General features: G+C 40.6%; 6 protein-coding genes across 7 annotated transcripts in view; 4 read left to right on the top strand and 2 right to left on the bottom strand.

Moving 5' to 3' along the window:
- Positions 1-5331: 5331 nt before the first annotated feature.
- On the bottom strand, positions 5332-13691 carry stc1 (stanniocalcin 1). Its single transcript, XM_037779134.1, has 4 exons — positions 13383-13691; positions 11577-11719; positions 11232-11443; positions 5332-10599 (listed from the first exon to the last, which is right to left on the bottom strand). The coding sequence occupies exons 1-4, from the start codon at positions 13561-13563 to the stop codon at positions 10299-10301; spliced, it is 837 nt and encodes a 278-aa protein (XP_037635062.1). The 5' UTR covers positions 13564-13691; the 3' UTR covers positions 5332-10298.
- A 38164-nt stretch (positions 13692-51855) lies between these two features.
- Positions 51856-55116, bottom strand: ido1 (indoleamine 2,3-dioxygenase 1). The gene is made up of 10 exons (XM_037778415.1): positions 54960-55116; positions 54432-54527; positions 54225-54344; positions 53554-53672; positions 53433-53447; positions 53247-53346; positions 52986-53103; positions 52853-52904; positions 52616-52764; positions 51856-52533 (listed from the first exon to the last, which is right to left on the bottom strand). The coding sequence occupies exons 1-10, from the start codon at positions 55050-55052 to the stop codon at positions 52127-52129; spliced, it is 1269 nt and encodes a 422-aa protein (XP_037634343.1). The 5' UTR covers positions 55053-55116; the 3' UTR covers positions 51856-52126.
- A 4235-nt stretch (positions 55117-59351) lies between these two features.
- On the top strand, positions 59352-70568 carry LOC119493258 (rho-related BTB domain-containing protein 2-like). 2 transcript variants are annotated; one of them, XM_037778413.1, is made up of 10 exons: positions 59352-59817; positions 61679-61880; positions 62094-62197; positions 62282-62467; positions 62548-63488; positions 63981-64099; positions 64733-64883; positions 64989-65077; positions 65970-66075; positions 66763-70568. In XM_037778413.1, exons 1-10 carry the CDS (start codon positions 59759-59761, stop codon positions 66966-66968), a joined length of 2163 nt encoding a protein of 720 aa, XP_037634341.1. In that variant the 5' UTR covers positions 59352-59758; the 3' UTR covers positions 66969-70568. The 2 variants fall into 2 exon arrangements, with proteins under 2 accessions (XP_037634341.1, XP_037634342.1); XM_037778414.1 differs by lacking the exon at positions 59352-59817 and adding an exon at positions 59865-60047.
- Positions 70569-70612: 44 nt separating this feature from the next.
- Positions 70613-123445, top strand: LOC119493261 (phosphatidylethanolamine-binding protein 4). The gene is made up of 7 exons (XM_037778416.1): positions 70613-70750; positions 72889-72992; positions 73272-73404; positions 93497-93595; positions 116489-116534; positions 117108-117224; positions 123241-123445. Exons 1-7 carry the CDS (start codon positions 70619-70621, stop codon positions 123330-123332), a joined length of 723 nt encoding a protein of 240 aa, XP_037634344.1. The 5' UTR covers positions 70613-70618; the 3' UTR covers positions 123333-123445.
- A 5618-nt stretch (positions 123446-129063) lies between these two features.
- On the top strand, positions 129064-137748 carry egr3 (early growth response 3). Its single transcript, XM_037778800.1, has 2 exons — positions 129064-129651; positions 132283-137748. Exons 1-2 carry the CDS (start codon positions 129498-129500, stop codon positions 133359-133361), a joined length of 1233 nt encoding a protein of 410 aa, XP_037634728.1. The 5' UTR covers positions 129064-129497; the 3' UTR covers positions 133362-137748.
- Positions 137749-139035: 1287 nt separating this feature from the next.
- Positions 139036-144179, top strand: part of bin3 (bridging integrator 3) — a 34764-nt gene continuing 29620 nt past the window's right edge. The window contains exon 1 of the mRNA XM_037778452.1: positions 139036-139173. Within this exon, the coding sequence (XP_037634380.1) occupies positions 139166-139173 (8 nt within the window). The 5' untranslated portion in view covers positions 139036-139165. The remainder of the gene's footprint in view (positions 139174-144179) is intronic.

The following is a 144179-nucleotide window of genomic DNA, read 5'->3' as shown; positions in this document are numbered from 1 at the left end:
ACCTGTATTCAGCCACTAGAGGTCTCTGCCACACTGCGTTAATTCCAAAGGCCACAAGAAAAGGAAGAATTTATCCACATGTGATTATATATAAGTGAGAGTATCAGTATCATTCATTTAGTAATTTATTCATCATTAAATTCACTCAATGTCTGTCTTTTCCTTGAGACTTGAACTGAACTCGAAATCTTTCCCTAGAAGATCCCACATGTGAGTTTGTCATCTATGGCCTGTCTTTTGTAGATGTGTTCTTCTAAATCTGAGCATTTCCTCCAAGTCTTACGGAAAGACTAAAATTATAAGGCACTAATAAAAGCCATAGATGATCTCAAAAACACAACAATATTGGTGAAAACGGCCTATCTTTACAAGTGTTCAGCATTCAGTTGGAGAGCTGTTAAAATAGCCAGGTGCTGCAAGAGAAAGCAACATATGAGAGTGTTCAAGAGCATTTCAACTGCACTAGTGGAGTGACTGAATATGATGCTCATTTGGTTCCATCAATTTGATTGGCTAAGGCAGACGTTAGGTGCACAAATATCATTGTGCTAATTGAAAAAAAAAAAATAGATGGTCACAAAATGCAATAGTGAACCTATTACTTTCTACGAATATATGAGTAAATGTTTAGTTTAATGTATTCAGCATATCTAGAACCGAAAACTGCATTGCATTTGATTCCAAGACAAATGGAGAGATGCCTTGGCAGAAATGGAAAATGCTCTGTTTCATCTCTTTCCCCTGCCACTCCAGCGCTTTCTTCAGTAAAATTTGATCTAATTTTCTTTCCCGTCCTTGGGTATTTCCCCACAGAAATGAAGGGATAGTGATTGCTGGGTAAGATTGGAGTGGATCTAATCTTCCATTGCTCTCAGTCATACTCCATTTCACTGCACATCTAATTTGTCACACTGCTGATGAATATGCCACAAGTTTCATGGGAAAGAGAAGGACATAATGAATATAAAACACACTGGGAGAGGGGAGAGGCAGATGCCGTACCGCACTAACCACAGTGCATTGTTCATTTGTCCCATTAAATTGCTGACACTATGCATGTACTATGGATACATTGTGGATACATTGCTTTATGTACTATGGATACATTGCTTTATGCACTATGGATAAATTGCTTTATGTACTATGGATACATTGCGTTATATACTGTAGATACATTGCATTATGGACTATGGATACATTGCTTTATGCACTATGGATACATTGCTTTATGTTCTATGGATACATTGCGTTATATACTGTAGATACATTGCATTATGGACTATGGATACATTGCTTTATGCACTATGGATACATTGCGTTATGCACTATGGATACATTGCTTTATGTTCTATGGATACATTGCTTTATGCACTATGGATACATTGCGTTATGCACTATGGATACATTGCGTTATGTACTATGGATACATTGCGTTATGTACTATGGATACATTGCGTTATGCACTATGGATACATTGCGTTATGCACTATGGATACATTGCGTTATGTACTATGGATACATTGCGTTATGCACTATGGATACATTGCGTTATGCACTATGGATACATTGCGTTATGTACTATGGATACATTGCGTTATGTACTATGGATACATTGCGTTATGTACTATGGATACATTGCTTTATGCACTATGGATACATTGCTTTTTTGCACTATGGGTACACTGCTTTACGTACTATGTATACATTGCTTTAACCACTATGGATACATTGCGTTATGTACTATGGATACATTGCTTTATGCACTATGGATACATTGCTTTTTTGCACTATGGGTACACTGCTTTACGTACTATGTATACATTGCTTTAACCACTATGGATACATTGTGTTATGTACTATGGATACATTGCTTTATGCACTATGTATACATTGCTTTTTGTGCTATGGATACACTGCTTTAACCACGATGGATACACTGCTCTATGCACTATGGATACATTGCTTTATGCACTATGGATACATTGCTTTATGTACTATGGATACATTGCTTTATGCACTATGGATACATTGCTTTATGTACTATGGATACATTGCTTTATGCACTATGGATACATTGCTTTATGTACTATGGATACATTGCTTTATGCACTATGGATACATTGCTTTATGCACTATGGATACATTGCTTTATGCACTATGGATACATTGCAAGAGGTTAAAACAATGACAAACAATGGTGGGTTTGTTGCTTTCCTGCAGCTTGTAGGCAGAGGCTCCATTGACTACAGGGTCACTGATTTGTCCAAGGTGAGCCTACATCACCCTTCAGATCTGTGCACCCCATGTGAAAATGCTTGTAAGAAACGCATGCATGCTCATATTTGAGCAACATTGTGAGCATTGCAGGCAGATGTATTTTACAGACATGCATATGCAGAAGGTTTTTATATACACCATTTTTGCGAAGCAGAAGGTACCATAACGTTGAATCTGATGGCTCAAATGGAGCACTGTTTCATTAAGCATTAACATCGAATTTAAAAAAAAAAAAAAAAACACAAGCAGATGGTATGAATTGCATCTGCATAATTATATTCTAATTTCGTCATTATTCATTATTACTCTGGTTGTGATCGTCAGGGCGGTGATACACTCGGCAGCAGTCCAAGCAACAGGCAAACAAAGTGAATAGATAGGGTCAGAAATCTGTTCAAATGTTTCCTGGCAACAAGATGTTTCTGTGTGTCGAAGGCAGCAATTCCATCCCAATTGCTTTTAAAAGTTGCACACTACAGAACTGCAGCTATGTAACCGAGAAAAAAGACTCAGTGAGAGACAGATGTTTAAACTGACTGTATGGAAAAATCAATTTGTTCTGTCCATCATGCTTGTGCTAAATTCATTGATGAGTTAGAGAGTGAATGTCTCTTTAAAGGAGGAGATGATAGAATCTGTGTGCAGAGCTGCTGCATCACCTACCTACCATGAGACTGGAGAGCGGCTGATGAGAAAGCCCTTCAGGACTCTTCTCTAAATAGGCATGAAATTATATCTCCCTCTGACTGAGATTAGCGTCCACGGAGCCTCCTGCCCCCTCTTTTCCTCAGGCTCTCCAACCAAACGGAGCGCTTTGCAGTTTCAGCTCGTTTGTGATCAAGTTTTAGAAAGTTCATTTTCATCAGGAGGTGTCTCTGTATGTCCTTCATCTTCCTTCGTGGGTCCTGCAGGATCCGTCACATGTACTGAAGATAAACCATAGCAATGTTGCGTGCATGTGTTTAATATCATTCACTGGAAAGAATTTGATTCACTGTACACATAATTGTACAGAACGTATTAATAATAGATTATCTTTGGTTGTTCTTTTTCCTACCAAAGGAAGCTAATACACAAAAAATCTTTAGGAAAATCTGAAGTATATATTTGAATCCACATGTGGCTCGTTCACTCTAAAGTGAAGTCACAGCCTGAAGAGGGCAACAAAGACGCCACTCTAATGTCACCAAAGTGGAAAATCATAAACCTTCAGAACAAAGGAAGTCCCTTTACTGTACAGTCTATTCTGTAACTCTAGAATATAGGGAAAATAGCAGAAGTGAGAGCTACGTGACTATGTGTAAACCCACAGAGAATTATCACTGCAGTTCCCTTCAGCTCTATGGAGCGTTATAGCTTCTTTCAGGTCATTATTTTGTTTGGCTCGCTTGCTCCACCCTCATAGCGCCGTTTTCAGACACGGCAGGCAGCTGTTTTCAGCTAAAAAGCCCTAAAACCCCACTGCACGCTACGTGGCAGGCACCAAACGGCAGACAGGCAAAGTTAGGAACTGTAGCTGGTGAACATAGTGGAAGATTCAGCAGCTAAAGAGACAGATATTTCAACCCAGGAGTTGGAGGAGACCAAAAACAGAGCTACGACACCCAAAAACACAATGGACCTTTCTCACAGCAGACATTTTGACGAAAGTGAAATTGATAACATAAACGATGTCTCTGTTCCATTAAGTGTCAGGACCTCCCCTAGGTGGAATGCAGCCATCATTAATGTTTCTGAATACACCTTCCTTGTGTGACATGTCAAAATGTCTGCCTTGAAAAAGGCACGTAGAACGTTTTCTAGCATGTAATGCAGCCTATATGGCACTGCATCGTATGTTCTCAATTTTAAGGCCACCCTAGAAGGCACTTCATCACATTTTCTCCTCTGGAAGGGCACCTAAGAGGTCACTTTATCATATTTTATCTACCATAGGAGCATCATCATGCGCTTTTTTTCCAAATGGTGGGCACCAAGGGGGATGGTCGCTCCCCACCCCTGTGGTTGCTAATATGCGCTGCGTGTGCTAATAAGTTTGCCATATCCATTTAAAAGATGATGATATATCAGTTTTGTACCCATCCGCTGGCCTGAAAATCAGTAATTGCAGGTTTCAAATGTCTGTCCTCTCCTAACTTTTTTTGCAGCCATACCGCTCAACTTAAAGCTATGCTGTCACTTGCTGCTACTGACGCCGCTGATATTGTTCATATAGAATTGTATAAGCCCATCCTCCACCCAGCATACACCTGTAGGCTCCCAGTCTACATTCTCCAAGGTGGAAGTTATTATTCTCACTCCTCAAATCCCCGTATGTACTAAGGTCGGTGTAGCTTTGTGGGGAGTGACGAGGTTAGAGCATCGACTCCAAATGTCATCGCTGTGATGTTCTACTTTTACATTATGATCCATTCCACATGTCTGGGCTGACTGACACTTAGTTGGCGCCTGATTACCTTGGATCCATAGTTAATGGTCAGGGTTGTAATTGTCTCGACTGAAGATTTGGGACACACTTAAAATAATTGAAACTTTCTTTCTTTTTCTTGATATTTATAACATGATGCAGCTCTTTTGGTGCAGTGTGTTTGGGATCATGGCAACCTCAGAACTGAGCCTGTTTCCATTTTTCATGTTGCTGAGGAAATTAGAAATGCTAATAGCCCTGGATATTATCATGGTGTCATTGGTGACACATTTACTGTAGATTTTGCACTCTGGTGGAAGGGTTAGTGATGAAGGGAATCAGCAATCCAGAAATTCCAGCTAAAGTGTTTATAGAAAACAAACTCCATGTCTTGGTCACACAACATTTGACACTTTCACAAAGAATTGGGAGGTTGCGGCAGTTTGGTACTTTCTGTCATTATGTGTTTTGTGTTTTTTGAGGAGACCCGTGAAGATCTTTCGCTGAACGATGTGAACCATAAATGCATCTTGAAGCTTATCTAACCACATGAATGTGGAGGCCTAAAGGACGATTAAAACTGGTAGACGTTGATGCAAATCTGCCAGTGGTGACGGATCCAAATGAGTGAAACAAGAGCAAAGGAACATAGTTCATACCATATGCCAGATATGATAAATATTTTATTTCTGATCAGCAAAAGACACACAATTGATGCATTTGTATCTTTCATGACTTTTCAGTACAGAGGAGAAACCCAAACATATACACAGTATGGGTATACAGTATATGTATATGGGTATATTTTAAAGTGCAAGTGATTCACAAGGGTCAATCATGCGTTACATAGCATCTGTATCAGGAACTTCAGTAACCTCCTTAAAATCCTCGGTAACTTTTTGAATCTGATAGTAAAATAACTGTCACTTATATATCTATATATATATATATATGAATACAAAATAAACTTTACTAGTCACTGAAGCTTTTTCGATTTAGTTTAAGCACAACATTTATCTATTTCAAGTCTTGAGAGGAAAGAGTACCATGAAGTGCCAGAAGTGAGGGAGTCTTTAGTCTCTAGTGTTGACAGGAGGAAACAGTTTTCACAAAAGTCACCATGGGTCAATTTAATAATGCTCCAGTACCACCTTAAGCACCCGAAACTTGTATTACAATCTAAAACAGAAAGCAACCGCAAGTCTCATATACTTTTCTCACTTTTGTTTTTCCTATAACAGCCTTCATGGGTCAGCTAACTCGGGCATGTCCTCGTCGAAACAGACATTCAGTATACAGGTACATTCTCTGAAATTACCATTACATTTGACTTGGTGAGGAAACAGTCAATTTGCCCGTGCCAAATATACTTGACACGGGGAATGTTCATAGAAAATAAATATGAAGACACGGATAGACAATCAAATGTAAATGTGGACTGATGCTGAGCTCGCTGCGTGTTGGCAGACCAGAGCGGCCACAGTAGAGGGGCATCTGGACACCATCACGCAGGGAAGTAACAGTTTAGCAGCAGCTGTTGGGTTTTGGATTTACCCATGGACAACAAAGATACAGACATATGTATCAATAGTACATGAAGAAGCCCTGACCCTTCAGGATGCGAAATATTCAAACCGATTTCCATTCACCGGGTAAATAAAACATGTCTCGATTGCACATGTGCTGAATGTTTCAATGCCCTTTATAGTGGTTAAGATGCAAAGTGCATATTTAACATAAAATAAGTAAGCTAGGATATACTACAGTGTGACTATAGCTCTTAACTTCCCAAGTGATTCCTTCAGAACTGCTGTCCTTTCGCACCAAATGACACAAAAAGAAATGCACATATTTACAGAACAAAAAAGAAACACCAGTTTACAAAAAAACACAGAAACAGAAAGCAATATAGAGGAGCGATGCCTTCACACTGTGAGTGCAGCGTGAGAGCATACACGCTGCTGCTTTATTCACACAGCGTCAGCTGGCACTGAATGAAATAAAGGTCAATTTCTGTGTTGCTGTGAATCTTTTGTATGTGAGATTATTGCATAGTTTGGAATTCTTAACGTAGCTATTAAATTGACACTGACATCTCTTTTTCTGGTCTGTGCTTCACTCTTATCAATCCAGGACAATATATAAATTCACCTTTTTATTCCTCAAACAGGGCTGGGTTCAATTCCTTTCACAAAGTCAAATCTATATTCTGTAATTTTTGTCATAAAAGTACTTTCAAGACGACTAATTTGCAAGATTTGAATTTGCAAGAAAGCGTTGTTTTCTGACTCAAACTGCTTAACAGCGAACTGAACCCAGCCCTGGTTCCAAGTTAATCTCTATATTACATTTTCAATGTGCACGAACATTTGCAATTTACCGTCAAACAGAAACTAACTTAAGCCATTAATTACCTCCATAATCTATCTACCAGGCCTATAACAAACACCAGCATAAAGTGACTGTGGCTCTGCACTAATCTGCTGATTCTGAATGATTGTCTCGATCTCTGAAGGCCATGAAACGTGCAGTCGCATCTGCAAAAATGTTCAGGCTTCATATGTTGTTTCAGGAAAGACAATTGCTTATTGGCTGAAGTCTACCGAGACATTTGTTACATTGAGGTACAGTTACAAGGTCCCTTAATATACACAAACTAACATGAGCTTCTTACCTCATACTAACTGAACTCAAACAATGTACCATCAACATGTTACACCAAGCATGTGTGAACTAAGTTAGTAACAGCAGCCTGTAAATATCTTTACACACATTGGGGACTTTCTCACTCTGACTGAATGCAGATAAATCCCAGTGCAGTCTTTGCAAAACATGCTTTAGCGAAAGTAATCCGAATGTACTGAACTTCTTATATAAACCTAATATACTGGGTTCTATAGACTTTAAAGGTGCAACGTGTGAGATCTGGCCTTTTTAGTTTAAAACAATCAAAAAGTAAACCAATATTATCAACAGAATGTGAAGAGGTTACAGTGTTGACATTATGTCAAAGACGTCTATGTTGTGTTGCAGAGATATCTACTGAAATGAGCCGGGAGAAACGGACCTTCAGTTAGCATCACAGCGGGCTGCGTCTAATGGTGCAGATACACCAAGCGTACACAGAGTGTAGAGCCCCCATTTAGTGACAAAGTCAAAGCCAACGGCACATGTGAAGATTATAACCATAAGAAGATAGCAGCGTTAATTTGACCAGCTCTCAGAGTTTCAGCAGTTTGGTTGAATTATGTGTATTCTTACCCTGCTGTTAGTTATTAGTTTTTAGAATAACAAATGACTTTGAATTTAGATTGGACCCAGTAGTAGTGATGAAATGCTGCCCCCTATTGGTTTGGCACATGTGGCCAGATGTTTCACATTGCACCTTTAAGTAAATATATGAATGTTCCCCTCATTTTTCTTTGTCATTATGTAACATAGAGATGTAGTGTTTGGTCTATGAGTGATGTGGTCCGACATGGACACACCAGAGTTTAAACAGTTTTGTTATTTCAAATGAGAGATTTCTATCTGTGCTGTTTGGTTTCACTGTTAATTAAATCTTCTCAAACCACACAGTCTTTATTAAGCTGATTATTTAAGTTTTGGGTGATAAAATAATAACTAAGGATAGTTTTTTATTGAATGCTAGCTTTGATTATTGTTTATTCAGCTATTAATATCAAAAGTTATGAAACAAATCTTCATTTGAAAGATTTGAAACCAAATTTTCAGGGGCTTTAAAAAAAAGACTTTGCGACCAAGGGCTAAAGCAGATACAGATACTACAGTATGTACTCCCATGATGCATGTCATCATTTCTCTTGCATCTTTCCTGTCTCTTTCTCTACTGTATAATATCAGAACTGGCACATTAAAAAAAATAAAAAATAAATAACAGGAAAGAAATGCGTAAGATGACGATACTCACTCGCTACCATTAGGATTTATCTATGTAGCCATCTTAAGGAAAACTGATTTCAGCCCATGTGAAGAGAAGCAAACTAGTGCAGAACAATCCAAAAACTTGATGCTGGTGTTTTTACTGTGATTATACCTGGTTGGACTTCAATAATGTGCACAACCCCCTCACCCACCCTCCCACCCCGGCACTGAACAAGCACATCTAGCAGCTGTAATGACGACCATCTTCTCAACCAGAACGTGTGTCAAAATGAAGCTATCGTTTTGTTGTGGTCCCTTGTAACACCCATAAAGTGGATCACCTGACTTGAATGACCAACCTTGTTCCCCTATGGCCAGCACAGAGTCATGACATGGGTCCCATTCAGTCACCAGTCAGCTCACTTTCTTTTTTTCTCTTTTTTTTTGGCATAGAGCTCATGTTCAAATAGGAGCCATGACTGAACTGCTTTTTTTTTTTTTTTTTTTAAATCTGTAAACTAATTAAAAACTACAATAATGCAATTAAATAATATAGTAGGAAAATAAATATCATTCCAACAAGGCTTTTTTTTTTTTTTTTAAATAGTCACTCTCACTCTCAATCTCGACACTGGAAGCCAGTGTGTATGTCACGTTATTCACCTCAGAGACGCATCAGTCCAAGAAGATGACTGCTCTCAGTCTCATCGGTGAACGTGCTAATCAGCTTACTGCACATACACTACCGCTTCAGTTAAGAATATGGATACAGATCCCTCTAAACGTGGTCCCACATATACCGAAGAGCTCAACAGTCATATGCATTACAAGTGTCTGGATACAAGATATGCAAAATGGGCTTTCTCTGATAGTTAGACTTGGCCACGACCTGGACAATCCTTATGTGCAGGGTGATGATTTGAAACACATGACCATGGCTACATCTGCCATAAAAAAAAAACTATTATAAGTGCTATTAGCTATACACTATTTTGGTATTTCATGAATAGCATTCAGGGCAGTTTGAAGTTTTTTTGGTCAGTTTAAGGTAACCTCTCAAAGGTTATCATGAAACCTCGACAGACCTCACTCCGTATGAGCGCTCTCTTTTAGAGGGCTACCTATGGCTGTCTTAGATAACTTGGTATACAGTACATTTAACTGTTATGTTAGTCAGAAAATAGATATGAAACTCATCTCATGCTCACAATTTGTCTGGTCTCATCGCTGAAATATTACATCTACCAATAATTCCTATCAATGAACTAATAATAATCCAACTACTGATTTCTATTCATGAACAGGCTTTATGAGATTTTTGTCTTTTAAAGTACGGACTTGTGCTCTAGAGACCGTGAACCACTATGGCTGTTCTTTTTTTTTTTTTTTTGCTTGGCATCAAAAGACTTCTTAAGGTTGTTGGAGGAGGTGAAGAGGAGTGAACAGGACCATGTCGCACAGATGCAACAGCCACATGTTCAACACTAACTGTGAGCGGACTCGATGGAAAGGGGGGTTCTCTCAAGCCTAAAGTGTAGGATATACAATATAACAACAACCAAACTCTGATATCAACTCTTATGGGCGTTCCCGACATTCCCTAGAGGTGCATGTTTCTGTAACTTCCAGTCTAGCGGAGGAATGGATTTCTATCACCCCTAGGGAATAGAGGAGTTTTCATGATGTTGTTTTTGAGGAGTGTGTGGAGTTTTCTGAATCGGAGTGGAAGTTACGAGCTGTCGCCGGCGGAGCGTTTTTTGCCAAAATGACTGGCAGAGTCTCTGTTTCGCAGATTAGGCTGGATCTTGTACATATGGGGACCCATGGACCAGCGCCAGCTCCCACGGCCCTCCACTCCAGTTGGGATGGCGGCAGCTGCAGCCACAGCAGTGGATGGGCAGGGCTTGTTCTGCAGCAGCTGAATAAGCATGGTCATCTCTGGGCCCAGCCGCGACACCATGCTGGTCCTAACGCGGTCCACCGTGTCCTCATCACAGTCCATCAGGCTCTGCAGCAGCTTACCGTAAAACCTAGGACAACAAAGCATCCCAGAATGTCTTTTTAAGAGCTCAAAGCCAATAAAAGGACAAAAATGCACAGTGTGGCAAAAATATATTCCTATTGTACCTGCTATCAGTTCAAATCTTTATAAGTATTTCTATGTATTTGCACACATGCTCTATAGTGTGACATCTCTAGTCACTCCACCCTCCTTAGCCCTTTTGTATCCACTCCCGAGCTGCAATCCTTCATGTATTACAGCAACAATAGGAACAAAAAACATGCAAACTCGATATTCCCGTTTCATTTTCTTTCATTGTATGAAAGAATGTATGAAGCAGATGCTAACCAAAACATGGAAAACCAATACCAATTTAGCCATCTTTTATGCTGCATAACTCAAATGTGGTATTTGCAACATGCCAGCCATGTATATTTATGATTTTTAAGCTGATTCAAACATATGTGTCATTCACTTATATCTAGCAGTTATGAAGCCTTGTTTTTAAATCGACTCTGTGGTCAAAGAGCCTGTTAAACATCATAAGCTTCAAACTCTGACATGCCACTTAACAAGCCCTGTACAATGTGTACTATACTGTCACCAGATCACATCCTTGACTTGTTTTTGAAGTATTTATAGAGCAGAGGAAGGGCTCACCTATTGGGGAAGTGACTTGGTAGCTGTGCCACTTCGCCAATAGCATCTGGATTCGATCGGGCCACAGTGCAGATATCCAGCTTACTGTAACACTCCTCTTGGACTTCGGATATCATTCTTTGGAAGGTGGAGCAGCGGCGGATGGTGGGGAATGCCTTCGAGGTGATGCCATTGGCAATGCACTTAAGGCTCTCCTTCACAAACGCTTTACCCTGTAAAAACACAGCAGTGCTTCACACATTCTTGCCCTGACAGTTACACCCATATAATCCTACATGTGCACGGTAGAAACATAGAGAGAATAGCATACTTGTATGCAGTCTTTAGTGAAATTAAAGTGTATACCTGAGTGTCAAATTTAGCAGCACTGTATAGGAAGGACTTGCAGATGTCATGCATGCCATCTGTGTCACAAGTCGAGTTTTCCAGGCAGGCGAAGGCTCCGCAGCCAACTTGGAGGGCACTGTTGAGACAGCGTGCCACATCTGCTGTGGGCACAGAGAATGAACCATCAGCAGGGTGGTGGAAGCCAACAGTGGCTTCACTGGGAATCACTGCACACACTCACTGAGCTCATTTACACAAGGGGTTGCCAGGGGTTTCAGCGAAAAAATGCGGCAAACAAAAGAGAATTTTCATACTTTGGTGATTCACAAAAGGCGTACAGTCACTCAGGGCAAATAGTGACTTGACTGGAGATTGGACACCTTACAACTCGGAGAGTCCCAGACACTATTTGGCACCGCTGCACTTTTTCTCTTGGCAGGGACCTATATTCCCCTGTTTGGTTCTTTTCAGCAGGGCTTGGATGAACAGCACCAGAAATACCAAAGAGTTTAGTGAAAATTGTTGGCATGCCTGTAGACACACACACACACACACACACACACACACACAAACATACACTTGTACCACTGGCACACACACATGCACGCTGCCACCAGACTCTGTGTTCAATTCTTTACACAAGCCGTGATTGTCAAGCTGAATTTGAGGACTCTTCCTCCAAAAGCACATGCCACAGTCCAGTTAAGATCCCATGAACATCTATACATAATGAAATACATGTTCAGAAAATGCTGCCATATTCATGTCAGGAGCGTCACATGACTGGAATAGTTATTAGGCTGATTAACCCACAAGTAACCCCATCTTTGTAACAGCTACCCTGCAACATCATTCAGTCCATTTTCCCAAAAACTGACCTCTGCCATAAGGAACACAGCTCTAAGTCCGTGCCACCGACTTGAAATCTTACACCAAGAATGAGCTATAAAACCTAATCTATAAATCAGTGTATCCAGATAGTTGTCTCTCCTTCTTCTCCATCCAAGAATCCACTGAGATGGCAAGCAGCCTGACTCAAATCCTTTTGTAATAACCATTAAGAAATGTCACTGCGGAGCCTAAGCCTACTTGGCAAGACTTGGAATCTGGGGCCCCCATGCTGACCTGCACAGTCAGATAAAGTCTGCCTGCCATCAGGGACCAGAGATTGCTCTCAAAAAAAAAAAAAAATACAGATAGTTGAGCTGCAAAACCTTATGATGATGAAGCAATTCCTGCAGAAAGGAATGAGCATCCCTTGCCTTTTTATCACATATCTTTGTGTAAAAAAGGAAAAGTCAACATTTTAATGCAGATTCATGCTTTGCAGTGTCATTTCTGGATGGTTATTACAGGGGGGGGATTATGACTCAGGCTTTTTCTTTTATTTGATGGATAAGAATGTGAACTAATAGGGTTGCATTTATGTGTCCAAGAGGCACAAACAGTGTAAAAAATATTTTTTTTTCTGATTTTGAAGGCTACATAGGAGGCTTTCTGTTTTACGCACTGAAAACCCCCCTCAAGTGCACTATAATGCTGAATAGTGGGGACCTATGCAGCAGCCAAAGCCATGAGAAAGAGACTATAGCAGCATGACACAGCCTGCACTCTCAGGTGTCAGCGCCAAGCTCAGTGCTCATCTGTTGCCGGCAGGACACCGGCAAAAACCAGCCTTCTCCATGAATTAGACAGAAAAGGCTGCATAGGCCAAAAAAAAATGAGAAAAAAACCTCCACATAGTAAGCAAGCAAAGGTAAGGCTGTGCATTGTGGAAAAAAAGCGACTCTGAGATATGCAGATTGGAAGCAGCGTGTTACTTACAAGGGCTATTGGCAGAAAAGCGTGTTCTCCTGGGCGAATAAGACTCGTTTTGATCCAGTTCATATGCAGATGCGTTCAGCACCATCAGGAGAAAAAGTCCGGTCCTCAAAGGCATCGTCCTCTTAACACAGATAAGACAACTAAATGTAAAGAGACGCCTCCTGCTCTGTGCGTAATTCATAAGAAAATGACGCTCCAAAAAAAAAAGCTTCTGCAGCGAACGGAAAACACAATCAATATTATTATATTATAGCTACAAGTATAAGCTGCACAGCAATGTCTTTTTTACACTGGACTCCTCACTATCCTTTTGACTTGCATGACAGATAGCACCGATGTCAAGTCTGCATGGGTTTATATGGGAGCGCTGAACATTACGAGTTCTGCGTTTGGACCAATCAGAGCGCAGCGTTCAACACCGTGGTCCTGCTCTCTCCACTACTAATTGATAAAATCATTCCACTGTAGATCCTGCAGCTCAACATGGACAATTTGGACATTATTTCTTATAATGAAACAAAATGTATGTATTTTTATTTTAATAGTTGCCCTAAAGAGGTTATAGAGGAGATCTTCTGTGTTGCCAGGCTGACATGAAACCATGCTTCCATTAATAATAGGCAAGGGACTGTAACTAAATTATTGGGGGGTGCATGGGATTTTATTTTTATTATTTATTTATTTTTATTTTTATTTTTTTTTATTCTTATTGTGTTTGTGAAAATAAGAAAACCAAATAAACATATTAGTGAAAAAAACAAAAAAAACACCAACAATTGTGGGATGGCATAAACTGATATTTGAGCTAATACCAATGGAATATCTAACATACAGATTTAAATGTAAAATGGGTGATTTCTTTAAGACTTGGACATCCTTTTTTAAATATGCTGGTGAAAAACTTACAAATATTGTACTAAAGGGTCTGTTAGATTGCAATTGCGAGATATTTATTTGCTGACTTATTTATTTTGTTTTGTTTTCTTATTTTTCTTAAAATGTTTTGTTGTTGCATCAGTGTCAATTGCGATCAACTGTAACGGACTAAGCGCCTCCTTATCCTTATACATATACATACATGGATGCTTTGATATTTTCAACTACATATGTGATTGTGTACAATCATCTCTTTGGGTATATTATGTGCTATGTATACTGTGTGTTGGGGATCTAAGTCTGGTGTTTAGTCCTTGTGGCCACTGTGTGTTGGTGTATTGTTGGTTTTGTCTGTGTTTTGTGTTTAAAAGCATAATAAAAAAAAGAGACTATATAGAGGAAATCTTCTGTGTTGCCAGGCTGACATGAAACCATGTTTCCATTAATAATAGGCAAGGGACTGCAACTAAATTATTGGGGGGTGCATGGGATTTTATTTTCTTCCTCATCTCAGATTTATATTTTATTTCTGCCCTATAAGATTTCTTGTCAAATTTATTGGAATAATAAATGCCATGTGTTCTTTCACATATTGAACTTTGCACATCTACATTTGCACATTTACTACCTCAATTATTTTTTATTAGAGAACAAAACATTGTAACTTCCATACTTTGCTAATGTATATAGTATGTTATTGCACACTTGTTAATGTTTATAGTGGGTTATTTTATGTTTATAATTTTTTATTTTTTATGCTCGTTGTAGTAGTCAGATATATTTATAGTGCATTCCAAATCTTTATATTTTGTATTCTATGGATATATTTCTTTAGTGTAGAGATGTACATTTATGATCCATCTATCCATCTATCCATCTATCCATCTATCTATCTATCCATCTATCTATCTATCTGGACCAATATGTCATTTGATGAAACATGAATGCATGTGGATTAATATATTCACTACAACCAGAACGTTATCTCTCCAAAGGAAGAGAGACTTCCTGCGGCATAACAGACTTAGTCCATTTCAATGTGTCATATAAAGTTAGTCTATAATGTAATTTATAATATAAAGTTCAGCATGAATCGTTGCTAACTTGTTTTACTAGTTTGGTGACATTTGGATTGCGGGTGCAGCTTCAGATCATGAATGCACACGTTTTCTTCAATCTTGACACACGCATCTTATCGTGTTCTTCACTTGGAGTTTCGTTCATACAATTTACTTTGGGTCTATAACTAAATGTCATAAAAGTGCTTTTTCTAGTGTGCACATTTGGCGTCTGTTGTGAAAATCATTATTCCATAAAGGATATAAATGTAATGCTTAAAGGAACAGTGTGTAACATTGCGGGGGGTCTATTGGCAGAAATGGAATATAATATGCATAACTATGTTTTCATTAGTGTGTAATCACCCGAAACTAAGAATCATTGTGTTTTCGTAAGCTTGGAATGAGCCCTTCAAATCTACATAGGGAGCAGATCTTCTTCACGGAGTCCGTCATGTTGCTCCACCATGTTCCTACAGTAGCCCAAAACGGACAAACCAAACACTGGCTCCAGCGAGGGCCCGAGTTCTCCGACGCACTTGTGAAACTGCGCTAACGTGAGCCGCAGAGCGCCAAACCGTGGTATCGCCAGCCGTCGTCTGACTTCCGTTGCTCCTAAAGTAGTGTTGTTATGGTAAGGATGACCTCTGAGCGAGGTGAACGGCGTTACCACGATTTTGTACTTGGCGGTTCACGTTACCACAGTCTTGGAAAGGAAGGATTGAGTGGAGGGGTACTCAGTTGGTTGCAATTTGCAACCCCACACCACTAGATGTTGCCAAATCCTTCCTTCTGCACCTTTCAAGTGGAGTACATCATTTAATATTTTTCTGACATTTTTGCCTCTTTAGTTATAAGTTATTTTGAGATATTGGTGGGAAGGTGGTGCATTTTCTTCTTGGTCGAGGGCAGGGTTTAAAGAAAATAATAATATCACCCTTCTCCCCACCCCAAATAATTTTTCTACAGTCCCTTGCATCACCAAATGCAAAGTCCATCTCTACACTAATAGACCAAAGTGTATCTGTATTTTAGTCAAATGTGGCGCGTATACTTTGCCAGACTTAAACACTTTTGTCCAAATACCAACCCACAATATTCAAATGACGCCTCTTTTTTATCACTCTGGCATTTTCCTGAACCATGCTTAATGATAACACCATTGTTGCTTTAACTTAACATGGAGATTAACTACCTGTGTTGTTGACACAACTGTGGGTATAATGATCGCGGTTGACCTAATTCTCCATTCTCCTCTTCCCAAAAACTGTGAAATGTTGGCTCGGAGTCTGCCAACTTGCAGCTGCACGTGCCGGCATACAGAGGATGATGTGTGGGACTCTAAGCTATCATTAATCACAGAGGCCTCACGCCTCTTCACCCAGTGCAACGCTCGACTGTTACAGACAGATTCAGACACACAGGAAGCTGAATTGTCCTGATGATAAGAATGTGGAGTAAAAGAAACTATCCGGTTACTCTGGATCAAGTGAGGAGACAAACTTCTCAAGGCCGCCAACCTGATCCAAGTCCTCTTGCCATTAGATATACAGTTCATTAAAGGTGCCAATCACTCCGTTAGTAAAAGATTTGAGGTATTCTCCTTGCATGTTATGTCAAATCACTTCTCTTGGTGTTTCACAGTGCAGAAAACGCCTCTTTGTGTGTGTGTTCTGGTTGTCTTTGTCAATCTCGGTGCTATAACCCTGATTTCTTCCAGAGAGTTGTCAGTTGGGCATCAAGCATTTGGCACTTTATCTCTGCTGGGGAATCCAAATATGGGCCCCTGCCAGCTGCACCAATACTCTTTGTAATGGAGAGATAATGTGAATGTAACTGCTTAATGAATGAGCTATTATCTACTGTCACAATCAATCACTATCAACACCCCAGTCCCCGAAGGGCATACGTTACACATTAGACGTATGAGCTGTCAATTCCTTACCTTTAGCGTCTCTTTCTGTTATAGTGAAGGAGTTTCAAGAGTGATGACTGGATCACCTCCCTGCAAATTAGGTGTGGAAAACAGTATGTCAAAGACTAGCCTGCTTGCTTATTGGTTATGTCAGCACTCCTAAAAAAAGAAAGCCCCAGAAGAAAACAACCATCTGAACAATGTAAGATTTGAGTCAGATGTTGAGCTGCTATTCATGCTTGCCATGAATATGTTGCTGCTCTTGCATTTATTGCTTCCCTATGCCTTTTTCGCTCGAGCTGGGTGGTGGTGGGGGGGTTCGGAGCGTCTCCGCTGAAACTGAAGACGTGAATTGAGAGTTTATTCATGAGTTTTGGGAGTCGGTCTCGTCCTTGTTAGCACATCACTGCAGACTCTTCCTCTTTTGGAGCGTAGCCATACCACAAACACATTTGAGAAGACCACTTCTGCGTCCTCTGGGGATGTGGGGGGGAAGGATAATGAATTCCTTTGTCAGGTAGAAGAAGGTGATTCACCTTGTTTTCAGAAATATAACAGACAACACTGGCATGGAGATAGAGGGCAGAGTTCACAGAAAGGACAAATCTGCTACAGAGAGTGAAAACAGTGAGGGCGGCCTGCTGCAGCGTGAGAGTTTTGCATTCATTTACATTGAGGTGGATGAACTGATCCTCTGATTAGAGATCACTTTGCATCCAAGTTGAATTTGCCCCTAAGCTTATTGCTGTTTGCCTGACAGCAACTTCCTCTATAATTATAAGATTATGAGATTGCTCATTATGAGCGAGAGGTTTGAAATGAATGTAATAAACGGGAGGTTGATCTTTTCATCAACCACAAACGAATTAATCACAAATATTGCTTGTGTCTGCACTGAAGCTCTTTAACGAGTTTATATAATGAGTTATATAAAAGCACTTAAGATGTCGCCTGAAGGACAGTGCTAGTCTACCTGCGTCCACAAGAGGGACTTTTGTCAGACTTGCATGAGCTATTACTGTAAAGCAACACCTTGAAACACTGGAGGGATGGAGGGGAAACATTATGATTTGTCATATTTGAGAAGTGGAAAGGATGCAAGACACCCTGTTGGATTATAATCACAGTCACCCACATGTAAAAGCAGTCAGCGGTGACGTGTTTGCACCTACATTCACAATTTTCTGCGTGTTTTGATGTGTGATGTTTGGTCAAGGGGATTATGCGTTTCGCTTTCTTCTTTCTTTGTGGTGTTCACATGAGAATAGCACTTAATTTTGGAGGAAATAGTTTGAACAGGAGGTTAGCTGTGAGCAGCAGTAATGACAGAAACACTCAGCAGTGCCGTCAGAAAACTGAGAGACCCCCAACGGTAAAAGAGAGACAACGTCACTTTTAAATCAAAAAAAAAAAAAAAAAAAATTTGGAATACATACACAGCCATCTATAAATCTCTCAGGAGGCCACTTACTGCTTTCATAAATCAAATTGTTCTGGCCGATGTTATAATAAACCACAGTCATAATCTGTATTGTTAGAGGAAAGTCTATCAACAATCAGAAGTGGAACTGAGATTTGGTTTCTGCGGGCACACTGAGCAGCTAAACCCATTTACTATTTATTGTAAGTGGTATTCACCACTCAAGAAAGGCTGGAATTAGCAGGCACCGCTCTCATTTAGTTGTGGCCTTGTGGAATTCACAATTCTTAGAAGTATTGATCTAATATATATATAAATATAACATTTATTTTATTTTATTTAAACTGACAAAATGCTCATTTTCACATCACCAGAATGGAAGGTGTAACGTTTCAGTATATTTTCCTAAGAGTGTTAAATTCATGCCTGCCTCAGTATAGTACATATCTGAATGGATGGTGTTTTTCCTCAAACAGATGTCTGCATGACTCGAACATAACGCGAAAACTCAGGGGATCTGCATTCCTGAACATGTATCCAACACGAGTAGCGTAGCAGGGATATACATCTGGAGTCTGGAATGAAAACACGCTGCAGCTCTGCTTTAGAAACATTAGAGGACCAAAACATTACATTAGGAAAAGTTAATTGCTACAAATGTTTTGCACGTTCTCCAGGCACCGTCTGCAAAGTCTGCAAAGGGAATGAAAATCAGGAACATGTAGAAGCATGTAATGACCATGTTTCAACAATATGGATGGAAGACTGTGGAGGAACACTTCTCTTTTTAAGATGTCTTTCTATATACTTTATATACAGTATCATTTTCTGTGGAAATGTAAACTACAGAGTCAAACAACCTTACACCTATTGCAAGGACAGCCTTGTCTTCTAGTCCAGAAAAGAAACTATAGATACTTGATAAGGTTGGTGTGAAAGCGCAGCCTCCTGTTTGTCAATATAAAACCTAATTTTTCAAGTCAAGAAAGTCTCAGTTTGTCGTAAGTTTGTCGTATTATCATTTAGTTTTGTGTGAAACCGCTCCGTGAACTACATCTCTCGTCTCACACAACATAGATCACCAACAGTAGCCAGCTAGCTAACTTAGCTATGACCACACACAGATGAGATGTATCTGCCCTAATGTGATTTATCCAGTGACTCCTGGTCTTTTTATCAGCCGGGAAGCGAAAGAACGAGCGAGACCCGTTGCCGTTGAGTACATCCCAGTACAAAACATTGGGGATGAGAGCTCACTTGGTGAATTTTTTTGAATGACATGTCAAAGATTTCTTGAATGATATACAGTATCCAGATGTTCTACACATGCTTCAGGGTAGGGAGTAGTATTTTGTCTCATCAGACTCCTGAATTGAAATTCTTTTACGAGAGTTCATCCATGGCACATTGTCAGTAAGATGTAGTGTTTCATAGTCAAACATCCGTGCTGCTGAAGTGTCCTTGAGCACAACACTAAATCTCAGCTCCATCTGTGTTGTTCTGTAGCTGGTCCTTCCCGTAAGACAACACAAATGACTAATTTCTCCTCAGGGAATTAAAAAGATGTTGCTCACCCAGATCGGGAGCCCGATGACATTTTAGAAGGACAAAAAAGTGCGGTTTTGATATTTTTGTGTGCTTCACTCCAGTTTTCTGTTGCAAGCGGCTAAAAATCCGATTGGAAACATGTTTAATGGGAATGCTTTTGAAGTAAAATGGTGGAAAGTATTGTCTACTTGCGTGAGCCTTGCTGTCGGAGATGCATTTGAAATGCATTCATTTATCAGAACCCACACTATTTCCCAAAGGGCAGAGCCTTTCACAGAGCTCTGTGAATCACGGCAGAGTTTCGCCGCTCCTAATCCTGCTGTGGCACTTTTGTATTCGCTGTTTGAAACACCTGTTTTTGTGAGTAACATCCTCTGGTGTGCAGGTGTGTTTGCAGTAACTGTTTCCAACAGTAGTTTCGATTGTTTACTTGGGTAACATCCAGCGTAGATAACCTTTAGACACCTTTAGACACTTCATCAGAACATCTGAGGAAACTCATAGTATCACAGTACGAGACAGAAGTGTCTGGAATGTGCACCTAGTGAAATATCAAAAGCACATTTTGAAAACTGCAACTTGTTCGTGATGATTTATTCTTTGTGTCAGACCCTTTAAATCCAATGTCATGGCTCCTCAATTGAAAACTGAATGCTTGTGGATCACTCCAATGTTTAAATGCCAAAATGCTGTGACTACGTCAGAAGAACACAAGTTCTAGTATAGCTTTGTCATGCATTTTTCCAACACTACGATAAGCCGATGGAATAAGTCAGTATTGCAATACCCCAATAAATGTCATCAAATTCATTTTTTTCCTCCAATGGATTTGAGATAATTAGTGTAATTCCTCTTTACATTCCACCGCCCGAGCAGACATGTGCATCTGTGCATTCACGCTTCAAACACACATCCCAGTGGCTGTGCCTCAGAAGGAGTGTGTCTGTATGCAGCATGCAGTAGTACCTAGGCTATGTTCCCTTCACCCAGCCATCTGGTTTCAGTTCAGACCCATCTGGATCTGTCTCCAGCCCAGGCATCTCAGGAATACGTTTTGGAGGGGTGCCCACATCCGTTCACACAGACAAGTGTTTTCAATTACTCAATTTTAAATGTCTCTAAAAACCCAAGTGATTGAGTTTTTTTTTTTTTTTTTTAAGGCAGCAGTGGTGGTAAACACTACTTTAAAAGAGCTGCTTCAAAAGGGAGACGGCTGACCAGCAGCACACAAGACACTGACCGAGTTGCATCTTGATGACTGGCAGGAGCATGTCACCGCTCAGCTATGCAAGCTGAAGCACAACCGGGATGATCACAACACATACTTGTTTGCTGATTTTCAGAGCTACCGCAAAATATCCTCTCAGCCAGCATAAAGCAACCAGAGAGCCGGGGAGTGATGATGAGAACCATGCGAAAGGGCTCATCTCCTATTGTAACTGACAGGATGATTCCAGAAAACTCCCACACCAAAAGGAACGCATTAGCTTTATGTGTAGTTGAGGTTTGTATCATTAAACTCAAAAGGTGTTTTAGGTTCATGGCAATTTATCAGTGGTACACAGGCCCTGTTTTCACATTGATTGATATTGATGTATTTCTGAAACATGTTACATCAGTTGCCAATTTCTGAAACACAATTTATGGCCATTGCTTATTCCAATCTGCTGCATTAATACAAATCAGAAAAAGGATAAAGGATGTTTTGGATTCTTCTTCTTCCACAATTCTACATTTAAAAAAAAAAAAATATTTGATAGACAATGTACAGAAAGAGGAAAAAGGGGCTATAGCAGATAAACTAACATGCAGCAAAACCAAAGGTTCGTTTTTATGCGTCATAGCCAGCTGCATTTTCTATCACTGACTGAACTTTCTCATTTCTGTGAGTGTGTGTGTGTCACATCCTCACACATGAATCCACCCTGATGATTTCTGCTGTGTCAGAGTGACGCTTGTACCTGAATCTATTTTAAATTGTGACCAACAGCACATTTTAATGACTTCTATGACTAAACCAGAGGAGATCTTCCTCAGGATGCCCATGGGCATGTACTCACACAGCTACAGTATTTCACATGGCTGTGTGTGATAAGGTCTATAGTGTGGCATTTATACATTGTTGCAGGCAGTGGCAGTTAATCCAAAGGAAATACTGCCCCCTTTTTTTCAATTTGCATGCTAATACCACTGCAGATTTAATCTGATATGAGCTGCACAGTGGTTCTAGCCCTCATATAAATTCCCCATCAGGCAGCCAGTCCCCGTCGTTCACATCCATCTTGTGTTAGTCCTGCAGCAGCTCTCAGCATCCTATTCTTTGTCAGATGTTAAGGCCTCCTTTCAGACCAACAATAACACTGCCTCAAAAATGCAGAGTAGTCCGAGGGAAGAAAAAAAAAGTTGATCCTGGCCCAACTTTTGCGAGCACAGTGCGATGTCATCCAGCAATGCACTTTGTTGGCCAATGAAGTACAAACAAGCGTCAGCTTGTTAAGCATTTACAAGGCTTGGATGCAACTCTCCTGGTTTGATTATCTATAGATATAATTAGCAACTGTTTTATAATAATGAATATGGTTCTTTTCAAAACAAGCTAGTGGCCCTGTGAGGCTCTGTAGGCACAGAGGTGCTATGAGCTGAATGATAACATCAGCAGGTATGCTCACCATGTTCTCCATCTTAACATGTTAGCTTCCATAATATTTGTTGATTAGCAAACACAAAGTACAGCATGAGGCTGATGGGAATTTGTTTTAATCTCTTATTTTCAACAAAAAGCCCTTCTAGGGACAGGTGTTGCAAGGTGTTATAGGTGTTATAGCATTGGCTATAAGCACTATGATACTCGCATCAGATAGTTGTTTTTAAGTTGTCTATGTACACTGCATCTGTCCCTATCAGATAAACCATGAAAAAAAAATGTCACAAGTTTTGCAGATATTTGGTCATAAATCAATATATTGCACAAATTACATTTTGACCTGGTGACGGTATCAATATTATTACAATTCATCATGAGTTATCAATATTATTACAACTCATCATGAGTTCATGAATGTCCATGCCAAATTGCATGGCAATCCATCCAACAGTTGTTGAGATGTTTCACTGAAAACCACAAATGTCAACCTGGTGGTGGCGCTGCAAAAGTCAGGGGATCACAAAGGGCATTAGGATCCATCATCTGGGGACCATGAATGTCAGTATCAAACTTCATAGCAATCCATTCAATAGCTGTTACGATTTTTCAAGATTTGTCTGGATGAAATCTGGACCGACTGTGGTAATTTAACAACACTTACTACTATTCTGAAACTAATTTCAGAATCCCCAAAGACTCTTCGAGCCTTCTCCCGTGTGCCAAGCCTGTAGGAGCCAACAGGAAAACATAAATGTCCCTCTCTAGAGTCAGTGTTTGCTTTGTCCGTTCTGGACTACTGTAGAAACATGGCGGCCGGCTCCATGAAGAGAGGACCCGCTCCGTACGTAGATAGACAGAAACACACGATATTTTTAGGTGATTATACACTAAAGAAAACACACTTATTAATATTATATTCAATTTCTGCAAATACATCCCCCTAAATGTGACACACTGTTCCATTAAATGACATACTTGCTCAATTTATAAAATATTTAAACATACATTATATCTGTATTGGTTTTACTTTCTGTTATTTTATATTATATACAAAATAATGTGTTCATATTTATATTGTGTTACAAAACATGTGACAATGTCATCTCCGACTTGTATAGACAATATAGTTAGAACTTGGGAAACAGGTTGAAAATCCTTTTTCATCATTCAGCAAGCAGAATATATTTTCATCCAGATGGTTAGAGGAGTATTTGAGCATTATGAAAATACATTCAGAGGTAGTAAGTGTTATTAAACGACCTTCTGGGTTTGTCATCGTTCTATTTTCAGAAAAAACGAATGTTTAGCTCTGTGCCTCGCATGTAATGAAAATACATGAGAAGGTCTGAGTGCAGCCTTATACTTTGAACCATCTAAATTATGGTTTGCCGTGTATTGAAAATGAAATATGAGCATTATTTGAATCTAAAATAAGCTACTAAATGAAGCTGTAGTGTTGCTCTATTGTAAGCTTCTTGTCCTATAATGGGTACGTCTCAATATGAACGTTTTCTGCTTATACATGGGTACCTCGGCTTACCGTCGGTCCTCTGTGGTTAAATTTCCATGAAAAATTTTATTGCAGGGAAGTTATAGAAATGCTTTGTGGAGTTCTTGCTTTCTACTATGTGCATGCATTGCTGAAAAAATAAATAAAATCCCCACATACACCAACAAGACATGAGTCTCACCATTACACTAATTCCCATGTTGTTAAATGTGTTTTATATACAGCTTTAATTCTAATGACCAGAACTTAACAGAGCTGGAAATCATGGAGGATCGTTGTGGTTTTGATTTATGGTGCTGGAGTGTTTCTCAATGGTCTTGCGGTAACCATCACATATGCGTAATCCCTAATCAGGGTTATGTACATAGCACTCCATCAAGAGCCCTTCAACATCGCTCAGAGAATGCTGACTTGGTAATTGAATTTGAGCGTAGCTTATGATGGGAACATAAGCCAGATGCCAGGATGTTTATGGCGTTGTTGCTTTGCGGGCAGCAGTGTACACAACCCCTGTCTCTCGCTGCAGCCAAATTTTCCATGGCAAGCGCATCCTTATGGTCAAAAACATCTCCAGTAATTTATAGTAATGAACTTGGTGTTAGCAGTGATATGCATCATGTACATTAATTACTGCGCGGTGTCAGATGCTGGCAAAGGAAACATGATTGATTATCGTTCTCGCTCAGATGTGTCTATTGTTATCTTTGACAGGCAAATTAAAGGAACCATCTGAATAAATGAATGCAGATGATTCTCTACGGGGCATGAGGGTCACTGACTAGTTTGATGAATATGAAAATGATAGGAATCATATGCCATGGCCTATAAAGTCACCAAGGGGCCTCAATCCAAATGAGCGCCGCTCTTCAGTGCACATTGCAGTGCGCTGCACTTAAAGTTTAAACTGGTTGAACTTTGGGTTGTTCAGCAAAAAGCCGTTGTTTCGCCGCACAAGCCACTGGAAATAATGGATTTCAAAGCGCAGTGGTGCCGTTGCCTCGTTGTGTGAAAGGCCCATTACTGAGCGATCTGATGTCATGCCAAAGCGTGTAATAGACCGGCCTGCACACCAGAGGATAGCGTGTCAGTGTCACGTTTTGCCTCGCAGAGGGGTAAATATTGCACTTGTGTATGAAGGTGCAGTAGGCTACCAGCAGGGGGCAACAAAACCACTCATTTAGGTTTAGGAAAAATGTCATGGTAAGCCTCAAAATAAGTACGTAAACTAAGTGCAATACATACAGAAACAAGGTAACATAAGTACGGAAAACACGCCGCAAACATCACTAAAAAACATGTCACAAACATAACTTACCAAAAAAGAAACACCGGCCTCCTGGTTGAAAGTCCTATGATTGTTGGACCCATCCACCTCCTCCTCCCGCCCACCATAATCGGTCTTTCTCACGTTTTATTCTTTGTCACTAGCTCTGGGCGTAGCATATTTATGCAGATGTATTAACATTGCAGACAGTACAGACTACATGACATGCCTAAAGCAAGAACGCTGTTCTTATTGCACGCTGTTCTCATGTCATTCACTCGCCTCTCCGTGCGACCGGGCTGTTCTGAGACACTTTGCGTCAATCTGGGAATTACGTACATATTGTCATGATTTACATCCATAATATGTTCAGTTTCCGTGCAGGAAGAAGTATGTCCTGTTATTTTGTTTTGTTTTATTGGCATTGGACTTTAATAAAAATGTTGTTATTGATCGTACTCCCGAGTTTTGTAGAATCTGGTCGTACGAAGCTGCACCTCATCAATACTATAACTACACGTCAGATGGGGATTCTGTCCCCCGAAATGCAACCAACGTAAATCAAACCGACATTACTACAGTAAAATCACAGACATTACATGTATTTAGACTGTAACAAGTGAGATGCTGATCAACGGAACAATACCTTTTAAAAATACTACAAGGCACAAATGAGCACAGAACACAAAGAACATGTAGCTCCACAACCAGCATCCTGCTCCCACTGTAGCCGACTCGGCAGCCACCTCTGCACACAGTTGTTTGTCATTAACTGTTGCTTTTATCAATTCTTTTTTCATTGCTCTGTTTATGTATCTGAGCTGCTTGACCTAGATGTGTGGGTTTCACTTTCCCAATGCTCAGTTAAGATTGATTACATAAGTTGTTTTGGATTATGCAAAGTGCTTAAGAGAGGAGAATTTGATATTAACAATGCTGGTAATTACAAAAGGGCAATTATCCACTCAATGGCAACATAAATTTATACACTGCTGCAGTGATCTAGGCCTGTGCAGCACAGCCATGACCTGCAAATCTGAGCTTGAAAAAGAGGCAAGAAGCGCCTTACCGAGCCATAGCCCGCTATAGTTTCATGGCAGACACCCTAACCACACAACCGCCGCAACGGATAATAGAGAAAGCAACGGGATTTGTAGTAAAAGCGCCGTGCATCCTCGCTGAAATACAGTCTCCGTGTCTTCCAGAGCCGGAGCAGCTTGGCCGATCGCTGTGAGTGAACGCAGATGGGAGAGATGCCCAGCAATGGAAAACGGGGAATAAACTAGCTTAATGAAAGCATCATGGCACAGTGAAAAGCCAGTCTAAGCCATCAGTGAGAATGCCCCGGGGGTAGGAAGATGGGCTGGTGTGCGTGCTGGGGGCTGGAAGCTTGCCTAGATCCAGGAGCTCTGTTGGCCCTCTGTGGGCTCATGGCAGTCCACTCCCTCACCGCATAGCCCCTCCTGGGAGCAGCCAGAAAGCTGATATGCCATGTTACAGGTTGGGCCCCGAGGTACCAAGTACCATATCAGGAAAATTAGATGCTTAGTTGAGAATGGCAGCGGCCCAAGCTTGTCTTTTACAGATTGAGTTGCATCTGCCTTCAATGTCCTTGACAGTGTCTGGAGGAGAAAAAACACCGGCGACTCAAATGTTTTAATTCTTTTTACAGAATTGACGCAGAACAGTTGTGTTTTTCTACAGTTGCACGACTGGTGTTCGCCATCAGCTGTTCAGTAACGAGTTTCAGCTAACTGATACAATATATTTCCCAGCTGTTCAAGGTTGCGTGCAATTGTCGCCTGATATTTATTTTCTTTTTATTTCTAAGCTAATGCTTCCAGGAATTTATTGTAATTCATGCTTGACCTGGATGTTGGATGCCTCACTTCAAATGTAGCTTCTGATTTGTGTAATTTGTGTGTTTTAAAGAAGAAATCTTTGTTTATTTATAATGGGTCAAATGGCTACATGTTTGGGATAGAGGTCGGTTATAGTGGTGAACCCATTGAGAATTATCACTGACTCTGCAGTTCCCCCTTAGCTGTTCAGCATCTCTCAGCTCTTAGTTCTGGTTTTATGAGCCGCAGCGTAACTGTTTTGGTTCAGCCTTTCATCAACATTGTTTTACTGTTTTCAGCGAAAAAGCTCTGATAAATCAACTGTACATTATCTGTTCACGAATAGCAGGTGAACATAGTGGAGCATTTAGCAGCGAAAATCAAGAGAGAGTTGGTGAGTGAGAGTGTTTTGTGATGACCATGGATGTATAAAGAGAACTGGATACAACGTTGGAGGCGGGGCCCCGTCCATTCCTATGAAAGTTGCTCAGTGATGCATGATGCCGAAATGGCTCAACCTCCGTCTGGAAAAGTGCCTGGATCTTCCAGCAATCTTCCGCATCCATTGGGCCCATGGAGCAGGCGCAGTAGCGTCCGCTCGGTCACATGGCTCTGTCACGGGGTCACAATGTCACGCTGTCGTCACAGCTTACTAACTCCGCCTCCCAGCCCTCGCTCCAGCCTCGGTCTGGGTCTCATTCACATGAACAGAGGAAGGAAAATAACTCTGGATTCAGCTATTAGTGCATTTTACAACTTTTAGGACCTCATGATTTAAATAAGGGATATTGAAGTGTTCATACTGGGAAGTTGATTCACCTAAAAAAAAAATATCCGCTGAGTTACAGACGTCTCTTTCCAAATATAAGTCTATGGGAAAAAGTATTTTTGGGCCCAATGGCATCACGTGACGGACACGGAAGTTGTAGTACGGCCATTTGGCCACTGCAAAAACTGGCATCAATGACCGGCGCTCATCCTGGGGGCTTGGTGACGACCCTCTCTGAGCCGGCCTCTCCCACCAGGTGCCTGGTGGGTGGAGTCGGGTCATCAGGGAGATTCAGCTCACCTGGTCTGGCTGCATGCAGCATGACTATATAAGCTGGTGGCAGTCAGCCAGTCTCTCTCTCTCCCCTGGCTTCCACCCTGTTTGGTTTTGTTACATTTGGTTTATCATTACACTCACTTCCCTTTTAGTTATGTAAAATTAACTTCTTTCAACTTACATCTCACGTGTAGTGTCCCCTCCTTTGTCCAGCCCTGAGCTGGGTAAATGTTTGTTTGGTCTCTCGTTCAACAGGCTACGGTACAGTCGTGTTCGTGTTTCTTAATTTGATAAGAAGGAGACTTTAGCGTGAACGCCAATGTAGGTTGTTGTTCAGATCTGTTGGCTCTTGTTTTGTGTAGCAGGCCGCTGTCTGGCTCAATGTGGCCGTCTGCTGTTATAGAACGCAACGTTACTGCTTTATGCAAGAAGTGATTTGCTGTGTCGAAATAAGGTCTCCATCTACCTAGACAGAACGCTATTCCATCGAACTGATGCAAAATTAAAGTAAACCCCCTTTTAGTTTTTTGTTTTTTTTAACAAAGGAGAGCACAGGACACGTGACAGAGCAGATATGTATGTTGTTACATGCAATTTAATTTAAGTTGGACTTTAAGGGTTATATAATTTTCATTCAAAGAGCTAGATAAAGATCCTATTCAGGGCAAAAGGGAGATTATCTAACATCTATTTCTCTCTATCAACAGCCTTTTAATTTAATGTACTTGGTATAAAGCTTTTTATTCTTTTCTCAACGACTTTCATTCCTGTGACTATAAATAAAATCTTGTCAATAGAAGCTATTTTCCCTCCCCACAGGGTTAGAGCAACCTTCATCATGAAGTTATCTTCTCCAAGGCTCTGGTGCACAATGACACCTATTCACTGCTTGCTGCTGTCTCACGTTGACGGATGTCTAGCTCCTCAACTTACCTCATCATCCATTTATATGCATATCTTGTATTTCTCTAGAAAGCACAAGGCTGTATTTTATTCTGAAATCTGTACCATAAAGTCTTTGTCTGAAGTGTTACCAGAAATGTAAGAACACACTCTTTAAATCTTAAATCCCCCCCATTCACACCACCAACACATTTATATAGAATTAATTTACTCAAGTTAGATTATGTTACTTCATATCAGTAGGCTCTCCAGCAGATATGGGTGACTTTGCGGTTCAGGGGAAGAACAGTTATGCATTGTCTCCGAGGCACAGAGCGAAAGCAGTGTTCAACAAAACATCTGTTGATTGTTAGAGTCATATGGGAAGAAGATATTAGGGAGATTATAAATGGATGAAGTTGAGGGACTAAATCCAAAAAGGACAACACTGTCGATCAGCGGCCACGTGTCCTGTCAAACAGTCTTTTAGAGCCAGACAGCGCCTTTTCACTCTTTGTAAATCCCTCTGTGTGAGCCAAGTCAGCTAAAAGCCATAATAGTTGCTGCCTGTGGACAGTATATGGGGGCGTTTTCCTCCGTCCATTCAGTGTCAACTCTACTGACAGAAAGGCCATTTACAACTTCCAAATATATCCTCTTGCAACAGCTGGCAAAGATGGTGAAGTTGCCATGTATTTTCCACTGATCCATCAAGAAGTGAATCAAACTGTGAGAGCCAGGGAAGTGCAAACAAGGCACGGCTGGGTCACGGCCTCTCTTCTTTGTCTCTGTCAGCAGGAGGGCGGATATTAACACACACAGAGGAGATAAGACAGAGGAATTAAAAGGTGACACAAAGAGAAAGGACACATTCAGGAAAGACATGCTGAGTTATTTTGTCTCTTATCACTCATCTCCACCAAAACAATTACACTTAAATGAGATTAATTATCTACTGCTGAAGGGGTGTCATATTTTCCAGCGTGTCAAAATAATGCATCTTCTCCATATGTTATTCATGCATGGTGATAAAAGTTGTATAAGCACATATTGCTGCTAAGTTTAGTGTCAGTTTAAAGTTGGACTTAAAGGAGCAGTTCACCCCCAAAACAGTATAAATTGTATCACCTCCCAAGGCTCTCAATAATCCCAGAAAAAGTGTTCTATCTTGTATGAACAAAGCATTTTCAGATTATCCTTTGTTTAGCAATACGGAAAAAGTTGAGTTTGGATTTCCATGAGCCCATGAATGGATACAAGACATGCTGCACCTGTATTTTTAGAAAGTTTTCCGGACCTTTTAGAACCTTTTGTTCAAACTTCACTGAAGTCTGTTTGCACTGATTGCATTTTGCACACTTCACACAGTTAAGTTGCTAACGCTAAAAAGCTGAAGGGGACTGCAGTGTAGGGTGATCATTTCTCTGTGGGTTCGTAAGCTTTTGTTTTTGCCAAACAATTTGAGTCAACCAATGAACTTACTTGATGCACAGGTCTGCACGACACGTTGTTGAGATTTGGGAGGTGACATTGGCACCTCTGTAACTTACGGTTATCCGTAATATCCAAGCCCCCAGGAAGAGCGCCTGTTGTTGATGCCAATTTTTATAGTGGCCAAACGGTGGTACTACATCTTCCATGTCCGTCACGTAATGCCATTGAGCCCAAAAAATACTTTTTCCCATAGACTTACATTGGGAAAGAGATGTCTGTAACTTACCGGATAATTTTTTTTGAGGTGAATCAAATTCCCAGTATGAACACTCAAATAGCCCTTATTTAAATCATTAGGTCCTAAAAGTTGGAAAATGCACTAATAGCCGAAATAACCAGAGTTATTTTCCTTCCTCCGTTCATGTGAATGAGCCCCAGACTGAGGGTGGAGCGAGGCGGAGTTAGCAAGCTGTGACGACAGCGTGACATTGTGACCCCGTGACCGAGCGGATGCTACTGCGCCTGCTCTATGGGCCCAGTGGATGCGGTACTTCTTCCAGTCGGAAGTGGAGCCGTTTTAGCTTCATGCGCCATTGAGCAACTTTCATAGAAATGAACGGGGCCCCGCCTCCAACGCTGTATCCAGTTCTCTTAATACATCCATGGTAATATCTCCCCGTACGTCTGCTGCCACGTTTACGTGTATCTATGAAGAAGCATAATTCCAGCATCAGCAGGTGTAACATTCACAACGTTCACCAACTTAGTTAAGAGTGTTAGCATTATAGCATCCTTACAGCTGCAGTATATTGATTAGTGCAGCTTTAACGTGTACAGTAAGAGCTGCTGTTTAGACACTATAACAACATGCAGGATCTTATGTTGAATGTAAGAGTGAGTTGGAGGGAAATAAAGCACATACAGTCATAATTAGTGAATGTTCATTGTTTAGAGATTTATCGTCTTTCAGTTAGACGTACCGTGTCAAGCGGACGTGCTTGACCAGGGAGTTAAAACCATGCGTCCAGTGGCTTTGGCGCACATTCACAACATCTTTCAGTGTTTTGAGACCAGTTTACTCCTTACTGTCCACAACCATTAGATTTAGAAGAAAGGGGACAAGAAAGTCTTGCTGAAGGTATTTTCTTGCGTGGCTGGTGTATATGTGTGAGTCAAAGGGAAAGTAAATGAGTGCTGTTTTTATGACTGTCTTTTCTGTAGCACTTTGGTCCCGTGGGTTTATATAACTTTGCAGCATAAACCACATCGAACACTCACAGTGAGTGGGATGAATAACGAAAACAAGAGGGGTCCTTGTAACCTTTCATGTGAGCATTCTTGGCAAATTCATGTTCACTTCCCTGAGACATTTTAACTTTCAGCTGCCCAGTTGGAGAGCTCTTGAAAGGGCTGGAGCTATGATGCATTAATTGGCTCACGTATTGCTCAGGAGCACGTGGATAGCGCCGACTTCAGTATACTTTAATAATCGTAAATTTGGTAGGTGTGTTTGAGCTGATAGGCAAGTGTGTCCTTTCTTTGCTCCTACATACCAAAAGTGTCCAGAAAGGGTTGATTGACGATCTCAACTCTGACCATCTGTATTCAAAATCCTCGGTTAATTATTAAGAGTTCAACAGACTCCACCAGTAATGTTCATGGTGTTCTCTCCTGGTATTTGTTAGTGAGTGTGTTTGCATTCTTGTCTGGGATGACAGATAAACCCGCTTTGCTTGCATGGAAGGCAGAATTGAAGAATGGCTTTGTGCACAGTGGGGAATGTGTAAACCACAGTGTCTGCAAATGTCCTCACTGGACCTCGGTGAGGTCTCTCGGGTCCCTGCAGTTTCAAGATGTAATGGTTTACATACGCAGCTGGCGGCACGGCGGGGCCATCATTCATAGTAAGATATGATTTGAAGCAAGTGGATTTTCCTCACGTTATTTATACATGGCTGTGTTTGGTCGGAGTCTTTGGTTTTTATGGCATAATGATAATAATCTTCTTACATGTAACACTTGTATTGAAGCTCACCATGTGGGACCCATGTGGCACAAATTCTGGTCAGGAGAACACATTCCCACATTATTCGTGTTGGTGAAAGATTTATTATCGTATAAGTGAGCGGATTTTTACAGCAATCGTGAATCTGATTCCTCATTTTCTGTAGGGTTAATACAGATTTCATTAAATACTTGAATTTCTAATAAAAGCTCAGATGGATTTGAAAGCAAATGATGTCACAGAATCTAAATAAGGGGAAAATACTGAATATTCATCCTTCTCCTTTGAAATACGGTATTGTATCGCAATGAAAAAGGACCTTGTAGAGGGTAATGTGAAAGTATTTAATTCAAATAGCATATAATAAGCTTTTGATTAGTAGCCCAGGCATATTAGTGGTGCAGTTGTTTCAGCTTGGCCTTCTCTTTAGCGGTTGCAACTCTGTTGAATCGACTTAGTAAAGCAAAAGATACTTTTGAACTTCAGTCTGTCAGCGCCACAAAACTGCTCTCTCCACTCTTTTCCTCCCGAGTGCACTGGCCGGGGAGGAGACATGACAATTCAAAGGAGGTTTAACTGAAAACTGCGCAATTTAGAGACAGCGGTTTTATGTGGAAAAGGAGAGGCGTGCACTTATAGTAACACATCCAACAACACTGGCGGTGACTATGTTGGGGGCAAATATTTTCCATTAAGAAATTCATGAGCTTGTAAACAGCTCAGGTCCTTTGGGAGCGTAGTTACATCTGGGACGATAACCAGCCTGTTTGCATAAAATACTACTTTTTTCATTGACTTACCCTTCTTCTGTTTTTCTGCACAAGAACAGCTCCCGGCTCACTCTACAATAACCCCGACGCTAATCCTGTAGGAAGCTCTGTAGAGGCTCCTGGCCCTTAATTCACCTCCGCTCCAACATTAGTTCAAACTTTTTAAGTGAGTGTTACTGTGTGTGTGTTCACGGCTACCTTTCTCTCCGTGCTTGGCACACACCTCTGCCTGTGTGTGAGCACGCAGGTGCACACAGAGCCGTGTGCTGGTGAAGATGAGTCAGTACACAGTCACTTAGCAGCTTTATAGAGGATGTTTGCAAACTTTAAAGGGGCCACCTGTGAACAGCCATAAAGCTGCCATTGTGCTAACCGCGTGTGTGAGTTCACATCATTTTGCCGCACTCGTTTCTCATGTCTTCTTCTTCTTCTTTGAGGTGACGCCGCTCACTGTGTGACTGATGCTAACATGGCGGTGAAAAATCCCCCTCATCTGTGGATGACGCCGTCTCGGCTTGCACGCAATAGATTTTAAATTTGAAACATAAAATAAGACCGTCAGAATTTTGATTCAGGTGGAGAATAATCACCAGGGTCAGTGCTAATTAAAAATACAACTAAAGAAGCAAAGGGGCAAACATAAAAAAAAGCACATTAAGAAAATAGTGGGCTATTAAGAGGTCTTTCCATGTCCTCATGCTTACAGTCTGTACTGAAAGTGATTACTCACAAATGCCATGTTGGTCCATTAGAATATAACACAAGGTCATGCTCTGGATGCACAACAAGTCTAATAAGTAACTGCTTATTCTAGTGGATATGTTTTTATGCTATATTTTTATACCTTTAATTGGGTGCAAAAGTCTGGCATTCATTTTCTGTTCCCCCCGTCGCCGTGTGTGGTGCCAGAGGTTTTCAAGTGAACCTTCCTGGAAGGTATTGGTTATTTTGCTAAATATATGAGGCCTGCTGTTACTCACTTTAGTGCGTCTTTATTTGCGTTCTGTGGAAAGTTTGATTTTTATGATCGAGAATAAAAATGCAAAAATCCATAGCAGAAGGAGCTAAAGTATAGGTGAGGAAATAAAAAGTCTTTCTTATGTAACATGTCAATTAAATGACAAAGTATTACATTGTTATGTGTGAGAGCATTACTGATAAATGTGTGCAAATACCGAGAATCTGTGAACGACTGCCTCTCAGCACTCACAATCATTAACACCAATTATTCACATCGTGAACGGGAAGCTGGGCAGCTTCCCGTTCACTTGACTTCATTTCCTCCTGTTGCTGTTACTGCGTTGTTTACCCTGTGTTTCTTCCTCTACGAGTCTATCCGTCATGAACACTTCAAACGCATTGCCCTTCAGTCTGCACTAAATAGTCTTTCCCTTTCACACTTAAGTTGGTTCCCATGTGTTTGGGAAAAGCAGTTCAATCCTCACTTGCTCATACTGGGACTCATCAGCATCCCAGAGATCCTCTCTCCAGTCCTCCCAGGATGCACAGCTGCTTTTCTGCGCTCCGCTTGCTGGAAAGTCTATTTTTGTGCAGATAATATTAGCCACATCCCCTGTTTACTCAATGCTGAAAACTGAACCATTGTATGTGGAGCAGTCAGGGTCTCTGGTGGCTCGGAGTCGCGGGCTACAGGCAGACAGTGTAAAAGGGAGTAGGATTCCCTCAAAGATGAAGGATAACACTGTCCTACTGCACAGGGACTTCATGGGTGTAGAGAGACTTTTACTGTACTGGCTGTTTTGTTGACTGAGCATGCGGTTGGTAAAAGTCAAAGGGATCCGTTGTATGACCTAATAATTCTTGCAAAATTAATCTCAGAATTGGTTTTATAATGACTAATGAGCATGAATTTAAAAACCTTGAAACTGCCAAGTCAAGCCAGTTATCAGATTGTTTCTGACCTGTTCCGTAACCACAGTATTTTTCACAGTTGTATGCATGCACGTGCTTAAAGGGCATTCTTCTTTATACTTTTATGTAAGTACTTGCGTTAGACATTTGTCATGTAAATTTCATCATCTGCCCATGTCCTCAAGGGTCCGTGCATGAACTGTTGGCATCTCAAGTCTACGTCTAAATCCTAAAAAAAGATGTAGTCCAAAAACAGCATATATTCACACATGTTGGCTACCTCCGGGTCTGAGAAGTGAAGCCAATTTGAAGTGCCTTAAGCTTGCATTCTTTTAATAACCAGCAGGGGGCAACTCCTCTGGCTGCAAAAAAAAGTCTGATTGTACAGAAGTCTATGAGAAAATGAACTTCTCACTTGATTTATTACCTCAGTAAACATTGTAAACATGAGTTTATGGTCTCAATCTCTAGTTTCAAGTCTTCTTCAATACAGCATGATGTTCATTTAGTAAATTATGGTCCCATTTAGAGTCAAATAGACCATAAAGCAGGTATGCTTTAGGGCGTGGCTACCTTGTGATTGACAGGTCGCTACCACGGCGTCGTCCGGTCTGGGAGATGTTCATGTTTTAGTCTTAGAACTTTAACCCTTTCACAGTGTGTTTTCCCTTCATGAAAGTTAATTCTAAACTTTTTTGGTTGCCTTAAAATGTCTTATTCAGCGTTCGGTTTTACTTAGCTCCATCCTCTGGTGTCGCTTCTGGTTGCAAATAACTCAGATGGTGACTGGCTAAATACCAAAATGCCGAAGGCCAAAATGCTGAAATCGAGGCTTCAAAACTGTCCACAAACTACGAGTGACTATGTCCACTTCTTATATACAGTCTATGGATGGCGCGTACAGTGTGTGCAGTGGTCACAAACAAAATTTAAGTCATCCGCACCCTCGGTGCCACCCTGATGCAGAAAGTAACTTAACGTAACTCATTTGGACTGTTAATGGTGTTTGCACCATGCTAACTTTATATTGATCAATAAGTTACATCCCCATCATACTCATGCTGAGATTCTAACAACTTCAAGAGGGGGATTTGTACGTGTTTTTAAAAGTTGTTGGGAGTGGTAATGTGATAAAATGAAGCCGTTAATTTGAGCATTCCCTACTTTACAATTGGCGCCTGATATAAAGAAAGTGTGGAAGTGATACGGTTTGGAGTTTACTTTATCTTTGTCAAACATTGCTTCCAAGAAAACCACAATGAGTTACTTGTAAAGTGGGAAATATCCTTCCCTGTTGCTGCTTTGTGACTCAACATGAATAAGGTGGAAGTGATGCGAGGCAACAGGGAACGGTGCTTTCCTCTGGGTTATGAGAGCAAAACGTTTGGTGTGTGTGTTCTTGTTGAGTCACAGATCCTCTTCCAAACCAAACTGGACCGAGGCCACGTTACAAATGAGATTCAAAGCCTCACTCTGGCCTCAGCTCTGTATCACCTCAACTCTGGATCAAAGCTTTCATTTTAAAGAATAAAGAATTCAAACCAGCAACCTTTTATTAACCTGTCTGACATTAACTGGATATTGCTGTTCTACCACCATCCGCAAGATCAACAACATCCTTTGTGATAAGCGGAGGAACTGACTGCTTTCCTTGGCATCATGTCATAGATATTTTTAGGCCGTCCTGTATGAATTAAGCAGTGTTCACTGCTCTCTCTGTGGGGCAGTTCAGATCTACCTGATTCTAAGGTTGCTAATAGCCCTTCTAATAAAGGCCAGATTGTGGGAAAACTGGTAGTTAATGTGACCCGGCTGTGGCTTGCTGACAGACGTTCCCACCAGCGATGTAGGACAGAGCCTGCTCCATTTTCCTATCCACAGGAAAAATGCTATCGGCTCCCTCGGTGCTGCAGACTCTTTACTTTGCATTATTTTCCCTTGAGAGATTTAATAGCCTTCTATCTTACTCTTGACATCAGCTGCGGGATTCAATGACTCCATTTTGAATATGAGTCCATTCACTGCTTCTGTGGCAGAATGGCAAGAGCAAACTCTTCAGACGTGGATACAAAAACCCAGTCATGTGAGACAAATGAGAACAGTGTTTTATCATGCAGATTATCTTCAAGGTCTCAGGTTTTTTAGGGACCTATACACTCTTGGTTAGTGTCGAAGTGGCAAGACCCTACAGGGATATCGATTTATGCTTTTAGTTAAATCTTTAAATGTATGAGGGTTGAGTATCGTTCATGGAAAAGTGACAAACATGGACCATCATATCATCCTCAAGATCTCAATCGTCACCCCGGACTTCCTTGCTTGTACATGTTGGCTCTTGTTTGAGCTCTATATACCTGGACTGGCTCCTCGGGGTCTGGGTTTTATCTCACACATGCATTGTCTGATGTTATCATAGCTCACATTAGGCAGAAAAATACTATCATGGAAATTATCCACAACATGAGAAGAACGTAGGGGATGTCCACTTTTTAGTGCTCAGTGGGATGCTTGGATTTCCTTTCTAACTGTTACTCAGCAGGTTTTTTGTCACCTATATTTCAATACTAGTAAAAAGCAGCTATTGTCATTTTTATTATTTCCGCCAGGAGATTATGTATTAGGTCGTATGTGTGTGTGCATTTTTGTGTCTTTCTGTCTGTCTGTCCACGGCTACTGGCATACTGCTGATCCTCTTGTGGGAGCAGTGATTCACACTTTGACACACTACCCTTAACCGGCCGGTATAGGGGACACAAGTTACCTGCTTCAGTTTGGACTCTTCTTTTGACTCTTGAATCAAACAGTACAGCAGTGTTTGTTTAAAACAGGGTTAGAGACTAACGGCACCCCGGGAACCATGGGTAATGTGTTCACCGTTTAGCAAATGACCAACTCAACCGAGCCCTGACTACAACGGAGCGTGTCTTCTTGTGTCGGCATTAGGACAGTTATAGCTTTTAGCTGATAGCAGCCGCTGGGCAGTATCGCCAATTGGTGTTTTGTCATTTTAATTTGTTATATAATGGTCTGCCTCTGAAGAATGAGAGCCGCTCAGACGCTACACAGCGGGTAGAAAAAAACCATGTAGAATCCACATATTTTCACATCGAACTCAATGAATTAGGGGGTTATTTTGACCAAACCAGAGTTGGTAATTGTTAGAATAGTGGAAAGACTAACCAAGACGGTTTCGGTGAGTTTTCTTTTGTTTGAATCAAGTGCACTGACCGGCGCTTAGAATGGAAGCGTGTCTTCTCGTGTCGGTAGGAGGAGGGTTAGTTGTTAGCAGCTGGTTCGGCAGCGGAGACCTGCATTGTGTTTGGCTAACAGAACTAACAGCTAATGAAACTAAACACACAGCAGGACAGACAGTTTCTGATGTAGAAGTTGGCAAAGAAAGCTGAGATTAATTACATAATAACTTTAAAATAACCAGTTGAAACTAGTCATTCCGGTAATATCCATCACTCTTGACAAATTTAATGCTGCTCTCTGCAGCGCCACATTCTACCTTAAACGTCAGATCCCTTCCACCTAAATCACATTACAAACCCTCTAATTGGCATCCAGCATGCCCCCTAAAACTTCAGACACAACAGGAACATGGTGAAACATGCCTGTCTCCGTGGTCCTCTGTTAATGGAACAAACTTGTCTGCATGAGACCGTTTAATTCAAGCCGCTGCGTGATAATTTCTTCTGGGTCTGCTTGGTGCCAGGCCAGCAGGTGAGGACTGCACATCCTGTCCCATTATCCAGAGAGGACCTTGACGCTGGTTCCCACAACATTGTTTTAATAATTTCTCAGAACTCTAAACACACAGGTATGGATTTCATTTGTTGTTGTGACGAAACTGCTACAGTTTCCAGACTTTTTTTTTTTTTTAATTCATAATGAAAACACGCAGCTATTAAGTCATTTTGAATCTTCCTGATTTTTAAGTGCTTTGTGGAAATTCTGAGGGTGGGTGTGGTGGCGTGGGGAGGGCCTTAAAGTGGCAGTAGGCAGTATATTTTTGGCATCATTGGGCAAAACTTCCATAATAACCTTTCAGCATATTGTAATTAAAGTCTTCAGAGAGATAACTAAACTTCTGCACCTCCTCATGGCTCTGTTTTCAGGCTTTAAAAAATCTAGCCCCATGACGGGAGACTTTTACCAATCGCAGGTCATTTCAGAGAGAGAGCATTTCTATTGGCTGAGCTCTGGTCATGTTACCAGAACTTGGCGTTCCTTCAATAGATTTCACAAACTTTCTCATTTTACAGCTAAATCGTGCACTACAAGATGATTCTGAAAACATTTGAGGCGAGAAATAGGCATTAACGTAACACAATATTGATTCATATTTGATCAGCGCGGCCTAATTTGACAGTTTGGTTGGAGTTCGCGAGTGATTGACAGCTCTCATAGACGGCAGCTGGACAGCTGACCTCAGATCAGCTCTGACTGGTTGTTTTCCTCCAGTATGTGAAATCTTGCAGATGCCGTTAGGAGCACCGGAGGACACCGGAGGACACAGAGGCACATGATTATTTTCAGGTTACCTGTTTCATGTACTACTGTCACAATATAGCAACCGTTTTATAAAAATGATGGCAAATAAATGTTTAATTTTTAAAATTTATCTTGTAAAATCCTTTTTTTAAAGATTCATTTTGCAGCATTTCTGCAGCAGATGTTCAAAGAGAAGAAAAAAAGATGTAACAAAGTCGTCAGCTGGAAACAAACTCACCACTCCACTAAGTACACTGAACAGTATGTGCTGAGCTGAGAGGGAGACAAAAAGTCACTGAACCCCATAAACATCACTCAGCAGCGTACTGCTACGGCGGAGCTGAGGCACAAGCATCCCTCGCAGCGGGACAATGTGCTGGAGGATAATCAGCTCAATAAAAGTACATCTGCCTTTCACAATGCTGTATGCTGGGACTGCACAGGGACACAATGTCCTGTTGTGTTTTTACGTCACCCCCTCTTGACAAACTTTCATGCTGGAGGATGAACATTAATCTATCCCTCTGTACATGAAGATTTTCTCCATTATTGCTGGGTTTATTGAAGGGTAAATGCCAAGTGAGTTTTGGAAGAGCAGCTCTGTCTTTTTTATTTTTTAAAGATTATTTCATTGATGAGCCTATAACTCTTGTGTAAACAGCGACGCTGTCCCAGCATCCGTTTTTAAGACAAGGCAAGGCAATTAAATTTATAAAGCACATTTCATTCCAAGGGAACTCATGTGTGTTGCATTAAATTGCGTAAATGTCCAGAATATAATACATATAATATGTATATTATATTATATAATACTAAAAATGCAATAATAACAAAAAAGAATGAATGCAAGGCTGATTTGAAGTTCCACTTACTGGAAATGTGCATGTGCTTTCAGCCACATCTTGTAGCTTTCATCAGCAGATGGAGACAGGGGTTACAGTCTTCCCCCAATATGTTACCTGAGATATCATACTTAGGTCAGGTGATAATGACCATCTCCATGACAACTGAGCAAACTTCACTCGTTGATAAACGCCACAAAATTAACCTGAATGCTCCGGAAATGTTATTGTTTGTCAAACTGCTATTTTATGAAGACACAAGTTTTCCAACAAAGATCTGATACAAGTGTAAAACGTTATGCTTACTTAAAGGTGCTAAATATGGGATTGGGAGCATTTCTATTGCCTCTCAATGGCTCTCAACATGGCGATTACGAGCCAGTGGCTCGCAGCCAACAGTGCTAACGGTGCTTAAAATGCAAACAACGGCAAAAGTGCTGACAGAGATAACAGCTCGCCATCAGTCGGGACAGCGTTATCAGATGTAACCGCCGTATGAGAGCAGTGTGGAGCGGCCAAGCCAAGTCCCTATGGACAGAGCTACTGCCACCCCCACAAAAGCACACAATGCTGGCCCGGCGATGTCAACAAAGCACAGAGAAGCTGTGATTACAACACACACAGAGGGAGAGCGACTTCATTCTCTGCTCAGGTAGACATTACTCCTCTATATCTTTACACAGCACATAGTTGTTTGCTGCTATATTAATGCCCTGAACATCGTATAAAGCATTTTTAAGTTTCATCAGGTGCTATTAGTGTGTATTTAGACTTATCAACATCAGTATGATATCCATTCTCGGTTTGATAGTTATTAGTTTTTCAATATTTACAAATGTGATTAGTACTCTCACAGGTTACATCATATGAATTTTTTTCCGTAATCTTGAATATTCGGATGTGTTGAACAGGTCACAGTGCCCTGCAGTGTTACCACAGTCTGCTAAGGGTCATAAACTTTTTATAGACCTCTCTCGCTTAGAGACTGGTGTTGAAAAGTGAAGATTCGGCCCCTGCTGTGGAGGATTTACTTCCTGTGTACAGTATGTGTGTGTGCGTGCTGTTGCTGCTTGCACTGCTGACTCCAATATACTGTATACCTCTCCGAATAAGAAAAGGAGAAAATGCCAAACACTGCAATTTGTCAACCTATTTTTTTTTTTTACAATCAAGCCTATTTAAAGTTATTGAATTAGCATTTGGCCAGACCCACTGTCTTGACACAGAAGAGAATCATTTTAGTGAATTATTTTTGGAGAAAGATTTAATTTAATGGAGAGCAATAACCAGCAGCGTGCGATGCTGCACACGATGTTAGAAAGACTGAAGATTGTGTGCGGAGACAGAATGAAACTCCTGGAAGTAACTCACATACAAATGAGTAAGAATGAATAAGCATAAAAATAAATGTAAACAAAGAAACCTGGAGGGAGAGCCCAAGACTGGTAAGGTGCCATTTGATGTCTGAAAAATTGTACAAAAGTACTGAAAAGACTGTGTTCCTGTCTGTCAGCTCTGCGTATAGTGATTAATATAAATATCTGAGCACAAAGGCCCTCTCAGGGTATTTAAAACAAGCTCAGTTATTTGATTATACAGCAGCCGACTAGATTATATAATTACACAACAGAAATAAGAGAACTTTTGGTTCTACTACTGTATATTTGCACTCCACAGTAGTAATCCAGATGACACCACATAAGAGGTTCACAGAGCTGGAACAATATTTTTTGGATTTCCTGATTTTTGCAATGAAAAATATTTTAGTTCTCAGATACTAATTTTATCCATGAAAATACTTAACAAGTAGCGTACATTTGGCAAGCGCCTATTTATATGTTTTGCATTAAGCCCACTGCGGAAGCTAACAATATTGGCTTTCCCCAATTTTGTAAATTACATGGCAGAAAGTACAACGTCTTAAATCTAAATTTAGTTGTTTCTGGCGTAGGTGAACATGTTTTGGCAGAACAAATTGTAATAGTTTGTTTTATGAATACAGCTTTTCAGGACATGATGCCTTGGGAACAGAGACGAGCAAAGTAGACGCACGCTGTGTGGGCAGCAAAAGGCCGACCTCAGGACTAGACGAAAGGTCTGAATGTGCTCTTACATGACCAGTCCAACCAGTGCACGAGGCTTTTCAGGCCGTAAACAGCTACATGGTGACCGGGGTGTCAATCAACCAATATTTCTGTTTAATCTGTTGTTACATATTGTCCTGAAACACAATTACACAATTCAATTATAAATATAGTGATGATAGTTTCCAAGGCAACCAAACCAGGCTATTGCTTTTTAGCCGTGGATGTCAGTTGGTCTTAAACTGAAATATCTCAATGGATTGTCATGAAATTTGGTGTTAACATTCATACCTCAATTTTTCCTCTAGTGCCATCATCAGATTATCATTTTAATTTGTTTAATACTTCTGCTTATGACCAAATCCCTGCAACACTAATGACATTCCCATCAGCTGTATTTTGTGTTTAGTGGTAATTAACCCTTCTTGCTGCCTGTAAAGTGATCATGCATAAATATGGTTTCCATCAATCATGAAATCTGGGCAAAGAAAGTAGAGTTTCTGGGATGCTAGAACAGTATTTGACCTTCTTAAATTGTTGTGGGCAGTATCAATGAAAATGAAAGAAGATGCCAAAGCTATTCACCCAGTGGGCTACCTCTGGGTCTGTGAAAGTGAAGCCAATGCAGAAGTGCCTTAAACTTGTATTCTTTCTAATAGCCAGCAGAGGGCGACTCCTCTGGTTGCAAAAAGAAGTCTGATTGTATAGAAGTCTATGAGAGAATGACCCTACTTCTCACTTGATTTATTACCTCAGTAAACATTGTAAACATGAGTTTATGGTCTCAATCACTAGTTTCAAGTCTTCTTCAATACAGCATGATGTTCATTTAGTAAATTATGGTCCCATTTAGAGTCAAATAGACCATAAAGCAGGGTATGCTTTACGGCGCCGCTACATTGTGATTGACAGGTCGCTACCATGGCGTTGTCCGGTCTGGGAGTTGTCTGTGTTTTTATTTTAGAACTTTAACCCTTTCAAAGTTTGTTTTCAGTTCATGAAAGTTAATTGTAACTTTTTGGTTGCCTGAAAATGTCTTATTCAGCATTTGGTTGTAGCTCCACCCTCTCGTGTCACTTCTGGTTGCAAAAAAACAAGATGGCGACGACCAAAATGCCAAACTCGCGGCTTCAAAACGGCTGTTTACAAACCAATATGTGACGTCACAGTGACTCCGTCCACTTACATACAGTCTATGTATTCCCCCTGAAAGCTATACAGGTAAGTGAATGTTGCAGACTGTTGTATACAGACAGTACCGTAACAAATGTATGATGCCTCTGTCTGATGTTTTGTTACTCTTTTGAACAAAGACTCAAACGTTCATCTTGAGTAATAGCACAGTAAGATCCAGTCCTCCACTTTTGACCAATTTGAAAATATTCTTTAGCTGACATAAACAGAACAAATCTGTTCATACTTCTTCGTGTCCTTGGTAGAACAGCACTGCCTCATGTCAGTGATCTCCCCAGGCCTGTAAGTTGCACCTGACCGTTCCTCCCATCTGCCTGACCCCGTCTGTCTCCAGCTTGTCCCCCGGTCGGAGCAGCCCACCCTCTGCCTGCGTCGGCTCTGCATGCGAACAAGTCCGGATCTCGCCTGGGAGGAAGTGGAATGTTTTTACTGGGAAGTTTGGGATTAGGATTTTCATTCCAGCTCTCGGTAGCTGCACTCCAAAGGAAGCCCCCTTTTTTTTTCTTACATAAGTAAGCCATCGCCAATGTGGATTAATGAGCTTTATCCCATGCAGAAAAAGCAAACTGGACTACGTGTCCAAAAATCGCAGTACATAGTGTCCACGACTGAACTGCAGCAAGGGTCTGGGAAGAAAGACCTCTTTCTGCTGCCCATTGATTAACTGCCATAAAACAATTTCGTTGTGAATTACAGCACTTTTCTTTTCACTGCTTGGAAGCCTTTATTAATCAGTGAAATCTGACCTGCCAGTGTTGGCTTGTCATTCAACCTATATGGCAAAGCTCGAGTCTTTGTTGATGTTGGCGTCTCTATACAGTATGTAGCATGGGATACACGTGAGTGCGACAGGGAGAAAGATGGACATTTCTTTTCCACGCCAATACATCCATGTTCCACGCAGGAGAACCCCGGGGGAACTTCCTGTATTTTTGTAACCCGGATGAGAAGCTGTTGATAACATGAGCGTGTGGGCGCCAGCAGGGAAGGTGACATTAGCGACAAGTCAGAGGAAGAGGAAGTCAATCAGCAGAGCGAGAAGAAGGAGGACAATAGCTATGTGGCATGAGAGGAAAGCCAAGTGGGGAAAGTGGGAGTAAACACGCACACACACAGACACACAAGGTATCTCTGTCTGTAGGTCAGAGGCAATGTGCGTCTTCACGTGCATGCATGTGTGCTCATTTGGGCATGGCGTGTGTCTACGCATTTAAGTGCATTTGCATGTGTGTGTGTGGGAGTGTGTGTGGGATCGCACAGTTGTCTGTTTCGCACCTGGCTGGGCCACTAGTGAGTCAGTCGTGGTGAGAGGTTGAGCTGTATTCCCCGTCACACAGCTCAAAGTTGTCTTAACCTTTAAGACAAAAGGCTGTGACGCGTGTGGGCTTCTGCTAATCCTGTGAGGAAAGCCATCTGAATGTCACGTATTCTTCTAGCTGCCATCGAAATCTGATTTAAAACGTGTGGTTGAGGTCTCTGGGGAAACCGTTCAGTAAGTCTAACTGAATTGTAAGGGCATTTTGGTCACTGCGACGCTTCCTGCTCTAATAACACTTAGGCTACAGTTCAATTACTGTAGAGGGACCCACAGCACACAGGAAATCATTTACTAGGAACGTGTTCTTCCAAAACGATCCTCTGCTGTTTGTCTTTCAGTAATTTAAGTCGACTGGAATTTGTGTTAATAAAAGTATTTATTATACAGCTGAAGATGTAAAAACAAACCTTGTAGGAACAAATTACTCTGAAATAATTATGAGTGAAAGTCATACTCATGTGTATTTTTATCATCTCTCCTCACTTGTTTTAGAAGGAACAGTGTGTAGCAGTTTGTGGGATCTACTGGCAGAAATGGAATATAATATTAAGTGTGTTTTCTTTAGTTTATAATCACCTGAAAATAAGAATTGTGTTTTCGTTACCTTCGAATGAGCTGTTTTGAATGAGCGTGTCCTCTTCACAGAGCTGGCCACCATGTTTCTACAGTAGCCCAGAACAGAGAAACTAAGAGAAACTAAGTTCTCCAACATGCTTGGCACACGGGAGAAGTTTCACTTGGTTGTAATCTACAACCTCACCGCTAGATACTGCCATATCATACACACTGCACCTTTAACTTCATTACTTTCCACAATTGTAGAGTGGCTTGAAAACAAATCTGGAGTTCTTCACTGACTTTGATAATGGGTTAATTCCTTTGATTCACTGTCTGGCCAGCAGCCACTACAAAGAAAGAAGACAGTGACAGCATGAAGCAGATCACTGGGGTTACAGTTTTGTAGTGGCCAAATGTCTTTGTTTAATTAACCTTGTCAGAGCGTATTTCATAGTATTTATGGAAGAGTAAGTTCACTTCTTTGAAAGAGGAGAGGAAATTTTTCGCTGAAACATGAGTGAAATGGGGACAGATCAATAAGCTGCTGGAGGTCACTATAGTACAAGTGTTTTGTAGGACAGTATTTCAACCCTGCATACGTTTTTGGACACAGAAAAATAATGCAGACAGCCGTCCTAAAGTGTTCAAGACAAGGAGAGGCATAAAATAACAAATGAATGTCATTCTCAGAAGTGAGAAAACTTTTATTTAGTCAATTAATTTGACACTTTCTATCCAAGCAGCATGGCTCTAGGGATGGCAACGTTGATCAGTCTGTTGGTTCACTTTGGTCCAAACTGAAATATCTCATAAACAATCAGATGTATTACCATGCAATTTTCTACGGAAATTCATAGTCCCCTGACGATGTATCCTTATGACTTGGGTGATCATCAGTGACTTTTCCTCAAACCCCACCATGTGATTCACATTTTAGTTTTAAGTGAAATGTCTTGAAAAATGTTGGAATTGGTTCAGATATTTATGACTCAGCATGAATTGCAATTCATTTTTCATCTAGCGCTATATCATCAGGTTCAATTTTCAATTTGTGCAATACTTTTTGACCAAATACCTGCAAAACTAATGACATTCACATCAGCCTCAGCCTTTGTGTTTAGAGCCAATTAGCAAATGCTAACATTAAGATGGTGAACATTTGAAAGGATTTGAAAAAGGAATTGAAAGACGGGGTAGATGAAAGATGAGTTTGATATCTCTTTTAACTGAATATGAATAGTGAATATGGTAAACATAAACATCAGCATGTTGGCATGCTCACAATGCAGGCTGTTCTCATACACCATTCGTAGATATACCTACGAAAAACAAATGCACTGTAAGACTGTAATTTGTATATATCCCACAAAATCAATAATCCATGCAATTGTGAAGTATGAAGTGACCAATGGGGCGTAGGGAGAAGGTCGGGGTGGATGAGTGGGTCAAAAAACACAGGACTGTCACCCAGGAGACTGTTGTTCATATCCTGTGAAACCAGAAGTCAATGTTGATTTATTTGTCCCATAAGTTCTGTACATACATCACTTCCAGAGTCAATTTAACCTAAACCACAATCTTTTCCTAAACCTAACTAAATAGTTTTATTTTGAAAAGAACAAGGAATAACTTTTCATAAGAAATGGAACCGTTGCATGAGGATACGTTGCACAGTGACAATGGATTTAGCTCAAAGTACCACTGTGCCTAAGTGCAGAGACACAACCGAGTCATCTGAACACTTGTAGACAATTTCCTACGTTTATCCAGCTAAACAAGGATGTAATGTGACCATCCGTCGGATGCGAAGCCGAGAGGATATGCAGTTCAAAGCAGGGTGATGCAGTATCTTGATCACAGGGGCCAAAAATGTCACAAGTTTTTCCCTGGAAGAATAAAGGCTGCAATGTGACGTGTGCTTTCCTGTCAAGTCAGTGACGTCATCTGGGCTGGACCGTCAACACTGGCAACAACAGTAATTCTACACCTGAAAAAGCAGCCTTTCAAGCTGTGAACATGACAGCTCCTTTTTTTTTTTCTTTTTTCATGTGGGCATGCCGTTTCAGTCGAGTCAGTGGGGAGGAAGTGATAAAGTTGCTGTAAGATGACTACATCAAAAGCCTTTAACCTGCCCTAACAGACCGCAAAAGTGAGGAACAAAGAGGAGCTGGGGTTAGAAAATAAGGAATTGAAAGACGGGGTAGGTGAGAGATGTGCTTGATGTCTCTTTTAACGGTGATAAGTAGGCAGAAAAGTGAAGTCTGGAAACCCGCAACACAGTGAATGTCGGTTACATTTGCGTGTGTTTAGAGAGGCTTCTATGGAAACCTTCCAAATGAAGGTACTACAAAGGAAAGATGATTCACCAGTCTGGAGGTGATCATTGTTAGGAACACTATAAGTAAAGAAACCTTTGCCCATGGGGTGAACTGTCACATATATCTTTAAATTCGTATAGACCACTAAATGGATGCCCTGTGGGAGGGGGAGTCAGGGTGATGACTATTTAGATCCACAAAATAAGAGAGTTCCACATGAGTATCTGGTCTCAATGAATCATATATAACAAGAACAAGTCAGAAATACTTTCAGACTAAACTTTAATTTTCCTCTATAGACAGATTTTGAATATTGGCTGTAAAAGAATGGTGATGACAGAATACATGGAGCTCAAATTTAACTGAGGGTGTGTCCAGACTGATCAGTAAGTGAGTTATGAAGACATATCTGACCCGTGTGGGTGTGTAGACATAGATGTTTGACAAAGATAGTAATGTCTAGATGAGTAGAAAGTGGTAAATTGCCCAGAGTCACCTATTGCACTGCACACACAGCCCCTAATTCCCAGCTACCGCCCATCATGTGCACGCCAAAGACAATCAATCCCTAGCTGCTGCCATCGTGGCTGCTCGCCTCCAGGGTGAGAAAAGGTCTTGGCTTTGCTTGGCTTGAGGTGAGCAGCAGCATCATAAATTCAATTCTGAAATAACAGAATCCAGGATATCCTGGTTAACCACCGAGGCCCAGATATCCGATTGTCTAACCAAAAGGAGAACCCACGCCTGTAACCCTGTCGACTCTGATAGATGGAATATGGATGTTTGAGGAGATTTCATGAAAACATGAGTGACTCCAGATGCCCTTTGCCGTGAGGAAAATCACTTATTAGCTCGCTGAGTTGATTCTTGATAGCATTTGCTTGGAAGGTTCGTACTCAAATACTACAGACCGTTCTCATTAGTGTATAATCACCTGAAACTAAGAATTGTTTTGTTTTCGTTAGCTTAGAATAAGCCCTTCATATCCACATAGGGAGCAGGTCCTCTTCACGGAGTCCGCCCATAGTCTGTATATAAGTGGACGTAGTCACCGTGACGTCACCCATTGGTTTGTGGACTGCCATTTTGAAGCCTCAAGTTTGTCATTTTGGTCTTCGCCATTTTGGTCTTTTGCAACCAGAAGTGACACAAGAGGGTGGAGCTAAGTACAACCGAACACTGAATAAGACATTTTTATGCGACCAAAAAGTTTATAATAAACTTCGATGAACTGAAAACACACTGTGAAAGGGTTAAAGTTGTAAGATGAAAACGACCTGTCAATCACAAGGTAGCTGCGCCCAAGGCCTATGGAAAGGAGGCTGGGTCTCGGGCGGACATGGGTCTTGGGGTATGGGTTATAACACATGTGCTGTGTCACTGAAGCGGCGGTCATGCATCGCAATTGGCTCAATTTCAGCGAGTGCAGGCAAGATTTCTATAGGCAATGGCGGCGCCCCAAAGCGTACCCTGCTTCATGGTCTATTTGACTCTAAATAGCACCATAATTTACTAAATTAACATCATGCTGTATTGAGGAAGACTTGACACCACTTGGAAAGTGAGGAGTTACCAGAGGGGTACTCAGTAGGTTACAATCTGCAACCACACCACTAGATGCCACCAAATCCTACACACTGTATCCTTAAAGGTGCTAAATATGAGATTGGGAGCGTTTCCATTGCCTCTGGACAGCTCTCAACATGGCAACTGCGAATGTGCTGACAAAGATAACAGGGTTACCTGAGGGTGGGTGCTACGTTTCTGCAACGGCGCCATCAGTCGGGACGGTGTTATCAGCTGTAACCGCCGAATGAGAGCATCAGGTAGACATTACTCCACAATATCTTTATATAGCAAATAGTTGTTTGCTGCTATATTAATGCTCTGGATATCGAATTTAGTACCTTTAAGCCAAAACATTGCGACTGTATCTAATGTTAAAAGCTGACACCTTACCCACTTTTATTTTGCAATATATCTCACAGCATTGTCAGTACAAAACAAGCAGGTCCGTGCATGCACACGTGTGTGTCATGTCCTAAACTGAAACCAGCCACTGTTGTGATGCGAGGTGTAACTTCAGCGGCTGTAAAGGCCCAGCCCCGACTACACAATGAAGACATCCTTAGAGATGGCATGTGTTTACCGGCGGGTTGTCAGGGAGTCCTCCTCAGTCAGGCAATAAGGAAGAGGATTATTTGCTTTGGCTGTGGAAGAAGGCTCTAATCAGATCTCTGTGACATGTGAAATCACTATTTGTCCTCTTAACCACCCAACTCTCTCCATCCCTTTCTGTTCACCTTTCACCTCCTCACCTTCCTACAGACAGTTTCTCAGGTTGTGAAACGTGTCTGAGCGAAGGGTTTGAGGTGAATGAGAGCATGAATGACGAACCAACCCAATGACTTCACTTTTTAACGCATTTGCTACACATCAATCAGAATGAAATGGCTTAAAACATGTCTTGATGCACTCTCAAAGAGATATATTTCTCACAATAAAATCGTGCCATGCTGCATATGTAATTGTTTTCTCTGCTAACCAGCGTGTGAAAAGAAAGAGGGCAAGATAAAGTAGATCGCTCAGGTTTGGGGGGAATTGTCACGTCTAATTGCCACATCGTCCGCCTTATCTGATCTTACAAGGCTGTTATTGTAATGAAACACCGGTGAAGACGAGCCAGGGAAGGTGAAGATTACACAGCGTGAGCCATTCATGGCACAATCCATCCCTTCATTGCTCTCTGGGTTTTCCACACTCACTCACGGTCCAGGAAGTATAGCGGGGCATGTGAGGGCTGGATGTGGGCTGGAGGAGGGCGGCAGGAGTGCTGAGGTAACCACTCTGATAAGTGATGCATCTCGGCGCTGCATTGTGCATTGTGCTTTGACATGACAACCCCTTTGTGAGGACGTGCTGCAGAGTAAAAATTCGCAACAAAGGCTGATTATTTTCTGAAAGGAAAAGGTCAGGTTCCAGCCTGTCGATACTTTAGTGTGTCAGGCTGGTGCAGATTCCACACCTCTTCAAATGACTGTTATTAATAATGAATACATTATTTCATCAGGTCCGTTTTGTTTGTGACGAGGCGAAATCAGTGGCGTGCATGCTTTAAAAAGCTAAAACAGTGGGCAATACCTGAGTGCACCAACGGTGGTGCACTCAGGTATTGCCCACTGTTTTAGCTTTTTAAAGGCAAACCCTGTGAAATCTTCTTTTGGTGTGAATTATAATGCTACCCTTTAGTGCCCTGCAATGGTTTCACTAGGTATTGCAGTATTTAGTTTTTTTTGACAGCCTCTCTCAATTATTGTTCTTACTTTTAAACCAGTACCAGTAACCTTAGTGGGGTCATTACACAGAAAAGGTAACCGCTGCCTCATTTTCAAAGCAACAGAAGACAAACCGCTTTTGTTATTTTCTAAACTGTGCTTGAACTGAATCTCAAAAAATCCCAAATAATAAGGGGGTTTAGCGATGACTTCAGCTGTCTAATGTCCAAATGTCCTCAAGATACGTGGGTCTGGAGCAGATGTCTGATGCATTTTTTTGCGTTCCAGTTCAGATTAAAGGAGGAATTAGTGGTTGAATTTAATGGAAAGTAACAGCAATGGCTTGAATTATGGTTTGGACATGAATGATGGGTATCACTCATGTATATTGAGCTGAGGTTTGTTTGCAGACACAACAAAGCTACATGTAAGACGAGCGACGGAGGCTTCTTACTCTCACTCTGCCACAAGGCATCCTTTTAATGGCATATAAAATAGTGTTACTGTAAGTAATCAGAGCTGATTTACAGTCTGTTTTATGTGATGCAGTCGGCACCCTGCTGTGTATCTCAGCTCACATTAGCTGTGGGCCTTTATTTCTTTGCTTGTCAGGCAGCAAGGCGTCTTTAGTTTGGTCCCTGACAGTCTTAAGGAAGGTCATGATGCCAGAGCCGCCCGTGCCCCTCTCTTCTAACGCTGCAGGCGCTCTGCTGATCACCTCCGCCTCCAACACCTGGCTCTGGTTTCGAAGTTGCCGGGCGCGGGCGGCGGGCACAGTGATGAAGCGGCTGACCACGTTGATGTGGTAGCTGCGCAAAGCAACCAGTGTAGTGACGCAGTGCTGATAGGCTTGGTTTAGCCGCTCGCTGGCCTGCTGCTGCTGCTTGACAAAACTCTTTAGGGAGGGCTGCAGCGAGATGTCCTGGATCAGCTGCTTGTGTGCAGGCAGCATGTAGTTCCTCATGCGGGTTAGAAAGGCACCTATAAGGGGAAGTTTCATCACAATGAGTCTTTCATAAACCACTCTGGCACTAATCAATCAACGGAAAAACAGCCGCCTTACCACTTTTTGCTTCATGTTTGACTCCCAGGAGTTCATCAAAGCAGTGCAGCAGGCAGCTCTGTGCTGCACTGCCACCTGAATACTCCACGGGCTCTGCCTGGACCCCTTCATAAACCAGCCCATTTGGCATACAGGGGTTGTCTTTCCACCTATACATGGACACAAACACACATTTCAAAAACATGTTTCACTTTACAAATGAATCAGTGAAATGAGAACAAAGAGAGATTTCTGTACCCAGACAAGTAGATCCTCATAATGCCATAGAAGACTGAAGGCTCCACGTACACTTAAGAGAAAATCACATTAATCAAAAAATACTTGTCGATAGGGGATCATTCATACTTTTAAGTTAAGTTAGAGTGATTACCTTGCATCAGTTTGAGTGCATCTATCATGTCTTGTATAGACTGGCTGATGTCCTCCAGGGCTCTGGCCACAGTCTCAGTGTCTCCACGCCTGACTCCATTGATCACAACGGGAATGTTCTGCAACACATTGTTGCTTTGTCTGAAATTTACTCAATTTCATTCTCGTTTGACTTTAATAGTTTTCAAACAACAACTCAAGCCCTGTTTTTTTCTCACAAGTACATTGTGTTACATTGACTTATTTTTGGTTATATATTCACCCTCAGTGCCGGGACTGCTGCCAGCTCCACCAGCAGAGTAACCAAAAAGAAACCTTTCACACTGTCTCCACCTGGGAGGCTGAACAGCAGCTCCAGGTTCCTGCAAAACAATAACCTTTGCATACATAATAATATCACGGTACATTATGTGTAGAGGAGCCGAATTAACAGTGAAAATGTACTTACTCCATGTCAAAAGGCCTGGCACAGGAGACATAAAGATGAACATGAAAGAGAGAGAAAGAGAGAGCAGATTTATACCTGACACTTGTTCAACTAAATGCAGAAGAAGATAACATGTCCGTACCCCTCTGGATCCTTCTTCCTCCAGTTAGCCAATACTGCATCTGAATGGGTGAGAATCGGGGGAAGTCCCAGGCGCTGTGATATCTCCCAGTACGGGACCGCCAGGTTATGTGGCAGCATCTTAGAGAAGAAGATTATTGAAGATGGTAGAGTGCAGAGCAACTGATAACAGGCAGGGAGATATAGGGAAGGGAAAAGTAGGGATGCACCGATACCAATACCAGATCAGATATCGGGCCGATACTGACTCAAATAGCTGGATCGGGTATCTGTGACAATGGGGCCGATCTATTCAATTCAATTCTATATTTATATGCAATATATATTATATACTGGAATTGTAATTCCTGATAATTTTGAAGATTTTTTAACAAGTTGCTGGTGTACGATTTATTATTTTCTATATATTTGATCTATATATTTATTTCTTACATTTTGTTTTACAAAGTTAAGAAAGCAATGTTTAAGTCAAGCCTGACGTTGCCTTACACATAAAAGAATGATCCCAGTCACCTCCACACATTGAGGCATGCATTTATTAACTAAACACTGGTATCAGATCAGTACTCGGTATCGGCCGATACCCAAAGCCCAGGTATTGCTATCGGTATCGGGACTGAAAAAATCAGATCAGTGCATCTCTAGGGAAAAGTCACAAAAAGAAAGAGATACCTCCACTGTGTCGTTCTCTCCCTCCTGCCAGGTGTAGCCCATGGTCATCATGCTGAGGGCCAGGTGGGCCAGCTGTAACTCCCGGTGCTTCTGCAGAAGGTGGCTGCTCAGCAGTGGCATCTGGACAGACGGGGTAGCAACACTAAATCATGGCTCCATAGTGAACAAAGTGAATTGACCTTTTCAGCATACTGTCCCCACTTATACCTTGTTAATGTGGAGGCGCAACTCGTGAGAGTGCACAAGCTCTGGGACTCGCAGGGCAATATCCATCCATGGCTGGTAGTAAGGTGGAAGCTCTTCCTTTGAAAGTCAAGTTGGAGCATCATAACAAAGTGTTGATCCCCATGACAAATGGAAATGAAACAGAGCAGTGCACAGCTGTGTGATGGCATTTTAATTTTTGGAATTGTAAAATTCCTACCTACATTTGCATATCATTGTTTTATGTTGCTACAGGGCCACAGTGACCCTTGGGCAAACACATGCTGCTGTAAGAATAACGTTAATTTAAACAAAGCAAACAGGAACAATGCCACATTTCAATTTCCCTCAGTCCAATCAATACCACCAGTCAAGAGTTCACAGTTTTATAACTGCTAAACTGTGAACAGATTAGTTACATTCAAGTTCCGTTAAATAATAAAGGTTCCCTGACATTCAGATATTACATTATGACTGCTTGTGTATAAGGTAAAAACTGTAAAAGAGAAGGAAACTAATCCATCCACCTACCAGAGGATCAGGGAGGACGAAGCCAAGCTCCTCGGAGACATGGTAGGAGTCCAGAGAGAAGGAAGGTTTGGAGTCTGGTTCAGCAGCAGCCATGGGAAAGGAACAGACACCCACTGTCAGTGACGATCGACTGGCTATCTGAACGGTTCAAGAGCCCCCGACCTGTCTGGACTCTGGCACAGAGTTCACTTTACAGCTGCTGTCAATAATGGTTGAACATGTAATCCTCACTTCTGCTATTGCACAATTCTAAGTTAAGTATGGCAAATCAGTACACTTCCACAAGCCTTTTTGTGCAGGACTCTGCTTTTACTTTGCTCATTAGTTCCATAGAGATGCTAAGTATGTGCCAAGTAAGACAAGACTATTATGTATAAGATAATCTTCATGTTTTGTGTAAAATACTGCAGGCAGTTATGAATGTGTAACAATGCTGCATTTACAAGAGAACTTAGTCAATGTTAAATTGATTTTGCAGTCGGCAAAAGCAGCCTGCCGCTCTGTATAAGCAATACAAACATGCAAACAATCTTATGTGGCTGAATGACCAAAACATAAAAAAAACTTGAATACTAAGAACGCGAGTAACAGGGAAATACCAAATGTTATGTTCTCCTCTCTGTCCACATACTGACAAATTCAGGGTTGCATTTATCTCTCATCTTTCATCATTATATATTATGCTTTACTTGTGAGTACTTGTGTTTCATATTTTGGTCCATATTCATGTTCCCCTCATACAAGCATCTTATATCTTCCACATATCATAGCTTTTTCTTCTTTTTTTTCTATTTACTGACTCCTTTAAAGTCAGTAGAAGACCCTCACTTACAACACAAATGCAACATGTTATTATATCATTATGTAATATGTGTCGCATTACAATGCATTATTTCAGTTTCCATTTATTCTTATTTTGAAGGAAATTGTTCCACCCTTTGCTCTGTTTTTATATCTGCTCATGTTGTGGCTCAGTGTTTAAGAGAGGATTGGAGGGAATTTAGACTGTCAGCCTCATCTGGTGGAGCAGACTGAACATTACAGCAAAACTGGCTTTACATATGGATAAAAATGAAGACATCAACATTCTTCAAACCTGTACATTTGTCTTTAAGGTGAGTTATAAGGATGCAGATTTACCTCATTGTTTTAAATATTGTTTGGTTAACAACTCTCAATTCCATAGTTACCGAACAGACAGGCTGATAATCTTCATCTTCCTTTGTATAAAACATCCCGTGGTCAGTTTTCTATCAAATTTCTTGGAGCTTTCTTATGGAATGAAAATGTCCATTTAATGGATTCCTCTGTTCCCCTGAGCAGAAATGATCTGCTGACAAAAATATTTGATTTGGGAAAAAATAATCACTCTTAGAAACTGTAAATATGGCAATTACCTCTGCTTCTTTGTATTTTTTTTGTTTTGTTTGAACTTTACTCCTACATTTTACACTGTATATTTTTATAATAATATTTAAATGTACTGGTGATTTTTTCATGATAGTATTTTTACCTAATGTATGTGCTTTGACTGTGTTTTTTTATATAAGCTATTATAAGTTTCTACCACACCCTCACATGTATGTTACATTCCTTTTGTGTGCATTGTATTTTATTGTCTTTTTATATGTGTGAAACAAATAAACATAAATCTGTAAAAGCATTTGAATGATTCTTCTGTGAATCTGCTTTAAAGTTGAAGCATTTCTTCCACTATAAATTCAGTTCAGCTTTGGCATTAATGTGTTTGCAAGTACAGTATAAAGGTCAACTGCAATTTGATCCTCTGGGTCCTGGGACAGAGTTAAGATGTGCAAACACTGGATTGCATTGTTAGACTGTGTAACGTGAATGACGTAGTTCAGAGCAACACAGAGTGACGGAGGTAAAAGATAAACCAACTCTTAAGAATTTGATTTTTTTGTGAATTTAAAGCCTTCTCTACACCAAATCAGCTGTGAAGACTGAAGAAATACTGAATCAAACTGGAAATAACCTCCCACCCTCTGTGCACCATGGCTGTCAGTACCTACGAGTGGTGAGTAGCCTTTTATTCATCACAGACCAACCATGGCAAGTCATTTCTCTGCTTTGCACCCTGAGGTTGAGTTATCACACCTTGCATTGCCCTAAAGTGCTAAGCAATAACTACACTGACTGCCAATAAGAGCCATTGCTACTTGTGTCAACACTGTTAAAGGCAAGAAATAAGCCGTTCTCCTAATCATTAACACTGTACTAATAACCATCTTGGCTAATGGCTAATGTGTGATAACCATGATAAATGTGAATGTACACCGAGTAGTAACCTGTTCAATAATTGTAATGTGGCCTTGACTCAGTTCTTTTCAGACATACTTTTTTTTTTTTTTAGCATTGAGAACAAGTTTATTATCACAAAAATTGTAATTCATAGTGATTGAATCAGTCTGAATTAACAAAATATAGAGGTATGACATTTCAGTAAAATGCAAGAAACAACATTTAAGGATCAAAAAGAACATGCAAGTCTCATGTAATATTTGAATATATAATAAAATTACTGCAGTAGATCAAATGCTGCATTAAAGCAATGATGATGTCATCATTACAAACTGAGGACATGGAGTCTGAAAGCATTGACCAGATAGGAAGGATCTAACAAAGAGGTGCTACTGGTTGCATCATGGGAAGTGTAGGACTGATTATTTCTGGAGCGTGACCTGTAGGAGTTAGAAGTCAACATATCTCGGCCTCTACTTCAATTTCTACCATTCCTTTTAAAAAGTACGATGTACCATTTGTTTAATTTGTCACAAGTCCCCCAGCTTTGTGAAAGTGCAGCACTAAACTGAGTAAAAGAGATAAAAAAAAGGGCATCAAACAGCTTTCCATTATCTATATGCACATTTATACATGCAAATTTCTGATTATGAATCAAGTTTTCTATTTCATTTCACATTTATTTAGTTTGCTCCAAGAGGAACTCATGCAGAGTCATAAATGCACATGTCTAAAAGAACCAAAGGAGTTAATTTAGTAGCTCACCCCATCATTTATATAAAGCTCAACAGCCACCATGACTCATGCATTTTTCTTTTTATAGCCCTCTTAAATTATACAATCACGAGTGGATCCAATCAAACAGTTTTATTAATGGTTTGCCAGCCATCTGACTCCTTTTTATTGGATTTGTGTTATGTATCTGTAACACAAACACTATGTTCATCACTAGCTGTCCCAACTGAAAATTTAGTAGACCCGTCCCTGGATATCACGTGTGCAGCACTGTGCACACATTGTTTTAAAGCTTCAGTAGGCAGAATGTTTTTGGCATCATTGGGCAAAAAAATCCATAATAACCTTTCAGCATATTGTAATTCAAGTGTTAAAACTAGACTTCTGCAGCTCCTCATGGCTCTGTTTTCAGGCTTTAAAAAAATCTAGCCCGTGACGGGAGACTTTGCCAATCACAGGTCATTTCAGAGAGAGAGCATTCCTATTGGCTGTCATTCAACAGAGGCAGCTGTTAATCACTCACAAACTCCAACCAAATGGTCAAACTAGGCAGCAGTGATCAAATATATGAATCAATATTCTGTTACTGTAATGCCTATTTTTCTTTTTTTCCTTTTTTTCGGTCTGGATCTCATTCACATGGACGGAGGAAGGAAAATAACTCTGGATTCAGCTGTTAGTGCATTTTACAACCTTTAGGACCTAATGATTTAAATAAGGGCTATTAGAGTATTTGTACCTGGAAGTTGATTCACCTAAAAAGAAATGATCCACTTAATTACAGACATCTCTTTCCCAATGTAAGTCTATGGAAAAAAGTATTTTTGGGCCCAATGGCATCACGTGACGGAAGTTGTAGTACTACCATTTGGCCACTATGGAAATTGGCATCAACGACCAGCACTTATCCTGGGGGCTTGGTCATAAACTTTTTCATTTTACAGCTAAACAGTACACTACAAGATGTTTCCGAAAACATTTGAGGTGAGAAATAGGCATTACAGTAACAGAATATTGATTCATATTTGATCAGTGCTGCCTAGTTCAGGAGTGATTGACAGCTGCTCAGAGATGGCAAGACTCCTGCTCGGCTCTGATTGGTTGTTTTCCTCCGGTCTGTGAAATCTTGCAGATGCCATTAGGAGCACTGGAGGACACAGAGGCACATGATTTTTTTTATCCGATTACCTGTCTCATGCACTACTGTCAGGATATAGTGCCCATTTTATAAAAATAACTTTTTTTTTAATAATATTTGCTCCATTTCTACCCACTGCAGCTTTAACCCAACCTGAATGCATGAGAGGTGTGTAATTATTAAAAATACTGTAAACTGTGCAAAGTAATTCAGATTCTTTTAAAGGGAACAAAACAAAAACATGTGCTGGACTTGACACCAGTCCATCCATCCAGGCTGCTTTATATAGGAGCTGTGGAATAGGGATTTGTGCGACTTTAAAGTGGATCAGTGTTTTGTAATGAATGGGTGTTTTTTTTGTTTTTTTTTTTCCTCCCTGCCTGCCTGCCTGCCTATTATTAGCTGCGGAGGCCTTCAGAGTAAAGTGGAGGTAGTTCCATGACGGTCAGAGCTGCTGCAGCTCTGCATCGCACCGACAGGCTCCAGATCAGCCTGCTGCGTATTTTTGGCAATGCGATCGGATTTATCGCGCTGATCCTTGGTGGAGGTGGTGGAGGGAGAGAGACGTGTTTTCCTTAAACATCTGCGGTCTCTTCTTTGGTTCAACCTCTCGCCTCGAAGATGAAGTTAAACACGAGCTGCCGTCAGGTGCAAGAGGCATCCGATGGAGCCATGCAGCTTTCCATCTCGTTCATCGATGCAGCAGCACTTCCTTATGTTGCGGTAGGTAATAATAATAATAATAACATGTGACATGTTTCCTGCGATGGATTCATCAAACTGGTTTGTTTCCTTATCGCATTTTTTTTTTTTTTTTTTTTCCTGTGTTGAGATGAGCCAGATAAACAGGCTCAAGAGTCAGTGACGGCGTGTTACATAAGGTGTAATGCAGCAGAGCCTCATGACTAGTGTCTCGGTGATGGTGGTGGTGCTGGGACTGTTCGGTCCTTCTGGTAGGATATTTGCACTATTTCATCATCTTTTGTTGTGGATGAGAAGTGAGGCTGCACGCTTATTTAATGCGGATTGACATAGGAGGATATAGTCTGTGTGGCTTATTTTAGCCTTATAATAAAAAAAGAAGGGATGAATTAATTCGGGGTTTGCGCAGTGTAGACTGTTACCGGAAAGGGCAAATGAATGAGCAATATTAGAGGCGGTGTATATCTCTATAATGACACACAGACAGGCCCTAAGGTCACTGTGTTTTATATATATATATATATACCTAAATGGAGGTGAGACCTGGCCTATGGGGATGCAGATTGTGCAGTCAATGAAAGGCTGATTTTATGAATGGCTGCAAACGTCAAATGACCATCAGAAAAAAAAAAGAAAAAAAAATCATAGTAACCCGTAATAGTAATCTCTAAGGCTTTGTATAGACATCAAAATGTGAAATTCTGCTATAATAAATACAGTTTTTCTGATTGTCATGCTAGAGAATCAGACATTTTAGTGTAGGTGAGCAAAAGTGATGCTTTTTTTTAGGGAGGTGGCCAGTTATTTCTTTAGGTGCTTGGGGGTCCAGGCTGGGACACCATGCAGGAGAGTCTGACCTCATTCATAAGTTAGTTAGCACTATGTGAGATAATCTAAATATGAACGCCTCTTCTGATGATCAAAGGTTGTCATTCCCAGTGCAGTGACTCTTTCAAGGTGGAAGATGCATGGGACAGATGGTGGTCTGGGTATTTGAGCTTGTAGAGAGATCTGGTCCATCATGTGACAAAGCTTGGACATTACAGTACACAGAGTTTGATGTCATGATGTGAGCAACAACAGTAGCATGATGATAGCCCACAACAGCAGTTATATTTGTCATGTTTATATGCTGCTGTTTTTTTAGAATAACATTAAAAAAAAACATAATGAATGTAATGGATGGAAGATTATCTGATATAGGCTGTGACACACAGAAACACAGAGGCTACAGTTCCCTTGGAAACCAGTCCGGATACCTAAATCATCAGCCACCATTTCCACGAGATAGAAATAGTCTATTTACCTATTCCCCTCCATTTCATTTAATGAAGGTGGATTTGTGGATGTCAGATCTTTGGTGCTTGTTATGAATTAGGAGGGCTGTGATGATTGAAGCTACAGTATAAGGTGGTTTGGATTGTAATATCGGGACTGTAAAGAGGGAAAAGCAGTCTATTTTAGGCTGGCAGAAATATCTGCATAGAATTGTATCCGCCTTTATTAACCCATAGTAGACAAACTAAACAGTTCTGAATGTGCTTTTTCCTTAAGATTTAATGTTGAAACGTTGCATAATATTATGCAGTACTGGGCGTGTTGCAAACTCCATGGATCGCCCCCACCCCTCTTTTTTTTTGTTAGCTTGTCCCTTTAAATTTTATTCCCATATCAGGAGCAAGGACAGGGAAGTTGTGAATGGGCACAGGGAAGTCACGAGACCATCCATTGATAGCTCTGCAGGCAGAACAGGCAGTGCAGATGAGGACTAGCCACAGTGTCTAATATCCGTATTGATCCATGTTCCTGTACTGTTCGGGGACAATAGTTTAGGATTTCAGGTGCTGACACAGCTTTCTGTGCTTCTTTTGTTTTGTGACAGGTCCCAGCTGACAGATTCTGATATGGACTATGAGAGGCCAAACGTTGAGACTATCAAGTGCGTGGTGGTGGGAGACAATGCGGTCGGAAAGACCCGCCTCATCTGCGCCCGTGCCTGCAATGCCACGCTGACTCAGTACCAGTTACTCGCTACGCATGTGCCCACCGTCTGGGCAATTGACCAGTACAGAGTATGCCAGGAGGTGAGTATATGCAAGCTCGTGACTTTTTTTAAGATTACCTGCATGTTTTATAAACGTGAAAAGATGTTTTTGAGGATTTAAATCTCTGGTCACTCAACTAAACTAAATTTATACACAAATAAAACACTAAATGTGTGTCATATGCACATTAAGCTGTGAGTATTCATTCACACTAGGAAATGAAATATCCCTGAATGTGTCATCTCTCATTAGGTGTTAGAGCGCTCCAGAGATGTGGTGGATGATGTCAGTGTGTCCCTTCGTCTCTGGGATACATTTGGAGACCATCACAAGGACCGGCGTTTTGCATACGGCAGGTGAGATGATGTGAAACTCAATGTTTAGTCTACCAGTTTTTGCTAGTGCTTCATGAGTTTAGTGAATTTGCGTCTTCCCTTCAGGTCCGATGTGGTGGTGCTGTGCTTTTCAATCGCCAACCCCAACTCTCTGTACCATGTGAAGACCATGTGGTACCCTGAGATCAAGCACTTCTGCCCCCGTGCTCCTGTCATCTTGGTGGGCTGCCAGCTGGACCTGCGCTATGCAGACCTGGAGGCAGTGAACAGGGCACGGAGGCCTTTAGCTAGGTAGTGGGACTTCTATTTGAATGACATTGTTTGAGATTCTAGTGCCAGAATTGCCTTTGATACATTTTCTTGTTTTTCAGACCCATTAAATCCAACGAGATTCTTCCTCCGGAGAGAGGCCGGGAGGTCGCCAAAGAGTTGGGAGTGCCATATTATGAAACCAGTGTTGTCGCTCAGTTTGGGGTGAAGGACGTCTTTGACAATGCTATCCGAGCTGCGCTCATCTCACGTCGACACCTGCAGTTTTGGAAATCTCACCTCAGAAATGTCCAGCGGCCTCTCCTTCAGGCGCCCTTCCTGCCGCCAAAACCGCCCCCACCTATAATCACTGTGCCTCCTCCCCCAACCACCACGGAGGAGCACCCAGTCGGTCTCCTGGAGGACCCGCACTGTGCCGACGTCATCCTAGTCCTGCAGGAGCGACAAAAAATCTTTGCACACAAGATATACTTGTCGACATCCTCCTCAAAGTTCTATGACCTCTTTATTATGGACACACATAACGAGGAGACTGAGAGGCCCTCTCGTGGTCCTCTCTCTGGCAGAGAGCTGCTGATGCGTGCTGCTAGCTTTGATGTTTGCGAAAGCAGCGACGATGGAGACAGGGCCAACCTGAGGGCCTGCACTAGTGATGGGACCTTGAAAGACTCTGAGGGGGCCCGACGAGGCAGATTGCTCTCTTCGTGGAGCCGAGCCTTCGTCAGCATCCAGGAGGAGCTGGTGGATGACCCTGTCACGTACAGCCCCAGGCCCATGACCGTAGTGCACATGGACCAGTCCATGCAGCTCGGCCCTTTCCGAGCAGTGCTTCGCTACCTGTACACGGGTCAGCTGGACGAGAACGAGAAAGAGCTAATGCACATTGCACACATCGCCGAGCTGCTGGAGGTCTTTGACCTGCGGATGATGGTGGCAAACATACTTAACAATGAAGCCTTCATGAACCAAGAAATCACCAAAGCCTTCCATGTACGGCGCACAAACAGAGTGAAAGAGTGCTTGGCCAAAGGCACCTTTTCTGGTGAGTGGAAATCATTAAAGGGGGCCTATTATGCTTTTGTGCCTTTTCCCTTTACTTTAGTGTGATATATCGTTTTCTATGTATGTGCAAATTACAAAGCCCAAAGTCCACGCCAAAGGGAGTTACTCTCCCCCACAGAAACACTGCTCCTGCATTGACTGAAACACCTTGATTGAAGTCCCGCGTTTTCTCCCGTAAAGTGTTGATGTCACCAAGTAACACATTTGCATAACGGCTAGTTTGGCACGCCCTCTGCCAAAGCTAGGCTAGAGCGGAGACCTAAGAGTTTGGCCAATCACAACAGTGTGCCAGCTGACCAAACAGAGCAAACAGGGCTTTTCGGGATTTTTTTTCGTTTGTTTTTTGTACATTAAAGCATGTAAACATGTTCTAGTAGAAACCCAAAATACAAGTATGTGCCTGAAAATAAGCATAATAGCTTAAAATAGAGTGGATGCATGGTGTTATTTGTGTCTCACCTCTGTATTACAGATGTAGTATTCAAGCTAGACGATGGGACGATCATGGCCCACAAGCCTTTACTCATCTCTAGTTGTGACTGGATGGCAGCTATGTTTGGCGGGCCTTTTGTGGAGAGCTGCACCAAAGAGGTGAGTCAGCCTACATCTGTGGTTTGTTTGGCTGTGAAATAAAACCAACAGAGCTCAAGTACAGACCAAAGTCAAACATTTATTCTGTGTTGCTCATAATTTCCAGTGGCATTCAAGGTAAGATCATTACATAAACTGACCCAAGTAGAGCATTAATGAACTGTGTGGTCTACGTGCACGGTATAATTTAATTAGAGGATTGCAGGTCTGTTGTAATACAATTACGCCGGCATACTGTAGTTCGATGAGTTTGTTTTTCTACCTTAACAGAAAATAATACTACTGAAAAATAACACAAATAAGAAGTATTTGTGCAGGTAGTTTGAGAATTAGATACTACCATTTCAAATGATCAGAAGTCATGTGGCTCTTCAAAGCTATTTTTAGATGTAGGCTACTGACCAATTATCAGCTTTCAGGTACTTTTCTTTTTTTGTGGCTGGCTGTTGTTGTTGTTGTTCCTGCAGCTAAAGCAGAACTGAAATCCCTATTTTGAAAACAACTACATTTTCTTTTTCATTGCATCATATAAATAGAAAAGTCGATTTCTTCTCGGTTGTCTATTAAATGCGAAACACAGCAAAATCCTTGGGCCTCTAAGTCCTGACTGTGTCACATGCTTCTGTTTCTAAGGTGCTGTTTCCAAACACAACTCGCAGCTGCATGAGGGCTGTGCTGGAATATCTCTATACGGGGCGGTTTTGTTCTCGGCCTGACCTGGATGCAATGGAGCTTATTGTTCTTGCCAACCGTCTTTGCCTCCCCCACCTGGTTGCACTTACAGGTACTACATTTGGTATAGTTGTTATTACTCTGTAAACCATAGGATTGTGTTGCACAAAGCAATTGTGGTGGTGCATACAGTGACTAGCTTTTATGTTTCTTTCAGAGCTCTACACAGTAACAGTATTTACAGAGGCAGCGATGATGGGGACTGACATTGATGGAGATGTGCTGGTGTACTTGGACATGGCCCAGGTAGCGTGACCTGTTGATCAGCAGTAAACAAGGGCGGCACTTAAAGCTCTTATGTAATGCTTTGGCAAATTGGAATCTTATTAATGAGGGCATTTCTCAGGGAGAGCTGCTCCGGAGGCTGAAATAATCTTTACTCCTCGAAGGTGGAGCCAAAGAAACTCTGTTTTTCAGAGTGCAAGTCAGCTATTTGGCATAATGAATGGCACCCGGATCTTTGGGGCAGTGGGCATTTAGGACTGCAGGAGTCAAGCTCAGCACTTTAGTTCATCTCATCATTCAGTTGTATTTTCACTGCAGCTCTAGCTCTTCAGTGTTATATGCAAGGCTGGATTACCAACCGGGCAAAGATGCTCGGGGGGCTACATGTTAATTTGATTAATTGCTACATTTCTTTGGTAATATGAACCACTAAAGCACAAAAATAAGATGAGTTTCCTGCATTTTTTTTTATCTAATCATGAGACCCTGTCTTATAGAGGAGCCATGTGTGTATTGTCTTTCTCAGATGCCATATTAATGCCAACGTGCTAAAATTAGCATGCTAATGTTAGTATGAAGGTTAAAGTATAAGTGAAGATCCTGAATACAGCTGATGAGTAACACCTTAAATGTATTCAATGCAGCTGACAAAGAACAGCTGAGACTGACAGTATTAATCACAGCAATGAATTACTGCAGCTGAAGCTCATGGATGTTGAGGAAACTCTCAAAAAAGGTACATAAAGGTAGAACCAAGTCTGCCCAAGCAGATGTAAACATGGCAATCTGAACCTTAGGTCACCTAAAGTGGCCACTCTTGTCAAGTGTAAATACAAGTTTATTTTTTTTGACCCTGGCTCTTTAGTCCTGCCTATTTAGGTTTAATGACAAATGCTGGTTTGTATGTTGACAGTTCCACGGAGCCCAGCAGCTCACTGGCTGGTGTCTTCACCACATCTGCACCAACTACAACAGTGTCTGCCGCAAGTTTCCCCGAGAGATGAAGGCCAAGTCTACAGGTAGCACACATGTGATCTGGTAGCACACTAGCAACCTTTTAATGCCCTCTCATTCATATTAAACACTAACCTGACATGCAGAAGGCCTATGGCAACATACTTGTGTGTCTTGTGTGGCCATTTAGAGCATGACAGCATGAAATAAAAGCAGGTTTAATAGGCTGGAAAGTTGGCCAATTTAAATTAAATCTGTAAAAGCAGATTAGGCTCAGTGGGCCCGTTCCACCTCAGTAAGAAGCAAAATAGCTATTTTCATAATATAATCAGGGACTGATAAAATTAACGGTTGCTGTCTACACTGTACTGGTTTGATCAATAATCCAAAAAGATGCTTGTATCATCTGGTTCTTAAAAAGAAAAAGAAAAAGTCACTGTGTAGCCAGTCTAGTGTTGCAAAATCAGTAGTTACAGTAGGCCTATACAATAGCTTCTTAAGTTCCTTTTTTCTTTATGAATGCTGTTATTTTTGCTGTTATGCATGATTGGACTTAAGGCTGTGTTTATAAATAAAAATATAGTTTTAACAATTTATACACTAAGATTTCCTCTGTGATGTACAGGAAATATCGCTTCGATCTGTTTCTATATGCTGCAATTCATTGCTCTGACCATGTTGAAATGCAAAAACAATGCAATTGAAAATGGACTGGCCTTTTTAAATCCCTAAAACGGTTTATTCTGATGCAGAGAACCAAGAATACTTTGAGAAACATCGCTGGCCGCCTGTGTGGTATCTGAAAGAGGATGACCACTACCAAAGAGCACGCAAAGAGCGCGACAAGGAGGACTACCTATACCAGAGACGGCAGTGTAAACGCAAGTGGCTCTTCTGGAACATCCCTTCCTCCCCGAACTCAAACTCTCCTTCTTCTGGCTCGTCCGCCGTCATCTGACCCAGTGGTACAGTGAGGGGCAGGTCCACTCTGTAGTAGTACATTAGTGTGGACGTGAGTTGTATAAGATACAATAGAAGAAAAGCACCGCTGGCGAGGTACGCCCCAGTTATTCAGGCACACAGTCTCTCTGTTTGCCTCTGCAGTCGGCCCTCCTCCAGGTCTGCACGGTCAGCTCAATCTGGCAGTTAAAGCAGTGAGTATTATTATTTAGATTTTGGTGAACTTGAGACTCAAACCTCAGTTATGTGAACATCACTGACAAATGGCACAGTGTAATTGGGGCAAATAACAACTCATATTGATTGTTGTATGTTCCACAACCTGAGTTTTAGGTTTTAAAAACAGGACTCTGCTGGCACAGAACTCAGAATTATCATCAATTAACCTGAACTGATAACCAAGTGCTGCTTATCAGCTGCAACAACCAGCAATCCAACACAGAACTTCTCAGTCTCAGAGATATAACACTTTGCCCTTAAGTGTTTGTACAATCTACCAAACTATGTGTACAGTATGATCTCGTCAACAGGATGTAACGGTAGTGTGGCCTGCCAGGAATCAATTACTGAAGTCATTCACTCTGACCATGCTGATTATGATCGTGTAAGCATAAAGGAAAATACTGGCACTCCTGTTTATTTGTGTACAGTCGTTCTATTTTTAATTGTTTGTGTGCGGCTTGCACAGCTAAAAGTCATCGTTAACGTATTGTGATCTTGTGATTTGTGGCCTCTTGTCACTAAAGGGCTTTAGTTTACATGAATGCATCCAGTGTCCTGAGACACAAGAGATCCCAAATCAAGGAAAATATCTGTATTTTCTGTAAAACTCCAGCAAAAACACTATTATTTTCCATATGTGTTGCTTGATGAGGCTTGTTAGCACACATATCCCTCAGTTTTACATTGAATGATTCCATCAGCTTGATCACTGTCATCCTGGAAAGCAACACGTGATGCATCTCAGAGCCAATAGCAGCATTTCCAGAGCTGAAGCGACCACACGTTCATCCCTCTGTGATGGCGTATTTGACGCATCTGTCATTTGGCCTTTAGAGATTTATCTTAGTCGATCAGAGGATGCCCCCTGACTGTCTGCAGTTGGCTGTGTGAGACTTGTACATGCAGGAGGCTTCCTCATGCCTACAAGCACTTTTTTGGACTCTTCTCCACAGAGACGCACACAAGAACCTCCACTCGCAGCGTGAACGGCACTAAAGAGAGTATGGTTTCATGACACCCTGCTGCAACATTTAAAGAAGAAAAAAAAGAACTGGGGAGGATACATGACCATGGTATTTAAAATGTTTAAAAAGAAAAAAAGGTTGTGAAGAGGTTTAGATAATTTTTCTTGATTTATTTTGCACACCTCACAGTATATGTTCAAGATTGTCATCTACTGTTGTACTTGATTGTAGAATGGACTGCGGTGTTACTTGTGTTTGGTGCTCAGTGAAGATGGGTAGTATTGTAAATTGTACAAAATATCAGACTGAACTGCAAGTAACTTGCATCACTCTAATGTGCTGTTATAACTTATTTTGTGCACTGCAGGCAGTGAACAGTATCGTACAGTATTACTGAGTAATACACTGAATACAGACTTGCATTTAGTTACTGTGCAGCTACAAACTGTTGTTGAAAATACTCATTGTGCCGACCTCCAGTTACATCTATTATACATTGTACTATACATACAAATTACAGGCAGTTCAAATTAATAGTAAAATAGGATTACAGTGCAAAGTAAAGTAGACACGTGTTTATATAAATGACATTATGGTACATCCATAAAACACGCCATTGTTATAAGAAAGTCTGATGGCAGCATATGTTAAAGAAAGGCTAGCTTTAGTCCTGCATATGATTGGTTAGACTTTTCCATGCAGTTTTTTGACTAGACAGATATTTAGAGCCCAACAAAGAGCTTCAAACGATTAAGTGGTATGAATCAATTCAGTGACAAAATCAATTTTCTTGCTTGCATTAACTCTTGACCTAATAATTACACAGTGCATGAACAGGGCTTGCCGAAATAGATGAAGTTTATTCATTGTTATTTAAAGTGTAAGATGTAGATATAGAGTAGTGGTGCTCTAAGCAGTCTAAACAGTAGTTAACTTTTGTCTATTGCTAAGTAAACATAAGATCTGTCATTTTGAATATCTTAATTGATCAAATCTTTTGGCACACATGGTCAGACATTAGTCTCTTTTAGAGCCAGCTTTCTCCTAATTCGGAATGCTTTAATTTATTAGACCATCCGTCTAGTAAATAATAATGTCCAGTTTTCACAGAAAAAACAGTTTGTTATGATAGTTTAACAGCAGGAGGGTCTATATTGTTATGATTTACCTTGGTGGTGTGATTGATAGATTTCATAGACATGCATTTCATTCCTCAGTGCATTTCTTCAACGAGTCTTCTGCTGATGTTTTGCATCAACAACACCTCATGCCTTAATGTACAGTGTAGTGTATGGTATCGAATGTAAAGTAGTGTTACTGTGGTTACTAGTTTGTTTGCTCTATGTTCAGTTACCATGGTGCTCTCTAGGTTGTGTGTGTATCCGTAAATGTACATAATTGGGATGTAAATCAATCGATGATGTGATCGATATCGATGAGTGTGATCGATATCGATGAGTGTGCTTTAGTTTGAACACTGCGGAGGGTTTATGCCCTTTTAAAGCCGTAAACACAAAACTAATTAAAGACTCTGACCATCAAGGCCACACTAGACTAACATAATCAATCAATCAATCAATCAATCAATCAATCAATTCGTGACATTAACCATGAAATGAATGCAGGGATTTTAAATCTGTTCCATTATTTTAAAGTCGCTTTATGCTAATGATCTCCAATTTTGGAGTCTGCATAATTACAAAATGCTGAGACAGGGTGGCCATTGAAAGTTAGATTGTAACTCAAACATGTAAATAAAACTTGTGTGATGACTTGCGATTCAAACTTGGCATAGCAATTGATACAAGCTATTGCATAGTTTAACATATGTAATGTTTTTATACTATGCATACTGAAATGTCTGACTTTGAAATTACAAACTTGCACTGCTTTGTAGCACCAGGTTCTAATCAAATTGCATTAGATGGTATAGCAAACATCATTATTAGATATGTAGACAACATCAGGTAAAAAAAAAATTAAAAAAAATTTGATTATAAATTACAAAGAAGTTGTCACTGGAGCCCGTTTCCATATGTTTGGGTGCTAATTTCACGCTGCAGAGAAGCACAAACCAAAGGGAGCTTTTTTAGCAGCACCAGGAATATATTATACTGTATATGCTGCACAATCACTACTGCATAGTTTAAGAGGCCTTGTTCAGAAATGGTTGAAAATTAAATTATTATTATTATTATTATTATTAAAAAAAAGAGAAGTAAATGTAAAGAAAAAAAACTTGAATGTTTTCTCAGTGTTCAAAAGCCTGGATGACGTTTTCTTTAGTCATCAGGCATTTTTGTTCTCAAGTTTTTATTGTTTAGGAGCTGTAAAAATCTCAAAAATTCTGTAGCATGTGTTCTTGAAAATGTGTAAATAATATTTACTAAATAAAAAAAAGGAGCAACGTGTGCAGTCGCGTCAGGTCTTTTTTTAAGAAAGTTAGTTATGTGTCATAGTTATGTGTCATATGAAACTTTATGCAGCCTCACGTGTCAGAGGGCTCGTGCACTGCGCAGAGGCAACAACTGCGCGTGAACCAGAAGAGAAACCTGCAGCAACAAACACAAGTGGACAACTTCTGACAGATATGGTAATAACAAATATCACTAATTAATGCAGCTATTGATATATGGTGATATTTATTTAATGTCTTCTCTCTTTTTTGTATTAACATTAATTGTAAACCGTTTGTGTCGACGTGTAAAGTGACACTGCATCAATACAAACAAGCTAAAACAAGTGCAAGCTCACTTCGAGCTATAGCTAATGTGACCATTGTGCTACGAAACTGAATTTTTCTTCTTTTCTTCTTCATATTAAGTCACTGCAATAACTATAAATAAGTTAGTTATCATGAAATAAATAGGTTAACTGAAAGTAGTGACACTAAAGTGAGGTGTGTGCCTATCTCTCTGTTGTGGCCCGGATGTAACTGTTGCCAAATGTTGCGATTAAGTTAAATATAGAAATGCATTAGCAGCAGTTCAGATAGTTGGAAGTAGGATTAAAGCGTGACAGACATGTACATATTGCAATATTAACAGTGACATTGACCAATTGTGTTGTTGAGTAAACTAGGATTCTACTCACCATGTGATGTGTCGCCCTAGTCTAACAGGTGTAGGCAGGGCTCAGGTGTTTAAATAAGCTCTGACAGGCCAAAACTGACTGCACAGCAGGGGAAATAAAGGTTCTATAATTCACATTTTTTGTAAGGTAAAATGCTAAATATGTTCTGGTTTCAATCTCTCAGATGTTAATTGGAGCAAATATGATTGCATTTTTTTTATAAAATGATCACTATATCCTGACAGTAGTGCAGGTAATCTGAAAAAATCATGTGCCTCTGTATCCTCTGGTGCTCCTAATGGCATCTGCAAGATTTCACAGAACGGAGGAAAACAACCAATCAGAGCCGAGCTATCTTTGGGGGTATAACACATGAGCAGTAAAATCTGGCCTGTTCTCGCCGAAATTGAGCCAATCGCAACCCTCGACCGCAGCTTCAGTTACACTGTGCATGTGTTATACCCCATACTCCAAGACCCATGTCCGCCCGTGACCCAGCCTCCTTTCTATAGGCCTTGGTCTCTGAGCAGCTGTCAATCACTAGCGAAAATGGTCAAACTAGGCAGCGCTGATCAAATATGAATCAATATTCTGTTACTGTAATGCCTATTTCTCGCCTCAAATGTTTTCAGAAATATCTTGTAGTGTACTGTTTAGCTGTAAAATGTGAAAGTTTGTGACCTGGCAACCATGTGGATATCTGCTGAGGAAATACCAAGCACCGCCCACCAGCCGGAGCAAACCTTCTCATTTTACAGCTAAACAGTACACTACAAGATGTTTCTGAAAACATTTGAGGCAAGGAAAAACAGAATATTAATCATATTTTGATCACGTTTGGTCGGAGTTTGCGAGTGATTGACAGCTGCCTCCGTTGATGAACAGCAAATAGGAACGCTCTCTCTCTCAAATGACCTGTGATTGGACAAAGTCTCCTCTCAGGAGCTACATTTTTTAAAGTCTGAAAACAGCCATGAGGAGGTGCAGAAGCCTAGTTTTCTCTCAGAACACTTGAATTACAATATGCTGAAAGGTTATTATGGATTTATTTACCCAATGATGCCAAAAACATTCTGCCTACTGCAGGTTTAAGCTACTCTGCTTTTCTTTGACCTAATATATCATTAGGCAACATCATTAGGTTTCGAATTGTTGTTCAGTCTAAACAACATTTTAAAGAAGGAATCTTTTGCTCACTATAGTCTGGCACTATGTTGACATTTAGTCAATTAATCAACAAAGTAATTCAGCAGATAGTACATAATGAAAATAATTGTTAGCTGCAGGCCTACATTAATGCAGTAAGTAAGAAGCACTCCAGTTAGAGTTCCATCACTGGCAAACACAATTTTGATTTACCGTTAATGAGCTATACTGTTTGACAGGTGAATGATATTTAACTTAAACTGCTACTGAACATGTCGCTCATTAGAAATGATAAGGTGAAATACTGTGACACTCTTCTCAAGCTGTCAGTGTGGACCACAGACTGACAGGCCTCCTTTGACCTCAACTGTCAGGACGTAATCAGCTCTGTTTCAGTCAGTCTGGCAGAAGAGCAATACTTGAATCTAACAGATTTAAACAAAAAACAAGCAAAACTCATTTGTCTGTTGAAAATAATTACTCCTTGACTAATTGAACGCTGCTGTCCTGCAGGCTGTGCCGGCACCGTTTCTGGTGTTATGTGCCTGTGTTTTGGGGTTTTACCATGTGGAAGCAACATCGGACACCCTGAGCTCTCTTGATTCTACTTTCTGTCGGTAAGTAGCCTATAATGCACCAGAGAGTGGTGATCATAAAGTGTAATTGCAATGATAGGTAAAGCATACATAAAATTACCACGGCAAAGACAGAAGGATCTGAACTGAAGCTTCATTTGCTCACTCAGTGTTGTACTTAAACACTTTTTTGCTCATGGCAGTATTGGAACCTTTTAAAATAAGTTGGCTCTCTTTATCTCAGGGTGAGAGCCTGTTCACTTTTCCCTCAATACAAAACTGTGTAGAATGAGTTTCATCTTTTATCTCTCTTCAATAAAGTGGTGGACTGGAGGTTATCTATCCACAACTGGACATTGACAAATGCCTCGTAATTCCAAAGGACCTGAAACTCAGAGAAAAGGTCAGCACCGTTTGGGAAGCACCACAGATTTACTTCTCTGGAGCACACAAGGTAAGAGAGCTACATACTGCAGATTTTAGTCAGTTTTTAATAGATAATCCTCGTCTTTTTGTGTCCGCTTATCATCCCCTTTTGTCTTATCAAACAAAATCACATTACTCACACAGCATTATGTTTTTTTGCGGGTTTCTCGGGACATTTTTGGCATTATGTTAAGTGTGAAATTTGTGTCTTTGTACAGTCCGTGTTATTTGGCAAACATGCACATACTTATTTTTAACACTAGAGTGCAGTAATAGATAAAACAAGTTGCATCTGTACCTCGACAGAACAGGTTTAAGTTATTGTCATAAGAAACAAAAACGTTCACAACATTTTGAAAAAGTATAAGCATGAAATACAATTTCAGTAATATTTTAGGTGTCAGACCGTTCTCCAGTTTTGAGCTTCTCTACCAACTTGTATCATTTGCATTACCTGTACTGATTACTGATAGACTGTAGTAATCTCTGTCACCACAGGGTGGTGCTAGCACACCATACTTGTAACCCTTCAATGAACAACTGAGACAAAAACCAAGGTAATGTCCTATCTACAATTTATACTATTCACAATGTCAGATAACGTAAATTGTAAAGTAAATAATACCGTCATTGACATTTTTAATTCAGTGACTGATTTTGACTGATAAATGCTGTAATCTCTGTTTCATACTAGTGAAACTACAGACAGTAAATCTCCATCCTTAGTTAGGTGTCATTACAGTTATTAAATTGAATTGCAGCAGACAGCAGCACACAAAAGCTGTATAAGCCTTAGAGGACCAGTGTATGAATCGGTATTCTTTAGTGGTAACTCCAAAAAAAAATACTTATTTATGTAAAAATTCAAGCATGACCCTAAAACTAAAATAAATTACTAATTGTAATTAATTTATCTAAAGGATTAGGCTGTAATTGAAAGTAATGCAGTGAAACTACAGTTTGAAGTTTGAGTGTTGTCTTACAATATTATATTTAGAATAGACATTCATACTATGATTGTGCTAAATATGATTTAATTGCAATGTCAGAATGATATTTGCTGATGATAAAACAAAAGGAAATGCTTTTGAGAAGACAATGACGTTAACAATACAGCCCCTAAATAACTTTTATACCACATAAACTGAAAAGAAAGACATGTTTGGAAAATCGACAGTACATGAGTAGGGCTTAAATGATATGTATGTTCCTCTAAAAATACTCTTCTTGTCATGCCAGGTATTAAATTATCCCAGAGATTCATTCAGACGTGCAGTATTCATTTATTTATATGTGTATTTTTCATGTTCTTTTATTGCTGAGCGACAAATTGAGAGAGAGATACAGTTCCCAATACACAGAACCCCCGCTGAAGTTGACAATGAAATTGCATCAAGCGCGCACCAAATCCTATATCTGTAAATTGAAAACTTAAATTGAAAGCCACCTCGATTTAGGAGGTAGTTTATGAATTCCACAGCTAAGCAGTCTAGCTTGAACATGATCTATTGCCCTTCTCTTGCCCAAACTCCATTTGATCTATGGTCGTATTATCTATAATGCTGTCTTACATGATTCTCTTTTATTGCCAGAATCAGTGTCAGACAGCAAAACAGATTACATGTTGGATTAAATCAATACAAACTTTATTTACTGGGCTTTGAAATGTAATTTCTCCTGACACTTAAGTAAGCACGCACTATTGAAGGATGATCAGATTGTTGCCGGTGGTTCTTCTGTGGTTGGTCTGCTTGGTCCACCACGCTTTCTGTCACCGTGCCACGCTGCCAGCGCTGCTGCTATTCTCTGCCACTCAGCCCTTGTACCCAGTAGCAAGAATACAGAATAGTGGCCGCTCAGTTTCAAATCCACCCACTGCAACACCCACTTCATTACTGGGACGGGATGCATGCCTGCTGAGTAATTGTAATGGAGCGCAACGGGCAGTAGTCCCATAAACCCGCCTCTAAGTAGGTGCTCATAACCAAAAACAAAAGCAAAGGGCCACAGAAACTGCAGATTTCTGTGTTCAAACTTCAGAGCAGCGATTCGACACTCAAACTTATGTGTTAGCAAAACCTGGCATGTGTGTTAGTGAAGCATTTTTAGAAATCCTAATTATACGCAGAAGCCTCAAAAACAAGTGGGACATGTATTGGCTTATGGGACTAAACTAACAACATGACTTTGTTACAGTTAGTCTCATAAATAAGGTTAGTGTTAAGTGGTAATAAGGATTGGAAATTAAACAGACCTGACCATATTATTTCATGGGAACATATTTAGAAATTATTGTCATATGTTGGCCATGTAAGTTTCGAAAGGCATGGACTTTCCTTCACTTAGTTTTATGAATAAAATAACCTCTGAACTCTATAAAGAACAACAGTAGAAAATTAAACTGTCATCTTCATTTCCTGTTGAAGGTTTCGAAATACTGTACCATGATTGTACAATAAAGACTAAGAAAGATTTTGCACTTAAGGATAAAACTAGTGTTTCAAGATTAATGCATAATATAAATCTGATTAGAATTTAGCTACACTAAATGTTAAACACCTTTAAATTCTCTGAAACACCAATTAAATGGGTTAAACCCAAGCAGAGCAACAAATGATCACCATTATTTGTTAAAAAGAGACATTTTCTTGACTGTAGTCCTAGTTGTAGTACCCAAAATTACATAGCACAGCGACCTCATGATTACTGTCGTGGAAATTAAGGTCAATTCTTGAGCTGAAAAACCTTGATTGTTGCTCCAGTGGACTCATCCTAATGCATTTTCTCAGTAGGAAATCTGTTAGTATCTGTTAACGTCAGTCTTTGAAGACACTTGTAAAGACGAGGAGCCAAAGCTGCAATTGGAACCAACTTCTTCTAGATTCACAAGATAAATATCTTCAGTTAGAAACCAACTGTTCAAATCACTCTCTTGTCTTGTTATAAATTGAGTCTCAGAGGTCAGGAAGTCAGCTCACTGTTGAATCATATAAACAAAAAAAAAAACCCAATCATCGTCACACCTGTACAAAAGATCTAAGCTGAAGTAGTTTCTAAATGTCAAAATGATGTATTAACACCTGTCCTGTTTAACATACAGACTCTCAGTTCAACATTAATATCTACTGTAAGTGCCAAAATGCTTTTAGGATTTTGTTTTTTTCACAGAAAGGAAGAGCTACTCGAGTTTCTCATGTCAGTAGAAGCTGTTTGGAAAACCAACAAACTTGGCTACAGGACAGAAAACCTGTCAGACGAAGCTTTGCCTGCAGAAAAGAGTAAAAGAACAGTGAAAATTAAGACGACTCCCAAAATAACCAAAGAACTCTGAACTAGAAAAGGATTAAAAAGCTCTGTATGTATTTGGCGACATGACAGATCATCCAGGTGTGCTTTTGGCACAACCAAAGAATGTTTAAGTGAGTTTTTACCCTCTTAAACTATCGTCTTTAATTGAGCTTTTAAAGCGCTTTGTGAACTGCTTGATTATTTTAGTTAGAACATTTTGTATTTTTGCAATATTTAGCAAAAGTAAGCCACCTCCAATGAAAAGTGATGTTTCTTGTCTTTTTTTAAGGTTAACTAAATAATTAACTTATTTATTTTAGAGGGCGGAGAGTTGGAGAGCGTTCTTAAGTTTGATTTCTCAGCTCACTGACATTAACATACGTTTTAAAAAATTAACTCTGAGTCTTTATTTTGATGCTCGTCATTCCTCGATGTAGTCGTGTAAACAACACAGGCCACAGGAGCTATCTTTACCTCATAGTTGGACCAAAAGTGGAGACAGTTTTGGAGTTGTTGTCTCTTTTTTTTTTTTTTAGTAAGGACCATAGCCACAGGGCACATTCTTAGACATGGGGGATTTCAAAGCCTTGTTTTTGGGTAGACATTTCTTGCATCTGGTGGATGGAATGAGGGTTTAAACCATTACTGCGATTAGAGCTGCCTCACTATGATCTCTTGAGCTTGCTTACTGCTGCTAATAGCTGTTTCCTCTCTATTTCCCTCTATCTTTTTCTTTTTCGCTTTCTCTCTCTCTGTGAATGATTTTTATGCTTTGCTAAAACATGTGGGGGCGTTGAGAGAGGATTTAAATGCAACGATCCCCCTCCTCTTTTTTTTTTTTTTTTTTTTTTTTTGGTGAATCTCAGCGTTCTTTTCTGCAAGCCTCTGATGACGACAGGGCAGCTTTAAGCCTGGCAGTGCCCACGGCAGGCTGCCGTCTCAGCGCTGCCCACTCTCCTCTGCGCTGGCATGCCGGAGAAAGCGAGGGTGGGGTTCCTCTTTAGCAGACCCTGTCATTCCTAGGAAAGCCTACATGTCCACCCATGCAGGATTCCTGATAGGTCTTCATGTTGGGGATGCAGGAGTGCAAAGATAGGGATTTCATTTTCAGTAGGCGATGGCCTTCATTCAACGAGGAGTCAAGGATGTATATTTAGATAAAGCACTTTCTTGAGCCTTTTAAGTGACATCGAGGGTCAACAAGTGAAACATGTTCTGTAATATCCATCTAATTGCATATTCAGTGTCATCGGGTGGGTGTTTTTTGACTCTGCTGGATTAAATAAGCGTGTTTGGCCGAGATTCAGGGAGTTTATTTCCTTAGCTAATGTTCCCCTTTGTCATTATAACACCCTGCTAAGCTGACCCGTGTCCCGCTCCATTCAGTCATTGCCCATTACTACACAACATATATGATTCATGCAGTCTTCCTGGAGAGGAAAGAATTACAACCTCCTGCTACCACGAGCGCTGGATTGATTATGCATATTCAGTGGAATGAAGACAGGCAATAAACCTCCTAAGCCACCTTTCCACACAGAAGAATAATAATTTGCACCTTATGAAGCATGGCTGTAGCACGCTGACCACTACAGGTGCAAAAGGATATATGTGCAAATGTCTATCATGCATAAGCGAGAGTGCACCTGATGCATCTATGTCTCATGACCAATATCTTTATATTTTCTTATTTCTCTGCACCACCTTTTCCTGTTTTCTTCCTGCCTCCCCTCACCACTTGAACACTGACAGTGTATTTTATTTTTTGAGGCGACCCTTTTGTACCTCGTTGTTGCAGTATAGCATGGTACTCCTTCACCTTACATTTGGTTGAAGAGCGTAGGCAGCAATACTTTTTTACTCTCTGGCTGTGAGTAAAATATGATTTCAATTACCATGAAAATGTATTGTATTATCAATGGGAGGATAAGAACAGATTAAGGAAGCTCTGGGATGCTCTTACAGATGACAATGGTCAGGTTTCTATGCAAGCAGCGGTATTGGAGAAAATGATAGATATTTCACCGTTTGACAAAAGCTCAGAGGAAAAGAAGGAGGTTCAACATGTAAAGCCGATTCAACAGACTCTGATATGTTTTAAGAAGAGGTTATTTGCTTCAATACATCGGAACTTTTTTAGCATTGATAGAGAGGTTAACGTTACTTACATAGCAAACTAACAAAGTCCTAAAAATGTAATCATCCGTTGTTGAAAGAAAACGTGCAAAAGTTAACGTTGGAATCGGGTGCAAATTTCCAACATGAGACCACACATGGCAATTATGAATATTCATTAATTAGATCCAAATTTGCGACGACGCTTCAGCACAGAGGCACTAGCAGAGACTTACAGAAGCAGCGGGTCTTTAATAAAAGTACCTGTGCCTCCTGATTATTATTCAGTATTCACACAGAAATTCTATCTTGTCAGTTCATATACATTGACGGCAAGATCTGTTCAAACAGAGATTCATAATCTGCATGGGAAGTGCATCTGCTGCTGTGGATACTTAGACAAACATACAAGATTAAATTTCTATTTATATGAGCCACAGAAACCTAACATTTACCGGGGAATCATTGTAAGATCTAGAGAAGACTCGGTCGCACTTTGGCACAGTGAGAAACTTGTACATTTTATTAATGTGATCTGTCCAGCGGGGACATGTCTGCAGCCTCGTGATCCCAAATAAATATCACCTTATGAAAAATATTGAGCTGCTCTGTGCCATTTTTTGTCTTCTTAACTGTGTGTGTTGTCAAGAAATCTCAGGGGCTTCCAATCTCTAGATGTTAAGATGTGTTTTTTTGAACAAGCTCCATCCTTTTGTGAGGAAGTTCAGGACATAAATTGAAATGTAAACTTTCTTTTAGATTCTATAATTTATCTTTTACTTCAGAGTTTTGATAGAGACACTCTTCTTCTGTACGGCTAGGATTACTGTGGTGCTTATGTTTGAAACTGAGGTAATTTACTTTTTCCCCCCTCATTGACAGCCTCTTTTCTGGGAGAACTAAGTAATCACAAAGTTAAAAGTGATGATTTGAAGTTTACTTAAGACCCAGATGCTTGGCTTAGTGGCATTTTGCCCAAAATGTTTTGTGCTTCTCATTTGTGGTCCGGCGCAGGGTTTAGTTCCAGTTGTGTCCCAATCCTCTGATTCACCTTCTTTAGGAACAGCTTCAGGGCTGCTCATAATGCTTAACTCCCCATAATGCCATCCCCTTCATCTCCCCAGTGGTCTTATTGTCTTAACTCTGGATGGAGAGAAAAAACAGGTTAATACACGTTTGGCACAGCGAAAGTAAAGTATCTTTTCAAAGATGGCACTCTATTCAAGTTTTTTCTTTGGAGAATGCTTTTCATCAGATGATTCCTGTTTCTCCTTAAACTTGTTTAGTTACCTCCTGGGTCTGTTTTTACTGTTTTTAAAAGATATATTGCCAGTGATTCATTTTGCTTTTGACATTAAAAGCTTGTCGCTCGCTAATGGCAGCAGCAATCAGGTCCATTGATGCTTGATTGATCTGAGAACAGGGGATAATAAAACTGCCTTCCTTGTCATTTTCCTGATCCTGTAGTTTGGAAGCAGAGAGAATCAGAGAAAATGTTATGCAAATGATTTGTTAATCCCTTTACATTATTTGTTCCATTTCTCCCGTTCGCTTTCACACTCAATTTCTAGCACAGCGAGCTGACAGGCGGACACCCTCAGATTGCTAATTCTTAAGATAGAAACAAAAAAAGTCAGCCATCCATTTTGTGTTTAGAATATACTTGCTTCAATTAATTAATTTGACTCGAATGATTTACCTGAAAAATGCCCAGAGATCCTTCAAGTTCTTCACTTTAGAGACCTTCAACTTTAACCTCTTTCTCTTCTTCTTTGTGTTTGAGTCTTAAGTCTATAAGCCGAGAGAGCAGTGGCACATGGAACTGTGACCAGTGTTTTTTTTCTATAGTTTTGTTGTCCCAAAGGTTGGTGTTAAAAATAATAAGAAAGAGGTGGGATGGTCTTAGATTCAAGAAGCTTAAAATGCAAAATCTCAAATAAGCCCAATTTCCCCTAGCCAATCGTGTTGCATTTCGGTGGGCTTGTGTTGATCGTCTCAACTGACTCACACGCCGCCCCTCCCCAAATAAAAACACTACAGATTTACGTGGCTTTTCAAAAAATGTATCTAGACATTTATCCAGCTTAATCTTCTTAACATATTAAAGTGATTTGCTTTACCCTGGAGTGGCTGAAGCTGCGAGCTCACCGCCCCTCATGGCACTAAGACCTGAGAGGCATTGTGGACATCTTTCGCTCTTGAATAAGAGAGAGGTGGGCAGAAGTCAACCTGCTTCTCTCAGCTGTGGAGCTGTGGCTGTCCCCGCTGTGCGTCCATTTTATTTATTTTTTTGTTCTGTTATTAGTCCAACTGTTGCACTCAGTCAGTGTTCTTAGGCACATGGCTGTGCCAGAACTGCCCACACTGTGGTGTGGAGGTTTGGAGCTCTCAGCTTTTGAGCTGAACTGAAAGAGCTCTCTCACAGAGTAGGTGTTGGCAGGATGCTTTGTTTCTTTCTGTGAATGTCATGAGAGGTATGGATAATGAGAAAACTGAAGCACAGTGATGGCATGATTTATCCGGGTGCCAACTTCATGCCTGAAAGCAGATTTGGGCATTTTCAGATAGATGATGTGCTTAACCTTTTCTTCAGACGCGACACAAATCTGAAAATCAGTAGTGACGGTTACAATGTGTTTTCCCTTAAAACACCACTTCACAGGCCGGGCAGCTAAAAGGTCTTGTTTAAACTCAAGTGCTGCTAATGTCCTTGTTTGGCATAATGCTCTATGGATGTGCTTCAGGGCGTTAGTTTTGCCAGATCGCATCAGTAGAACTGTAAGTTTGAACTTGGAGACATTCATTGTAGCTGAAGCCTGAGTCCATTTATTGTCTTGGTTGGTATTTAGCTTAATGTCTGTCAAAGTTAAATCAGACATGATGGGGTCAAAGTAAATGAGGCTACAAGCATAATTAATTTCATTTGGATAAGTTTGGATAAGAGTTGAAAGAGTTGCCTGAAATATGAAGACATTTCTAAATGATGATGATTTAAATTATCTTTGCAATTGCTCTGTAAATTAGTTGTTTTTTTAATGATAAATGGAGAAGAATTGTTATATCAGCTACCAAGTTAAGATTGCAATCAGTCTGATGAGTCAAATGTTCACATTTATCTTCAATGTGCAATGCGCCTTGTGTTCAGTAGCTTATTCGCCACCTACTGTAGCCGTTCATAGCAGGTTTTCTCACTTTTCACAATCGTTGGCTCAATTGATGCTGAAATATTAGTCCACTACGGCTTAGTGGCTTTAAAAAGCTGCAGGGTCATTCTCCTTGAGATACATCCAGATAAGCATGTGTTGCTGCACCAGACAAAGATTAAAAAAAAATGACATTACAGAGCAAAAGATTTCAATACGACGGCTATGAACTCACATATTTACTACATTGTGTCTATGTTTCTTTGTTTTCATATCTGATTAACCTGCCAATTAATTTCTTGATTAATCGATTCATTGTTTTGCCTACAAAATATCAGAAAATAGTTAAAAATGTCACAATTTCCTAAAGCGCAGGGTGCCGTCTTTACACCGCTTGTTTTACGTAAGATGAAGAAATGCAGTAAATTCTTGCATTTGAGATGCTGGAACTTGATAATGGTTGGTATTTTTTGCTTGACAAATTACTTAAACGTATACTTGGTTATCAAAATAGTTGCAGATTAATTTTGTGTCGATCAACTAATCGTTTCAGCTCTATTTTCTTGTACTAACTGCAATTACATTTCTCTCATTTCAGTCATTTACTGCGTTCCATCTCAGACTAAAGAATATAATGTTGTTGCCATCTGACTAATAATGGTAGATGTTTTCCTGTGAAATAATTAAACAAAATGAAACAAAATACATACTTACTGTATAATGAAAAAAAATGTCATTTACATTTTTTTCTCCGTGCAGCGAAGAAAGTTTTAGCGATTATTTACCAAACCTTAGAAGTAGAAGAGATCATTTATTCTATATATACTGTATAAATATATATATATATATATGTATATATAGAACATACAATTATAGTTTGCAGGAAATGTGTCTGCTGCAAACTAGACAATATAACAAGCTGCTAACAAGAGTGTGACAGCACACAGTGATGACTCGCTGTTGCAGAGAACATACCGTATATCCCCGTCCTATATGTGCTGTACCATAATGATTTAGCTATGATGTTTTTCTGTAAATATGTCCACTTATTAGGACACCTCATGAAATGAAATTGCGTGTTTTGCTTTATCCCTTCTCGTATTCAAACTGACAGGTACTTGACCTCTTGCACTTGGACTGAATGTGTGGCAGGTGTTAAAATCATACACTGAGGCTGTCCATACAAAATGTTGTTGAACGCAGCACAGCAGCTCCACACAGACGAGCACTTCAAACAAACTATGAGTGGTTGCTTCTTTTCATATCACAGAGAATAGGAGAAATTGATTGGAACTGGGAGGCTTAGGACTGGATTTTCCTCAACCATAATATTTTTTCTTTAACAACTGCAGCTTAAATTTAGATTTTTTTTTTCTGGCTTTGTTTTTTATTTCTTTGTCCAAATCCTATCGAGTGGTGCTTCAGGTTTTTCCTTGAGTAAAAAGTTGATATTGTTGTGGGGAGGGAGAAAGGACTTTTTTCATGTGTGCAGGAATGTAGATTTCTTCCCCCCGTGAAATCCTAATTGTGCCTTGGAGGGCTGGTAGGGTATCTCTGCTCGGCTCAGCTCAACAGGATTTGTGTCTGTGTATGTTAGAGTATGTCTCTTAGCTTGAATGCGGATATAACCCTTTCATTGCACAAGCTGCTGATTTTTCAAATTTGCCGATAGGCTGATCCTGTGCAGCCGTAGCTTTTTTGTAGAAAACATTGAAAGTTTTTGTTTAGGAAACTGACATATTTAATTTTATTTCCCTGAAATATTTGATATTTGTTAAGAGTTAATGCAGATAACAAGTGGACCTCTTTCTGTGGATCAACCTACGTATGAAAATTAAGCTCCTGAGAGCAGGTCTTGTCAATAGTGTACGGTCAGGTTGAGGATATATCTCGGGTCAGAACTACATCTGTCCCGTGTGTTTCTTGAATTATTGCTGTGCATTTATCTATGCAAATCCAGGATAAGATCCTATCTGCCTGCAGCGACATATCCCCCTGGATTTGGTCTATGTGAGTTAGGCAGGTTATGGTTGACAGTCAAAAAGGAATTGCAGCAACATATATGCGAAGATTATTGCTGTAGTCATTAATTGTTGCTTGAAAGGGGATTAGGATTACCAGCCCTATAGAGCACTCTAACACCTGTCCTTCCTCACATCTAACAATGTGACTTTGGTTTTCCTTATCAGTTCAAGTTGGCAAAATAAAAAATAAAAAAAGGCTGATTTATTCAAATGAATCATCAACGCTGGAAATGATTCAATATGTGCCACATTCAGATGGGTGATATATTATTCCCTTGGGGAGAGGCAAAGATGGAGCTGTGGAGCTGTTTTATTTGTGCTGTCTTTATCAGTGTGTCAGGCAGAGAGGCTGAGCTTGTTCTCTATGAATGGACGAGCCCTTGAACCATAAACCTGTACCTCCTCTGATAACAGTTTTTGCATTGTGATATAAGTGCCATTCTCTGTGATGTCCTCTCTTGACAGCGCTAAATATATCAACATACACAAAATGATCTGTCAGACGAATTATTTTATTTCAACCAGTTCTCCAAAACTAAGGATTTTCAGTGCTGCGTGTGTGCACAGTGTGTGTGTGTGTTTTTTAGGACATATTGTGGATTTTGTTAAGGATTCAAATCAAAGCGCAGCATTGTGGTTGCATTTCTCCAAGCTTTGCTATTCATGCTCTTGATGTTTTGCCTGTAGGTGAACATCCTTACTGTTCTTTTTTGTCTTCCATACCGATACCACTGTGAATCGTTTCATGCTATTTCTGCTGCCGGGACCTCAGACTGCTCTGACGTCTGAGGTTTGCCACATCTTCTAAGGTGATAAGAGTGCTCCCTGAATTACTCAGAGCCCGTGTGATGACATGGCCCTGATTGTCAGACGGGTGGGCTGGTGACACTGGAACACAGACGGTGCTTGTCTGTTTGAAATATTCTGTTTCAAGCTTCCAAGCCCTGGGCAGTCCTCTCTCCCAGTCTCCCAACACCCAGCTTCGCCCACTGAAACAAGACTCTTCCATACTGGAAAATCTGGCCCCGTCAACTGGCAGTCTTGACTAGGTTCAGCCCACACGCCAAGCACCCCCCCACCGCAAATTCCACCCCTTAATAGGCACTAGAGTTTGCCACCCCATGTAGATGCCTTTTGGTCGCCATCCATGGATGGCGTCAATAGCATCTTCCTACACAACAGTGGCTGAACGGAGGGCACAAGAAAATGTGGGAATAATTTACACTTTCTCACTGTACTACCATCAGAAACCATAATTAATCATGATAGAAAAAATGTGGAAGCCATCTTGGCTGGTGAGACACACAGTGCCTGTGAACAGGCCTGACACCTTTAACAGCTCTGATGGCCAAATAGGAATGAGTGTCAGAGTGCTTACAACTAAGCTCCCGTCATGGCAGCATGTATCCCATCGTCTTCAGAATTGTGTCTGCTGCATGAAGTGTAACTGTATGTGAGCCTTTCATATATTATATTATAGACAGTTCATAAAAATGTGGCAGGAAATGTCAAACTAGATGCAACAATAGCAGCTATTCTCCTATTAAAATAAACAAGACTGATCATTTAGCTCAAGCTTTCACTCTCCTCACTCCAAATAAAAAACAAAAAGGTTTCCACATGAATGAAATAGCTGCCAAAATAAAATGTAATGACCCAGATAATTTAAGTTAATTTGTAGAACACATGTTAAATATGAGCTTTACAGCTTTGAAATCGCGTGTTTTCAGTTGCACATACAGTCCACTAACCAAAACATCCACTAATCCCGACGGATCCTTATTATTTTCCCTCTATTTATTTCCAAAATTCCCTTCAGTACTTTTAGAATCAAAATAGTTGATTTAGATCCCAAAATCCTGGTGAAGTAATTAGAACGTGCTCACCATTAACTTTTATAGGCTACACTTGGTGTTAAAATAGCACATCTATGACTCTCGGTGTTTGACACGCTTGACAGACTAATTATGGATATGAGTCCAGTGCTGTAATTTGCCCTGTTTGACTGTGTTGTGTTCCCAGCAGCCAAACTACACGACTAAAATATTTCCCTCTTGCCTCATTTAGCCCGGCTGCATGCTATACTTCAGAGTACCTGTTAGTGGTAGTTACTGTGTTTGAGCATGTGCATTTGCAGAATTTGCTTTCATGGCAGTGAGTAGGTGTATGTGTGTAAAGCCACCACTAGAAAGTGTTGAAAGCCTCAGCTAGCAAGATCGCATCCAGGGTGACTAATAAGCTTAACATGAGCACGGCTGTGTTCGCAAGCATGGCGCGGTGAAAGAGGTCTTCAGTGTTGAGAGAAATGCAGAAATGGTTCCCTAGGCTGCTACTAATTCCTTCACCCCCCTCAAGCTTCAATCAGACTGTGAACCATCTTACTGTTAGCTATGGCTCCATAGCAGCTCCAAACTGCACCACGAAAGTACAAGGCTTTGCAAACAGAGTTCAGGACAGACTGCATTCAAACATGTCTAGAGTTTAATCAGAGAGCTGTTTATTTAGGGTTTTTATTGGCCAAAATGAATGGCTATTTAAAGAATGTGCAAAAGACACACACAGACCGAGAAGCTTTATATTGAATGTGCAGAATCCATAGGCTATAAAACATATTGCCTTGTCTTACCTTCATGTGGTAATTTGATTAAAATGCAGCATTGTAATCCACGTTTTTATGTTCAAACCAAAAAGGTGATTATGTAATTATGTAAACTTGTGTTTCATATTCCGCTGTGGTTCCACTTGAACCGCTGCCTCCTCATGCCGTAGCTCACTCTTCTGTTTGGCTACCTAGCGGGGATCTAGTAGCTGTGTTGTCTTTGGACCTAGAATATGCGTTTGTATCCACATGTGACTTTTCCTTTGACCATGTGGCTCCTCCAAGTGTGGATTTATAAGCCACTTCACACTCCACTCCTGTGTGGGAGGGAGGCTGAGTTAAAAATAGGCAGGTTTGGAGGTAGTGAGCAGCCCGCACTGTGTGAGGCGCTTAAGAACACAGTGAGGAGTATTGGCATTCTCTTTGCATATCATTTATATGTGTCAATAATCAATCTGAGTGTTAAACCAGTAACTGTAGTTGTTACTGGCTCTTGTGAAATTCCCCCGAATCATCTTGTATAATAGTGTCAGAAGCATCAATAGCACTCAAGTTGCACCAAACTGGCAAAAAGATTATGTGTTATGGAGTTTAATAATAAGATCATCAAGCGGCTTCACTTACAAAACATCACCTTTGGCTCGTTGACCTTATGTGCATGTGTTTGTGTGTGAATGTACAGTTCGTGTCCATGTATCTACATTTCTTTCATATACCATCTTAGAGGGGCATTCCAGCTATTTAGTATTGCACTTTTCATAAAGTTGGGGGAGAGACAGTTTTTTTTGTGTCAAAATTGAAGCAGAGGAGGCTGACATATCCTGACTTTTAGTCCCTAGTCAACTCTGTCTTTTAGAAATACCTAGAAAATGCTGCCTGGATTATGTTCAATGATGTTTTTTTACCACTTAATGAAGTGCTATATTTTTGTACCGCACACAAGTCTCAAGGAGGTGGTTGAGGTTGATGATGAGCCTACAAAGTGCAGGGCCGTGACACTGGAGACTGCGGTTTTGTATCCTGAGTACCTATGTGGTTAGGTTTAGGCAACAAAACACTTTGACCAAGGTTAGCTTAGTGAAAGTTTCAGATAAATGTTGAGGAAGTAGGGCTGCAACTAACGATTATTTTTATTGTTCAAACCCCCGCGACAACGTAATCGGAGGTACTGTATATAGCTCTCCGCATGTCTGTCCGTCCTTCCATCCGTTCGCGTGTCAAACTTTCATTTCCGGAGTAGAACTCGGAAACTATTTAACTTAGGAACTTCAAATTTGGTATGATTTTTGACAGTGTGGTCTAGTTGTGCCTTTTTGGGTTCAGAAGTCCAGGGCACCCTGGACTTGAGGAAGGTGAGCTAATAACAAGCTACATTGTGCTCAATAGACTTATTCCATTAGTTCCTAATGGGTAAAACCTTTGGTTCTACTTTAGTAAAGGTCAAGCGGTGAACGGGGGTATGTGAGCCATGCCCACTTTTGCCTTGTTAATTAGTCTGTAGATTATTTTCTCGATTAATGGATAAATTGTTTGGTCTATTACATGTCAGAAAATGGTGAAAAATGTTGGATCAGTGCTTCCCAAAGCCCAAGATGACGTCCTTAAATGTCTTGTTTTGTCCACAACTCAAAGATTTTCCGTTTACTGTCATAAAGGAGTAAAGAAACCAGAAACATATTCACATGTAAGAAGCTGGAATCACAGAATTTAGACTTTTTTTTCTTAAAGAAAATACTCGAACCAATTAATCTTTTATCAAAATAGTCGGTGATTAATTTAATAGTTTTATTTAACCAAAACCCTGAACTTGCCCTAAATTTAACCAAGTGCTTTGTGTGCCTAAACATAACCTTAAAAGTACCCAGTGGATTTTATAACCACATCCCTGTTTTGTTTGTGTCTTGCACACGCACATGGATGCTGGATTTACATCCTGCCGTTGGGTTCACGCTTGTCCGATGATTGACAGTTTCTGGTGATAATGGTCCAACTACAAAGGCAGTGAAGAAGAACAATGCCAGCGAGGAACAGTGGATGTCAACAGTGCACAATTTGAAATATATATATATAAAAAAAAAAATTGGCTTTGCAAATGTTTTATGAAGTAGGCATGCGTTCAAAGTGTTTGTTAGACCTTAAGGATACACACAAAGTGTTTTGGCGAGACACACTGTATGTAAATATAACTTTTGTTTGTTTACAAGAAAACTCCACAGGGCACCTTTTAAAAAAACAATAATCATGCTTTAGTTGGTACAAGCAGATGTTGTATTTCAAGAGCAGATATTGTAGAGAGCACGACTGAAAAAATGTTGTCTGTATACAAACACATCGGATACTACACTTCCCATAATGCAACTCAACATCTTTCCCTCAACTGGACTGTAAAAACCTATGTCTTTCAAACTCGACACTGCCCAATTTGCTTTGTCAAAAAAAAGGCCCGAGCTGAGATTACTCAAGTGATTTCACTTTATCAAACTTTAGAAAGCTCCCTCCAAAGACACAGAAGATGTTATGTAAGGTATAATGTACAGCGAGCCAGTCATTATTGTGAAAGAAACTCCGACGCGAAACGGCCATGTGTATATTTTATACATGTATAAAATTCCGACCTGCTGTCCGCCTTTTAAAACTGCGGATCACGCAACAGTTCTAGTTATCAAAGCTGACATTTGTATTCGTCTCTCCATAACAAGACCTTATTTAACACTACAATAATAAGATATAGTTTCACAAGATTCCACGAAATTCACAGTTTTTTCCTCAGTGGCAGATTATCGATCTGCTCTTTATGACTGCCTATTGTATGAAGGAGGTTTTATAATTGCTGCTTGCAGTGAGGAACAATGAGGTTTCAAAGCTTCTGCAGATGAGAGGTGGGGGGTGACTATTATTAATGACCAACGAGGACCTCCTCACCTGTAAGGATGGTGACCTCTAGGTGAGTGCCGCAGCCCCCCTTCTATTTCCATCTCATTTTTGGGTCTACAGCCCCCCGCTCTCTGGTCAGGATTCAATTACTGCTGTCTGGCTGACCCTTGACCTCCCCTCCAACAGGATGAACCTCCTCTTCTGACCCTGACAGTGGTACCACTGTTAACTTCCCCATCACTTGCTCTTCTGCCCCCGATCCTGCCTCCGAAATGAGACCTTATTACTCGTCTTTTAGTATAAAAGTCCACGCAGCTTTGCTCTATGAATTCACTTGATACTAGATTATATATTCAATTTTATTTCAAATCTTTTTAAATACTGTTTGGCTGCAAAAAACAATAAAATTGTAGTTGAGATTAATGTTCTTCATCGTCTGAAGAATTTACTTCCACAGTCGAGTTTTAGTTTCTATTTTTCTGTATTTACAGATCGATCTTTCAACCTTGTTCTAAGCTGCAGTCGATGGTTGTTAAGCCATCGCCGTGTCTTAATCACAACACAGATACCTGTTAATTACCAAACGAGTTCAAGTATTTTTGCTACTTAAACAGGGATTTGAGATCGATGCGTTGCTTTGCCCTGGGTCGAGCGGTGAGCGCCGTTGACCACTTAATGAAACGTTGTGGGTTCTGTGCGCAGAGGCTGAAGGAGATGAAGAACGGGGAGGATAAAGCAATGGGTATATTAATAGGCAGCTGCACGGATGACACTGTTTTGGTATTGGGTCAGGGATAAAGCATGAACTTCTAAACTCACAGAGGGGCCTCTCTCCTCCCTCCCTCCCTCTCGCTAACTCACTCTCGCCCTTCGTGGTGTCATCAGTTAGCCGAGCTGGGCTTGATAGCCCAGGCAGCTCTACGAGAGCAGCGATTAGACATCTCTCTGATTCTCATCCCCAGCAGAGTTCACTCAAAGGTAAGCCAGTAGTTTACATCCTCAGAGACACTGGTATTCCTCTGCCTTTGTTCTTCGCCGTCTTCTGTCTTGCAAATAGTGTATCTGCTCGATGCTATTGGCCATGGAGTGGGAGTTTCATGTCATCTCTTGAAAATACAACAATATAAAAATGTATTTAACAGAAACTACACCTGCATTTCTATGATATATATGAAGAGGTTTTGAGTGACTCCCCCCTCAAACTCTATAGATGTCACTGAAGAGAGCAGCGCCCTTTACCCTTTCCTCTCTGCCACCAACCAGTAGCCATGACAGAGACGCCCAGTCAGCTGCAGGGTTTATTCCAGCCGCCTGGCGTCTGAGGTGTGGTCCCATTGGGCCATTTTGCCGTGATCACAGCAAGCAGTGGGAGGTTAATCCCAAGAGAATGCAGGCTCAATCTCCCCCCACCTCCAGCCTACACCCAGGAGCCTCCCGTATAATGGCCCGATGGAGCTCTGTGGTCTGCGGCCGACACCTACCCAGATTTCACTTCTGCTTTGAGCTCTCAGATTATTCTGACATTTTCAAAGTCCTTTAGATGCCATTACAGAGCATAGCAGAGTGGGCAGCTGACCTCTCATCTCTTTTAAAATAATGTAAATTAACTAGATAAAAAAAAGGTTAAACACAGGAACATTAAAACAATTGGACTTCTTTACTACAGTAATAGCTTTGCGTGTCCTCCAAAATATAGAAAATGAACATCAGTGAGAGATTTGAGTAGCTGCAGTGTTAAAACAAATCTAAATTTCAAATTATCACCAAGGCTCAAATGTTAGGTTCCCTCATTAGTATTAGTGGCTAACATATTTTTGGAAAATGTGTTCCTTCCAGTGTCCAGCCATGAGAATTAGCCCCGTTAAAACATGTTTTGATATACATTTAGTTTGCTCGAGCCATGATAAATTTATTTCAGATGGCAGAAATATGCATCTGTTTTTCCCTGGAGCCTTTCACACATATCTGTGCGTAATTAATGTGGATTTTGACAGATGGAGAGAAAAGTGTTCTCGTAAGAGGGAAGGGTACATGCCACAATGTGTGAAGTGCAAGCATGGAGGGAGCCTCTTGTATCATTTGCAGCCCGTGCCAGCTGGACCAGCCAGATTCTTACAGGTAGCACAAAATATGTGCAGAAATCATTGAAATTCGGTAGCCCATCATAAATAGGCCATGTGTTTGTTGTTACAGTTGGAAAATTAATGTGAAATGTTCTTAATGCTGATCTAAATTTGGCTTTTAGGGGGAAAAAAAATAAGCCAGTCCCATACAGTGTATCTCCATCCATGGTAACTTTCGTGAAATAACCGATAAAGTGCTATTTCTTTCAATGATAATTGTGACTGGAGGTCATTTTTAATTTAAATGCTTAAATTGCCTTTTTGTGTGTGCGTGTGTGTGCATGTGTGTGCGTGCGTGCTGTTGTTTGAAACCATGCTATTTCTGAATGCATCAGGGTCTGACTTAAATATTAGTGTAACTACATTATCACAGTGTTTTTTTGCCTGGTAGCAAACATGTACAAATGAGGATTACAACTCTTGAGAAGGCAACAGGTCATGGTTGGTAAGCTGCCCGGGGGGGTCACTGATATAGAGTCACTTTTGACAGGCTGTGGAGGAGGCTCTATTGTTGCTGGTGTGTCTGGATGTTACCTGCAGGCACTATCGCTGAGACTACAGTATTATCCTATTATTAGGCTTAGTTGTTTACGCTTATTACTGCTTGTCAGGTAGGCAGAGAATCCTTCTGAAAAATGAGCATCTGCAGAAAAATACATGACTACTTCTTTATCTCATTCAAGTACATCGGCTTACGATAATTTTCAGAGGCCTTTTAAGAACGTCTTGATAGGACACAACAAACAGAAATTTAAGGTTTATGTTTACATGCGAGCATTTGGTTCTATGAAATGTCTCACTGACTGAGCCACAGACAGCGTTGTTTGGCAGTCAGTGTAAGAATGTAAGAAACGCTGCATCTGTTTTATATGCATTAAAGCTGATATCATTATGGTCTTGCTTCAGTTGAAAGTACATATACAGTAAGAGGACATTGTGGATTTGAAACAGTCTCGATTTAATGTCTCTGTTTGTAGAGGAAGTGAACAAAATAAAAAAAGCCCATCATATGGTCTGGCAGATTTTGGGCACAGGACCAGGGATGACAAATGTGCTCTCGCAATAATTCAATCTGCTCTCATAATTCTCTAACTTTTAGGGACAGACAGAATGAAATTTTTCCGGCAGTTAAGCCGCCAAGTCAACGTCCAATAACTGTGATCAAGTGTTAGTTAAGATGCTTTTTCTCTCACTTTATCTATTGACAGATTGAGGGGTACAAAGATACTGGGTAAGTGGCAGAAAGTTACTGTGAATATGCTAACGAGACGATTTGGTATCGGATCCAAAATGTTGTCATTTTACTGATGTCACAGTAATGATATGAAGTTTAAGGAATAACAGAGAAGAGACGGAGCTGTACTTTTGCTATAAGAGTGGTGATTAGCATAGCTGCAGAACATATTCTCTCGTGAATTGCTGCCTTTTTATAACAGTTTTATTTCATGCCTTTTTCAGCAATATTGTCTCATGTAATATTTTTTTTTCCTAAGCAACATTTTAGCCTTGACAGCTGAAGTAAGATAGTGTTAAGATTATGTGTCAAACCAACAAAAGGCAAACCCAACCTTCTGGTATGAACTGTGTTTGTCAGCTTTGTGTACACACAAATCAAGCAACTATGTAAAAAACAAACCTCATTTTTTATGAATAGAGTAAAATTATGAACAAAATAAAATTCAAAATTTTTTAAGGTATAATAAGTTAAAGCTAAGAAAGAAAAATGAAGCATCTGTTTGAAGTATTTAAACTGAGTGTTGTTAGCTGCAGAGATGGCTGTCAAGCCTTGGGCAATGTGATGCACAAACAGCACATGGCTGCATTTAGAAAGAGAAAGGGATCAGGTAGCGCTGTTACTGGAACTGCCTCTGGGCCAATCTCAATGTGTGTGGTACTGTAGTAAAGCACTTTGTATTAAAAATAATAATATATATGAATCCTCTTCTGTTTGCAGAGAAAGCTGTATGTTCTGGTGATGGTTGATCCTGATGCTCCAAGCCGCGCCAAACCAACATCTGCTTACTGGAGGCACTGGCTGGTCGTGGATATACAGGTACAGTAAGTCTGCGATAACCTCTGCTCTCACTTAAAAAAACAGCCTCGTGTAATTTTTGGTGATGGTGACACGGGACAGCATTCGTTATTGGATTAGGAGCTCATATGGTACAAATTCGTGAAGTAGCATTTGGATTTTTTTTTTTCTTGAAAATTGTGCATTTTCATAATCTCGGGGTCTCACTTGGCACCTCTCGTGTTTACATCTGCACTGGGGCCGATCGCAAGGCTGAAAAATTATGAATGGTTTTTAAGCCTAACTTGGTGAAAAAAAGGATGCCAAGTTCAAAAAATGTTAATTTTTCATATCATGTATCTTGTGCAATAAATGCCTGTGACAAAAGTGTGGGAGTAAGTCTTTCTAAATGGCTGTGAAAGTTTGCAAGGGCCTGTCAGCAGCAATTTCCCTCTGCTGCAGAGAGAGCCTGGGACGTGTCAATGCAGGCGTGTGAGACTGAGATTGAGGAGAGCAGCATGCGAGGCGCACACTCTTTCTCCCATAGAGCTCCAGTCCCTCAGCTCCCCCTCCAGTGGAGAGATCTTGGCAGAGTGTCCTCCCTTCATCTGTTCCCCCAGGCAGAGCAGCTCCCCCAATGATCCACACTTCTCCATATTTTACACCCCCGAAATGGGCACCGCTCCGATCCCCTTATTTCTCTTCATATTTCACTCCTTTTTATCCGTTCGTTTGTGTGTTTTCACATTCTTGCATTCTAACGCCAAATGCGTGTTGAGTTGTTGATTGCCTCAAATATTTGGAGGTTTGCAGACATTTTATAATCCCGCGGGAACCGGGAGATCAACCCAGTAGATTAAGACTAGTGGTCTGAAAAACAAGCACACAAAGACGCTTCGGCGATGCATCACTGTTCCCGTTTCATTTCGTAAGGCGTAGTTGTACACTGAAGTAAATGCCACATTGATTCAAAGATCCAAATGTGATGTATCTGGGATATATGTTTTAGTAAAACCTTTCAACGGGTATGAATTCAGAATTTTGTGATTCAGCTCATCGGCGCTGCGCTTTAGAGATGATTTATGCAACCACGTTCCTGGTTGCCTGTAAGGATATTTACCTCATATCACTCGCATAAATCAATGATATACAAAAAAACAAGTAATTTCCACTTATGAAATTGCATTAGGCATCACCTATGCTTCTTATTTTTAAGCCCATAAAGCCCACCTGGCCGTGTGACCAGCTGTGAATAAACAAATGTCTTTCAAGTGCTCAGACGGACCACATTCTCTTCAGCAATTCAATTTCCTGTCACTTGTGTGGGTGTTGACCTGCGTTGCCCATGTAGGGATTGGCCAATGTGACGAGATGTTTTTCTGATTGTGACTGGTGGTTGGTCAGAAGGGTTAATGAGCCTTTTGAGTGATGCCAACCTGTAGTGGGAGGTGTTTAATTGACCAGGGTGGCTAGGTGACATCACACAACCTCAGTTTTGTTTTTTCAAGTGTCGATGTGAATGTGTCGGATTTTGTTTCAGGGCAGTTGTGGTTTTGACGGCAATGTAGGTCAATTTATGAATTAATGCATTTATATAATTCAACATAAAAAGACTAAACTAGTGCAAATATGATAAACACTTAATTTGTTCTCTGTAGTTGTGTTTCTTCTGTATATAAAGTGAGGAGAGGGAAGTACTGTACAATAACATGTTTGACATTTAAATCGCTATTTCTGGCAACGTGTTTGATGGTAGATTATTTGTAAAGCAAAGCAGTTTCTTGAGCGGAAGTCAAGGGTCATGCTTTCAAACGGATCAGTGTTTTGATCCTCGCTCGTCAAACGGCACAAGCTGCAGCAGCCATATTCTTTTTATATATATATTCATTAGTCCAAGGTCACGCAGTCTTGCCCTAGTTTGTAGATGTTTCCATAATTAGTGTGTATTCTTTATCCGCAGCCACAGCTGAGAAGGTAAAAGATTTCCTTAATTCAGCCGAGAGTGAAGCGAGGTCAGGCCGGACCGAGCAACGCGGCGTCGTAGATTTACACTGATTCTTCAGCCGAGGTCTCATTAGAGAAGCGATGGCAACAGAACAAGGACACACTGGACTACCCCGTTTATTATAGACTCATCACTCACCTTCCGCTTTGAGCTGAATTATTTAGCTAGCTCTTCACTTATCAAAACATGTGCTGAGGATCTCCTCACGCACAAGTCGGCCATGCCAAAACCCTCTTTAACCACAGAGAGAGGTGTTTGAGTGTTGTTGCCACACATACTTAGTATTCATCCACAACTACAGTGTGGAGCCTTATGTGAAGCAAAATTTAGCATTAGCTAACAGGAAGGTTTGTTGGTCTTCCTGAAGAGAAAAGGCTTTGTTTGTTACACTTACAACACTTTTCTAAAAATGTCCTTAATTTCTGATGAGTTCTTCTGGATGGATGGTCTCATCTACATTTTGACTAAAAATGTGCATTTTGGCTTTGTAAACCACAAATGTTTCACCACTGCAACATAACTTGTTGGTATCTTATAAGGCTGGGCACTTGCAGGTGCATGGTACAGTCAATAGCATAACTAACTTTTTAACTATATCTGTGTACTTAAAGGAGCAGTGTGTAGGATCTGGCTGTATCTAGCGGTGAGGTTTCAGATTGCAACCAACTGAAGCCTCTCCTGTGTGCCAAGTATGTAGGAGAGCTATGGTGGCCGACGCGAAAATGCGAACGTCCCTCTCTAGAGCCAGTTGTTGTAAGATTAGCGTAGGTCATTTGAAGCAGGAACAGTGCGTCGAGTGTGTGTGTACGTGGGAAGTGAGTGGTGAAGCAAGAGAGAGAGAGGCACGGCGACAGGAGCGAGTAACATAATTGACTCCAACCCAAGCAGGGAAAAAAAAACTGGTTGTTTTGTCCGTTCTGGGCTACTTTAGAAACATAGCGGTGCAACATGGCAGACTCCGTGAAGAGGACACGCTCCCTATGTAGATATAAACGTCTCATTCTAAGCCAACAAAAACACAATAATTTGTATTTTCAGGTGATTAAACACTAAAGACAACATACTTATTTTTTGCCAATAGATCCCCCTAAATGTTACACACATGTATGCATCAATACACATTTACAAATATGCACAATAACCGCCCAACTAGACGTGTAAAACAATGACATTTTAACGTTTATATTTGGTGTTGAAATCTTTTATTTACCTGGCTGTATCATTTATCACATCATTGCTTTCGACTGCCAAGAGCAATTTACTCCAGCAGTTAAGTGTAAACTGTGTGGCGAGGTGTCTCGTCTTCTCCAACCAGCTGTCCGCTTTTTTTTTTTAGAACTCACATTATTAGTGCATTTTCATCGCAACTGCCCATTTTCTGTGACCCCTCGAGCTACAGAAACCGTCATTTAGAGTCTTCTGCAACACACTGTGTTTTACATCAATTATGGACAATTACTAAAATAAGCATCAACAGATTGTTGTCTAGCTCTGGAAGTCGAATTCCAGATTGTGAGCCTCTCCCTCCCTCTCTCCGCTCTCCCAGAGTCTAAATCAATGCAGATGTTCCGGTTTGGTCTCGCAGCGATAATTACTGTAACAAGCAAATCATTAGTATCCGAATAGAGGCAGCTTATATAAATACAGCACTGGGTCTTACTTTAACTTGTTAATACTTATTCTCTCATTATAGTTTTGGCGGTCTGTGAGTGTCGACATGATGCAATATGAACTTGCAAAAGAGTGCCCCGGCTAAAGCTCTTTCCTGCTCTGAGAAAAGCCAAGGTGTTCATTATCGCTGTAAAATCCCATTTTAAATAGCGATGTGTATAGCCTTCGGTTTTTATGGATTTTTTCTTACTTTTTTTATGATGTATGAAGTTTCTCTTCTGAGGGTTTATCTCCATGAAAGTTTCTGTGCCTCAAGTTATTTTATTTGTAAAATGATTCTATTAAAAAATAATTTACACAGTATGTATATATCCACCGGAAGCAAAAGCATTAAGGCGATCAGCTTTGTTGTTGTTTGATTTGATCGGATAGCAGTTTTCTTACTGACAAGCACGAGATTCATTTTAAACAAGACCAGATTCACGATCCATCTCGATCTGTTCAGGCTGTGGTCATTCAGTCAGTACACTTCAATAAGGTCTTTGGATTGGAAGCCGTCATGTGTTTGTTAACTTCCTGTCCCTGGCTAATTGAAGGCCAGTTGGACAGTTCGGTACACAGCATTCTGTGCTCATTATTATGGTGCATGAGGGATATGCATGCTTTAACATCCATCTCTGTTGTAGCAGCTCCCAAAGGGGAACAGAGCCTGTGTTCTGCTGCTGGTCAGGCAAATACAAACAGTGAAGTATTGTGACTGTATCAGACCAGCTGGCTTTGTGTTTGTGAATTCTGCGGCCTGCAGAGATCATCTGCTCCACACCTCAAGATGTCCTTTAACTGCAAACTATTAGGCGTGTAACCCCTTATTGCATTTCATTCAATGTTTTTCCATAACACTGGTCTTATTCTATCTCTTTGTTTTTATCAACCTCTCACCTCAACAGGCCCCCAAAAAATGTTTTTCCTACAAACAGTATTGTTTGCGTAGCTTTGATTATAATGAAAAAAATACCTTGTGTCAACCATTGTAATGATATGACTCTTTTTATTGGAATTTTATATTTTGGGGAACAACAATAGTTCGTGTCACAGAGGAATACTCTTTATCAGGTTGTGGCTGCACAGACAATATTAATTAGTCTGGGTCTTTTCAGGAGATTTTTTTCATAAATTCAGTAATAAAAATATTAAGTAACACTTAATATTTTGCACAAAAAGTGCATCCAGTCCTCCAGTCAAGTATCTCACGTCCCCTTTGTCTTGTTACAGAAACACTAGAGTGACTAGAGTATTATGTCTTTATCTTGTTAAGTTACGGTTGATGTCAAGTTTTGCAAAAACGAAACGCAACGATGAATGCAAATGATAGTACTGACTGAGTGCTCAACCTCTGCAAAAGCCTTAAAGTTTGTTTTAGCAAAATACCTATCCAATATTGCAAATAAACATACACAATTGCATTGTTCTTTATCCTGTAATTATCCCTACTGTGGCATGTTGTGATTTAAGCGTTTCTTTTTTGACAGACAGCTGCCCCCATATGGAAGCCAAAAACAATTTCCCAAAGGCCAGACGAACCATAGCTAGCTTCATTGCGAGAACAAAGAGCCATTGGTATTATTCATAATTAAACTCTTATTGTGTACTCCGCTGAATATTTCCATTCTTCTGCCTCTCTCCTGCTCACTCTCGTTTCCCCTCTCCGTACTTTGCACCTCGTGCTGGGAACATCTGTCTGGCGTCAGAGTGGAGCCTGGCTGTGCAGATTGGAGCAGGTAGAGGAGCACATTGTAGCCCAGCTAATGATGAGAGTGTCTGCCCTCTCTCTTGGAGGAGACGCAAGCTGCTGCTTCACGCTCGCTCACTCCACTCATACGCCCAGGGAAACAGATTTCCAAACATATGCAGTATGTTTTTAATCCAGTTGAGCACTTCATTTCCCAGCAAACACAAATAACCTTACGGGACATCCATATCTTATGACAAGGGGGTGGGCGCAAAGGAATTGAACAATTTTCCTTTTTAATGTGATTTTTTTTTTTTTTTGCCTCCAAAGTTGCTAAACATGCTCATAACCCAGGTTAACAGTTTGCTTGTTTGTGGTTTCACAAACTTTTACACAGACGTGCCTCCTGGCTCCGAGTCATATGAAGCAACTTCATCTAAACTCCACTCGGTGCACCTGTTGTCATCCTTTGTTTAAACTTAAACTGACAGCATAAACACATGTTCTTTGTGTGGAGTGCCTTAAATAATTTGAACAGATTGTTGTCGATGATATATATTTGAGAAGTAAGTAAACTAAGTACGTGACGGAGAGTTGTGCCAGAACTTAAAGAAAATGTTTTAGTAAATTACCCACAAAAATACCTTGTATTTTGTATCGTGCATTTTTTATTGCCGCTTGAATTAGTTTGACCCAGATGAAGTTTACAAGCGGGTCATTCATCTTTTTTCATAACTATCTGAAGCCTCCCTCGGTACAAGTCAACAATAGCCCTTAACATGGAGGCTCAGCTGGAGGTGCTTAACATTTAGAGCGGTGCTCATCCTGCTGTCAGCTACAGCCAGACAAATGTCAGAGGTGGTACTACATGGAGTTCAGCTTGTGGAAGTCATTCCCTCACTAAACCTCATCAGACTCTCAGCCACATTAGGATGCTGTCTTAGTTTGGCTTTTTTAGCTTAAAGGAACAACATTTTGGGGGATCTATTAGCAGAAATGGAATATAATATTGACAATTGTGTTTTAATTAGTGTATAATCACCTGAAACTAAGATTGGTTATGTTTTTGTTGGCTTAGAATGAGCCCTTCATATCTACATAGGGAGCGGGTCCTCTTCACGGAGTCTAAACGCACTAACCAAACACTGGCTTTGGCTTATTTTTGGAGGCTTTTTGCCTTTATTGGATACAGCTGAAGATAAACAGGAAAGGGAGGAGAGAGGGGACAACATGCAGCACAAGGCCTTGGGTCAGATTCGAACCACTGTAATGACTCCGCCTTAGTACATGATGGGGTGCCCGCTCTACCACTGCCTCTAGAGAGAGCCTTTCACGTTTTTACGTTACCTGAAGGCCACCGTAGTTCTCCGATACGCTTGTGAAACTGTGATAAAGTGAGCCGCAAAGTGCAAAACCGTGGTACCACCAGCCGCCGTCTGACTTCTGTTGCTCGTAAAGTATTGCTATTATGTTAAGGATGGCCTCTGAGCAAGGCGAAAGGCGTTACCACGGTTTTGTTCTTGGCGGGTCGCATTACCGCAGTCTTGAAAGAGAGGAGTGAGTGGAGGGGTACTCAGTTGGTTGCAATCTGCAACCATACCACTAGATGCCGCCAAAACCTACACACTGTTCCTTTAAGCTTGGCTTGTTCTTTTTTTTCTTTTCTTTTTTTAGCTTTTTGACCTTTTATAAGGTTGTCCACTGTCACGTGAGTTGTGTGTGAATGCGTGGATGTGTGTGCATGTGTGAAAGAGTTTAAAACAGGCTAATAGAACAGGTGATTTGTGGGGCCCACTTCGTACCTGAACTTGCTGTCACTGTGGCCGTGTCCCTGTCGCTCTGCTACATCTGGACCCCCCCTGGTCTTTACTGTACAAACAGCCTGTAATAATATGATCGATCTTATCTTACTTTCAGCTTATTAACAAACAGGCTCTTCTTCAGTGTGGGCTGCTGCTCTCACTGTTCTCCGCCACCTAAAGGGAGAATTACATAAGAATCCTCCGCTCAATTGTCAGCTCCATCCCCCGTCCACATATAACAAACACACACACACACACACACACACACACACACACACACACACACAGTACTGTAGCTGATAACCTACCAAGCCTTGCCATCTCTATAACAACTGACCTCCCTGCCGTGGTTGCCGTGGTGAGATGATTGAGGAGGTTTCACTGCATGAGGAACGTGAGCTGCTATGGTTTCCTATCAGAAGCCGTGAATGCTGTTTGGGCAGCGAGGAAATATCCATAAATTATTGTTTTCACGTGTCGCTTAATAGTTTTTCTAAGGAAACAAAATTCCTATTGATTTTACCACGTGAATTTAGAGAAATTCATTCTCCTACACATTTATTTTATTTAAGGAAGTAGGCCTACTGTGCGTCAGTGTGCTACATTAATTTGTACCCTGCACACCGTCCTGGATATATCACGATTAGTCTCCAGGAAAACAAGGACAACCTGGAAAGCCCCCTTTGATCCAGTCTGTCACACTATAGCCTAGTAGGGAAAAAAAGAACAGATTGGACCTTCTCCATGTAAATGCAGTTTAAAACCAGTAGCTCTGCACACATAAAGGCGCTTCTTTTAATATGTGCCCCCTTTCTTCACACCCACGACCATTGTGTATAAAATCCTGTTTTTCCTGAAAAGATTTCTAGTCGCAGCCGCAGACAATGTTCCCCCACACAAGCTGTCGTCTTTGTCATATCCCCCCCCTTCCTCCACTTCAGTCAGTAAAGCAGGATCTCTGGCAGTCGGCCCCGCGTGCAAATTCATGTGTTTCAGGGTACAGGTGGGGGGCTTGCCGGAGTCTGCCTACCTGTTCTCCTATAAACTGGTCAATTTTGACAGACAGGGACAAGGGGGGTGGGGGGGAAGCAGGCATGGCAACCAGAAGGGGGGAGAGAGCGGGGCGGGTAAATGAACAAATGTCAGGGTTAGTGGGGGGTTGCTGGGGCCGCGGCTGTGGAAAACGCTTCCTCTTAGGGGTGTCTCTTGATAGGGTGCGGTGAAGGGGAGTGAGGCATGCTGATAAAAACAACTCACTAACAATTATGCTCACCTAAAATAGCCCTTACTTAAGTATATAGCATGCTTGCCAGTTAATTGTACACAAAAACAAAGACTTCACAAAAGACCTCCTGCAGCCAATGTATTTTCTTTTATTTTGGCATGATAATTAAGTGTGACAGCTATGAATGCAAAGTTGGCAGATATTATAGTGGCCTGTCTAACTCTACGTACTGATTAGGAGTGTTTGTATTCCAAAAGTTGCACCAAACTATAAAATTAGAAAACGGCAGAATAGGACAAAGAACTAAATTGTATAATGAACAAATAATTAGAACTGGTATGGCATCTCAGATTCTGTATAATAAAATAAAGTGCACTCACATGCCAGAAACAGTGCAGCTGGAATCTACCATGATTTTTATAAAAATACTCTGGGCATCATTGTTACCAAAGCTTGGTGATGGAGGTTTGACAATTATATGTAGATGTGTGCTCAGTTTTATGAATATTAAATAATAATCGTTCCTATTTTTTCGTGTATTCTTCAATACTTGACAATTACAAAAAATTGCACAAGAGATGAGTCCATTCTCTGCAGATTACAGCCCGTATCTGCTCCTAACCAAGCAGCATGGGATTTAATGACAGCGTTCCTAATATTCTCAGGAGATAATGCTTTTCATAATGGTGAGCAAAAAGCCACTATCAATACAATGCTTTCAGTAGAAGCCGGCGTGTTATCCGTGTTACACTTGAATAATTTGTGTACCATTGCTGCATTTCCTCTGAATTGTTCCCTGGATTTGTTCAACTTGTTCTTATTGATATGCTGTAGGACTAACAACCATAAAATCTACCAAGACCTCTGATCTGTACTATTGACCATTATCATAGCCAAGAGGTTTGTTACAATGTGGTATTTTTATGCTACACTTGGTGAGAAACCTGTTTACATTCCAGGGTGCTGTATAGTTCACTTCTCTCCGCAGTTCAGTCTGATTCCAAAGCACTGTATAGATTTCTTTCAGCTGATGAAATTAAAAAGACAGCAGTGTGTGTGTGGTGTGCCTTCCAGCAACGCGATTTGCCTGTGAGTTCACGATACGGGTTGAGAGGGGAGTTCCTTTGGGGGGGATTAAATAGCTCCCTCTCTTCCTTCCCTCCTCCCCTGCCCTCCATACTTGCAGAACACAAACAGCTTGCAGGGCTGTGCAGTACTTGTACAACATGTTTGCCACAGTGCTGCTCACAGGTAACAATAAGCCAAGGTCAAAGGTTAAGAGGGATTGTGGAGTCGGATTCTTGTGTGTTCCTCTGGCAAACACTGCGCGCACAGGCACAGGAAACAGTGCCCATAGTATCGCTGGGAGAAAGAAAGAGTGAGAGACGGAGAAAGCGAGTTGGCTCGGAAGAGAAGGGGTATCAAAAGGAACAAGACCAGGGCCGGTTTCATGAAGATATGTTGGCTGGTCTATAAGGTTAGGACAGTCTTAGTTTTGCTCTTAGACTAGTCTAATACCAGTTAAACAGCTGCTCAAGAATAAAGACGGATATTAAAGATTCCCTTCACTCAAAAATGTATTTTTCTTATGTTTTTGTCCCCTGAAATGTCTGACCTTGACTATACTGACTTGTATCTCTGCAAACGTTTGTCACTAAAGAAGTGTTTTTACATTCCTCTACTAAAATCTGAAATTCAAACGTACCCTGAGCAAGCTAGATTTGGTACATCACAAATTCGAAAGCCAATCGCTGTCTAATACGCAATGCCGACACTTATCGACAGGGAAACGGTCCTCGATACAACATCGGCAAAGAATCCTGAAACTTTAGATGCCAATAGATGCTAACTACACAATCTGATTCATGTGATAGTCGCCGATTTTATTGCACAACAGACTCCTCATCTGAGCCAAACATGTATGACTAAATCTCTCTGATGTTTCCTCTAACGGAGAAAATAGACCAGAAGTCGAGGTGAGGTCGAGTGAGCCGGTCGCAGAGCTCCATCTTGATGCGCGTGGTTGTGGGCGGCCAGATCCAGAATTTATCAATGAGGGAGAACGAATAGATGTGCTTCCAGCCCTTTTTTAAAGTTTTTTTTTTTTACTTTTTATGTGGGATAACCATGTTATACAAAATATGAATCATAGCAGAGTATTTTTACATATTTTATACGTGTCTGGAGGGGAACTTAAGGCTTAAAAAGAGCTAAGAGTTGTCTTTCCTTTGTAACAGTTGCACCTGCTGACAGCTAGAGACTGTCCTCTCCTAAAAAATGACAGCATTGATGGTTTGTTTAACCATTTAATATGACCCATGCTTATATGACCTACCTGAAATAGGGCAAAAAGTAACAGTTTGAAAAGTGTTTTGACCCGTGTTCTTGTCAGCGTAGGTTTCTTTTAGCCATGAAAACAATCAAACCGGTTTGAGTTTTCTGATCAGCTAGTATGAGTTACTTAAAATCAGGGGTATTCCTGTCTTTCACTTAAGTAAAAGTAGCAATACCACAATGTTGAAATACTCCCATCATAAGCCCTGCATTCGATTTGTTACATATTTAGTGGAGTAGAAGTATAAAGTAGCAGAAAATGAAAATACGCAAGTAAGGTACGAGTACTCAAAATTATATTTAAGTGCAGTACTTTAGTATATGAACTTAGTTACAGATCGCCACAAACTTAAGATATCCATCTCTTAACCATAGGGGCAGAAAACCGGTTGTCTTTTTATCCAATTACAAATTTTGGTATGAAGATTTTTGTAAAATGACCTCTTAATTGTTTATTTCTTCTCGAAAGATTTCCATGTTTTTGTAATTGAAAAAGAGTCATGACTTACTGAGATTTATCCATATCCAGAGAATTAGTTTCACCTAAGAGCATCAAAAACTACACGGCTTAAAGCAGCTGATGAACTTGGATGTCTATCTGAACTGTTGGTGAGATTTAAGCCATGGTGAAAGTCTATCTTTGTGAAACCAGATCCCTGCCTCCGTCAGGCTCTTTGAATGGGAAGGAGATTATCCATTTAATCTCTTAATCATGCACACGGTATACATAGTTGGTCCTGTGCCTAAAACCTCTGTCCTGATGTATCACAGCCACCTTTTGCGATGATTCCCTCTAACCCACGGACCAATTCAGGTTAGCGCCAACACTGTTGCACATGTTCCTCTCGAGCTGTCAGTATATTATACCCTCGGTGCCCTGTTAAAATGCAACCCAGACCAACGGTGCATAAAATGGATTGTGGAAATATGTAGATTTTAAAAACACAGCTTTTTAAAATCCCTCATTGCCGCAAATGTATTCAGAATAAAGGCAGATGTTTCATAACATGAATTAGGTTACTGTACATTTTTGCGCAGTATATGTTCCCCAAAAGTAGGAATTAATAATGAAGATGCTTTTTGGCCTGAAATTGCTATTCAAACAATTATGTACTTAGTTTCTTCCAACAAATGCATTCCACATTATTGTTTTGCCTCATAGCAAAGCACCCAAAAGACTAAAACCTTTCATTTCAGCAAAGGCCGCTATTGGTCACCGTCAATAAAAGCATAAAAGCATTTATTTCCCACGTTTGTCAAATTAACAGCATACTCCATCTCCCATAGGACTTGTAAGGTTCATTAACCTTTCTGTGAAGTGGGACAGGTTTCCAGCAGTCACCATAACCTCTGTCTCGCTCCTACCTCAATTATAATAGAAGAATTAAACATCCAGCGATTCAAAACAGTAATGCTGCCTCTTAAATCCCTTTGTACCAGCTCTCAGTTGTTAATGACTAAAGACACTGAATGAACTATAGTGTTATCAACAGATAACCGCGGACAGAAGCATATCAAATGGCTACTCTTAACAGCAGGGATAACTGACTACATGTACGGTTTTTGTTTGATGGCCAGTTTCTAAAATTATTATTCAGTTTTTAAACAGTACGTTGCCTTAGTTTTCTATGAATAACACAATATTGGATTAATGGTACATTAAAACAGTTATTGTAAATTTAGAAAACTATGCCACATCTGTGTGGAAACACTTGTGGCTTTATTAGTTTATTAATCATTGCAAAACGGGGGATATTTCACCCAAATTTCCCCGTCTAGTTACGCCATCGTCCTTCCAAAGTCAAAAGAATAGACTGACCTTGAACTAATTAAGTGGTCAATTACACGCCTGTTGATCTCTTTTAATTTATTAATAATTAGATTAATTGTGTGGGCAAAGAGTTCGTTCTCTTGTCCACCTACTCCTCCTTCATCTTCCACCTCTTCCTCTCACTTCTCTTTCTCCTCCTCCTCCTCCTCCTCCTTCATGCCCAGGCCCACAAGGTTTCAATACTCATTTATTTTGTGTCACCGTTCAAACTGTTTTAATTCTGTGCCATTGACTGTTTTAATAAGCTTAATCTTCCTCTTCCTCTCCCACCCCCTTACATCTCCCCCATCCTCTCATGTATTAATCAAAATCCAGCACGTGCCCGGACCTATTTGTAGGCACACAGCCTCTATTACAACCTATTCACTTACTATCTCCATGGATGTCTGTTCCTAGCGCTGGAAACCGCTGTAACCGTGGAGCAGCGAGGCCTCGTGTTTGTGTGTGCGTTGTCTTCTGATGCTACTTGTAGGCAAGCTCGGGCTGGGATTTTCCAGTGCCACCCCCGTCAGTGGGAAGCCCTACATGGGGACATGTCAGCGCCTTGTTTGCTTGTTGTGCTGATGAAGCTGGGGGTGGGGCGAGTGGGCAGCCTTGTTCAGGTTCCAGGATTCCCTTCAAATGAGTCAGCCAGCCCCCACTCAAACCGACTGTTACCTTGGGAACTCACGCTTGGGCTTCCCTCAACAGTACTAAAGTACAGACTCATCAGCACCCATACTCACTAACACACACACACACACACTTGTAAGGGCTCGGCAGCAGCACCCAGGTTGGATGACATTATCTTATTAAAACGCTCTCACTGTGGCCTGTACTCTGCCCTGTTAGGCCCAATCTGCTCTACGAGAATGAGATGACCAACCCGGCACGGCCACTTTGTTAAGACAAATTTGTAATTTATGCAAATTAGACTGAATAGATGGGTGTGATAATGAGTTTTGGGTGGCTAGTTTCTTAAGTCAGTGACTTGAGTAATAGTATGCTTCCCCTACTAATGAGCACGGCCGGCGTAGTGTAGGTTTGGTGCATGGCAGTGTGTCGGGTGATGTCAGTGATGGCTGGAGTTCACTTAATAACTGGACTGTTTATGTTTCCAACTCAGTTCATTACCAAAGCCAAATGAGTTTCTTTACTAAAGCCATTAGTCCAGCAGGCTATTGTTAAGTGGGTTAATTTGTTGATGCACTGAAGCAGATCATGGGTGACTCCCCCACTGGCTTTCACCCTGTCCTGCTGAGGCCAATCCATCCCGCTCAGCTGATCACCATTAGGTTGCTCTACCAACCAATCAACACAGACTCAAGCCCATTAGGCTTTTTCACAACACAGGCTAATTTACCGATACTGGAGACTCCAGAAAAAAAAATATTATTAGGATTGTGTTTGATTTAATAGGGGTCAATATTATCAGTTTTATTCTTTTTAAAAAAGAGGACAGTTAGCTGTTTATTTTGATGATTAAAACAAATTTGTGCGAAAATTGGAATTTAACCAATGAAGTATTATTTATTTTATGTGTGTGTAAACAATTAATTAAGTTTGATTCATAATTATTCTTATATTTTCCCAATTTTGATGGGAGGTGGGAGTAGGGGTGAGCAACTACATCACTACTTGTACTTTGCAAAACATGAATAAAGCATACCTAGCTACAACCGCCACACACATCAACCAGCTGCTCAACCGAGAAGTAAAGGTTGCCTGTTATAAAATAAAGGCTGATATCACTCCTAGTTCATGCAGTACTGGGCTTTGCCAACGTCTGTTTGTGAGCCATCTTGAAGAAGATGGCAGGTCCCAGCTCTTCGTGACCTGCGTAGGCCACAGAGCAGCTTTTGAAGAGCACCTTCCAGAAGAGAAATATGATGTAGCTTAGGTCTGCAGTGCAGTTGAAATGGTGAAGCCATCTGTTAGCTGAACTCTGATGCCATTCTTCAACACCTGGTTCAGTCTCTTCACATTTGTTTTGCCTCAGTTACAGAGTGGGTTTGTGGGTTTGATGCCCCTTTCCTCTGGGAATTTCAGAGATGAACTGTGGGCCATTGTCGATGGTAATAGAAATCAGTAAGCAATAAATAACTCTAGGGAAGTCTGAGACCATGCAGGTTGAGTCCACAGAGACTCAACCTGAGTGAAAGTCATAGACCAGTCATGGTGGTATGCTACACAGTAGAGCTCCCTGTAGATGTGGTCTCTGAAGTGTTCCTGGTCCTGGCTGGTAGGATGGTAGAAAGGTGGCTCCTAACAATGGCCTTGGCATGTCTATACCACACAGTTGAACAGTTTGTTCAACTTTATGAGGCCAAGGTGACCCTTGTTTGCAGAATACATGCTTATTTGCAGCTGGCTTCAATGGTGCAGACTTATTGGGCCTTGCAGATTTTACTCCAGCTTGACAGCTCATGTCGAACCTGACCCAAGTTGACTAGCTGTTTCAAGATCTGTGAGGACCACCTGGGAATGATGCCTGCCCAAATGCCAGTTGGAAGTGTTGGAGAGAAAGTGTAACTTTCCGGTGGAGAGCAGAGCATCTAAATGATGTCTAAGTTGGTTGTGTCCAGGTTAGAACTCCTTGCACATTGCCTGGCTTCTTCCTGGCCACCAAATCCAGGGCAATGCATCGACGTCCAGCCTCTACTGAACGTCAGCAGAGACTTTGTCCTGCAGTTTTAGGGCGGTGGGCACAGGCGTGGTGCATCGTTTGGATGACCATATACATGTAGGGCTCGAGGAGGGGCCGATGGTTGAAGGCTGAGGAGCAGCCCAGAACATAACACAGAGTGGCCCGTTGGTGCTACCATGATCAGCCAATGTTAGGGAGGCCTGATAACCAGACGCATAAAGTCCAGGTTGCAGAATATTAGACATATTGCGCACATAGAGTCAGCATTAACCCTCTGAGATCTACATAAACCTGTTTTTGTCTTTTTTAGGGAGGTCCAAGGGGTCTTTTGGGGGAGATAGCAGGTCAACAATATGTGTTAAGTGGTGTACATCATCTGAAAACTGGGAACCTGAAGATTAATTTGCATCGAGCACTGAGGGTCAAGTTTGTTCTAGTCATAAATCTGTAATTAACATGAATTAATTCATTAATTAAAATACATTTTGAGAGTGTATAAGGGCTTAGAACAATGATAGAAGTATATGATGGTCATTCCCATGCTCACTTATACAGTATCTCATAAATTGTTGCAGCAGTTTTTGGGTTGATACCATTCGTTACACACATTTGGTGCTAAATTTAACCATTTTTTACCATTCGAGAATTGATTAAAAAAAATATCAATAATTCCTCCAAAATACCACATTAAGACACTAAGACCTTGAGGAACACCATAGAAAAAGCCATGCTGTGATTTGGTATCAAAAACTTTTGACATTTTAAGATTTCTGCAAGAATTAAATTTTTCGGCGATTGGATGGCGAGCACTTCTGAAACTGCTCAGAAACCCCCTTATTGTCAGTCTACCTAGGAATGCCATCCATCCTCTGAATGCCCTAGGTCTCTACTTTGTGGTTGTAAAGTTCCAATTCCAAGACTGTTTAGGGACCCAGTACGCAAATACACCATTTTTAGAATAGACGAAAATAACACATTTGTACTGCATGATAAAACTGAATATTTTTTTGCCCCAAAATGCATGTGATTATCATAAAGTGGGCATGTCTGTAAAGGGGAGACTCGTGGGCACCCATAGAACCCATTTTCATTCACATATCTTGAGGTCAAGGGACACCTGTGAAAATGGCCTCGCCAAAATTTAGCCTAACTCTGGAGTGTTATTTAGCCTCTTTCCCGACAAGCTCACTCTGGCTCTAAAAATGAGCCTGCTACATCCTCTGAAAGGCGGTAACGTAGGTCGGCGATCCCGCGGGTCTCAGGGGTTTAAGCATCTGACATTGGACCTATTCTACCTGTAGCACCTGCTTCATAGCAGAGCTGCAGTCAACAAAGTTGTTTCTTACACATGTAAGCATTTAAAGACATCACTTTTTGCTTTTACAGACAACTCCTGTTTTACTCTTACATTTTGTTTTCCACTTTAGACGAACCAGTCTCTGAATTGGGGGAACAGCTTGGATTGATAGACCTGTGATAAATTGAGACAAACCTGTTCAGAGTGTCCCTAACTTCTCGCTCAGTGTATGCTGTGCGATAAGCTCCAGCCCCCTGCAACTCTGAACAGTATAAGTGGGTTAGACAGTGCATGGGTGGATGGTGTTCATATGACAGGAAAATAACATGTAATCGTGAGTAACTAAGTATTCTCAGTTGTTATATAAGTCACTAAATCTTTTGTCAGTAGATTGTTGCATACTCTGTTAGTAAACTCAAGAGTCAGGTGATCTCGCTGGTCTCTTTTTCACTCATTATACTAGAGAATCTTGTCACCCACTCATTTTAAATTCACAATTTACACTGAAATCCTAGCAGAAATTAGGTTGTTACGAACACAAATTCAATGTCTTCTCTTCCTTTGGATAAATAAGTCTCCGAGTTGAGCAGTGATTCCTCTTGGAGAAAAAAAATGTGTTTAACCTGTAAACGGTGAGGTTCCTTGTGAGACACAGACTTTTAATTCACAATAACCCTGCAAATGAATGGGCTGATTACCGAGGCGAAGATGAGGAGGCAGTCATAAGCACTTGGCTTGAGTGGAATAGGCGAGGGGGGGGGAGGGGTGGCTGTGGCGGTACAAGTCCAGCCTCAGAAATAGAGCTGTGAACACCATCTGTCATGCTCTCTCTCCCCGTCTGTTAGCCTGACTGCAAGTAAAAGGGAGAACGATGCTCTCAGAGCTGCATTAGAAGGACGTGGGTGCTGATTGTCGTAGGTGTGGGTTTACAGGGTGTGCAAGGGAGGAGGAGGGAAGTGGTGTGTATATACAAGGAGGTGCATGAGTAACTGACAAAGGGAAGCACTCACCCACACAGAGAAGGAGAAGGGTTGTTGGGCAAGTGGGTATTCCTGGTGAGACCGCACCCCTGCACCTACTCACCACCTCCTCGCGGACTCCTACCTCTTGTCAGAGGATTCCCAGCGGAAGTTATGTAGACACATTATACAAACACACAGCTCATCTTCCCTTTTAAGGCCTAGAGGAGCTAACAATTCATGTATAATATCAAGCTTAATGTTCAAGTTTACCTAGATGGCCACTTTTAGACCCAAAGGAGGTGCATCAGTGTCCCATCAATAATCATTTCCAAGAATTTCATGATGCTAATAATACCGCTATAAACTCTGAACTAATTTGGATTTATTGGGTGGATTACTCGGTTGCATTTCACTTGGAACAGAGAGCGAGAGATGCTTGCGCTGAATATTGGTGGTTGGAGTGTCAGGCTATTACGTGACCCACAGAAGAAGAAAAAAAAGCTCTGCTGCATTGCTTTTTTTTCCAGATTTTCAGAATTATTCATCGCTCATAACGTGTAGGTTGTTCGGGATTCTTTCTGCTTTTGTCTGAGTCAGAGTGTGAAATAGAGTCAGTAAAACATGAAGGCAAGCTGGGCCACGACGAACAACAGGGAGAGGCAGGATGAAGTGTCCGCAACACCGCAGCTGGACTAACACTAGTTAGATCTAAAGTGGTGGATGGTGAGGAAACCTTCAGTGAAAATAGTTTAATTTAGGAACAAAGCAATGGGTGATAGATTTAATCAATTCTTCGTATGGGAATTTTCTATACTGTTGGCCATGATTGCCCTCCACAGGCAGATCAGAGATCAGGGTCCGCTATACAACAGCTTGTAGGGACTCTTGTCTTTTTCATGGACCATTTACCAGACCACACGTTTCCTGCTGCAGAGTCATGAACTGAGACCCTCCATGTGAGAGGTGGTGTCCCTACTCACTGCACCCCCTGCTGCCACAAATATATACGTAGATGGCTGGACAGTTTCCAGCTATGTCAATTTGATATGTATGAGTGACTTGATAACTGAAGCAAAGCGTTATGTAAAGTCCAGGCATCCCCCGACTGACGTGCCATAATTCCTCTCCCACTCCAGTTTATCGCTCACTGGTTCTTAGTCTCTTATATCAAAAGTGATGCTCTCCACTTGAAATAATGGCACACCTTTACGCTTCACGGTATGTTGTTCTTTTCTGTTAAGTATGTAAAACAGTAAAAAGACATTTTGATGCTTTCGGTTTTTATTTCTCTTGTCAGTTTCTGCCTCTCCCACACTGCTCAGAGTGTGATTCACTATCACAGCCACAAGAATGGGTATTCCCCTCGTACAAGGATGCAAAGCGTAGTCACATTTAGTTTGACTTATTAACTCTCACATGAACTCAACCCAGTTAATTTGTGTTATTCTCTGTTTGTTTCATTAACGGTTGAATAAAAACATCTTTGGTTTGTCTTTCAACTAAATCAATTAAAAAAGACTTTATGATAACTATAGATTAAATGATCGGCACCAAACCTCCTTGCTGTTGTCATGAATGACAGTGTGATGATGGTGAAGGCTTTAGGTTTGCTGGAAATAATTATTCTTAATCAATGTCATCTAGTCACACTGATTTCAGATCAATACTTTGCATAATGTTCATATTATAAGTGCAGCATCTTTGTCATTGCAACAGTGCTTTAAACTACTGAGCTTCTCTCTGTCTTCTCAATTTCAGAATTGTATAATATAACCCTGGTATATGATATACTGTATATGTATGTATGTAACTTGTATACCTGTCACACAAGAAGAGTTTAAAGAGCAAACACTAGAGCACTTTGTGAATGTGAATAAACATTAAAGAAGAGTGCAGAACGTTACTAAATATACAACATGACCACAACATTAGAGGTGGTATTATATAAATTCTGCTCTATGAATGATTGAACCTAGAAGGCATTATGTGACTCATGAACATATGAATTTAAAATGTAGCGCCCGGATGAGAAACACACTGATAGTGGGTTCCTTGGTAACTGCATAGATAATGAAGCAGTTCATGTGATTTTCAACTTTCAGCTGTTGAAATGACATAACTTGCAAATTTCCAACAGTTGAAACACTGACACAGCAGACGTCAGTGCTCTGTTGTGGTAAAGATACATATTTTAATATTCTGCTGTTTGCTTACAGAGACAATCAGTGGAGATATACTTTATGTCTACATGCTGTGCTTTGCGTTTGTACTGTCAGCAAACAATACTGTACAATTACAATCATCCAAGCTACTGTTTTCTCTGACTTCTGCCTTATGTAATGTAACTTTGATCCTCAGCTCGAGGCCAGCACAGATCATCCAAAAATAAAACAGCAGTTTGCAGTTGGTCAGTATGTGTTGTACTGCAAAAGAGATGCACCATTTAGTGTGATGTTTAGTGAAATTGATGTATAATGTTTGCACACCATAGTATGATGTACTGGAGGAAACAGTATAAGAAGTAACAAGAAACCAACACACTTATTTTGCATCAGATTTTCACTCAAACTCTTTTTATTACATCGTTATTTCCTAGTCATTAAACCATAATTTAATAACTATGTTATACTTTTCTCATGACATCCATCAGGTTTCATTCTTTTGGGATTTCTATTGTCACTAGACGTGGTATCCATATTAAGATAGTTATCCTTAGTGTATAAAGTGTATACTGTTCTTTCTTTTATTGGGCAGCTTTCCAGTGTCTGGGGTGTTGGAGTCTCAACGCTTTTGACTTTTCAAACCCTGAGCTCTCAGAGAATCATCCTAGCTGAGCATATCATTGATCAAAGATTAACTTCATCAATGCGCTATGTGGCTTTTGATTCCCCCTAACAAAGCTGTGATGGATTTACTATATGAAAACTTTATATGGTGCAAGCAGCGATGACATCTGTCATCCATGCTAGTTGAAATAACTTAAATGAGATACCCGTGTACGGGGCTTGTTCACCAGCTCATTGGTGGGAACAATAGATCTTTTGTGAGCCTTGAAATCATATTATATCCTTAATTTATGACATCATCATTCCCAGATTTTGCATGGGTGGGGTTAACAAGAAAATCATTCGCCAGGGTCGAGAGGCATTAGGTGAATTTAATTACGTTGAACTACAATGGATTCCTACCACTCAAATAACACTTGAATCATTGGAGTCACATGCTGTTGTTGCATTTTATTTTTGTCCAAAAATTTAGCAACTTAACATTTAAACTTTGTAACTGTATTTCTAATTATAAAAGAAATATTCTGCATGAATAAAATAATACACATATTAGCCCTAAAACCCCATGCTTTTTGGTGAACCTTTCTTAATACACAAAACACAATTAACACAGTGAGCAGCTGTCAATCATTTAGTGGTCAGAACTTTTCACGCCCTGTGTCCCGCCCCCACAGCAGGGTCCCGGAGGGAGGCCGCCCACCATGTGAGAATGTCCTGTAGATTAGTGTGAGCGAGTCCGTCACTCCCCAGTGAGCACCAAGAGTCAGCGACCTCAACACTGAGCTGCCCTGTCACAGCTACCGTGATACCAGCTCTGCTCGGGTATATAGATAAACCACCATAACCACAATACTGATTATTCTCAAGATTGTGAATATTAGTACACTTGATTTTATGTGAGTTCTGCATATGATTGACTTGCCTTTCATTGTTTGGCTGAATTTCAATATCGCATTCATTTGCTTTTGTTTGTACTCTTTGTATTGTAATGAAATTAAAAAGGGCAGAGGGTGCCACGGAGAGCGAGCGAGAGCCGAGCATTAAGATGTGGGAAAATGTTGCACGCTCAAATGTTGACTACCTGTTGCTATGGCAATGGGTTTGGATCCTGCAGGCTGCAGGACTCTTGCTATTTCTAAATAAAGCTTTTTTTCTCACTGATCAGTGGATGAAGATACTCACAGTTGAAACTAATCTTCTGAATTTTACCAGGCTGTGTAAACACTGGTGCTCTGCTCTCTAATACTTACTGCTAAACCTCCTAAACAGCAGTTACAGGATTATACATGAGATGATGCACAATAGAGGACACATGCTTTACTGCTGCTACATGTCTTCACTGAAAGAGTCAAACATAAATGGTGAAATTATGATTTATTACAAAGTGTATCTCAGTCATTCTGGCGCAGATTTACAGACACACTCATGACAATAGAGTTGTAACATTTTAATTGGCACTATGTACCACGGTCGACTCCAAACAGCATGTGTGATCGGTCCAGTTTCCTAGTTCTCCGCATATGACTAGAGAGCAAACAAAATCTTTCCATTTCCTTGTCGAGAATATAAACAAAACACTAATACTGAAGTTATTTATTAGGATACTGAAATAGAGGGATCAAGTTGTCTTTCCAACAGTGTAACATTTTCATTCTCTTTTTCAAGATCATATTGCTTAATGCAAAATGTGTTTGCACCATTCCCAAGATGGAAAAGTCCCCAAAGAGAAATGTGGCTTTATGTTTCCATACTACTATAAACTGTATTTTATCAATTTCTGCTCAAGGATCAAAGGAGATGAGATGAAAAAGCCCATCGTCCTGCAGGTCTTTTGTCCCTGCATGCTGTCTAGTAACACAGTACCTTTGTCAGCCTGTGGGGGGAGCCTGTGTGTGGAGAAAAAGAGGACAGAAATAGGTCCTGAGACCAGATATTTGATGCTTGTGATGGGGACTTCCATGCTTACCTCAAGTGGGTTTTGGGCCATTTCACAGACAACATATTTAGTCCTTTTTCCTCCCACTCAAGGATGCAGCCGTCTTGCAGTAAGCAGCCAAGTCTATTAAACAAACATCCCTGTGTGCAATTTGCAGCGCGAGGTGCCTGACTGCGTGTGCTTGCTGGGGATGAGGGAGTTTAACCAGACAAATATACAGTAGAAAAATGCTTATGAAAAATATCTGCTCTTCACATCAGGTGATATGATGTCTGTTTCTAGGCAACAGGAAGTTAATGTACAATTAATAATATGGGAAATTGCTACCTGGGAATCCACTCACTGGTTTAATTTGCTTGGGAATTTTATTTTTAGATTACTGGGAAGAATTATTGTCTTTTTCCCAATCATCACCTAAGTCTCAATGTTTATTGAATCTATGCTTGTTAAAAAAATCCTTTGATATGACAATGTATGTCAAAATTTAGCAGGTTAGACAATAAAAAAATTGGCTCCAAATAAAATTTTCTTGAAATGGTCTCTCTAGTTGGTAGTGGGTGCTAATTCAAGGACTGACCACTGAGCTAAGGGAGTGCAGAATATGTGGCTGTGGTAGCACAAGGGAAAAGTGGTATTATGTTGTATGAAGCAGTGTAATGTCCCACTGTATTTTCTTTCTTGTTAGTCTTTTTATGTTTAGTTGTATTTTGGCTTTTAAAAGTGAACTGACTTAACTGTCCTTTATAAATCTCAAATGCTTTGCCTGACCGCCTCTGTGTCTGAATCACCAGGGCAATGAACTCAAGAAAGGAGAGATACATGGGACAACGCTCACTGGTAAGAATGGTTTTCAATTGACCATTCATTATATTTTGGTTTACTTTAATTACAAAAATGTATCTTACTCATTTATGTTGTTTAAGTATTTGTGCATATGTGTAACATTTAAGTGGCTCCTTCTTGACCCCTTGCCTACGGGTAATTTTAGTACCTGCCATTGTTTTGCAGCAGACATTAGACAACATCAACAGTAGGGTTAAAAGTCAGATGTTAACCCTGAGAGAGTATTATGTTGTGAAAGTTGGGTGTGTTTACTGTCTTGCAGTGTTTGTGTAGATTAAAGAGGATTCATCCAAAGGAAAATTGTAGCCCACTTATTACCCACAACCCAGAGCTACTGAAGAATGTTAGGAATTAAGGGTTACAAGTATTATGGATCTACAGCTGACATTGTTTTATTGTAATCTAGAAAAATAATCCAGATGCATGAAGAGGATGAATGAATGGAAAGAACTGGGATTTCAAAGATTTAGCCCAAATTTCAGTTGCGTCATTGTGATAATCGTATATTGCTACGTAATGTCACCAATCTCAGCTCTCCTGATTCTGATTCTTTGTTTTTCCACGCAGACTATCATCCTCCAACCCCGCCAGCGAAATCTGGTTTTCACCGCTACCAGTTCATGTTGTTTGAGCAGCCTCCAGATGCACCGGTGTCACTCACCGAGCAGGAGAGGACGTCCCGCGGTAATGACTCTCGCTCACCAGCACTTTGAGCTCAATGCACTGTTGGCCACTGCAGTATCATCGATCATATACCAACACTGATCAACACAACTGCCAACTGTTAGTTGTTGAATCAGCAATAGAAAGATTGCACCAAGGCATTAAAAACTCAAGGCCCAAACATTTCCTCTCAAATCAGGATCTAGGCTACTGCAGGTATTTTTGTTAGCAGATTATTCTATTTCCTGTCCTACAGTAGCAAGATTTTTACAACATTAGATTGATTTAGGTATTGCCTCATTTGTTTGAGTGGGCTTAATCCTTTATTTAGGGTGAAATGTTTCCATATTAGGTTTCAACAAATGAGACCGAAGTTGCTATTATTAGCGATTTGATTTATTATATAATGTCCCAAAACACTACAGCCAGACAGCATCCAACCACCTTTAAGCCCAGGTTTTGGTCTGTGGCTGTGTTTTCTCAGGACACGTCATTACGCGTAATTCACAAACAATTATGAGTATTTAATCAAAGCGTTTGGAGTTGCTTCAGAAAGATGATTTTTCTCCAAGTGCTTGAACTTAACAAGGGAAATGTTAATGAGGTTAGTGAGTAAGTCTGCTGCAGTTTTAATGCCTGCGGGGTCAAGAAGACAAGTATGCTTGGCTCCCACGCACACCTGCACGAGTCTGCCTGACCACGTCTTGTTAGCTGAGTCGGTACACATGAACTGTGTACATTAACTTATAACCTTATCAGATCATTTCTTAGTTTGTCTCTCACTCAAAAGACAACAGTGTTTGTCTTGCAGAAAGCAGAGGTATTGTTTTGTTTATACTTTCTGACTTTTCCTCCCCCTGAAGAAAAAGTCTCTCGGAGGTGGGCAACTGCACTTGGATGTACGGCACGGCACCTCACAGGAGGCGTGCCCGTCTGTCTGTTCTACTCGGGTCACAGCCAGTGATTTGAGGGGAGATCAGGGCGGTGTGAGACTTCAAGTGCTGCGGCCGTGAATGAGCGGAGCTGCCAGTCTCTGCTGTTTGAAGTTTTGACAGCTATGTCAGCAAACAATCCAGGCATATTAGCCTGAGGTCTGTTTGATGTTGAAACCTCTGGAAAAAGAAATGTCAAAAGAGATGTACTTTGGATTATCCAAAACTCACATTTGGGGAGGCATTGTTATAGTATTCACTGTGTCAGAACTAGTTAAGGTGAAGAAATAGTAGCATGAATAATAGCCTGCTATTTAGAATATTTTAATATATTTTTTTGTGCAAAACAAACTGGAGCATGCTCATTTTCTGCTGCCGGCTCCAATGCAGTAGTTGCCCCCACATTATGAAGCGATTGAACTGAGTGGATCCACCCATCCTTAATCTACTGGATGAGTTTAACTCGCCGCTGTTGCACTTCCTCTCTCCTGCAAACTGTTCTCTCTATTCAAGGGAAATGAAATTAAGAAATTCCCTCTTGGATAATCAAATGTCTCATTTGATGGGTCAATTCTGGAGAGGATAACTGCCCTTGTAAACAGGGTCATAATGGAAATAGATGCTGCGTGACATTAAGAATGAAAGCTTAGTCATGGTTTGTGAATAGAAAAATATTCAATGTTACTGTTATTATTGGTTCGGTTGAATTCAGTGGTGTACCTGCTGTATTATTGTTGGCCTCCACTTGGCTACGAGCACGGTATTCCCGCACAGACAAGAGGAACGGAGGGAATCCCATGTCTCCCCACCTCCTCCGTTAAGTATGTTCACTTATTAGCGTCTGTCCTCCCTCCATGTGGTATGACACAGAGAGCATTTTTCATAGCCCATGACATTAATTGATGTGATTTGCGAAGGGAGAGCATTTAGTCGTGGGTGGGAGACTCCTAATGATCGCTTTCCACTTCCAGTAGCGCAGTCATTGACTCAATTGTATCGCAAATTTGTTTTTTTCTTTTCATCTCTGACCATCACTTAAGTAGTAAAGGGGGTGAACAATGAGAGGTGGAGCAGGGCTGTTGTGCGGATCCGTGGGAGTCCGATGTGCCTCCTGTGATAAGGTTATGAATGTGGGTCAGTGAACTGATGGAGACAGCTGGTTCATTACACAAGGAACTACAGGGGGGCTGCGCTCTTGGCACCGGGCACAGGGGCGTGATCGTAGGGAATCCCCTTCGCTCTGGCTCAGGAAGGCTGTCCCTGACTGGAGGCTGCCCCTGTGCCAGGGTGGGGGGCAGGCGTGGGCACACAGGCCCTCGTGATACTTGTCAGCCACTTGGCAAAGCCCTCAATATGTCCTGCTACTGTTTAGTGCCGCCGAGTCAGTTTGTCAAGGGAAACAGTGTTAGCGTTTCCCGGGTAGGGAAGCTGAGGCCTTGAGAGAGGCCATCTAGTGTTGTTTCAGCCTACACAGTAGTTTGCACAATCACTGTTCACACATCTAGCCCTCTGCCTCCAGAATGGGACCTCAACTGTAGATTGATCATAAACAAAAACTGTGACGATCACAAGAAGAACAGCGTCAGAATTATTGGCTGAAAATTAAAAATTGATCAGTTCTCGTCTTTTTTTTTTTTCTTCCATTTTTTTCGTAGCAAATTACAAGGCAGCGGACGCGCACGATGATGTGTATGTTGTGTGAATGAACGGATCACAGTGGAGTTAGCTGCTGGATGGTGCACGTTGCTCATCTTGCCTCCCAGAGCCCCTACTGCCAGCTCAGCACACTCCACAGTAATTGAAGCCATTTGCAATGTTGCAGTGTGGTAATGGGCAGATCCATGTCTACCACCCACCCACAGCCTCTACCATTAATCAGAGCAGCGTGGAGTCAAGAGAGCCAGGATTTGGTTGCTACAGCAGGCCTGAGTTTCCGCCAGGAGTCGGCTGCCTTAAAGGAACACTTTGACGTTTTGAATTTTGGCTCGTTGTATTTTTTTTTTTTTTATTTATTTTTTTTTAACAGATGCTTGTCGGGTTCGAGGTAAAAGTTTCTTGATGTTTTCCCCAACTCCATAAATAGCTTTGTAGTATTGTTATTCACCGCTGAAATGAATAATCAAAGTAGAGCTCAATCAATTAATCAATTAGTCGATCCACAGGAAAATAACCGATTGATCATTTACATGAATTAATTTACAAAAGCAAGAAGCTAGATTTGCTGCTTTTCTTTGTCATATGGGATGGAGAATGTTGTTTGGTTTTGGATAAAACATGGAATTCGATGATGTTACCTCAGACTGTGGGAAATTGTGATGGGCATTTTCACTATTTTCTCACAACTAATATAGACTAAATGATAAATGAATGGAAATAACCATTAGCTGCAGCAAGAGCTGAAATGATTAGTTGATTAATCAATTAGTTGCTCAACAGAAAATTAATCAGCAACTATTCTGATAATTGATTGTTTGGGTTATTTAATAATTTATTCATTTATTTATTTCCTGCAATGTGACAGGTGATGAATACTAACCAAATACAATTCAACATGCAACATATGCCTTTAAGATTGAATGTGCAGTCCCAAGGCAAGGTAACAGTATTTGGTAACGATGTAGGCTGCTTTATAGACGGCAGGCTGTGAGTTGAGATCGGCGGCCAAACGGTGTTGACAACATTCCTCGACCCAGGTCCCTCCACAGCAGTCATCTGCCCCGCTGGCGCTAAAGCATCTCTGAGCGAGACGCGTCTCTCTGTAGCTGACCCCTGACCTCTGACGTACACAACGAACTTCCCCCCTCATGATATGAGGATAGCATTATTATGACTATGACTGTTGTGTGATAAAGCTCAGTAAAGCTCTTCCCCTGATATGGCTCCTCTTACTCTACTGCGCTGAACAGGATCACTTGGTTTTGAGTATTTTTCGAGACACTATAAGAGGTTTAACAGGGACACCGCCCACACCACTAAATGTAGCAGTTCTGTGTCACCTCACAGCAGTCCTGATCTTCCTGCCATACCCAGACGGAGAAGCAAGGTGGAAACAAAAGGGGAGGCAGGAAGACTTTAACATCGCCCTCAGGTCCCACACTATCTGTCCTTTCCATGAGCAGGCAGATGGGAGAGGCAGAAACACGTCTCCGCACTACAAACAGACAGACACCAGCCTATTTTAAGGTCACTTGTAAGTCTAGGCATTTGCAGGGTACCAGCCAGCGCGATAGCGCCAGATATTGTGAATTTGCCTCACTTTGGACTGCGCCCAATGATTGCACAGCTTTAGACAGGATTATGTGTGTAAAGCCTTACAAGCAGTGCCTGGTTTCGACTCTCCGTCTGATCGTTAGTCTACAATAAAATGATCTTCAGTGTGACATTCTCCGTTAGAGGAAATGATGCTTAAAACTACCACAAGGCAGGTTTTTCCTGTGAAAAGGGAAAGAGAAAGTTTGACTATTGAGGCATGACTATCATGAGAATCTGCCACATGACTCAGGGACTAGATCCCTCTATTCAGTTTGTTGCCTCACCCCTCAGCTTTCCTTAAAGGTGCTACCTCTACGGGGTGAGGGACCTTGTTCTGGACATGCCGGGGAGTTTGGGGATCTGCAGAGGTGGTGCATTATCTCCCACTGGAGCACAGGCCAGAGGGGCCACGGGGGCCATGCCCTATCATACAGGCAGGTCACTTAACTCCATTGCCCTCGCTTGATTATTGGAGCCCTTTCTGCAGGCAATCCTCATTCACAGAGGGGACCTGGCAGGATTCAGGTACTCATCTGCTCATCTCCCAGTTATTATTCATCATCTTCCCCAGCTGAGCTCAGACCCTGACCCGACCTCATGGCAAACCCGGACACAGCGAGGTGTCAGTCTCATAAGCTAAACATGTAGCGAGGATCAAGAAGGGAGCATGAGCCCAAAAATAGTTGAGTAATAATTTGGTAATACTGTCTTTTTATGTTTAAAACTAAGTAAATAAAAGTTAAATACAATAATATATTCTGAAAATAGCCGGAAAAATCACAGCCTTGAATAAGACGTTTTGTCTGAAATGTAAATGAATCCTTCTGATTTGTTTCTGTATCGAGGCGAGGTGAGTGCACTTGATGTGCGCGGTGGAGGCAAAGTGTATTTCTTCTCCCAGATCTCCTCCGCGATGCTGCAGGATACAAAACGTGGCTCCCTGATGGCGAAAACAGCCACGGCGAAGGCCTGTAAAGCAGCTGCAGTGAAAGGTGAAAAGCAGTAACGTTTCTATCCAGGCAGAGTCAGACTCAACCCCCCCGACTGTGAGACTCATTCTCTCTACAGATTTGGATCATTTCAGTAGCTGGCTTTCTTTTCAAAAGATTAACTTTCCTACGCTATTCTTGAGCAGCTGTTAATGTAATTACTCCACATACGGAAATACCAGAATGTCAGCGATTCCCTGGATTGCGGAGCACGGCGTCGTCGTATGTACACTCGAACATGTGAAGACACAGACAGACAGACAGACACTCGCTCTCTCTAGAATCTGTTGAAGTTTGCAAGTTTTAAGCACGCAGGGTTTTGTTGCCTTGGAATCATAATTGTGAATTTGTCTTTTTTTTTTTTTTGTAAAGGGAGGGGAAGCTGCAGGGAATCAGCGGTTGTCAAAATCTAAGAAGTGATATTGTCATACCAGCCGGATGGCCGTCTGGTGTTTGTTTAAAAGGGGAGGGAAGAAAAAAAACAGTCCAGGCGATTGAATCATATCTTCTTGCCAATACGTCCTTGCGTTCCCACCTCCATCATTACAGCAACATGTTTTATTTTCAGCAGTGCTGTTCTCAGTGACTCACGTCCCAGAGCCATGTGCTGCTCAGTTAGGCCTCAGATCCCTTAAACATGGGCCGAGCGGTCATGAGAAACACTCGTGTAATGCACCAGAGATTGCACTCAGGACTCTACTAAATTTATTTAGGATAACAAAAACATGTTGTCTAATAAACTTGTGAGGTTAAATTGCTCAGTTATTTTTGATCTATCTGCAAAACAGTGACAGAAAACAAACATGGATTTTAAGTACATTTCCCCTGTAATACTAATACATTTCTTTGTTTATGCTCCTACAGGTAAATGGAATCTTCAGGCCTTCATCGCCAGGTTTGATCTGGGAGAGCCTGTGGCCACTCTGCAGTTTCTCACCCAAAACTACAAAGACTAAGATGCTCAGATGCCTGAAAGAAGAATCTGTCAGTACAAATACTATAAAATAAGATGTTTCCCCACTTTCCCTGAATTAAACAGCATCATTTCTTCAAAGCTCACAACAGGTCAGCCCTCTTTGCCTCTATCTTATCATTGAGTTAGAAAAGAGATTTCCTCTTTGTGTTGCACCAGCTGCTAGGTTTTTGATGTTGCCCTGTATCTCTGTCACGTGGTCTAGAGCGCAGGATTTGGGAGATAGATTTTGACCTCACTGGGGATTTCTTATTAGTTTCCGAACGCCGTCGACAAGAGAAGGAAGACGGCCTGATATCACAACTCGTTGTGGAAAGAGTTTATTCTAATTCAAGCGCGGAAACACGTCAGGGCCAAAAAAAGGAAGTGGGAGGTGAAACCGAGACCGCAACACAGCCGGATGCCGCAGTGGAACTTGAACCAAAATACTCCACAGAGTGACAGGACAAGGGTGGGGGAGGGGCTACAGGGCCTGCGGTGTGTCGGGTGAAGGGAACTTGCCTGTTTGTGTCATTGTTTATCATATTTCCATTGACCACTCTTACCTCAGTTGGAAACATCGTGGTGCTTTCAGGTTCCTTGATTGATTCTTTTCAAAGTAAAAGCAGCTCTAACGGGTTGACGTGTCCTTGACTGTAACTTTGGGATGATGAACCCGTTTTGAACTTTGCTCAGTTGCATAAGAGGCCTACCTGGCAGGTCTGTAGAGGATGGTGCAGATAAACTTTTCAACCCTTTTCACGAGGAGATACTTTTCAGACTTCTTTGTAGAGGGTGGGTCAGAGTACCCCCCATGAGGAATATTGGTTTCTAACCAGCAACTCTCCTCTGGGAGGGGTTTGTATCAATACCCCAGATGTCTGGAAAAGGCTGGATTTACATGAGGGACTTTGATGTTCTGATGATCAATCTTTAGTTGGTGGTTTCATTGACCCTAATTTGGTGTCTCATCAGTGGGCTAGGCAGGAGTAGGTAATGGAGGTTTTTTGTTCCTTTGGTGGTTAAGCCAGCCTTGGTAAACCCCTATGTGCCCTCCCGATGAACTCTGGGAGATCATTGATCAAATTGTCCTGCGTCCGCTTTGTTTGCTTCCCCCGACTTAGCAGTCAAAGCAGCCGCGGCCACAAACAAAACAACCAAAACAATGCACATAAGCACACAGTTAGACAGACAGTCCATTGCTTTTGAACAAATGTTAAGTATCCGTCAGTTGGAATATCGCTCTTGACCTTGATTTACCCGTCTTATTTGACTTATGAAATCACATTTTTTAACAATTGGCAAGTGGAGTATAATTCCACACTCATTGTGAGGCATGCCAAGTGGGAGAGCATTCTTCCAAAAACCACCTACTTGAATCCATCAGTACACCATTGAAATGCCAAGATTTGTACTTCCAAATACACTGTGCAGTTTTTTTTTCTCTCCTTTATATCTGGAAGATATCCTGCCAAAACAGCTGGGTTTTGCCACTCAGCTTCCTTGAATGTGTTTATTTTTACTCCAAATGTCAGGAGAGTTGAAATATTCTGATTAAGGAAAACTGACAGCTGTAGTTCAACGGTGCTCACTATATTGCCTTTCTTCTCACTTCCCCTGATGATATGGCAAAGGCATTTAATATTTCTCTTAATTTATTCAAACTTACATTAATTAAAGGGAATCTGTATAATCAATTCAATTGCCTAACCGGCACTAAGTGATCTAATATGCATGATGACTTGAGTCTCCATTCTTGTTTTCTCGTTGCTGCTGCTGCAGCAGAAGTGCAGAAGATTTATTTCACTGGAGACTTCCTGCAGTTCATCTCTTGTTGTGAGCAGTGGCGAAATGGATATTTGAGTGTGACATCTGTTCAACGCATGTCAACTGTGTGGTCTGCTGACCACTCTGCACATGTATTTTCTGTGTTTGACCCAACAGACTGATGTTGTTCTGCAAATCTGACTGCAGAGATTCAGTGCTGTTTAGTCCACCTGGAGATTTGATTCTAAAGTGAATTCAATAGAATCTCCTTATTTTTCGGCTCTATGTCTCCACCAACATCATTCACCAACAAAGAACGCAGAATTTCAGAATGCACCTTTTGACCTTTAAACATTTTTGCTAAGGTATCTGCGTTGGCCTTTAAATGCACGTTTTTATCTCTCCTATTGACTGTGAAAAATAAAACTTAGCTTGATGATGTTCAATTTGGACCATTGCGACACAGAGGACTTAATAGGAAAGTGAATAAACATACCTTTTTACGGATGACGTGATGATGAAAATGCAACAAAAAGGGTCTGCACATTTTAATTATCTGCTCTACAGAAATGTGTAACCATTACACCTCTTTTAGTCAAGCATGTGAAAAGTGTGAATGTTTATACTTGTACTTTAACTTCATTTAGATCAGAGATTCTCCACTGTATGAATTCAAAATTGGATGCTGGTCATCGTAAAAGTCATAGTTAGGAAATATGAGGTCTATTGGGAGATTATTTGCTTATTAGAGCATCGTTACTAGCAGATTTGTCAGCCTAATAAATGGAAAATATTTCTCATGTCATGCCGTCAGTATTACAGTATACACGATCATAATAACAATAGAGGCTTGTGCTTTAAAAAGTAATGTAATTGCAGTTACTGTTGGTATAATTGGGAAAATTTGTATCTTTCCAGATCTGTAACTAACAGCAAGGAGCAACAGTTGTAGTCCTCTCCATGAAGCCTGGAAAAAAACAAAACTAATTTGCCTATATATCCACAGTGCCCGGGCAGTTTTCCACTAGGCTTTAAAATGAGCCGGTGCTTCCATGGAATCCCCGTATGCAAAGGAGCTGGGACACCACAGTCAAAGAGATCTAACGCCGCAAGCCGACAACAAACTGCCCCATGTGACCCAGCGGCAGGTAGGTGTTCCAGCTGAGCTGGCCAACTTTCCAACCACGAGTCGCATAAACGCTTCCCCACGACGAGACCCATTGTAGTACAGTGACCTGACCTGAGGGGATTCTCTCATTGGTTTGCATCCATAAACGTGACAGTTGACGAAGTCTTTTCCACGGATCTCCGACTGCATTGATCAACCTGTGCGACTTCATGGGCTGGACAAAATAACAGGAACAACAGACAATACAACACAATCTGATGCAATAACCCTGCTTTAAATACTTCCTTATGTAAGCTTATAAAAGTCTTTATGATTAGGCCATGGCATTGTTCTGCATTACATTATACTGTCCTTATTATAAAAAGTTATTTTTATAAAACGTTCACTTTATCCTGACAGTAGTGCATGAGACAGGTAATCTGAAAAAAAAATGATGTGCCTCTGTGTCCTCTGGTGTCCTTCGGTGCTCCTAATGGCATCTGTAAGATTTCACAGACCGGAGGAAAACAACCAGTCAGAGCTGATCTGGAGTCTGCCGTTCAGCTTCTGTCTATGAGAGACACGAGTCAGTCAATCCCGATCTTCGACCAAACGGTCAAACTAGGCCGCACAGGTCAAATATGAATTAATTAATAATTAATTAATTAATTAATTAAAATATATTACTGTAATGCCTATTTCACATCTCAAATGTTTTCAGAAACATCTTGTAGTGTACTGTTAACCTGTAAAATGCGAAAGGTTATGACCTGGCGGAGCACAGCCAACAGGAACGCTCTCTCTCTCTGAAATGACCTGTGATTGGTCAAGGCCTTCCGTCACAGCTACATTTTTTAAAACCTGAAAACAGAGCCATGAGGAGGTGCAGAAATCTAGTTTTCTCTCAGAACACTTGAATTACAATATGCTGAAAGGTTATTATGGAATTTTTGCCCAATGATGCCAAAAAATGACTGTCTACTGAAGCTTTAATCTTTCAATGGTACACAAATAAGGACTTAATTAACATGTTGACACATTCACTCTCCACAGATTTGTTGTTAAAGTCAGTTCAGAAGGAATTTTCACCATTTAACATTGTAATAATCATTCTTCAGCTATGTGAACAGCTCCAACATGAGACGTGTTGCTATTTTAACTTGTGGTGCCTTTTGACCTGGATCGATGTGCAAAAAGTGATAAAGAGAAGCAGTTTAGGGAGTGAGTCAGTATGAGGCCGATGATTAAGTCGACATAAAAAAAATCTATCTTTGGTTGGACACAAGAGTGTTGGATTTTGAATCAAGTCCATCAGGATCATTGTTTTCTATATTTCTGATTCAAGGCACAAGACTGTGAACAAGACCTCCCACCCCTCCAGAGAGAGGACCCTGCTCTGCCCGCTGGTATGACTGCTACTCACACAGACACATGGATGGAGGACTTGCCTGTGGTAATGAGACGCACAAGATCACTCTGGCTGCTCTGTTTGTGTAAGCCCCCTAAACACAGAGCATGATTCAGACTAATTCTCCCACACACTCTGTTTACACTTCTGGTTCATTGAGGTACTATATTAATTTCTCAGGTCTGAATATTCAGGCAGTGACATTTCATTCAATATTTTTTCTGTGAATTTTTTTTGCAAAAGGGCCTGTGTGTTTTTATATTGTTACAGCTACAGCAGGAAATATAAAGTTCAGCAAATCCTCATTATTAGGAGTGCAGAAGCTGATGATTGTGATAGTGATATGAAAGCTGTGTATGACCCCATAAGGCTTTATTTAGCTGCCTGTGTCACAATCATAAAGGGGATATTTTTATAACATTATAAGACTTTTTCACAAGTTGGCAAATTGGTGAAAAAGCGAACCATGACGCCTCGTCCACTGTCATCTCTGTGGCTTCCGATCACTTTTCCACTTCTACTTCACCCGGAACTCACATGTCCAAATACAGACACAAAGGGGGCGTGGCCGGACACTGCCTTATTTGGAGTTTCCACTTGTAAGCGGTCACTTGGTTCTCCAAGTCAAAGCAAGCCTGTGTGGATTTACAACGCTGCTTGCAATATTTACAAGCGATTAACTCAAGTCAATTACTGTCTTTGTATAAGTGTGAGCAGCATGAAAAATGGGAGTTTGAACCAGTGTTCTGCAATACAGCGTGTGTGCACGTTCACCAAGAGCTAAATCCAACTATCCAGAGTTTTTTTTTTTTTCAAGTTATTTGGATAAAAAAAAAAAATAGTTTGAATATAAATAGTTTAGAATATAAAAAAACAAACTTGTGACATAAAGACACACACTCTCTCTCTCTCTCTTTTACAAACACAGCTGCGTAAAAAGCCCACAGTGTGCCATGGACATCATCATCATAACGCCTGACAATAATAAAGATTCAAGGTTCAAGAGTTTTATTTGCCATTTGCACCTAATATAAGTACATTGGAATTCTGAGTAGTTTACACCGAGTCAGCTTTAAGAAAAGAAAAAAGGTAGAAAAGGGCACAAGGTAATTACAGTAACAAAATAAAGTAGCACATTCGACTCAAACACAATAAATAAATAAATTATTAAAATGTAAAACAGTGTAGTCAATAAATAAACTAAACTATACCCTCTGCATAGGAACAATACCCCCTTAGAATACAAATATACTATATATATATATGCTCCATGACCATGTTAAAAGAACTCTCAAAAATATTTTAAAAAGATAACACGCTTGTAATGTTTTCCACAAGGACGGGAACAGAGGAGAGAACACACATCCCGAAGAAGGACTGGAGATTCAGTAAACTTTGTAGCTCTATCTCTCTCTATCTATCTATCGGAGCCTTTTTGCCTCCACTGTAGTTTCCACCGACTGACGCGCGGAGAGCCTGGGCGCAGGAGCGCTCTGTCCATATATGGTCATCTACGTCACGCGAATGTTCCATCCCCCTATTTAACACGGTGCAGACTGGAGTCCCCTTATCCAGCTCCAATAGAGCAAGTAGAGCCGCTCTTGTGCAACCAACACCACCACCACCTCCTCCATTTGATTCACAGACTTCAAATTCCCCCTCACAACAAGCAGCTTCCACAGTGATCAGATTAATAACAACAGTAAGCCTGTGAGCACACAGGAGGAGATACTCCGGATACTTTGGATACAGCAGCAGCAACAGGATCCATCCTTGCTCCTCTCTCCTCTTCTTTTTTTTTTTTCTTCAACACCTGTGTTTTCCACTTTGAGAACACCCGCTGTGTTGGATACCTTTTTCTAAATGTCGGACTGAATATAAGTGCTATGACAGGGAAACTAGCGGAGAAGCTCCCTCTTACCATGAGCAGTTTAATAAACACCATCCCTGACAGTCTCTACCCAGAAGAGGACATCCCGACGTCTATGAATATTTTCACCAGTACGGAATCTATTAACCACTATTCACAGATGAACACAGGTAAGATTTTTTTATCTACTTTTTTCTTCTTCTTATGTGTGTGTTGTTTTTAAAGTGGTTCAAACTGAGATGTGGAGCGTAAAAAGGCAACAGTTGTCTTTTGGCGCTCGGAGCACCTGTTTGCGCGCTGGCTGCTGTTGCGCACAAAGACACGCTCCTGTACTGGATACACTTCTTTCGGGGTCAGGTGTAACACAGTATCAGAATGAGATACACCTTTAAAATAACTCACTTTCAGCCGTTTCCATATGTTTTGTTTCTTTTTCATTTTTCTTCCTCGTCCGTATATATAGCCGAAATGTGATTCCAAAACGCAACATGAAAAACGCACCTGTACTCATCACAACTTTTTTTTTTTTTTTTTTTTTTAAATATCATCTGTTAAGAGATTATATTTCAGCAAATCTCCCATATTTATATTGATTTTAATTCCCAAAAGCTGAGGCGTGTTAGAGGAAATGTCTTATGTCTTATGAACGGCTGTGGTGGAAAAAGGCTGTTTTACGCAAAGTCCACCACAAACTGAAATCTGCAGGTTATTATGTCTAATTCATGTGGTCAAACTACACATTTATTAATCTAACATCCACGCGCAAAGATGTGTCAACTACTTTACACAATGACTTTCATTCACAACTCTATTAAGATGTCACAGATTTGGATTTTAGTAGGCGTGTGTGGCTGCTTTTCCCAAAAATATATATATGATACCATCTTTAAACTCAGGGCCCCTGAACCATCTTATAGCCCCTAAATGCCGAAGCCGGAGATATTGATTGATTTATTGCTTATAGTCCAGATTACGTATATATTTGTGATTAATTCAGACGCCTACATAAAGAGGACTTGTTGGTTGAGCTCAGTGTTTGGCATTAAATCAATCACTAATTGTCCAGGCTCACCTTCTGAGGTGATGGGTCAATGCTGCACCAAATCTACTCTAAATCTTTAGTTTCCTGGCTGTGGCGAAGCTCTCCATGTGATGCTCTGACCGCAATTTACATTTCCCCTGTTTGTTCATGAATCCGTTTTAATGCTCAAGTTTTTTTTAAATAAAAAAAAAACAACAGCTTGAATTTAAACCAAAATATGTTCCCCTTATTTACCTGAGAAGTGTGCGTTATTTAATTATCAGCGCCAAGTTTTATAAATAGCATCATTTTTTAAATAAGTAAATTAAATATAAGCAACATATGACATTTCTTTATAAACACGGCAACAAAATGTATTTTATGTGACAGGAGATATTTAAACAAATGGGATGAAGCTGAATAGGAAAAAAAAAAGATGTTGCAGTACAGGTGTGTGTTGCTGTTTTATATTATGTCTGATCTTGATGAAATTCACATTATAAACTAATATATGTAATTTTAGTATGTATGCTATTTTTGGGGCAAATAACAATAATATATTTTTAAAGTAGCATGCTGTAATTTTACAGGTGGAGCAGGTGTGTGCTTTGCTCTTCAACGCTGACCTCTAAGAAAAGAGGGATGACTTTATGTTATGCCTCTCATTTTGTTTAAATATCCCATCAAATGACCTCCAAAAGACTAAAGATTTATAGAGTAAAATACAATAATATCAACTCAGGCTTTCTTTCTAAATGTCATAACCCTCAAAAAAAAAATATGCCACAAGTGTCATTGTTCTTACCTTGTGTGTCACAAAGCTATTGTGCATTATACGTAATTTAGCTTTTGTTTGTTTCATTATGATTTTTGCCTTTAGCCAAATTCCAGCAGGCTGTAATTACTGCGAGTGAATATTTAAGCACTCCTGTGTATGATTTCCTGCAAATGGAAAAGAGACGTGTATTTTAACTTCTGTTTAAGAAAGAATTCTTTTCAAATGTCTCACATTAAGCCCTCGGAGCACGATCAGCACATAAATGTGTCCCCATTAAGCACATCTGCATGTGATGGTTTTTATGGCGTTTTTGGAATAAGTTAAATGTGTGTGTCTGTGCGTATTCAGTGTGTGAAGTGTGAGATTCTGTACAATTAAAATATCAAGGAAATTTGTGAAAATGTTCTTAAGCTCGCTAATGCAGAGATTGGATTGGAAACACTTAAACATTTTTTACCCCCGTTAATGTGCAGATGTTCTGTGCTGCAAATGTGTTTTGAATCCTTGAGCGTGATAGATGTGGCGTCTGCCTGCCTATAATCCTCCCTGCTGTAAAGAAATCAGATCTTGCCATTCAGTTTGGCTGTCCTCCTGAGGGACACAATGACTGGATCAAAGGGGGTGTTTAGGTCTTGATTTATGAGAGCTTGTGGGATCTGAGAGAGAGAGAGACACCACTGTCTCACATGCAGCAGTCACTCACTTAACTTACAGGTCTGACAGCGCTCACATTTCTTTATGAACTGTAGTGGACTTCTTTTATTTTTGATCTCCCGTTGGCACACTATTGCAGAGATATGCAGAAAAGCTGAATTTTGGACAAACCGAGGACTGACACTTCAAGTTCATATAGCTTGACAAAGTGAATTTTCTTGACTTTTTTTTTTCACAATTTGTGCCACATTATCACTTTTGCAGGCTTTTTGTTCCCAACTGATTTGTGCAACATTGTGTGGATGATTTGTTCATGATATCTGTTTTTTTTTGTTTGCTTTTATCTAGATAATATAATGGATCTGGGCATGGGAAGCGAGAAATCAACTGCAGAGATTCAGTATGGATCCAGCTTCCAGTCCAATCGCAGCGGGCAGACTGTCACCTATCTGGGGAAGTTTGCCTTTGACACTCCTCCGTCAGGTGGCATCGGTGGCTCCGGCTGGTGCTCTGATAACAATATCATCAGCCTCGTCAGTGCGGGGATCCTGGGCGTCTCTCCATCGCCCGGCACGGTAACGACACAGACATCGTCCTCCGCAGCCAGCATGGGTGGGCAGACGTCAGATATGGAGCAGGTGTACGGTCCACCACTGCCTGCCTATTCCACCTGCAGTGACCTGTACCAGGACCAGGTCTCCTTCCACCACAGCCCGGCCACCAGCACGGGTCTAGCCTACCCCGGCAATGACTATCACTCCACATCCAAAGCCTCCATGGATGGCAGCCTTTTCTCCATGATCCCTGACTACAACCTTTTCCACCATCAGGGGGAGGTTGGCGTGATGGAGCACAAGCCCTTCCAGAGCATGGACCCCATCCGAGTCAACCCTCCACCCATCACGCCCCTGGAGACCATCAGGGCATTCAAAGACAAGCAGCAAATTCACCCAGGTTTCATCGGCGGGCAGCAGCACCCTCCTCAGCACCACCCACCGCCACAGACTCTCACCCTCAAACCCATCCGACCTCGGAAGTACCCCAACCGTCCCAGCAAAACCCCCGTCCACGAACGGCCACACGCCTGTCCAGCAGAGAACTGCGACAGACGCTTCTCGCGCTCAGACGAGCTCACCCGTCACCTTCGCATCCACACAGGTCACAAACCTTTCCAGTGCCGAATATGCATGCGCTCCTTCAGCCGGAGTGACCACCTGACCACGCACATCCGCACGCACACGGGCGAGAAGCCCTTCTCCTGCGAGTTCTGTGGACGCAAGTTTGCCAGAAGTGACGAGCGAAAGAGACACGCAAAGGTGCACCTGAAACAGAAGGACAAGAAGCCAGCTGACAAGAGCAGTGGGGCAGCTGGGAGCCACAGCTCGCCACCTAGCTCCTGTGGGGGGCCAACAGTGGGGACGTCATGACCGTCACTACGTGCACTTGGACTGGACCCTCACCATGCCCCATAAAGAGACTTAAGAAGAAGGGATCAGGTCCACTATGAGCAAAATAGGTGACTCTTTTCCTCTCTTTTACGTCCCCTGCTCTTTTTTAGTTCCTTCTATTTTAAGATGGATGCCTTTAGTTTAAGTAAGAGGGGAAAGGCTGCTACATGTACGCCCTTCTCTTTCAAGTAACTCAGAGCCTCAGCTACTGTAACACAGCGCCAACACAAAGAAGGGCACTTTGGCACATTCTGTCCATAACGCCACTCTGTAGGTTTCTGGGGTGGACACACTTTTGTAAATTTTACTGAGAATTTCTAAATTGGAAGGAAGCCAGAATCCACCATAGGAGTCAAAAACAGACAAAATTACAATGGTTAAAGGGGTGCGTTGTCTGGGATGTATGCATTAATATTATTAGGCTGTTTAAAAGTGCAATTGGTTATATTTGTGTACTGTCATGGATACCTTATTAGTGGCACTTGACTGTCTTTTTGTTGTTTTCGTTGAGGTGTCGTTTTTTTATTTTCTATTTGAATGTTGTTTTCTCAAAAGAATGTGCCAAATGTATTGTGGTGATACAGCCAACCTTGTTCTTATTATCGTGCCTGACATTTGCCAAACATAGCAGTGATATCAGCTTAGCACACATGTTGAGTCAAAGGAAGAAAGATCCGATTCAAACACCGCATCTCAGATTTAGATTTATTTGGTGGAGATAATGACTGAATGGGTTCCACAAAGCAAACCGATCTTGTCTTGTCCTGTTACCTGTACTTATAAATCAAACATGCCTGCAGCAGTTAATGCCTTTGCCAACACTTATTTATTTGTAGTCACTGAGAGACACTGTGTATTTTTGTTGCCTTTTTTTTTTTTATATGGTGGCTTTGTGTGGTGTTACCAGATATAATTTCTGATGCTTTTTTTGAAAAGCTCACCAACACTTCATTTTTTTTTTCAGTTTTCTTGAGTTCTGCAATTATATGCAATATATTCGTGACATATGCCAACAACCCGTAAATCAAATTAACTAAGAGCACAGTTACACAGGCTGAACTACTTGCAGTAGATAAATGACACTGGGTTGCAAACCAGCAGTATATGAAAGCAAAGATGAATGAAGGATACACAGTGTAAAAAAAAAAACTTCTTGGTTTAAATCACCAAACGATTAGCAGCATATGGTGAGAGAAAAATTAAAAATGTCCAAATCTATGTTTACATCTTTTCTATAATACAGAGAGACTGAGACTGAGTTGTAAACTAAGGACTTGTTGTTTTTTGTACAGTATACAAACATGTATGCAGGTAGCTACAGTAGAAGTTTCACTTTTGTACTCAAAATGTCAAATGCATCATAACTCAGTATTAAATTGTGCATATAATGTGCATGCCTCCATGCACACTATGTAAATACAAAATGTCTGCATAAACAAGAAGTTTCAATTGACTGAATACTTGTGCGGAATGTGTCTTAAAGCTTTTTAGTAATGTAGTTATAATACAGAATATTTTGTTGTCATAGGTCATTGCAAAAAATTTCGGAGCACTGTAACGGTGCCAAATATGGTGTATTATTATCTTCCATAAAAGAAAAAAAAAGAATAATAGCATTTGCACCATTTGTACGTTTTTAAAAGTGGTTTAAGGAAGCACTAATGTGTTCTCTGAAATAAACAGTGAGATTTTTTACATTTTGTTTATCTCCATTATAGCCGCAATCAGTTATTTCAATTAACACATCTTCCCCATTGCATAGAAAACACCGGTTGCTCTCGGATAGATAGGAGACTAAATGATTGCATCCTTTCTTAAACAATATTTTCACGTTCCTTATTGGTCTTTGTCCTTGATAGAAGGAAATAGTTATTATATCGTTCAATGAAACATTTTGTGTAGGCTTCCATTAGCTTCTATGGGGTCTTAAAGGTGTATTATAACAGTATTGACAAATGCACAACAATGACCACATTTGATAAAACTTACTGATGCCAGCAAGACTGCAATATGGCCCTCTAGAGTGAAATCAGATGAGTAATAACCTTGTGCCAAGATCATTTCTGTTTTTACCCTTTAAGTTAATCACTCAAATACCAGATAAACTTCTCCTCCGCATCTACTTTGACCAACAGTATTTCTGTTTATTGCCTGTGCTCTCTGATTATTAATGTATGCTGTATGCATGAGGCAGAGAAATTATAAAAACATTGTTATCAGTTGGGAAAAAAAAAACATATTGTACCAGTCTGTCGACACTGCAATCAGACTTAAAGAGAATATCGACTGACGAATGCAAAGGTTAAAAGAGAGGTTGAGAAAAACAGTGCCACAGAGAACACAGTGCATACAGAAATGAGCTTCCGAGGCCATGCTTTCCCTTTCCTGTAACAACCAGTTTTCCCTGCTGAGCTTCCTGGCAAGTGTCCACTTATTTTCCAATTAATTTGGCCTCAGAGAGTCTTTTCTCAACTCATCTACGTGGTTAAATGAACAGACCTCCTTGCACTTTTTCAGATTGTTTAACACCCTGTGACATCAAACTGTAAATCAATAGTTTTGCATCATAAAAAAAAAATCCATTATTGCATGGATGGTCATCGACAAATGAAACTTTTCTGAGCTTATCCCATTAAAATGCAACTGAACACACAGCTTAAAAACTTCTTACTGTACACATGTCTGATCCCAAAGCTCGATAATAACTAAGATTCAAACATTTGATTGGGATTTGCCAGGTTAAATCTCGCAATGAGAAACAGACTGTAACGTAAACATCATGTAGCAGACAGCCTCATGGAGTCAGCCGCACAAAAGAGTATATATAGTATACGAGGTGATAGGAAACACAAAATGTTTATCTAGAATAATTTCATGTTAGACACTGTTCATTATAGACTCTGGATCCTTTTTAATTTATTCGACCAAAAATTATGCTCTCGCGTGCTCTTGATTTGACACTTTGCTGGTGCGTTTTTAATGATGATATATAGGATGTGGCCTCCTCTGAGAGAAAACTGTGTTTATGTTTGCTTTGTGTTGATGAACGACGCAGAGTAAGGCGGAGACTACACCAAACTATTCCCATGTCTAAATGAAGCCATGTAATTACGACTTTGCAAACTCAATATTTCATCGGTCATATCCTCGCACTGTGTGTTGTCACTTTTTTGTTTTGTGACACTTTTGTAATGGACAGATAGATTTTGTAAAATTTATATGATCCCCCCTGCATCCTACTCCTTCGATATAGTCTGGTGGCTGAACAACAATACAAGCTGCACCGTGTTCTGCTGAACAATAGTCCTTCTGTGTAACGTGTGAATGCTATAGATATATGTCAATGATTTGTTAAACAACCCCCTCTTAATAATGCTTCTCCAAGAATAATTTATATTATGTTTTTTTATGTTTTATTGTCCAGAAGTGGGCGGCTGAACGCTCTGAAATTGGAATTTGTCTCATCCTCGTTCTCTGCTCCATGTTGGATCTGAGCCAACATCAGCAGCCATCTTTGTGCCAAACTGGGTTGCAGGGTTGGCTGATCAAAAACAATATGAGATGAGAACTCCACAGGAGAAACAAATCCTAAATGTGACCTCAGTCTGCTTGCAGTTGAAGGCAGCCTTGTGCTAATGTTTGTGTTTAACTGTTTGATTTTAGTCTCCGTGAAGTTGGCCTTGGGCAGGGCAATAGGCTTGGGCTCACTCGTGACAATTAATAATTACAAGATTTGTTTTTTTTTTAATAAAAAAAACCCCTCACGTTTGAAGAGATTTCAATAATGTGTAGATATTAGGCTACTCATGTCATCTTAATGGACTACAGGGTGGCTTCAGGGATTTTGTGGTCTTCGACGGTGACACCATGGTGTTCGGATGGAGTCGATACTCACTGTTTTCTGTTGTGTTGTGTTTCCTTTTCATTACAGTATATCCTCATGTTTGCATGTGCACGGAAATGCTACCCCCAGATGCTGTGGGTGGTGCTCATTTCTTTATTATGCATGAAAATAAGTCACATTTGGGTGAAATGGGATAACAACAATTCAAGACAGACAATTGAAAACACACACACTGGGATAACTGTTCTGTTGGCTTTTTTCTTTTTTCTTTCTTTCTTTTTTTTTTTAAGAAAACAAGGGGTCTTGTTTAAAATGTTGTGGATGTCCTTTAGCCTATTTCATGTTTTTATTACCTTATAATAAGGTCATTTTATGATGAGCTGAATATTGAAATGAATTTTACTATATCCTTGTGATGGGGGGGAGATGTGCTCCCCATGTTTACTTGGCACTTCAGTTTGTTGTAATGCAATTGTTTTGTTATTTCTATGTAAGTACTTGAATAAAGAAAAATATCACTTGCCTTCTTGGATCCCTGCGTGCACACATACCCTACATCCCCCCCACACACACATACATGAATATTTCTACATTATAAACACACATTTTATAATAGTATGTGAACATGAGCTGTATAGTCAAGTCAAGTCAAATTTATTTCTATAGCACATTTAAAACAACATGAGCTGACCAATAAAAAATTATTAAAAACAGGTCAACAGAGCAGAAAACAAATCACACACATCCACAGACAGAGACCAAGATAAAAATCCATGAGTAAAAGACTGTTATAATGAAATACCATCTAAGAATACATTACTTAAGCAGCTGATCGATAGTCCAGTGTTGGTCATGTATGTTTTTTTCTTTTGTTCCTTTTCCCTGGTGATGGGCCTTGAACCTAAATGGTTGTAGAAGATTGTGTATGAATGTGAAATTTATATATTATATATATGAAAATTTGAATGTTATCAGTGTAACACAAATATGATGTTGTATATTGTATGTATGTGATAGATGTAATGTACTTGATTTCAGACCCCAGGAAGACCAGCTGGTGCCATTGGTATCAGCTAATGGGGATCCTTTTTAAATAAATAAATAAATAAATAAGTAAATACCTAAATAAATGCTCGGGAAATAAATAAGGGGTGACACTTAAAGGGAAAATCATGCATAAATAAATAAATACATACATTTAAAAATAAATATAAAATAAGTGTAAATAAATTAATAATAAATAAATGTAAAAATAAATGAATAAATAAAAAAAATGCAAAAATAAATAAATAAAATTAAAATGAATAAAATAAATAAATAAATAGAAGAGTAAATAAATAAGGGAATGAATACAAAAATAAATAAACACGTACTCCATATATGAGTGTGGTATCGATCTTATCATCTAACTCTTGGCAAGAAAGCCAATAACTGTATTTTCCAAAAATGTCAAACTATTCCTTTAAGTTGGGGCTTTTCCCAAGTTCATTCTCACCTCAACAAATAAACTAAGCAGACATTCAGTAAAAAGCTTACAAACAGGTGATTTCAAATTATCCCTCATTAATGTCTGAGCATTAGTCCAGCAAATCCATGAGTATAAGACTGTTATAATAAACATTATAAAAGGTCAATTAGTAATCACAATTCAAGTACAATAAAAAAGCCAAAGAAAAGAGGTGGGTGCTTTGAAAGACTCCGTAGAAGGAGCAGATCTGATGTGTAGAGATTAGTCTAGTAGTGTATTATTATATGAAAACATAATATATATATATATTTGTTCCCCTTTAAAACTTCCTGAGAGGAAGTACGACCCCCGGCTAAGCCCCGGACTTCCGGTTTAAAGCTCCTCTGTTGACTGGTAGAAAAGGGGGAATGAGGTCCTCGGGAAGATAATAACAAAACTACCCAATGAAACAGGAATAAAAGTTCACTCAAAATGAGCTGGTATGTATTTTGTCTACACCATTAAGTTAACGTATTATAATAACAGTATAACTTGAAAGAAATCTAGTAAATAGCGAACTAAGACAGATGTTTTGTCCACCGGGCTCCGTCTACTTCCTGGTAGCAGAACAGTAGAACAGCTAAGTTAGTGCTAATTTAGCTTGTTAAAAACGAGTGAAACTTCACCGAGGGACAATAAAACAGGTCATAATGTGTATATCAGTCTTGTTAAACAGCTGTGGTAACGATAGTTGTTGTTAATGTTGAACTTTCAGCAGTAATAAGTCGAGTGTTTAGCTAAGCTAAGCTAACTTGTACAGTACAAAGTTAACACTAGTGTTGACTTAAGCAAGAGAACCAAGTTTAATAGATCAACAGTGCAGTCTGGAGTTATAGCTGCTTGTTTGTACTGTTTAGATAAGCATTGGTTGTGCCTTGAGCTAATTGTTGGGTCAATAAAGTCAACACTGAGGTCATTTAAAGGGATTTGAGCATTAGATCAGTTCAGACAACTGTATTTATCCTAATCAATCAATCAATCAACATTTATTTGTATAGCCCTTTACAATAACCAAAAGGCACCCAAAGTGCTTTACATTAACATCAAGAAATAACAGGAATAAAAACACAACATATCATAAAATCTGAATAATAATAAATATTATAGCTGCTTGTTTGTGCTGTTTAAATAAACATTGGTTGTGCCTTTAGCATAACATGGAAACTCATAATTGTTAGGTCAATGGGGTCAATAGGGTCAACACTGAGGCCATTTAAAGGGATTTGAGCATTAGCCTAGTTGTTGGCGTTTTGACATGCAACATTGACAAGCGCAACCATTGAGCATTTTGTTATTTGTTGTACTCATGTGTGGACATATTAGTAATATGATGATGTTCTGTTGATTATCATTTAGGGATGTCACGGTACCAGAAATCTAGTAGTCGATACCAATACCGGTGAATTTACACGATTCTCGATACCAATTCGATACCATGGTAAAAAAAAAAAAAAAAAACAATAAATCCCATGTAATTCAACACACACTCCTTTATTAAAACATTTGAACATTACAGGTACATTACATTAAGTAATACATAATAAATAACACTTGAACACTTGTAAGCGTATACTGCCCCCATTAGATCTGGAAGAATCGCATCTCCAGTACCTCCGCTCTGGTACCAAATGACCATTAAAGGCATCGTTCAGTACCTTCTGTACCGAAGAAAACGAGTACCGTCACATTTTTAGAATTTTGGTACCGAGTTGGTACCGGAGTATCGGTTCTCGTGACATCCCTATTACCATCTAGGGATGTCACAGTACCAGAAATCTAGTAGTCGGTACCAATACCAGTGAATTTACACGATTCTCGATACCAATTCGATACCACGGTAAAAAGAAAACAAAAAAAAACAATAAATCCCATGTAATTCAACACGCACTCCTTTATTAAAACATTTGAACATTACAAAAAACTGATGCATGTAGCCTTTAAGTAATAAATAAAAAGAAACATCTATTAACATTGCAACACAGAACAGACATGTAGCCTTCAAGTATTTAAAACAAACAATATTGTCTGGATGTCTGTCTTTGAGGTGCTTTGCTGAATTGGAAGTATTTCCACCTTTGGAAAGAAAATTACGACGGCACCGTTACTGCACCGCATACCGTTTTTTGCGAATCTATTATTACTCCTTGTAAATCCGCCTCGAACGCAAAGTACTTCCATACCCGACTCTTGCTATTTGTTTTCTCAATGAGTTGAGGCGGAGGTAGCGCTGCAGCAGCTGCCATCTTTCACGTCTCATGAGATTTTGGGAACATAGTATACACATTTATGTCTGCAGACTCCGTCTTTGGATTGTGTTTAATTTTAGCGTCTGTATCATTTGTCATTTTAGCCCCACAACTGAAGTCACTTTAATATTAAGTATTATAGCTGATGCAATTAGTCGATTAGTCGGTTGACAAGAAAATCATTCGGCAACTATTTTGGTGACCAATTATTCTATTATTAATTATTTTTCAAGCAAAAATGCCAAACATTTTCTGATTTCAGCGTCCCAAATGTGAGAATTTGTTGCTTTTCTTTGTCTGATGTGATAGTGAAATGAATGTATTGGGGTTTTTGGGACTGTTTGTGTGACAAAACAATCAACTTCAAGATGTCACCTTTTTGTTGTGATGAGCAGTTTACACCCATTTATTTTCCATTAATTGAGGAGATAATTGCCAGATTAATCAATAATGAAAATAACCCCAATCAGCAAGGGATATGAAAGTGATAACCATGTCATTGTTATTGTATTATATATAAATAGATGTGCTTTTAGACCAAATTATGTCCCTTTTAAAGATTTGGAAGTTTTTAGGTGTTGTATTGCTTTGTAATTTTCTATGGAGCCACAGATGATTGTGTTACTAAGTTCAATGAATGAAGAGAGGTGGTGTGAACAACAGTTGGTTTCATGACATAGTCTGAATGGATGATCTGCTCAGATATTAGCTGAGTCCGCATGTCTTGTCATCAGAGCTCTTCCATCCAGCTGGTGACGTCCCTGAGAAAGTAAACAACAGCAAACAAGGCTGTGCTATCATTTTCAGCCAAATGACAACAAGAAAAAAATATTCTTCTACATCAGAAAATGTATTGTGCATTTCTGATTATATTATCTATCAGATAAGTTAAGTTTATTTCAGTGATATCACCCAGATGATACACTATGTATCAATTGGCATTACAGACCAACATCAGCACTAGTTCATGACCCAACCCAAGTTCTCTCAGGAGACAAGGAAAAACGTCCCAAAACTTTTGCTTATGAGAAAAAGTTCACTCAAGGGTTGGTTCACTCAGCGGGTGTCTGAGAGTTTATTTACTCCAGTGTATTCTCATTTTGGCTCTTTCTAGAAATAGCTATAGTCTGTAGCATTATGTACTCTGTTCAAGTTTTGTTCACATGAAAATATAGGGGTGGACAACCATATACAGTATATATTGTATTTTTATTGCCTTTGTGTTGTCTTGCCAAGTTTTGTTTTCTATTCCTGGGAAACGGTTCCCCATCAAGTTCAGCAAGATGTGTAGTCTTCTGTAAAGTCTGTCTATCCCTCTATTGTATGTATCACGTAGGGGATGGCATGTTACATTGTCTTTCATAGCCGGCTGTGTGTGGTGCCAATGGTTTGCATAGGAGGGATTTTAGAAAATCAAATGGCTGTAATTTTGAATAGATCAGATCTGTATCTCAACACTGACAAACTTTTGGTCAGTGTTTATTATGGCCGCCCCCTCTTTGTCAATTTAGTCAACTGATCAGTCGTTTTGGTCTTAGTTGGCAAGGACTGTCCCGAATACCATTATTTGGGCTTCGAAGCTTCGGTGAGAAATATTGTGAGGTATTCTAAGCTTCGTGGAACAGCGCAGCAGGCTGACATGTTCTTCTGTCCGTCTGTCTCCATTTCCATCATTTCAGTGCCCGGGACAGTGCCGCTGCCGCACTACTGTTACGCACCTCTATCCACAACAAACATAGATGTCCGTCTGAGAATAACTAATAATAATTCATGTTGAATATGAATGATGAATAGTGTTGTGGGATTATTCCTTATTTTATGGGATATTTGGGGATTTATACTTTATTATTACAGATTTATATATAAAAACTTATAAAAAACTTTTAAAAACGTAGAATTCGAATAGACAACGGTCAAAGCTTCAACACATTTGGGTCAGTCCTATAATCGACTAAGATTTCTTTAGTCGATTAGTCATTTTTCATGCTTTTTCATAAGAAACTCATGAGTACATCTCTGGTAAACACAAAATTTAAAGTGGTGCTTTTGTGCGATTCTTTGTGGAGAGACTCAGTTTCACAGATCTTAATATTAAATCAACTAATCAATTAGTCGACAAAATCGTAAGAGTGTTAGTCGACTAAGATTTTTTTTTTTCGGTCGAGGACAGCCCTAGTGTTTATAAGTTTGAACTTTTGGTTGTTTGACAAGAAAATGTAATCCATCGTCCTCACATTTTATGGCTTTCGGGCAATGCCAGCAATGAAGCTGGGCTGTTTCTTTTCTACAGTTTCCAAGAAGTCTGCAACCCATTAACCTCCACAATGGTTGAATTCTGGTCTTGTTCTTTTGGCAATGGATTCAGCTATAACTATTGTTTTTATAAGTATGGGAAGCTTTGTCATACCAGTCCTCAACTGTGTGCTGCTGTTAAGAAGGTTGAAAAGAGGTTTGAATTGATTCAGTGCTCGTTTCTCAGAAATCCGCAGTTCAAGAGGAAATGCAGTGAAACTTACAATTATTAGGCTTATAACGAACTCTTTCAGTACGTCTGTGACGTGTATGTACATTAGCTCACTTTATAAAATGTTACATATTCTTAGTGTCAGTAATCAAGGAAGCAAGATGGCGTCACGCAGTTCATTCAGACAGTCAATAGCTGGCAAGCGACGCTTCTGCCAGCACGCACCGCCAAACACAAGGTCAAGAGTGGGGTGCTCGACCAGTGAAAAGAGTCCTTTATGGGCTCTGCTGACTGGCGCATTCCAGTAGGGCTTGCACACTTGCCTCTATGACGTGAGGGGTTTGACTTTGGGGTCATCGTCAGAACAATTCCACTTCCCAACATCTTCAACTAGCCCTCTGTGCTCCGTGGAATATCCAAGGTCGAATGATGCACTGTCCCTTGTAATGGCATACACATTTTGAGTTTTAGTGAAAAGCCATCGGGTCTTCCAGTCGATGCATAATGTGTCCCGGATAGAGAAGACTGTCGTGTCTTTGTTCTTGCCTACGTGCTTACTTGATGGCAGTGACGTGTAGCCTATTACAGCAAAGATCAGATAACTCTCTAAATGCAATTTTACCGTCTTGCTGATGATGACAGCCAATGTGTAACAGAGCACTTTTTTGAATGCATGTGGGCCTGAAAATGGACCGAATATTACCAATAACTGCTCTTGTCACTGTGATTCTCCAAA

This window comes from Sebastes umbrosus, chromosome 8, assembly GCF_015220745.1.
Source record: "Sebastes umbrosus isolate fSebUmb1 chromosome 8, fSebUmb1.pri, whole genome shotgun sequence".
Taxonomy (NCBI): Eukaryota; Metazoa; Chordata; class Actinopteri; order Perciformes; family Sebastidae; genus Sebastes; species Sebastes umbrosus.
This window is presented reverse-complemented; position numbering and strand designations above follow the sequence as displayed.

Excerpts from the sequence above, each read along its gene's own strand:
- stc1 (XM_037779134.1), bottom strand. The coding sequence starts at position 13,563 with ATGAATTACGCACAGAGCAGGAGGCGTCTCTTTACATTTAGTTGTCTT. Across the intron at positions 11,720-13,382 it reads CTTTTCTGCCAATAGCCCTT|CAGATGTGGCACGCTGTCTC; the intron begins GTAAGTAACACG and ends CTGTGCCCACAG. Across the intron at positions 11,444-11,576 it reads CTGCTAAATTTGACACTCAG|GGTAAAGCGTTTGTGAAGGA; the intron begins GTATACACTTTA and ends GTGTTTTTACAG.
- ido1 (XM_037778415.1), bottom strand. The coding sequence starts at position 55,052 with ATGGCTGCTGCTGAACCAGACTCCAAACCTTCCTTCTCTCTGGACTCC. Across the intron at positions 54,345-54,431 it reads TGCGCCTCCACATTAACAAG|ATGCCACTGCTGAGCAGCCA; the intron begins GTATAAGTGGGG and ends CCGTCTGTCCAG. Across the intron at positions 53,104-53,246 it reads CAGCAGTCCCGGCACTGAGG|AACATTCCCGTTGTGATCAA; the intron begins GTGAATATATAA and ends AATGTGTTGCAG.
- LOC119493258 (XM_037778413.1), top strand. The coding sequence starts at position 59,759 with ATGGAGCCATGCAGCTTTCCATCTCGTTCATCGATGCAGCAGCACTTC. Across the intron at positions 62,198-62,281 it reads CGGCGTTTTGCATACGGCAG|GTCCGATGTGGTGGTGCTGT; the intron begins GTGAGATGATGT and ends TCTTCCCTTCAG. Across the intron at positions 66,076-66,762 it reads GATGAAGGCCAAGTCTACAG|AGAACCAAGAATACTTTGAG; the intron begins GTAGCACACATG and ends ATTCTGATGCAG.
- LOC119493261 (XM_037778416.1), top strand. The coding sequence starts at position 70,619 with ATGTGTCATATGAAACTTTATGCAGCCTCACGTGTCAGAGGGCTCGTG. Across the intron at positions 72,993-73,271 it reads CTTGATTCTACTTTCTGTCG|TGGTGGACTGGAGGTTATCT; the intron begins GTAAGTAGCCTA and ends TCTTCAATAAAG. Across the intron at positions 116,535-117,107 it reads ACATGGGACAACGCTCACTG|ACTATCATCCTCCAACCCCG; the intron begins GTAAGAATGGTT and ends TTTTCCACGCAG.
- egr3 (XM_037778800.1), top strand. The coding sequence starts at position 129,498 with ATGACAGGGAAACTAGCGGAGAAGCTCCCTCTTACCATGAGCAGTTTA. Across the intron at positions 129,652-132,282 it reads CTATTCACAGATGAACACAG|ATAATATAATGGATCTGGGC; the intron begins GTAAGATTTTTT and ends GCTTTTATCTAG.